Source organism: Syngnathus scovelli, chromosome 17 (genome assembly GCF_024217435.2).
Source record: "Syngnathus scovelli strain Florida chromosome 17, RoL_Ssco_1.2, whole genome shotgun sequence".
Classification (NCBI taxonomy): domain Eukaryota; kingdom Metazoa; phylum Chordata; class Actinopteri; order Syngnathiformes; family Syngnathidae; genus Syngnathus; species Syngnathus scovelli.
In genome coordinates, this window is record NC_090863.1 from 6,355,512 (window position 1) to 6,479,137 (window position 123,626).

The 123,626-nt window shown below is 44.6% G+C and overlaps 16 protein-coding genes and 3 long non-coding RNA genes across 31 annotated transcripts; 10 read left to right on the top strand and 9 right to left on the bottom strand.

Annotated features, from left to right (window-relative positions):
• Positions 1–2,680: 2,680 nt before the first annotated feature.
• prkacbb (protein kinase, cAMP-dependent, catalytic, beta b) lies at positions 2,681–8,158 on the top strand. 2 transcript variants are annotated; one of them, XM_049748008.2, is made up of 10 exons: positions 2,681–3,055; positions 5,322–5,383; positions 5,463–5,591; positions 5,715–5,813; positions 5,883–5,965; positions 6,057–6,183; positions 6,275–6,370; positions 6,478–6,600; positions 6,681–6,845; positions 6,961–8,158. In XM_049748008.2, exons 1-10 carry the CDS (start codon positions 3,010–3,012, stop codon positions 7,084–7,086), a joined length of 1,056 nt encoding a protein of 351 aa, XP_049603965.1. In that variant the 5' UTR covers positions 2,681–3,009; the 3' UTR covers positions 7,087–8,158. The 2 variants fall into 2 exon arrangements, with proteins under 2 accessions (XP_049603965.1, XP_068504828.1); XM_068648727.1 differs by lacking the exon at positions 2,681–3,055 and adding an exon at positions 3,075–4,810.
• A 133-nt stretch (positions 8,159–8,291) lies between these two features.
• Positions 8,292–9,614, top strand: exosc4 (exosome component 4). The gene is made up of 3 exons (XM_049748015.2): positions 8,292–8,515; positions 8,811–9,017; positions 9,124–9,614. The coding sequence occupies exons 1-3, from the start codon at positions 8,345–8,347 to the stop codon at positions 9,481–9,483; spliced, it is 738 nt and encodes a 245-aa protein (XP_049603972.1). The 5' UTR covers positions 8,292–8,344; the 3' UTR covers positions 9,484–9,614.
• Positions 9,615–9,763: 149 nt separating this feature from the next.
• Positions 9,764–17,576, top strand: gpaa1 (glycosylphosphatidylinositol anchor attachment 1). 4 transcript variants are annotated; one of them, XR_007487281.1, is made up of 16 exons: positions 9,764–9,894; positions 10,133–10,224; positions 10,737–10,916; positions 10,982–11,093; positions 11,158–11,305; positions 11,375–11,476; positions 11,543–11,739; positions 11,805–12,001; positions 12,165–12,318; positions 12,390–12,458; positions 12,545–12,738; positions 12,802–12,972; positions 13,042–13,324; positions 14,496–15,746; positions 15,864–16,167; positions 16,553–17,576. XR_007487281.1 is itself a non-coding variant. In XM_049747993.1 (14 exons), the coding sequence occupies exons 2-13, from the start codon at positions 10,151–10,153 to the stop codon at positions 13,283–13,285; spliced, it is 1,842 nt and encodes a 613-aa protein (XP_049603950.1). In that variant the 5' UTR covers positions 9,764–9,894; positions 10,133–10,150; the 3' UTR covers positions 13,286–13,324; positions 13,417–14,025. The 4 variants fall into 4 exon arrangements, 3 of the variants coding, with proteins under 3 accessions (XP_049603950.1, XP_049603949.1, XP_049603951.1); XM_049747993.1 differs by lacking the exons at positions 14,496–15,746; positions 15,864–16,167; positions 16,553–17,576 and adding an exon at positions 13,417–14,025; XM_049747992.1 differs by lacking the exons at positions 14,496–15,746; positions 15,864–16,167; positions 16,553–17,576 and having other exon boundaries at positions 13,042–14,025.
• On the bottom strand, positions 13,848–16,792 carry sharpin (SHANK-associated RH domain interacting protein). The gene is made up of 8 exons (XM_049748003.1): positions 16,523–16,792; positions 15,948–16,119; positions 15,799–15,879; positions 15,586–15,727; positions 15,418–15,508; positions 15,064–15,349; positions 14,770–14,852; positions 13,848–14,675 (listed from the first exon to the last, which is right to left on the bottom strand). Exons 1-8 carry the CDS (start codon positions 16,790–16,792, stop codon positions 14,529–14,531), a joined length of 1,272 nt encoding a protein of 423 aa, XP_049603960.1. The 3' UTR covers positions 13,848–14,528.
• A 3,231-nt stretch (positions 17,577–20,807) lies between the features above and the next one.
• LOC125984675 (alanine aminotransferase 1-like) lies at positions 20,808–25,979 on the top strand. The gene is made up of 12 exons (XM_049746736.1): positions 20,808–20,953; positions 23,147–23,286; positions 23,357–23,446; positions 23,508–23,616; positions 23,728–23,858; positions 23,946–24,189; positions 24,261–24,340; positions 24,476–24,612; positions 24,682–24,856; positions 24,943–25,098; positions 25,231–25,343; positions 25,617–25,979. The coding sequence occupies exons 2-12, from the start codon at positions 23,191–23,193 to the stop codon at positions 25,705–25,707; spliced, it is 1,422 nt and encodes a 473-aa protein (XP_049602693.1). The 5' UTR covers positions 20,808–20,953; positions 23,147–23,190; the 3' UTR covers positions 25,708–25,979.
• A 22-nt stretch (positions 25,980–26,001) lies between these two features.
• On the bottom strand, positions 26,002–79,136 carry dhx30 (DEAH (Asp-Glu-Ala-His) box helicase 30). Of its 2 annotated transcripts, XM_068648641.1 has the most exons (23): positions 78,869–79,136; positions 70,976–71,091; positions 70,006–70,107; positions 32,037–32,155; positions 31,030–31,258; positions 30,750–30,886; positions 30,567–30,677; positions 30,244–30,492; positions 30,027–30,176; positions 29,796–29,948; positions 29,258–29,710; positions 28,778–29,149; positions 28,617–28,695; positions 28,439–28,543; positions 28,199–28,374; positions 27,874–28,080; positions 27,705–27,786; positions 27,425–27,618; positions 27,197–27,356; positions 26,969–27,126; positions 26,797–26,900; positions 26,579–26,718; positions 26,002–26,483 (listed from the first exon to the last, which is right to left on the bottom strand). In XM_068648641.1, exons 5-23 carry the CDS (start codon positions 31,199–31,201, stop codon positions 26,239–26,241), a joined length of 3,447 nt encoding a protein of 1,148 aa, XP_068504742.1. In that variant the 5' UTR covers positions 31,202–31,258; positions 32,037–32,155; positions 70,006–70,107; positions 70,976–71,091; positions 78,869–79,136; the 3' UTR covers positions 26,002–26,238. The 2 variants fall into 2 exon arrangements, with proteins under 2 accessions (XP_068504742.1, XP_049602692.1); XM_049746735.2 differs by lacking the exons at positions 70,006–70,107; positions 70,976–71,091; positions 78,869–79,136 and adding an exon at positions 37,277–37,369.
• wnt9a (wingless-type MMTV integration site family, member 9A) lies at positions 37,448–50,989 on the top strand. Its single transcript, XM_049746737.2, has 4 exons — positions 37,448–37,580; positions 46,266–46,525; positions 46,612–46,874; positions 47,973–50,989. The coding sequence occupies exons 1-4, from the start codon at positions 37,489–37,491 to the stop codon at positions 48,471–48,473; spliced, it is 1,116 nt and encodes a 371-aa protein (XP_049602694.1). The 5' UTR covers positions 37,448–37,488; the 3' UTR covers positions 48,474–50,989.
• A 1,141-nt stretch (positions 79,137–80,277) lies between the features above and the next one.
• On the bottom strand, positions 80,278–81,943 carry LOC125984909 (uncharacterized). Its single transcript, XR_007487161.1, has 3 exons — positions 81,672–81,943; positions 80,800–81,032; positions 80,278–80,700 (listed from the first exon to the last, which is right to left on the bottom strand). It is a non-coding gene; the product is annotated as an uncharacterized lncRNA (long non-coding RNA).
• A 4,384-nt stretch (positions 81,944–86,327) lies between these two features.
• snap47 (synaptosome associated protein 47) lies at positions 86,328–89,381 on the bottom strand. Its single transcript, XM_049746688.2, has 4 exons — positions 88,692–89,381; positions 88,136–88,614; positions 87,384–87,508; positions 86,328–87,219 (listed from the first exon to the last, which is right to left on the bottom strand). The coding sequence occupies exons 1-4, from the start codon at positions 89,195–89,197 to the stop codon at positions 87,073–87,075; spliced, it is 1,257 nt and encodes a 418-aa protein (XP_049602645.1). The 5' UTR covers positions 89,198–89,381; the 3' UTR covers positions 86,328–87,072.
• Positions 89,382–89,564: 183 nt separating this feature from the next.
• On the top strand, positions 89,565–92,154 carry jmjd4 (jumonji domain containing 4). The gene is made up of 6 exons (XM_049746684.2): positions 89,565–90,146; positions 90,211–90,376; positions 90,468–90,593; positions 90,692–90,959; positions 91,054–91,200; positions 91,345–92,154. The coding sequence occupies exons 1-6, from the start codon at positions 89,894–89,896 to the stop codon at positions 91,678–91,680; spliced, it is 1,296 nt and encodes a 431-aa protein (XP_049602641.1). The 5' UTR covers positions 89,565–89,893; the 3' UTR covers positions 91,681–92,154.
• Positions 92,088–94,147, bottom strand: iba57 (iron-sulfur cluster assembly factor IBA57). 3 transcript variants are annotated; one of them, XM_049746694.2, is made up of 5 exons: positions 94,122–94,139; positions 93,884–94,011; positions 93,659–93,814; positions 92,887–93,224; positions 92,088–92,690 (listed from the first exon to the last, which is right to left on the bottom strand). In XM_049746694.2, exons 2-5 carry the CDS (start codon positions 93,997–93,999, stop codon positions 92,284–92,286), a joined length of 1,017 nt encoding a protein of 338 aa, XP_049602651.1. In that variant the 5' UTR covers positions 94,000–94,011; positions 94,122–94,139; the 3' UTR covers positions 92,088–92,283. The 3 variants fall into 3 exon arrangements, with proteins under 3 accessions (XP_049602651.1, XP_049602650.1, XP_049602649.1); XM_049746693.2 differs by having other exon boundaries at positions 93,659–94,011; positions 94,122–94,147; XM_049746692.1 differs by lacking the exon at positions 94,122–94,139 and having other exon boundaries at positions 93,659–94,111.
• Positions 94,148–94,275: 128 nt separating this feature from the next.
• Positions 94,276–102,808, bottom strand: gjc2 (gap junction protein gamma 2). 2 transcript variants are annotated; one of them, XM_049746690.2, is made up of 2 exons: positions 102,401–102,808; positions 94,276–96,252 (listed from the first exon to the last, which is right to left on the bottom strand). In XM_049746690.2, the coding sequence occupies exon 2, from the start codon at positions 96,221–96,223 to the stop codon at positions 94,982–94,984; it is 1,242 nt and encodes a 413-aa protein (XP_049602647.1). In that variant the 5' UTR covers positions 96,224–96,252; positions 102,401–102,808; the 3' UTR covers positions 94,276–94,981. The 2 variants fall into 2 exon arrangements, with proteins under 2 accessions (XP_049602647.1, XP_049602648.1); XM_049746691.2 differs by lacking the exon at positions 102,401–102,808 and adding an exon at positions 97,700–98,100.
• Positions 94,297–102,372, top strand: LOC137841075 (uncharacterized). Of its 2 annotated transcripts, XR_011088442.1 has the most exons (3): positions 94,297–94,436; positions 96,374–96,573; positions 102,101–102,372. It is a non-coding gene; the product is annotated as an uncharacterized lncRNA (long non-coding RNA). The 2 variants fall into 2 exon arrangements; XR_011088441.1 differs by lacking the exon at positions 102,101–102,372 and having other exon boundaries at positions 96,374–97,572.
• Positions 102,809–103,786: 978 nt separating the features above from the next.
• On the bottom strand, positions 103,787–105,765 carry LOC125984634 (5-beta-cholestane-3-alpha,7-alpha-diol 12-alpha-hydroxylase-like). The gene has a single exon (XM_049746680.1). The coding sequence runs from the start codon at positions 105,718–105,720 to the stop codon at positions 104,188–104,190; it is 1,533 nt and encodes a 510-aa protein (XP_049602637.1). The 5' UTR covers positions 105,721–105,765; the 3' UTR covers positions 103,787–104,187.
• Positions 105,766–107,646: 1,881 nt separating this feature from the next.
• On the bottom strand, positions 107,647–110,360 carry LOC125984635 (7-alpha-hydroxycholest-4-en-3-one 12-alpha-hydroxylase). The gene has a single exon (XM_049746681.2). It carries the CDS (start codon positions 110,163–110,165, stop codon positions 108,633–108,635), a length of 1,533 nt encoding a protein of 510 aa, XP_049602638.1. The 5' UTR covers positions 110,166–110,360; the 3' UTR covers positions 107,647–108,632.
• Positions 110,361–111,393: 1,033 nt separating this feature from the next.
• Positions 111,394–113,717, top strand: higd1a (HIG1 hypoxia inducible domain family, member 1A). 3 transcript variants are annotated; one of them, XM_049746705.1, is made up of 4 exons: positions 111,394–111,416; positions 112,013–112,087; positions 112,641–112,775; positions 112,892–113,717. In XM_049746705.1, the coding sequence occupies exons 2-4, from the start codon at positions 112,018–112,020 to the stop codon at positions 112,963–112,965; spliced, it is 279 nt and encodes a 92-aa protein (XP_049602662.1). In that variant the 5' UTR covers positions 111,394–111,416; positions 112,013–112,017; the 3' UTR covers positions 112,966–113,717. The 3 variants fall into 3 exon arrangements, with proteins under 3 accessions (XP_049602662.1, XP_049602661.1, XP_049602660.1); XM_049746704.1 differs by lacking the exon at positions 111,394–111,416 and adding an exon at positions 111,533–111,696; XM_049746703.2 differs by lacking the exon at positions 111,394–111,416 and adding an exon at positions 111,579–111,649.
• Positions 113,718–114,154: 437 nt separating this feature from the next.
• LOC125984639 (coiled-coil domain-containing protein 13) lies at positions 114,155–116,924 on the top strand. Its single transcript, XM_049746687.1, has 9 exons — positions 114,155–114,300; positions 114,374–114,528; positions 114,994–115,127; positions 115,198–115,275; positions 115,466–115,579; positions 115,653–115,757; positions 115,902–116,051; positions 116,122–116,298; positions 116,372–116,924. The coding sequence occupies exons 1-9, from the start codon at positions 114,155–114,157 to the stop codon at positions 116,576–116,578; spliced, it is 1,266 nt and encodes a 421-aa protein (XP_049602644.1). The 3' UTR covers positions 116,579–116,924.
• On the bottom strand, positions 114,316–117,070 carry LOC125984650 (uncharacterized). 2 transcript variants are annotated; one of them, XR_007487018.2, is made up of 5 exons: positions 116,930–117,070; positions 116,340–116,525; positions 115,911–116,022; positions 114,915–115,056; positions 114,316–114,452 (listed from the first exon to the last, which is right to left on the bottom strand). It is a non-coding gene; the product is annotated as an uncharacterized lncRNA (long non-coding RNA). The 2 variants fall into 2 exon arrangements; XR_007487017.2 differs by having other exon boundaries at positions 114,915–116,022.
• Positions 117,071–117,312: 242 nt separating this feature from the next.
• On the top strand, positions 117,313–121,464 carry LOC125984638 (coiled-coil domain-containing protein 13-like). The gene is made up of 11 exons (XM_049746685.1): positions 117,313–117,453; positions 117,582–117,727; positions 117,788–117,930; positions 117,999–118,073; positions 118,335–118,448; positions 118,544–118,648; positions 118,828–118,977; positions 119,089–119,256; positions 119,422–119,634; positions 119,709–119,788; positions 119,873–121,464. The coding sequence occupies exons 1-11, from the start codon at positions 117,419–117,421 to the stop codon at positions 119,907–119,909; spliced, it is 1,266 nt and encodes a 421-aa protein (XP_049602642.1). The 5' UTR covers positions 117,313–117,418; the 3' UTR covers positions 119,910–121,464.
• The last annotated feature ends 2,162 nt before the right edge of the window (positions 121,465–123,626 follow it).

Sequence of the window (123,626 nt, forward strand, 5' to 3'; positions counted from 1 at the left end):
TCTCATGCGTGCACGACTCGACCGAGGCGGTCAAACAATGAAGCAGTGTAGATGGGGAAAGGGGGGGGGGGGGGGGGGTCTTCTTATGCGCTGAAGATGTTGTTTGCTAACTTCAAAGGGTATATTGTGCAGCTAGCCTACATTAGCCGCTTGCACATCCTCGTGAATACATTACAGAGCGCTCGGCAAATCGGAGGGCGATGTACTTGTTAGCGTGCAAACAAAGCATACTCACGGATATGATGTGCTACCACTTAAGACACTTAAATTGGGCCAGACAAAAGGAATGAGCTGGTAACTGGGACTTGTTATGGAAATTGTATTTTTTAAATGGCTTGGCTCTCTGAACTGTCTGCCCACTCAACAAGCGTGAAATGATGCAAGAGTGTTAGAAGTACATTTGTCCAAAAATCTTGTCCAAAGTTACACAGTAGTATTGAAACTCTTCTTTATTTGCATCTAAATGATTGTAGTATACTGCCTCCTGGTGTGACAATGACTTATTGCTTTAATTCTTTATTCTGTATTGCTTTTAGAAACGATAGCGACAAATTAGCAATAAGACAGCGTTCTCATTTACACTCACACATCATCTGTCTGCTTGTCTCCTGACATCAGTCAGCAGCTACTATTAGGATGTTGCATGCGGTTTCAGGACATTACCCATTTCCTTCTCTGTATATCAAAGCCCACTCCTTCCCACCTTCCCTCACCGCTAATTCACTCCAGATGAGCACAATGGGACGTTTGATTCATGGCGAACACAGACACATGTATACAGCTGTGTCAGACAGGCCTCAAAACAGCTGGCTTTAGTGCCCCGTGCAACATTTTTAATCACGCATTTGTTTGCGTAATTGAAAGGTTTGGAAGCGCCAGTTGGCCTTGCAGCAAAAAAGTGCTCATTGTTTAATCCTGTCATGTAAATGATATAAATCATGTGTAAACACAGCAGTCATCCAAGCGAGTGTCGGAATGTATTTGTGGATTTATTGTCGTGGAAGGAAAATTCTGCTCCTTGTGCGATAGAGTTTTACGTTCTGACCGGCTGGAAAGACCTTTACACTGGTTTTGTTGCAGCCATATCCCGATTGAATTTCGCATATAGAGATTTTTGTCATATGTGAAGTGTATCGAGTGTCATTGTAAAAAGGGTAGTCGTGATGTTTGAGGGTGGCAAACTCATTATCATCAATGACGCTGCTCAAAGCAATGTGTCAATTCAGGAAATAATGGGCAGAGTACGTGACAGTATGCCGAGATGGCTTCTCGCTCATTCATTCATTCATCTGAAGGAAAGTAAATCATTCTCTTTGAAGCACAACCCGGCGAGGAAGATAGAAAAGGGGGATAAAAGAAGCAAATATGGAGAGCAGCTGGTCAGCTGGGATGAAAATGACATGTTGTTTGCCGGCAAAGTAAATAGGAAGGGACCTGAAACTGGGAGATAAAAGAGTGAAAACAAATTCTTCTCTTGTAAGTCTATCAGAAAAGTTCCATGAGTGGTGTAACGAAAAAAATATTTCAAATTCAAACTACAAAGTAAAAGTTCTTCCCCTGGAGTATAACGCACTTTACCTGTCTTCTCAGCCATGCCTTCATGCACACCAGGAAAGAGTCTTCCGGGATCCGCTGCAGTTCCGTCGCCCACGACTTCACAACCGGTCGCCTAGATGACCCGCTTGAGGATTTGGAAGACGGAAAAATCAGACGGAGCAGGGTTGAGGGAGAAGGAAAGTTGCTCCGGTATGGTGATGCTCATGTCGGCCAGGAACTGCCAGATGCTCAGGGCATTGTGAGCATCCATGAGTTGTTTTGCCACAAGTGTCAAATCTTCTCGCACACCGAACAAAGCAAACGCCTCAGCATCTTTTTGTAGACGTGCTAAAAAATTTATCACCTGGCCCATGGGGGGTGGCATACGCATGTAGTTTGGGTTTTAAATATATATTTTGTAACACTAGTCCAGGAACATCTCTGACATTGACTTTGTGTAATGTATTCCAATCCACTGTCTAGCATACATATTTCATGGACATGACATGCTGACAGTGAATAAAAATAACTACACATTACTAGTTTATAAGCAGGATGAGAGTAGAACCTGTGCATGCAACTCTGAAAATTTATAAGACACAACAAATAAGCTTACACTTGTTAAAGTATAAAAATAAGAGAAACACGTCACATTTATTGAACCGCAGCTAATGACAGCCAGTGACAATGTCAAGGTGGTTAACAGAAAAATAACTTTGCACCACAAATTTTGCGACGGAGATCTGCCGCCCTCTGGTGCAAAAGAGTAGAATTGCAACTCATAGTCCTTGCTCAAATTTGAGCAAAAGCGCACCGTGGGAACCTCCAGTCCTACCATCCATCCAAAAATATTAGTGATGGTAAAGAAAAGTGTTGATAACCAGAGAGTAGGGCTTAAAATTGCAGGTGTCATTTGCATAGACACAATTATTTTATTAGGCGGATGCTTACATCAATACTCAAATTAATACAATATGAAGGGCATTTTTAAAGCTAAACGCACATTCTGCTTGTGTCAAACGTCGTTAAAAAGTTAGTCTCTTTTTAAAAAAAAAAACGTGTTTATGAAGTAAATCATCAGGAAGCCAGTTTACAGAATCTTGGGGGGGGGGGGAGTGCCCGGCTCGGTGAGTGGCGGGCGGGCGGTGAGCACCAGCAGTGACCGTGAGCTTCATGTCAGCCACACGTTAGCCAACGAGCCGCAGCGGGAACCTTCCACGGGGGTTGGGGGGGAAGAAGGACGCCGGGGCGACGGATGAAGAGTGACGGGCGCTGCTGCTCGGGGACTCTTTTCAATTTCCGCCCGAAGTAGGAGCAAATTCAATGCACATGAAATCTGTTTTTTTCCAAACCTATTTTTAAACGCAATTAGCGACTACTGCAGGGAAGCTAGCTAGCCAGCTAGCTAGCTAACTGACCCGCCGCCATCTCCCCCTCTCTCCGTCGGGAGTGACCGGCTGTGTGTCTTCCGCCATGGGTAACGCTGCCACCGCCAAGAAGGGCAACGAGCTAGAGAGCGGTGAGTCTGCCGTGTGTCCGCCTTCGGGTGTCGTTCGTGCATTGTTTCGTCTGTTAAATCACGAAGCTAAAATGTCGAATCTAGCCTAGCCTGCTAGCGCCACTTTAACTGCCCTGTTATGGGCAAGAAAGGGAAGTCCATATGTCACCCGTCACTTTTGATTAAAAGATATTTTCGGTCGCGTGTTTTTAAAGCCTTTGTTTCTATTTGTGTGCTTATTTTGATTTTGTTGCGCGAACCTAGCAAGTCGCAAGAAAACCAAGTGAACATCAGGGGCTTCATTAATAGCTCCCCGTGTAGCAAGCGAAGAAAAAAACAATGACGCCAGATGTCAATGCATTATTTGTACGTGACATTTTGCGTTGGATGAAACCCGGCCCCTGTCATTTCTACGCTCCTTGATGGCGTGAGCAATTCAGGGCCTGTTTTTTTCAGTATGTGTGTGTTGTCACGTCCTATTGGCATTTCACACATGCGTCACTCCATCGTCTCTGTGTTGTATATAGATTGGAACAGCAGAAGAAATCGGGAAACCCCCAGCTTACAATCGCTCACAAATGCCGCCAAATAGCTATAAACTTGAAGGCCGGGGTTTGGTGGCTCTGCCCCAGGGGGCTCCACTACCACATTTTTATTCCGGGCTACATAAACAAAGCTCCCAGCACAGTACAATGACCAAATATGGCCAAGAAATAACAAATGTGTCCTCTCTTTGCATACATAAAAGTAGTGCTGCAGAAAGTGTGTCACCGCCATTCGATCATCAACATGTGGCTGGCACTGAAGTGGTCGTTGACCGGGGAGCAAGCTCGTCATCAGACCTTCGTTAGAGGATAAGGAGCATTACCAGCTTTGAAAGCTTTGACGTAACTCGGCCTAGGTGGTCGCTGCGAACGTGCTTGTACTCACGTGATCTACATTAACGCGCTTCATCAGCATCTAATCCCAACACACGCTTGTGTAAATTAAATGCTATTGTGTTGGAGCTGAGAGGAATCTTCCGAGCATCGTGATAGCTATTGTAGTAGTTCACGTTCCCAGTATGGAAGCTAGTTCCTGCTCGGCGGTTTAAAGCCTTTATAAGCTGAAACGATTGGCGGCGCGATGAGATCAACCCGGTTACCTACATTGCTGAATACACACAAGATTACCTTGTGTTTATAGTCTGCCTACATAGCTTGAACACATGACACACTCACGGCAGATTACAACCTTGACATCATTCGTCAGCCAGTTACCGGCTGAAGACGGGTTCTGTACAACTTGATCGGATTATGAGTTCATATATTATGCTTTGACGAACTGGTCGTCTTCTCATATTGAAGGCGGAGATCAATTTAAAAGTGTCTTTTGCAACTTGAGTTTAATCGATAATTAAGGATGGCCAAAAAAAAAAAAAGAGAGCGGTCACATTATTACTAATTAGTCTGATTTGTCTAAAATCTCACAAATAATTCCAGAGAAAAAAAATGGTGTTCTCTTAAGCGCAGTACAAAATGTCATTTTAATATTTTGGAGTTTTGAGGGTTTTTTTTCCCCCCTTATCTTTTCCTTTCAGTCTTTAATATGTCTCCTACATTGTGTCAACTTTTATTTCCATTGCTGCTGTCACCACACAGTGTTATGTTTCCTGTCTACATAAACTTGTCTTCTCTCTCTCTGTCTCTTCTGTATCATTCCATCCATGTGGTGGTGGGTGATTGTTCCGGTGGGGTGGAAAAAAAAAACACCCTTGGTGATCAATAGACACGTTTGGTATGCACGAAAAAAAAGATAAGCCTGCAAATTTTTGCCACGGGCTTCATTGTGCAAAACTTGCTTGACGTGCTTGCTGTTATTGTGTGCTTTGATAATCAGTGTGTGATTTTTTTAAATTTTTTTTTGTGGTTGTCGCTCACATTCTCTCCATCTGGATATCGACTGTGTTTGCCATACTTGGGTTTGTCTTTGCTTACAATTCTGTCTTTACTAGCCTTCCCCTTAAAAAAAAGAAAAAAAAGACTGTGGCTCTTCTCCTTTGAATGTTACTCTTCCCTTGACTTGAGGCTACTAAATAACAGAAAATGGCCTTTTTTGTCCAGCATGCATCACCTGTCTGTTTTTGAACCTCCTTGTGTTTGCGTCAAGTCATTCATATCCAGATGAGAGTTGCCCTTGCAACTTGAATTTGCTGTGCCCCTCCGATGCCTCTCCTTTACACATTTCGGTTTTTACGCCTGCAATGGCAGATGAAAAGTTCTAATTGTGTTTTTCCCCCCCTCTATAGTTAAAGAGTTCCTAGCCAAAGCCAAAGAAGATTTCTTGCGGAAATGGGAATGCCCACCACAGGTCCGGAAGCCATTTAGAGCAAAAAAAAATCAATCAATGGGTTCCATCAACATGCTAACACGCTGTCCACTTCCTGCAGAGCACGACGTGCCTAGATGACTTTGAGAGATTAAAGACTCTGGGGACCGGCTCGTTCGGGAGGGTCATGCTGGTGAAGCACAAAGGAACGGAGCAGTACTTTGCCATGAAAATACTGGACAAGCAGAAGGTCGGTTCAAAACCATTGAAACGCAACTTTTTGCTCTTATCTGTGTTCTCATCAATGTGCTGCTTTACCTAATATTTTGGCTGGAGTGCATTGTGTGACTTTTTTTTCTTTTTTTTGCATCAGGTGGTGAAACTTAAACAAATAGAACACACGTTAAACGAGAAGAGGATATTACAAGCCGTTAGCTTTCCCTTTCTGGTCAGACTCGAGTACGCCTTTAAGGTAAGACGATGGCGTGGGTTTCACTCGTTTCGCTTTTAGTATGTGAGATGCCAAAGTGATGTTTTCTAGGACAACTCCAATTTGTACATGGTGATGGAGTATGTTCCTGGAGGCGAGATGTTCTCACACTTGCGACGGATTGGGAGGTTCAGGTGAGGGCCCTCGGGAATGTACACAAGTCAAGTTTGTTTTGTTTTTGACCGGTGGTTGAGCAGGCATTGAACCCACCTCCTTCCTCTCTAGTGAGCCGCACGCGCGCTTCTATGCTGCCCAGATCGTGCTGACCTTTGAGTACCTCCATTCGCTAGATCTCATCTACAGAGATCTGAAACCTGAGAACCTTCTCATCGACCACCATGGCTACATTCAGGTGAGCCCCGTGTCCGCCCATGTCAGCTGTGGCTGCAATGTCCTCAAGTGCCTGCTGCGTTCACTTTTTTTTTTTCTTTTCTTCCCCTAAGGTGACGGACTTCGGCTTTGCCAAGCGAGTTAAAGGCAGAACTTGGACGTTGTGCGGAACACCTGAGTACCTGGCCCCAGAAATCATTCTTAGCAAAGTATGCCGCTTGAGCAAATTCATTGAAATCTCGGGTCTTCATTTTCACTCCTTTGATCAACTTTGAGTCATTTTTTTTACTTTTATCCCTTGCTCTGCCTCTTTCAGGGCTACAACAAAGCTGTGGACTGGTGGGCCCTCGGAGTCCTCATCTATGAAATGGCGGCCGGCTACCCGCCGTTCTTTGCCGACCAACCCATTCAGATCTACGAGAAGATCGTCTCCGGAAAAGTAGGAGCACGCCTCGCCGGAAGGTGTCGCAGCACGTGTGTGGTTTTGACAAGCGTAGCAACTTTGTCCCATCTTTTCAGGTGCGCTTCCCCTCCCACTTCAGCTCGGACTTGAAAGATCTGCTTCGAAACCTGCTGCAAGTGGACCTGACCAAGCGCTTCGGCAACCTGAAAAACGGCGTCAACGACATCAAGGGACACAAGTGGTTCGCTACCACGGACTGGATCGCCATCTACGAGAGGAAGGCGAGACTATTTTCTGACATTATGGCAGATTGTATTGGAATATATTTCAGCCACCACTTGGTTCAGGGTGGAATGAAAGAATGTTGTCAACAATGTTGTCGGTTTGTTGTGTCAGGTGGAGGCTCCGTTCATCCCAAAGTGCAGAGGCCCCGGGGACACCAGCAACTTCGACGACTACGACGAGGAGGAGATCCGCGTTTCCGTCACGGAAAAATGCGTGAAGGAGTTTGCCGATTTTTAGGGACGGGACGGATCGGGGACGTGCAACAACGGAATACGTCAGGGAGATAAAGGGATCTTTGCACTCTTCCGAGGACTTGGAATTGAATCAGAGACCACGTTTCCTCGCCCCGTCCTATTCTTCCCACTTGTACGACACACAGCTCGATGAGGTCGCCATGATCTTTTGGTGCCGATAACCTCTCACTGTCACCTACACCCTGCGTATTAAAGCAGACACGCCACCTTTTCATTCTTTCTTTTTTTAAATACACTTTTTGTTTTGTACTTTGGAAAGGAGGTAGTTGTCTTCACTCCCTTTTTAAATGGACAGAAAATAAGATGACACAAGGGATTGACTCGTGTTGTGTTCATGGCCCGGCATGGAGAAGGTAGCATTTGTCATTTGTCCTGTTTTGTGAGAAGCAATGTTTTTAAGCGGGCGAAGGAACAGAATTTCTTCTCCTTTGCTTTTTGCCTTGAAAAAGTGAGAGGAAAAGCATCATCCGACCCCCAGCGCTGAGAATAAGAAACCTTGTTACATTACTACACGTGTTATTTGTTACTCTGGTTTGTCTACGATTTTAGTCATGTTTTTATTTTTGATTCCCTCCATAGATTTAAGGTCTGCTTACAAAAGACCCGTTGTTACAATACATGACAGATCTATACATTGAAAGAGTGAAAAAGAAATCCTCTTGAGATTTTTCAAACATTTAGTTTAAAAGTTGAGGTCAATATCAATAGTATTGAAGCGTTGCGCCTCATTTTGGTGAAAGAAGTACAGACTATCAATTGATTTTGACTGAAAAGAACATGAAAATGCAGCTGTATTTGTTACCACACGTGAAAGATTGAGTTTTATTTTTGTTCAAGAATGTGGATTGCAAACTTATTTGGTGGGCATATTTGAATGCTTGGATTTAAAGGTACTGTTTTCCTCACCTAATACACTGGCTTAATGAAGAACTGCTCCTTTGTATCACATGTAACCCTGTTCTTGTTCAGCTCATTACATCATACGTATATGCATTGATTCATATATTTTTATTTATACACATTAGAGATGCTATTAAATTTTATTTTTAAAAGTGTTAATGTGCGAAAGTACTCTTACTTCGACTATTAACAGCATAATTAAGTTATGGTTTAAATATTAAAAGTACAATGAAACTGTCTACTCTGACTCTCCGTAGCGGTTTCCGCGAAAGGCATTGTGGGTAACGTAGTACTTCAGCAGGCACATGTCTTCTCCGCTGGCTATCTGATCCAGTGGCATCATGGCGGGTTTGGAGCTGCTTTCTGACCAAGGCTATCGTCTGGATGGACGCAAAGCCACCGAGCTTCGCAAGGTTCAAGCCCGCATGGGAGTGTTCGCTCAGGCTGACGGCTCAGCGTATTTGGAGCAGGGAAACACTAAAGCCTTAGCGGTTGTGTACGGTCCACACGAAGTAAGTAGCATTGCAAGTTAGCCCAATGCTATAAAAATAACTTAAGTTTGCTATGCATTTGTTTGTTGAGAAATGTCAAATGTATTCATAAATAAAACCCATGCAATTAACCACCTAATCATTTGCCGTGAAAATCGAAGTCGTGTTACAGTGTATAAGCTTATATAACATTATTATTAGGGATTGTGATTTGCTTATACTAAATAATACATAAAAAAAAATGTCTGAGTAAAAAAAAAAAGCAATCTTTATTTTGGAAGTATATTAAATATACTGCATCTTTCTCACCTGTCAGATGCGAGGCTCCCGTAGTCGAACCCTTCACGACCGGGCTGTCATCAACTGCCAGTACAGCATGGCCACTTTCAGCATGTCAGAGAGGAAAAGGAGGCCACACGGCGACCGCAAGTCCACTGAGATGAGCCTCCACCTCAAGCAGACCTTTGAGGCCGCAGTGATGACGCAACTCTATCCACGTTCTCAGATTGACATTTACGTGAAGGTAAATATCTTCCTGTGGGATGTTCTGTATTTAAAAGGAGACGTACACTATTTTTCCGTGTTCTATTACCATGCAGGCTCATATAGACCTTGTTGTTTTTCAACAGATCCTCCAATCAGATGGAAGCAACTACAGCGTGTGCGTAAACGCTGCCACCCTAGCCGTGATCGATGCCGGCATACCCATGTTGGACTATGTGTGCGCCTCCACTGTGGGCTTCGTGGACGAAACGCCACTGGCCGACCTATGCTACGCTGAAGAGAGTGGCGGCGTGAGCTCCTTGGCACTAGCGCTGCTGCCTCGCAGCGGACAGATCGCGCTTCTGCAAATGGACGCCAGGCTACACCAGGACCATCTGGAGTCCATGATGGATGCCGCCATGACGGCCTGCAAAGGTGTGAGTAAGGTGCTGGACCAGGTGGTGCGTCAACACCTCCAAGAAGGCTCGCAGGCTACTGGAGACTGATTAGTTATTTTATTTTCATTTCCTGGACTCAAACAAGTCAAGAATCATTTCCACATTTTTGTTTTCCACCAAATACCATTGTACATTATTTTGTATATGTAAGAAACAATAAATATCTGTTCTTTCTATAATGTGTCTTAAGTTTTATTTATTTATCTATCTGTATGTGAAGCACTTTATTACAGCTCCAGTTGTTGTCAAATTAGCTTTATAAAATTATAAGAAGAAGCGGACGACAATAGATAGATGGATGGATGAAGGAACCTTTCATTCGTTTTGGTGGACCTCTATTACCGGAAGTACGTCCTCTATTTCGCTCTTCCGGGTAGAAACAACGCAAATTCCAAACGGCAGTAGAAGCAAACGCTTCTTCCTTCGGCTCTTCTGGCCGGCGGTCACATTTGGAGAAGGGTAATTATTTTACACTTCATAAAACACGATAATATACAATAATCAATTTATGATAGTTTTGTGTTAGTGCTTAAAAAAGTATATCGGCGCTGTGTTAGCTAGTTAGCCAGGTGCATGAAAATTGCCAGTGCGAGCAGGTGTGGCGAGAACGAAAACCGTACCAAATACAGTGTGTATTTAACATTTATTTATCTGTCTGTGTATTTGAATACGCCAGTAATGTATATGTTTGCTGTAGGAATCATTCCAGAGCACCATGGGTCTTCTGTCTGATCCCACCAGAAGAAAGGCAATGGTCAGAGTACTGACTCGCCTCAATGCTCCAATCTGGTATGTTCATTTTGCGCTCACATTCATGTTAATAATTTTTTTTTAAAGAAGCTTTATTTTTCAATATTTCCAATATCCTTAACAGCAAAGTCAATACACAACGGGAGGGGTTATATAACATGTTGCATTTCAAAGCACTACTTCAATGCTCACAGAGAGCTTTGAACAGAGAGGAACTAGTTCACAAAACCAGGGACAGTAGGTCTTAATGTCAAGAAGAAAAAGTATGGCCCCGAAATCTTGGCGAGGAGCATTTTGGTAAGACCAGTCTCAGAGATCATACTTCCTATTGTCCATTTGTAAGAGGAATGGCTGTGTTCTTTTGAATGTCTCCAGCGAAAATTCATCACAGTTAGATCACATTTGATAGCACAAAATGCATTTTGACATATATCACAAGCTACCAGACAAGATGTTAGAACGAGCAAGAATGTAAATTGAGAAACTAGTTTAATTGGCGGAAGATATCATGATCCTGTCTTGAACCTCTCATTCCTCTTCTGCCCCTCCAGTCTTCTGTGCTACATGGTAGGCATGGCCTGCTTCATGGGTTTGGCCTTCGAGCCGTTCAACCTGCGCACGTACATGTCGGAGAACGCCATGGGTTCCACCATGGTGGAAGAGCGCTTCCAAGCCGGAGAGAGGGCCATTGTAACGGCCACGGAGTTTGGGGTGCAGAAAACGGAAGCCGGGTAAGACTGACACCGTTGGATGGATGGCAAACGGTTCTGTTGGAAGAAAATGATTTTGCATGCAGAGGGATGCCGGTGAACTGGCTGGTGAAAGCCATGCGAGATCGAGGCCTGGAGGTGTACACACAGACCTTCTCCCACACACTGCCCTTCCCGGATGAAAACAAAGAGAGATTTGTAAGTCGACTCTTGTCACGCATTTTCGGACTCAAACATCATTTCTCCCTTGTTTTCTGTCAAGATGGTGAAAGGTACAAACGTGTACGGCATCCTCCGCGCCCCTCGAGCTCCAAGGACCGAAGCTCTGATTCTTACTGCTCAGTGCGGTCTAGAAGATGACAACAACCAAGCTGTGGGGCTGCTGCTGGTTTTGGCGCAGTACTTCAGAAGTAAGTTTGACATAAGATGCAACAATAGAAAGTGAAAATACATTTTTCATCTTGTTTTCCCGTTCATAGGTCAGGTGTACTGGGCCAAGGACATCATCTTCCTCGTCAATGAACACGATCTGATCGGCATCCAGGCCTGGCTGGAGGGATACCACCATACCAACATCTCAGGTGACCCGCCCCTCCTCGTGTACGTGCTGTGACAATCAGGCGTCATCGACGTCTTCCTCTGCGTAGGAATGCACTGGTCGCCTATCCAAGGGCGCGCTGGTTCCATCCAGGCGGCGCTGTCCTTGGAACTCAGTAGCAACGTGGTGACCAGCCTGGACATCGTGCTGGAGGGGCTCAACGGGCAGCTGCCCAACCTGGACCTCATGAACCTCTTCTATGCTTTCTGTCACAAGTTTGATGTCCTGTGCACAATCCAGGGCAAGGTAGGAAACGGGCAAAACCAAAACACTGTTTTAATGTGCGTTCATCTTAAAATGTTGCACCACAGCTGCAGCGGAACAACTGGGAAAGCCTGTCCGGCTACACCCATGCCGTGCAGACCATGATGCTGATGATGGTCAAGCAGGCCAGTGGGCATCCTTGGGGCGACCACGGGCTCTTCCTGCGCTACAACGTGGAGGCGGCCACCATCAAAGGCATCAACAGCTACCGCCAGTACAAGACTTCTGTCAACTCCGTCGGCAGGTTGGTGTTAGCATTCCATCTTAACTCTTTGTCAAGCGGCATCGACGAGAGTCCTAACGAGGAGCGCCGGTGACGTCAATTGCCATCACTTCCAATTTTTAAAAACTGTAAATACAGAAACATGAATGTTTTGATTCCTTTGTATGTGTGTGTGTACTTTTAGGCTCCTGGAGGCAATGTATCGCAAGCTGAACAACCTCCTGGAGCGCCTGCACCAGGCCTATTTCTTCTACCTTTTGCCCTCTCTGTCCCACTTTGTTCCCATCAGTTACTACATGACGGCCTTCGGCCTTGTCGCCATCACCCTGCCGCTGCGCGTATCCTTATTTTCAGCCCGGTAAAAACAAAAGAAGCAGAATGTTCAATATTATCCTCAACCAAAACGCAGGCTTTGGATCTGTGGGTTGCACTCTCAGTATCTCCAGCGACAGAAGACGGCGTCGCCAATGTGGAGGAGGTTGCTATCGCTTTGCGCAAGACGACAGTTGCCACTCTACGTACGTCTGTGCTAATCCACGCCCCGCCCCTACTCTCTCAAAACAGTCCAGTCCTCTCGTGCTCTCCGTGCTGACCCCTCTGGTGATCAGCCACTTGACCGGCGTGGCCCTCTACACGCTGCCCGTCCGCTTCCAGGAAATGGCGGTGGAGCACTTCCCGGTGTCCGAGACGGAGGCCGTGGTGCTGACGGTTATCGCGGTGTACACGGCCGGCATGGCTCTGCCTCACAACACGCACAGGTAACATGTGATTTGTGAGTCTTAAAAATGAAATATAAAGTTCAACAATATCGCGTGTGACAGATTTGTGTCTGGCGAGGGGACGGAGCAGGGCTGGAAGGTTCTAAAGCTAGTGACCATGTTGTACTTGGCCGTGCTGCTGGGCTGCACCGCCCTGCTCAACTTCTCACTGGGCTTCATCCTCGCCCTCACGCTGGTGCCCGTGGCCGCCAGCATCACGCCACACATGCCCAAGTATGAAGAGCACACATCAAGCCTCGACCTCCTCCTTCAGACTGACTGACCGCTTGTCGCTTCCGCCAGGTTCCCGACGGCCTTGATCATGGTGATCCTCAGCCCGGCCGGCACGCTGCTTTTCTCCGTCTTTGCCTTCTATGAGCTACAGGAGATGCCAATGGGCTTCCAGGACTGCTGGCTGCAGTTCCTTTCTGTTATCTCGCAGGGCATCCTGGACCACACGCTGTACGGCTCGATGGTCTTCCCGCTACTGACGCTGATGGTGTATCCCTGCTGGCTGGTTTTCTGGAATATCCTTTTCTGGAAGTAGACCACCTATAAGCCTTCGACTCAACAAAAGTGATCTCAGGTATTCCATGAGAAGAATGACTGTACTTTTGTTTGACATGACTTATATCAGGGAAGGGCATCAATTGAGAGGTTTTTTTTTTTGTCTTGAAGAAATAGAGGCAAAATTGAGTGCACTACTTGGCTGCAACCAGATTCAGTCCCAACAACTAGGTTTGCCGTTTGAAGAACTCTTTAAGGGGAAGCTATCCAAGTGGTTGCCAGTTTATTTTCCCATTGTCAATTAAGGCAATGTATTTAAATGCTCACCCCTAATTTGTATTGTCGCGTTAATGAAGTAATGCTCAACACTATTTATGCAAAAGAAAACATTTGAATACTACGTATGTTGTTTTATTAGCATTTGAGAAAGGACAAGAGTACATTGTGGAGCTGTGAGCTTGTTTTTATACTTGTTTTAAAACGTTCTGTGTCTTGCTTTTGAAATGAAACTGCTGGTACCCTGTTGTTTTCAAGGTTCTAAAACGAAGTGATGTTGACCTAATGATTGATTTCGCTCAGTTTTCTCAATAAGACAACCACGGTGATATGGTAATTGTTTATTGATCTGTCATTTGCGTTTTTTTGTTGTTTTTTTTAAACCCAGTCATATGTACTGATAATATCATTCCGTTGCTGTTACACCTTGAGGAGGGAATCTAATGTGAAGTCAAATCAAAGCTCCTAAAATGTACACCGATTAAAAATAGTTGAAAAGAAAAACATGTCCATCAAAGTCGATTTGTAAAGAGTAAAAGCACTTGTAACCACCCTGTAAACAAACTGTAATCTCCAACGCCAACTTCACAGTTTTAGCCTAACAGAGACCCCGATGTTCTCCCGCACCTGCCGGCGCCACCTCCCCTTCAATAAATATAAGGGCACCATTTTTTTCTTAAAACTTTAAAAAAAAAAAAAAAAACGAGGTGCGGCTAAACTCGAAGCGTTTTGTCCGTGAACAATGGCCAAACTCTCCTTTCCGGCGTCATGCTACAGTGCTTCAAACGTCTCCAGCAGCCAATCGGCTGCCAGGAGTTTCAGTGCACTTGACAATCATTGCGGTGTATGTAGACAAAATGTATGGCAACACTGGCATAGCATTGTGTGTGTGTGTGTGTGTGTGTGTGTGTGTGTGTGTGTGTGTGTGTGTGTGTGTGTGTGTGTGCACGCGTGCATGTGTGTGTGTGTGTGAGGTGTACGAAAGAGGAGATGGCGGCAAAGGGTGGTCAGCTGCTGCTCGAGGCCAGCTCGCCGCGCGCTGCCTGCTGGAGGACGTTGGTGGCGTGTGAGTCAGGTTTGGCTGTAGCGCAGATCTCGCAGCCCGGACGAGAAGGCTTGTTGATGAAAGTGCATGAGGGACACGCCCACTCAGTCTACAGGAAGCAGGAGATATTGGCCAAACTTTTAAAGTATTTGTGGCAAAATAGTTTAGGTTGTAAATTGACCCTGTTTAAAATGTTGAGTTACCTGTGGTCTAGTAGGTTTGTTGCTCAAATGCAGATTCTCCATGTCAAGGACAACCTGTAGGTCCGCTGGTTTATCGCCGCCACCTGTGATTTAACAAAACACTCATCAAAGCAATCATATTTGGTAACTTTTCTAATGTATACGCAACGACATAGCTGTAATGAAGTGCTAATATCAAAGCTCACCAAATTAACTGGCTGCTCTGAATTTTACATTTTGAAATGCCAGAAGAACGCCTTTGAAAGGTTGTATTGAGAATCGTCCTACAAGTGGAGGAACCGTGTATAGACGTACCCTGGCCGGTGTGGGGTAACCGCGGTGGCAATGTGCTGTAGCCTCGGCGGTCTTGTGACGCGGGGCCGTTCCCGGGCAGAAGGGCCGGGGCGGACAGGGCGCCCTCCAGATCCTGCTGGAACAGCTGTCGCGTGATGCGAGCCTGGCGCGCCGAGATCAAGTAGAGATACGCCGTGTCGCCGTCGCGCTGCACGCCGTAGGACGCCAGCGAGCGGGGGTCTGTGCATAGACACTGACCCATCACCCAGCGCTGCACGCGTGGGTGGAAGCCGTACTCGGCAAACACCTGAGGGAGGTAACGGATGTTACTCGGTGATGCTAATGGAGGTGTTTTGTTCCAAGTTGAGTTGTAACCTGTTGTTTGAGTGCAGCCACCGTCATGTAGGGGAAGACTTTGACTGTGAAGCAACAGGAAGACGAAACGTCCTCCACCACCACGGACAAGCTGTCATAAATTAGAAAGACAAGGAACTTTCACATAATCAGGTACAAGCACACGACTGAAACTTGCCGTTCTAGTACCTGATCTCCCCACTAGCGTAGTTCTTCTCCGCCGGCTGGATGCTCAGAGCCGCTTTGTGCCGGGCCAGCGCGGACGCGTGGTGGGCAGCAGCCTGTGCGTCGCCGGCCTCCACCGCCTTGACGAGCTCCAAGCAAAGCTCCTCTGAAGCAAATTATAAGAAGTGAGTATATGCATCAAGGAGTTCAAGTTAGCGGATAAGCCGTGACACCCACCGACAAGCGGAAGCGACGGTTCCGTAGCGGCGACGGCCTCTATTTGCTTGCCGCTTGTTTCGTAGGTGGCCATGTTTGCAACTGCAGACAAAAGAAGTCACAAGTGCACGTCGATGTACATGAACATCACAGAGAAAGAGAAAACGGACCCCGTTGGGCCTCTCGCAGCGACGACATGACCACGGTGGCCCACTCCTCTGCCTCGCGATCACAGCGGAAGGAAAAGCGGATAAAGTCGTGAGGCGGCGCCGTCAGACGCATCTCATGGCAGCGTGCCGACTTCACCTCGTAGTGCACCGAGCGCAGGTCGAACTCTACCAACTGGACAGGCAGAAAAAGTGTGTTAGTGTGACCTCCTGCCCTCTACAGGTGAGTAAGTACATCCAGTAATAACTGTAGGAGAAATACTCTGTATACTAGCTATAAACAGCTCTTATATGACGTTCATTAAATGTAAATAGTTAGCCACAGTTGACAGTCACATTACGCGAGAATAATAAGTGTGGTGATTTTGGACCGTCACCAACTTAGAAAAACGGCGCAGCGCAATTATCACCCTTAGTTGTAGCCTGTTTTCAAAATTGGCTAGTTTACGCATTGGTATTATTAATAAATGTTACGCTAATGTTAATATTAATTTAATAGGTTTTCTTAAAAACGTAATCAAAATATAGATCAAAAGTTACGTTCGGCAGGCTGCTGGTGTTTAATGATGAAGTCTCACCACGTTGCGGTTCCCGCTGGTGTCCCGCAGGGCCAATCGAAACTCTCCGGCCCGGCTCGGATCCATGCTGAGCTGGAGTCGCAGAGCCTCGCTGTCTGCTCCGGGCAGGCACAAGGGACGAATACCGGAGTGGGACACCGACACGCGGACCGACATTAAGACTGTGCTACAGCAAGCCGAAGAAGGAGCGAGGCCGACGTCGAAGGCTCCGGACTGGGAAGATCCGAGCAGCGAGACCTGCGGAGCCCAGCCGCCCGAACTGAGCGCCATGTCGCCCCGCGGACGTGTGGGGCTTCGGAAGCCCCACCGAATGAGCGTCAGCAACGACTGTACGGCTTAGAAGGTCCACGGATGGGTGGTAAAATCGCGTGTGCTTGCGGGCCGGTCGAATTTGTCCGCCTGCCAGGCTAAGTGTTCCATTTCGACCCAAAGCAAGACAGCCACCAGATACGGGAAGAAGAGACGAAATAGTGTTGGCTGGTGAGTGACCGATTCGTTCAAAAGGACGGATCTTTTCAGTGAACGGGAGTGAACGAATCACTTCCTAAAGTGATTCGTTCTTTTTTCAGTTCATATGACTTCAACCAGTAGGTGTCAGTATTGCGCATTGAAGCTGGTGCCACCTCGCTGTAAAACAAAACGAAGAAGAAAATGACGTAATTTCCCGTTCAAAAACGAGTCGTGATTTCCATCCAGTTCATCGCGAGAACGGAATGGTGAGAGAACAGTTCAGTCAGTGAACGTGTTGCGTCTCCCTCCTGGCGTGAACTATAAGCCAGAATGTCGATTTACGATTTGCCAAGGAAAGAAAGAAACACCAACTTTTCGCCAACCTAACGGCTACTTTATTGCATGAAGGGATGCGCCGTTATGCAACAACGGGGAGATTATGCTTCTCTTTGGGTAATCTTTATTATTTTGGTGGTTTTTAAATAACGTGTATGCATATATACGCCTAAATATTGTTATCCAATATACCTACTGCAATTTCACATTAGATTGCTGGTTTGAAATTTACTGTTATTATTTTAATAAACATTCAATCCTGTTCAAACTTGTCTGGTGTTTTATTCCTTGTTTTTTTTTTTTTTTTTGGGGCATGAAAACAAAAATCTGACATTTGGTTAACTGCTTTATATGACAACATGTATATCTGTTTTACGTTGTGTAATATGTGTTGGTGTCCCCCAAAATAAAGAGCAAGTAGTCAAGTACACATTCTTGACACGTACAAAAAATGAATAAAGTTATGTACACCTAAAAATGGCGGTGTACCTAATGGAGTGTCCGAGTGATGTCACAGATCAACCAGCCAATCAGAAAGTGGGGGTGAGGGCGGGTGTGGCACTTTTCACTTAAACCAGGGGTGGCGACCTCCAGTTCTCGAGGGGCCGCGTTCCAATATGTTTTCAAAGTTACCCTCGTTAAGTGCAGGTGCGTGAAAAGTTTTAGCTCCTTTTGAACGTGAAAGTGGCTAAAACTTTTCACGCAGGTGCGCTTAACGAGGGTCACTTGGAAAACATGTTGGAACGCGGCCCAGCGGCCTAGAGCTTGATAGCTGACCTTTGACCATGATATTTCCCTAATAAAGTGGCCTGTTATTAGGTACACTTGAAAATGGCGGTGTACCTAATGGAGTGTCCGTGTGATTCCCTCGTTAAGTGCAGGTGCGTGAAAAGTTTTAGCTCCTTTTGAACGTGAAAGTGGCTAAAACTTTTCACGCACCTGCACTTAACGAGGGTCACTTGGAAAACATGTTGGACCGCGGCCCAGCGGCCTAGAGCTTGATAGCTGACCTTTGACCATGATATTTCCCTAATAAAGTGGCCTGTTATTAGGTACACTTGAAAATGGCGGTGTACCTAATGGAGTGTCCGTGTGATTCCCTCGTTAAGTGCAGGTGCGTGAAAAGTTTTAGCTCCTTTTGAACGTGAAAGTGGCTAAAACTTTTCACGCACCTGCACTTAACGAGGGTCACTTGGAAAACATGTTGGAACGCGGCCCAGCGGCCTAGAGCTTGATTGCTGACCTTTGACCATGATATTTCCCTAATAAAGTGGCCTGTTATTAGGTACACTTGAAAATGGCGGTGTACCTAATGGAGTGTCCGTGTGATTTCCTCGTTAAGTGCAGGTGCGTGAAAAGTTTTAGCTCCTTTTGAACGTGAAAGTGGCTAAAACTTTTCACGCACCTGCACTTAACGAGGGTCACTTGGAAAACATGCTGGAACGCGGCCCAGCGGCCTAGAGCTTGATAGCTGACCTTTGACCATGATATTTCCCTAATAAAGTGGCCTGTTATTAGGTACACTTGAAAATGGCGGTGTACCTAATGGAGTGTCCGTGTGATTCCCTCGTTAAGTGCAGGTGCGTGAAAAGGTTTAGCTCCTTTTGAACGTGAAAGTGGCTAAAACTTTTCACGCACCTGCACTTAACGAGGGTCACTTGGAAAACATGTTGGAACGCGGCCCAGAGGCCTAGAGCTTGACAGCTGACCTTTGACCATGATATTTCCCTAATAAAGTGGCCTGTTATTAGGGACACTTGAAAATGGCGGTGTACCTAATGGAGTGTCCGTGTGATTCCCTCGTTAAGTGCAGGTGCGTGAAAAGTTTTAGCTCCTTTTGAACGTGAAAGTGGCTAAAACTTTTCACGCACCTGCACTTAATGAGGGTCACTTTCAAAACATGTTGGAACGCGGCCCAGAGGCCAAGAGCTTGACAGCTGACCTTTGACCATGATATTTCCCTAATAAAGTGGCCTGTTATTAGGTACACTTGAAAATGGCGGTGTACCTAATGGAGCGTCCAAGTGACGTCACAGATCAAACAGCCAATCAGAAAGTGGGGGTGAGGGCGGGTGTGGCACTTTTCATTTTCATTTAAGCTTTGACCATGATTTTTCCCTAATGAATTGGCCTGTGATCAGGTGCATCAGAAAATGGCGGTGTACCTAATGGAGTGTCCGAATGATGTCACAGATCTAACAGCCAATCAGAAAGTGGGGGTGAGGGCGGGTGTGGCACTTTTCACTTTCCGTGAAGCTTTGACCATGATTTTTGATTATTTGATTTATTAAAGAAAAAAAAAAAAAGGATCAGTGTGTGTGTGTATGGAACGAATCTTTTGAGTGAACTAATTCTAAAGATTCAGTTCACTTAAACGAACAGGAATGCACATCACAAAGACGAAACAAAACAGGAAGGAGACGGGCAATACGTCATATGTTCATCAAACATTATGGTCCGTCAGGAAACAACGCGAGAGTCTTAAAAATTGGTTTTGCGTAGTTTTTCGTGTGTGAAATTCAAGATTCAATAGTTTTTATTCGCCATGTTTGAGCGTGCAAAACAAGGAATTTGACACAGGCTCTGTTCAACAGTTAGGTGACTAACGCTCAGGACATGTGAAAAATGGCAAATATTCTCAAACATCCCCTGATCTTAAACTCCCAAGAGGGCAAAGAAAAACTCAAAACTCCAGCTAGGGGAAATGAGAAACCTTGAGAAGAGACCACAGATGGGAGGGTCCCTCTTCCAGGATGACCAGGCTGCAATGGATGCAGAGAGGACACATAGTACAAACAGTGTAGACAATTCAAAATAGGTGTGGAGAGCAGGATGTTATTGCACAGTAATGACTCTGAGACTGTAAGAGTGGTGTGAGTTCATCAGAGCAACAGCCTGGGGGAAGAAGCTGTCTCTGTGTCTGCTGGTTTTGGCGTACAGAGCTCTATAACGCCATCTGGAGGGGAGTAGTTCAAACAGACTGCAACCTGGGTGAGAAGGGTCTGTAGAGATGTTTCTTGCACATTTCCTGGTCCTGGACAGGTACAAGTCTTAGATAGATGAGGGGTTGATTCCAATTATCTTTTCTACAGTCCTGATTGTCCGTTGCAGTCTGTGCTTGTCTTGTTTGGAGGCCGATCCAGTGATGGAGGTGCAGAGGACAGACTGGATGATGGCAGTGTCGAAGGTCTTCAGCAGCTCCTGCAGCAGGTTGAACTTCTTGAGCGGTCTAAGGAAGTACAGCCTCTGCTGGGCCTTCTTCCGGACAGAGTCTATGTGTCCGGTCCATTTCAGGTCCCGAGAGATTGTGGTTCCCAGGAACTTGAAGGTGTTTGTGGAGAGAATATTACTGCGGATAGTGAGGGGTGAAAGTGGTGAAGGGTCTCGGCTGAAGTCCACTGTCATCTCCACGGTCTTGAGCGGGTCCAGCTCCAGGTGGTTTTGGCTGCACCGGTAGACCAGCCGCTCCACCTCCTGTCTATACGCAGTCTCATCACCGTCCTGGATCAGTTCGATGAGAGTGGTGTCATCTGCATACTTCAGGAGCTTCACAGGAGAGTCCCCTGAGGAGAAATCGTTGGTGTAGAGAGAGAAGAGCAGTGGGGAGAGGACGGACCCCTGAGGGGCGCCAGTATTGGTGGTCCGGTGAGAAGTTGTTTCCTTATTTAACACTGATTCCACTTGTTGGATGTCATTACCTGAACAAAAGATATTGGTGTTATTTGTAAAATTGACGAGTTTTAGTTCTCTAGGTTACATGCATAATACTGAAAAGAACATGATTAGTCATCAGATTTTTCCACACAAACAAGTGATTAAGTAAAAGTGAAAAGGGGAGCGTGATGACACATTTGCTTCCTCAAATAACATTTTTACAACACTTTGTTTTTTTATGAATGCACACAAAATATTAGCTCCACAAACGAGAGCGTTCATTTTTTCAAGGTTACATACATAGTGATAATATTTTTCCATACAAAAACAGGGCCTGGAAGCAAACAGCATGTACAACGATCCAAAACATACACGTACGTGCATGTACAAAACAAGAACCATAAAAAGTACAAAACTAGAACCATAAAGAGTACAAAACGAGAACCATAAAAACGAACAGCTGTGTTGAACTAGTTATCGTCGAATTTCTGTCATTTAGTCTGGTTAAACCAATGGACAATACTTCCCTCGTGTGGGCTTTAGTGCCCGTTGCACCACACAAGGAACACACGTAGCAACGCAGGATAGGGCACAAAACGTCACCGTTGAGGTCTTTAAGCCAGTGAGACTTGTAGATAAGTGCACTTTCACCATTGCGTCTACAAAAGCTGCACCTCATGGTTGGAACACTCCGAGATAGAACCTGGGGTCGCTGCTGACGCGGGATGTTTCTCCGCAGCAGCAGTACAGTTGTCGTTGGTCCCCAAAGAGCGCGAGCAAGCCGTTGAGTAAAATCAACGTACAGGGACCACATGATATCCGGTGGCTATTCACACATCCAACATGATCAGCTGGAACACTGGTCTCGCCGTCGCTTGTATCTGCGGGTGGGTAGGCAGGTCGGTTAGCCGGTGGGTTAGCGGGAAGACATCCAAAGCTCCCGCCATCGCCATATTGCGAGTGTGGCGCAGCGGCCTCAGCGCGAGATCCAAAGCTCCCGCCGTCGCCATATTGCGAGTGTGGCGCAGATGCCTCAAAGCGAGATTGCATGGAGGTTTTCGAAGCGACATCTGACAGACCCTTGTAGTCTTTCCAAATTTCAAAACATTATAAGTTATCATCCGTGGAGGAATTCTTCCGTGCCGTGGTGTTCGTTGAGGCGCTTTCACCACGACGACGACTCTTGAGCTTAGCGAGGTTGACCACGCGCCCTTAATTACCCGGATGAGCTGTTGGCGGTAATTGTCGTAAAGAGAGCAGGTGAAGGGGCTTGACGACTGTACGGAAGAGGGTTAGGGACAGTGAAGAAAAAAAAAAACGAGGGGTGACAGGATTCAGACTTTTTTTTCTCAGACTTCTGACTTAAAAAAAAACAGAGGGATGACAGGATTCTGACTTTTTTCTCAGAATTCTGACTTTAAAGTCAGAATTCATCCTACTTTAAAGTCAGAATTCTGAGGGGAAAAAAGGCAGAATCCTGTCACCCCTCGATTTTTTTCTTCACTGGCCCTAATCCTTTTCCGTACGTGTGAGACGTCTTACAGGGTCCGGCAAAATGATCTGACACATTTGTTAGTTTAATAAAAAGCAAATAAATTAAAAAAACAAAAAAAGTGTATTTTTATTTTCGAAAAGTACAAATAATGCCATTTTGTTTGGTTTCGGTTTCGTTTTCAAATAATGTTATTTTGGATTTACCGCTGCCACATTTTCTGGAGTTCTGGCGGTGCGAGGTCGGCCGGTTGATTTTCGTTTCAAGGCTGATCCACTGGCCCTGAAGAAAATGAAATGAAATAAAACATAAAACAAAATGGCATTTTCAACAAAAAAAAAGTTGTTTCTTTAATTTATTTGGATTTTATTAAACCTACAAATGTGTCAGATCATTTTGCCGGAACCTGTATAACAATTCGTGGTACGAGGAGTTATCGAACGCACGAGGAGGACATATTAAAACAGTCTGAATTCACCCTTAACGCAGACATCACCTGAGAAGTTTAGAAAGGTTCTAATGAATACAAGCATCAAAAACTTATAATGTCTAACAACTTGCTCCAACGTTGACTTATTAACCGGCTCTACGTGTGGATCAGCCAATCATCTTGTGGTCTTCAATACAAACCAAAAGGCATGCCTGTTAATGAAGTACTCATTCCTTTTTCACCCATGTTTTTCTTCAACCAGGAATAATTTCGCAGACTGTTAGACGGCAGAAAGGAGTTGCTGACATGCAGGAGATGAGCTCCCGCCTGATGACCGTGAGGCCGGACAAGATGGCGGCCCTGGTGGAACGAGCGGCCCGCATCAAGGAGACGCTGGAGCAGGTAAACACGGTGATTGAAATCAACAAAATGTGTCTTTCTTTGTACTTTTCCAACCAAATGCGGCACCCAGGGAACGAAGAAGCCCTACAGGGATGTGATCGATGTCTCCTGGGGTGACCCTCACAAGGCCGGCATGAAACCTCTTACCTTTGTCAGACAGGTAACAAAGATGGATCGTGATAAAAAAAATCCAGTCGATTAATTTGAATGTGCTGGGGCAGGTAATCGCTGCTTGTCTTTACCCACAACTCCTGGATGGCGACAACCTGCCGGTGGACGTCAAACAGCGGACGGAGAAGATCCTCCGCTACTGTGATGGTGGCAGTGTCGGTAATTAGGGAGGGAGGAACTAATCTATCGAGCCTTTATCGAGTTCTTCAATCTGTATGAATCAATTTGGGTTTAAATTTGACTGGAAAGGAGATCTTTCTTTGTTTTCAGGCTCGTACACACTCACAGCGGGTATCCCCGAAATAGTAGAGAGCGTCGCTCAGTTCATCAGCCAACGCGACGGCGTTCCAGCAGATCCCGAAAACATTTGGATCCATCCCGGCTCCCAGACATCGCTCAGGGTATTCACTCGTTTTGTTTCGATTAGACCACGCTTGTTTCAGTGTAGAACTGCGACCAGTCTTGCATGATGTTGCCCAAACGAGCAGAGCATTCTGGCGCTGATGCTGAGCAGCGAGGTGTCCACCAAGAGGGGCGTGCTCGTGCCGGTGCCGGGCCACAACACCACCCCCTTGTCCGTGATGGCCTTAGGGGGCGTGGCCGTCCCCTACTTCCTGGATGAGGAGCGCGGCTGGGAGCTGCGGGTGGACGAGCTGCAGCGAGCCTTGGTGTCCGCCCGGGGAACGTGCCGGCCTATCGCTTTGTACGTCATCAACCCGGGAAACCCCACAGGTGCGTGCGTCCGAAGCACAAGAGGCATTTGGGTCCTTAACGTTTACTTTGTCACTGCTGGTGCTCCTCAGGGCACATCCAAAGCAGGAAGTCCATGGAGGAGGTCATCAGGTTCGTGGCAGAGAACAAACTCTTCCTTCTTGCAGATGAGGTGAGGAGTTTTAAATCTGTGAAAATAATAATAATCAACACAATAATTTCATCTTCATGTATTTCTTATACGACACAACACAACTTGATTTATATTGGTGATATGCAAATGAGCTGAGTGATGTCATCCCCACAGGTATACCAGGGCAGCGTTTACGACACCAACAGTGCGTTTGTGTCGTACAAGAAGCTCCTGCATGAGCTGGGGCCTCCTCTGTCCCACACGCTGGAGCTGGCCTCCTTCCACTCGGTATCCAAAGGCTTCCTGGGAGAGTAAGCCGTGAATCACATGGCATGAGCAAAGGCTCCCGATTGGCCCGTGTAGTCACCTTTTGCTCCCAGGTGCGGTCTTCGAGGAGGATACGTGGAGCTGCTCAACATAGATCCCACCGTCATGCCGTACGTCCAGCAGGTGTTCCAATTGCTCACCACTCCGCCTGTTGTCGGGCAAATTGCTTTGGAGCTGATGGCCAAGCCCCCTCAGCCGGGAGATCCCTCACACCCGCTCTTCAAGCGTGTGAGTCCAAAATTTCACACAAAATCATCTCGTGATATTCAGTCAGTCGCCGGAGTATGCCAGATGGATCGATCCCATTTCCGTAGGAGACGGACCTCATGAGGAGCACGCTGGTTGACAATGTGAAGAGAGCGCAGCAAGTTCTCAATCAGCTGCCTGCAGTCAGCTGCCAGCCGATACAGGGAGGAGGTTTTGCATTCCCCAGACTGCACCTGACGCCAAAAGCCATCCGAAAAGCCAAGGTCACGTGCAGCTCATTTGTGCTTGACTTGGCTTGACTCACTGGCACAGTTTTTAAGCAAATAAGATTGACTTGTTTTAACGCAGCAGCACTGGCGCATTTGAATGGCCATTTCAACAATGTCATGTTTCAGGAAGCCGACATGGAACCTGACATGTTCTACTGCACCAGACTGCTGGAGGACACCGGTGTGCTTCTTAGTCCGGGCTGCGTGTATGGACAAAAGGAAGGCACCTACCATATCAGGTGAGTATTTTTGCCCAGGCTATGTATACTAAGTTTTTTTTCTTATTTAAAAAGACAAAATTATTATTTTTTTATTTCAAAACAAAATTACCATGTATGGTAAGTTGTTTTTTTTAAGCAAAAAAATCACCTGAAAAAAATGACCTTGATCTTGACCTTTGACCCCATGACCCCTAAAAATGACTACGTATAAGACCTAATGACCTAAGAAACTTAATGCTGACACTGTTCTGTTAACATTGTGATCAATGTCACTTTCATTTTCTTGTACAGGTTTTCCATTTTGACTGCTGCAGACGTGATGGAGGAACTTCTGAGACGCCTCAGTGCCTTTCACTTCCAGTTCATGAAGGACTTCTCATAAATATTTCTTACATTTAGTAACCCGACGACGTCTGACAAAAGTGTAGATGTCCTATTTCTATGGTCAAATAAAGTAAAAACACTTACCTGGATGATTGATAGATTAACCAATTAATAAAACAAAAACATTGTCAGGGGATTTGATTTAGTAATATGTGAAAGTTTAAACAAGTCATAGAATACAGTAAGATTAAAACAAATCAAATGTGTACACTCACCACACTGACTATCTGCAGTGTCTGCAATAAAGCTGAAGAAAAAGCAAAATCTCAATTTCCATCTATCCATCCATCAATTTGATTCCTTTTTTTTGTTTGTTTTATTATTTTGGCTGAGCTTTACATCGTATAACTTTTAGGACACGACTGTATAATTTCATTTATATGAACAAAAACAAATATTTTCATAGGTCTTAGCATGAGTCTGCACAATCCAAATGAATGGATTTCTTCAATAATTATATTGGGTTCTTAAACAAAAAAAAAGCTAATAAATACCTGCAGTTCAGTTAATCTGTGATGTGTATTCATGATCAGTCCACCTCGCTATCATTTGGAGTCCACGCTTTGCCATCTGAGCTATTCAGCAGGTCCGCCAGCAAAGAGATGAGCTCACCGTCCTGGCTTGAGTACGCGGCAGCGGGTTGTCTGAGGTTGCGACGCAGCATGGCCTGGATGGACGTCCGCAATTCCCACAGCAGTTCCCATGTGTTGGCCGACAACCGGCAGCGTGCTAGCGGGCAGCCCGAGAGCACCACCTCCACGTCATCTCCGCTCACTGAACACATGTACAGGAGGAGATGTTTTCGAAAGGGGTGGGGGATTCTTGTTAACTAAAGCGAACAAAAACAAGAAAATGGCATTGAGGCTCACCGGTTTCCGTAACGTCGCAGTCAGTGAGCAAAAGCAGGGCGAGGGGATGGACGGCTGAAGAGTCGCGGATAAAAACGGAGCCATTGGACTTGACAGCGCCAAAGAAGGTGAGCCATCGACAAGTAAGTTCATTATTTTTTCTGCAAATCAGCAAGAAAAAAAAAAAAAAAAAGGACATCAGGAAATGTGCTACACGTCTTCTAAAAAGCGCATCGCACCTGTTGACAGTGGAGCGATGGAGGAGGACGCCACCACCCAGCGTGCGGAATGACAGGTTGTTCGGACGAAAGCGCCCACCTTTGGTCACGATGCCTCTCTTCACCTAAAAAAAAAAAAAAAGTTTTTCAGTTGAGGTATTTCTGTCGTGAAGCCCTTCCAATTCACTCGTACCTGGATGAGGTTGGGATAGAGTCCGGCCAGCAGCACGGCTTTGAGCAATTGCTCTTGCTCGCTGTGCTGATTGACTAGCGACGACTGACGTTGGCACTCGATGGCACGGGACACCAGTTGAGCCTCACACAGATTCTCGCTGAACTGAGAGATGAGACCTGCAGCAAAATAAAGCAAGAGATGGTCTTTGATAAGCTATCAAATAAAATGACTATGATGAGAGCGTACCATTAATGAAGCGCAGGCTGGCCTTGGACAAGCAGAACTCCTCCAAGTAGCGGTCTCGCTCCAAGCGGTCTCCTTCCTTCTGAAGTTTCCTCCAGCCCAGCACAGCGCGGCTGAACGCCAGGTAGTCGCTGCTGCTGGAGCCGCTCAGCTCGGCTTTAGCCTGCCGATGACAGCGGTGACGGATCAGGGCGGGGGGTCCAGCGCGACACCAACCGCGGCCAATCTCACCTTGGCCACCGGTGCTCGGTTCTGTAGGCTGTTGTGGAACGGGTCTCGCGTGAGGCAGGCGGCGATGGACAACATGGGCAAGGCGCAGCGGAACATAGCGCCCAGCACCAGAACTTTGCCCAGACGTGGGTCACATGACATTGAGGCCACGCGGACTCCCAAAGGCGTCAGCGATTCCTGCCGATCCAGGACGCCTGCATGTAGAAAATAATGAGAAACACTTTAAGGGGAATTTTTTTTTTTATTCAATTATGGGATGAGGTTGTAAAAAAAGACTCACCAATGTCTTGCAGATTTCGTACGGCATCCGACACAGCTTCCTGTTCAGGGCTGTCCAACACTTGGGATAAAAAGTCAACAGCCTGCATCGGAAAAACAGAGCGCATGACTCAACATGCTGGAGGCGTGACGGATGAAGGCATTCAGATGACACGGCATCGAGGAAGAACCTTTAATTTGGGACTGTGGATCTTGGCCTGGACCACTAAGCTCTCCAGGGGGGTGCGAAGGATCTCCGGGATGGGGAAAGGCGTCATGGCGTCCAGTTGTTTGCGAGGGAACAGATGGTACGACTGACCCGGCTGACAGCGCCCCGCTCTGCCTTTTCTCTGAGTCACGTTGGATCGCGATATCCACACCGTGTCCAAACACGACACCTGACATCAGCACAAATGACCTTAGGACTGTCCTTGCGCTGCTATAAAATATTTGTTTTCAATTTATATGTAAAAATATCAACATATTTTTTCTTCTAAACATACAAGGGAGTCTTACTTTAGTGCGCGGGTCATAACTATGCTCCTTGTGTGTTCCGGCATCCACCACGTGAACAACGTCGTCGATAGTGATTGAGGTCTCCGCTATGTTGGTGGCGAGGACAATTTTCCTACAGCCCTCTGGGGGGCGCTGGAACACTGCCTGCTGGTCTGCCACTGCCAAACTTGAATGCACTGAATACAAGAAAGGGAGACGTTATTATTATATTTTTTTTTAAAGGTCGATATTTACACTTACATGGCAGGATCTTGTGCAAGCCAGACGAAAAGTGTGGCTTCATCTGGAGCGTCTCTTGAACCGTCTTGATGTCCTGCCATCCGGGCAGGAAACACAATAAGGCACCTGTGGGAGGAAGGACATTTGAAATGTGAAGTCAATGAACAGCTGGAAAGGACAGAAGAGGCGGGGTTGCTACCTGGTTCGCCATGTTTGTCAATGTGCTCGATGACGTTGGCAACAAGATCCAGATCTGGACCCACCTCGTCGCTTTGTCTCTATTCTCAAAATAATGACAAGTTTGTAGAAATGACAACTTGATTCCTCTCATTATAAAAAGTATAAAGAATCCAGTCTCACATTTTTGTCGTGTTCCATCGGCAGGGGCCGCCCCAATTCCCTCAGCACGTCCTCCAGGTAGCTGTCCTGCACGGGGTGCATGAATCCCGGCACCTTGACGACGGGACATCCTCCGAAGTAGCGTGCCAGTCGTTGGTTGTCCCCGGTGGCGCTCATCAGCACCACGCGCAGGTCGGGGTTCTTGCTCATGCAAGAGCGCAGCAGCGCTAGCAGGAGGTCCGTGTTGACGTCGCGTTCGTGAACCTCGTCCACCACCACGTGGCTGATGCCCCTCAGGGTGGGATTGGACTGCAGCTTCCTCAGCAGGACACCCACCGTCAAGAAGAGCAGGGCGCCGCCGCTTTGCTCTGGTGGTCTGCTCTCCAGTCTCACCTGTACAGAGGGAGTCGGTTATCGTTGATTTGATTCTTTTCAATAAAGTATTTAGAAATAAAAATCATGAACATTTCTTGATTGAATTGAGTTTCAAACATCATCTACCTGATAGCCGACCGAGCGTTTGAGAGCAGGGCCCATCTCCTGGGCCACGCGTTGGGCCACCGACACTGCGCTGATCCGGCGAGGTTGCGTCACCAGGACGTTGCACTCGGCGCCGTGTCCCGCCGACACGCAATCCTCCAGTAGGAAGCGAGGGATGCGAGTGGTTTTGCCGCAGCCAGTCTCGCCGGCGACCACGACCGCCCGGGAAGCTCGCACAGCCGAGACCACGCGCTGCCGGTGGGCGTCGACCGGCAACGCCACGCTGGGGCCCGGCCCGACGCTTTCCCACTCCTCCTGAAGAAACTCGTTGAGACGCCGTGTTTCCTGAGGCGACCGCTCCCTGTACACTTTGCCCGTGATAGCGTCCAGCGTCAAGTCCTCCTCTACACTGTCCTGCTTGACGTTGTCATCCTCTTCTTCGTAGAACTTCTGCACTTCAGCTTCCACTGGATACTGTCATCGATGCAAAAATCACACCAATGTGCAGTTTGAGTTAACTTCTTACTTCCCTTGGATACACAACTTTGACAGGACTGACCCGTGTGAGATATTCCCTCATACGCTCTTCCAGATACGTGGGAACTTCCACCCGGAGAGGCCGCCGCTCACGTTCTCCAGCCTCCCTCACCTTGTCCCCGTGGTACATGGCGTGACTCAGTGGGTTGTTGTTCTTATCCAGCAAATTTAGTTCCTGTATCGGGCCACACGTGGGCAGTGTCAGTGCACTTGTGACAAAAATGAGATAATGGAACACGACTGCCGTGCTCACCTTAAATTTCAAACAGGCGAGAGCCGCCGCTCGCTTCTCCGCTGTGAGTTTTTTGCCTGCCGTCGCGATGAAAGTCATTTCCTGCGGCCAGCGCAGGGTCAACTCGCACGTCTTGAGCTTGCCACCTCTCGTTGCGAACCGTATCAGTTCCTAATACGATGATCCAGGTTGGTATGACGTGTTATTTAGGTGTGAACGGCGAGAAAGATACACTTACTTTGGAACTTTCAGATGAGTTGGCCACCTGGACCACCTTAGTCAAGAGCGCTTTGGGATAAGGGAAGAGGGAAAGTGCTTCGGAAATGTCAGATGAGTTTTCAGGTGCAGGCGGCGATTTAATCTGGGCACCGCTGACCCTGTCAGTCCGGGAGTCTTCGTCATCGTAAAGAGCAGAACGCACGTCTCCTCTCTCCCTGCTGGATCTCCTCCTGGGAAGCTGGTTGTCCGGGCCGATCACACCCATTTCCTGCCAGACAAGCAGGTGTAAATTATGCAATGTACTTTAGAAGAGTTGCTCGTAAAACATGTCGTCAAACATACTTTGAGCTTGTGACAAGCGGCTGCTGCTGCGCATCTCTCTGCGTCAACTTTTTTGGAGGCGTAGCCGTCCTCCTCGATCTTGCAGGGCCATAGCACAGTGACAGTGGCTTTCTACACAATAAGGAAAATTATTCAAGACAATGACTTACGGTCTAGAATGTAGAAGATTGACGTCGCCCTAACCTTGATGCCAGCCTCCTCCTCGCACGTGTACTGGATGAGCTCAGAGAGGTCGTTGACTCCCAGTGAGCGAGCGATGGTGTTATTCAAGAGACATTTGGGGTCTGGGAATTCCTCCAACAAGTTGGAACTAATGTTTCCTAAGCAGTAAATGTAGAAAGCATGCTTATCCACAATGGTGCTTTAAGATAAGTAAAATGAGGATGACTGAATGATGTTTCCACGGACGATCGTGCCCTTGACGATTGCAAGGGTTTTAAGCTCGCTCGCCGGAGTCACTCACCTCGTTTAGCTTGAAACCGCGACGTGCTGTACGGTCGAAAGCTGACTACTTTGGTCCCACACCAGCGCATTTCTCCGCCCCAGTGCGATGCTGTCGGGACTCCCATTCGAAGATACTTGCCGAGGCGGCATAGCGCTCTTAGACGCACGAGTGATACACCGGGTAGCGCCATGTTTTCACAATTTCTTCGTCGGTGGCAGTTTGGTCAAGGTTTGAAACAGCGCCTCCTCTGGCGGAAACCATGCAATACATTATAATTCATCACCGCCTCCTGCTAGATAAAAACACTGGGGTCGGTTCCAACACACCCGCGACCTTTGTGATCATAAAGCGAAGCAAATTCATATACAAGGTGATAATAATTCAATTTTGAAACACATTCAAATTTAGTGATTACAATGACACAATCATTCAGCATGAGTGAGTCAAGACTTATAGCTTTTATGCAAGATAATGAATAAAACTACTGAACTGTTGGTAACAGAATGGCCAGAAAGGAATATATCTATATATATTTTTTATTAACTATTATTATTTTATTTGTTATATATTTTGTGTGCAAATATAACAGCACCACAAGATGTCGCCATTGCAGTGAAGGCTAGTGATACTTTACTACACTTGTTGAACGCTGATTAACAAGTAAAGCTCTGTTTGTTTTGGTATTTTATTATTAACAACTATTAGATCATTCTTTTTTGCTTCAAACATCAGTGAAAGTGAGGAAGCCGTATACATTCAAAAGTTATGTTATTGATAGTTTAAATATAACAAAATACAATGAAATCATTCATTCAACATTTAAATAAAAGTTTGCGTTAGTTGAATATTCAATACCAATAATAATTATGTGCTTTAGATGAATGTGGATGATTTGTTTTAATGGTGACTGACTAAACTCCAACATTAGATGCAAAAAAAAAAAAAAAAAAGGCATGCACATATTTTCACCCCTATTGGCATTATACGCTCTATTTCCTGGGAAAATAAGGGAAGGGAGCACACACCTGGAAACATCTCATCACTTTTCCTCCTGCGTCTCCACGCACATGAGAACCAGAGGGTCCGCCTCAGTTTTGCCGTTATCTGCAGGATGGGCACGACCGCAGGCGTTGACACCGTATCTCTTGGCGATGCAGGGTGTAAAAAGGATTGTGATAAGACCCATAATGGAGGAACCAGGTGCAATCTCTATGTCAACTCTGAGGAGGACAGCTAAACAATTAAAATACGAAGGTCTACGCTTAAATTTTTTTTTAGCATATGTACTTTTCTGAATTCAGTTAATTTACAAGGTGTGGCACAAACCCAACATCTTGTCATGCAAATCTTTTCCTAATATCATAACACACACGTCCCTGCAGATGAGAGTAAACTGACCATACCTGGCATGCACTATGAAGGCATGTCATGTTTCTCGTAGCAAGTAGCCCGATGAGTCTACTTGAATGAGCAGACAAGCCGCTGCACGCTCACATGCAATATGTCTCGCACGTGTCATAACACTTCACTAGAAAATGTGCTTAGAGCTTTAGGTTAAATGGCTTCAATGAAGCCGGATTGAATTGCACTGAAATGTCGCCAATGTCCTTTAAAATCTCTACTTGACAGGAATTTGTGTACATTTGTAAGCTTGTTGAGTCATTTTCTTCATTTTGTTGATTGGTAGTTGCTGATTTGCTTGGCAGCATGGGCACTTTGCTCTCAAACAGCGCCCTCTTGAGGTCACAGCAAAAAAAAAAAAAAAAGAAGTGGGACTTTTCCGAGTGCACGCGGCGCGGCCGACGCCTGAAACAGCAGAAGCGGCGCAGACGCAGCGTCAGCCTCCAAAAAAACCTAAGCCGCAAATTATGTCTGGAACATGGAAAAGATCATGTGGCCCCCGCAGCCGGGCTGAGCAGGGGCGGCGAGAGGGAGCCGCTTTAGCGGTAACGGGGTTGGGATTGGACGGATGCGATTTACATTCCTTCTCCAAGGATGTGATATCGAGACAAGGTCAGCGCGAGGCTAATGCACGAGACGCTTGAGCAGAGGGAAGAACGGTAGGCCTGGTGGCGCTAAACTCAAATGGATGAGATGCCTTCTATTTAGACTCATCCCTCATTTTACATACCAGTCCAAAATATGCATTCGAGGTGCAGGTATTACTTCTGTCCACTTGGGGTCGCCATATTCACATTATACATTGTAGTATCCATGACTCTGAATGTGTGTGGCTTTAAAAGGCACAGCCTGGCCTGTTGAGTGACATCAGGTGTGGAGCACGGTAATGATGGTTAACGAAAAAACTAAAATTGAAAAAAATTCATTTTGTTAATATTTGGACTTATTCTAGTAATTGTCTGCGTTTCTATTGAGCAAAGAAGCTGTGATCGTGAATAATTAATTCATTGAAACAAAAAGATAATGATGCTTACTTATGCACATTGCATCAATTATTATTGCACCTATGCACTCCTTTTAGTCGATCTCTCCATTGTCCATGGTGGCGGTTGTCAAGAATAACTGCGGCGAGGAGCCGTCACATCAATCATATGGCCTTCCTCTTATGTATCTTGTTCTTTTTGTTTTTAATATGATCATGTCTATTATTATGGATACAGCTATTGTTAGGCGTACTGTTGTCATATCGGAATCCGTGAACGGTGTTACTAACTTGCTAATCTTTGTCTGTCTCCTGCTCCCAGCTTCTGGAAGTGCATCGGTTCAACATTTATCTGCTTCCTATTGGCGGCGGTTAGACCGAGTATGGTGGTGTTGGGAGTGGACCGGTATTGTCATCATGGGAGCATTTCTGTTGTCGTGCCCATTGTTCTCTTCTTCCTCTGCCAGCCAGCCAGCCAGCCAGCCGGCCAGCCAACCCGTGTCTCTATCTCGCTTCTGTCCAACTGCTGAGCTCATCGACTATTTTTTGACGCTGTGAACTATTTCTAGTCATTTGGCTTATTTGCATGACAAAGGTGCTGTTTGACATGAATGACTTGCAAGAGGAGCCATCTCATTCATCGTTTGGCATACTGCTGCTTCTCTTAACTAATCTGCAATCTGTTTTAGAATAAGAACCCAATGTGAGACTCAAGATAGCTGAGCTTGCTGCTCTCCAAACTTTTCGAGCGGATATAGCAAGTCGTATCCAATCTGGGTGATGATTGAGCTCAATGAGGTCGACGGTCAAATGAGTTTGTGTTACAAGCTTTCTGCCATCGCAATTTGCGGAGTAACGGCTTGTTTGCCGAATGCCAACAATTACACCAGAGCTACAATCATGCATCACTTTTCATTTCTACACGGAGCAAAAGTTGAAATATTAATGGGGGTGTTATTTTTGGGATAGTAGGCCCTCTCGAGGAAATACCTCAAAATCCACCAACATCCGACAAGCTGCGCATTCCATCTCAAAACCTCAAAGCCCGGAGGTGCCTTATTGTAATTGCACAGGAATAAAATCCAAACTGCTGAAAGAGACTCGACTTTTCGGCACCTTTTGCTTCTGCTGAAAGGGAAATCCAATATGGCGGTTCTTGGAAGGCTCTCTGATACTGGCGTCGGAAAATCACTTTGTGATCACCAGGGGACTAACCGGAGACAAATTAAAGTACGGTTATGGAATGATTTGAAATACAGAAAACACCTTCAGATTCATTTAGATGATGCAGTGACTCGTAATGCAGAAAAATGGATCTCCATTGTTGTACGAGTGTTGCTTATATCATTGGTGGTTGTGTTAGCGTCAATGCTAACAATACTGCGAGGGTTCGTTTTTTCCCGTAGTACAAACATTGTTTCAAGAATGAAATTGTTCTTTTAGAATTTAACACTCACTGGCTTGTATAGCTTTATTTGTGTTTAAGTTAGCTAATAGCTCAAATGTAGCTAATGCCAACCAATGCAAGTTTATTGCTGATTTAAAGCAGTGACTTAAAAGTTACTGGTCATTGTCTAGTGTGCCTTTTGTTATGTTTGTGGATGACCAAGCAAAAAGAAGACAACATTTTAGAAGAGTAGCTTTTTGTGAATAAATGACTGGGATTTAAATACATGTGGCTGGTTGAGTCCATCTGCTGCCTGCTGCCTGTTAGCTTCCCGTGCTGCTGGTTGGTTAGCTGCCACTTGTGATCAAAAAGTACAACGTTACACACGCGTGTTTTGTTTTTCTTTCAATCTTCCGAAAGGAAGCGGAGAAAAATCGAAGAGCAACATAAGATATTTGACAATTTGTCAGGAAGGAGCACTGAGCGAAGATGCAAACTGACAGTGCTTAGCTACAATATGTCACTTGTGATCAAAAAGTTGAATGTGTTCATTTTAAACAGAATTTCACTTTCAATTTGTCACCTCCGAGTGTGTAAAAGAAGGGGGTCGAAGATTATAATGTGTCACTACCCTGACACACTGGAGAGATTAGCGTCCATTACCGAAGCCGTAGCCGCTAGCACCTACAACAGTTATGACAGCTCTCAATTCAAAACACAGGAGCCCGTTTGGACCACACGCTTTTAAGCCGCATTGGCTGTGGGGAGCGGGATAGGGGTTGACTTTAAAATGGGTGTGGGAATCAATTATCCCACTCCAGAGACACGCAGGGCCGGTGGGTATTGCAATGGGATTAGTGTCCATTCTTGTCACGTACTGACAAACCCTCCCGCTGATCTCCTTAGAAGAAGCAAGCATTATTAGGCAGCCTCCTCACTGGGGGCCTTGAATCCCTAATATGGGAGTGAGTGACAAGCTAATAATGTTGGAGGGGAAAAGGGGGTGGAAATGCATTCCTTTGTGTTCAAGTGCTCACCTGTGTGAAATATCCAATAAGAGAAATCATGCAAATAGAAAAGAAAGCCCAAACCTGACCATATGTCATTTTTTGTTTGGCGCAAAATAGTGTCGGAGAAAAAGTATACAATGATCAAAATGTGCTTAATCCTAAAAGCGAGCAGGTTGAACACAGCCCAGGTGTTGAGCGCTCCCAAGTCGGTATACGACCCGCCCCATGTTTACGTGCCACCACTCCAAGGTGTGTGGGTAGCTGAGCCGCTGAAAAGTGTTTACACAGATCGTGAGGGAGGCTTGTCGCCTTGCGTAAAGCTGGCAAACTGACACGTTATCTATGAATCAGCGCCCGTGGCAAAAACAAATTGCGCAATTACACATTCTTGAATTGCTGCTACCTCGGCTGACCATGTCAATGTGACGACAGCCGAAAGCCGCATCGTATTCACGATAACTCATCCAGCTTTCATAGTAAAAAAAATTTGCAAACGCACTTGAGTTCCTTCAGGGTCTTGTGTTAAAGAAAGCCAAAACGTCACCACAGAAAATAAAAAGAATACAATTAAATACAACTAAATAATTTACAAATGAATGTTAAAAATAAAATATGAATTATAATACACGTGAATAAATACAAATAAATAAACATTTATAACTGGTGCAAGTTGCACAATTCCCGCCTCGGCGGTTTGACACGTCATTCCGCTAATCCTCAAATTGAAAGCAGTACCGAGAAGACTAAATAGTTTTCATGAGCGGGCCTGCCAGAGTGTTCAGGTTACTTGGCGGGGATGATTGATAGCTCGCCCGTGGATCTCAATGGCTGTCAATGTGACATGTGATTACCGGCTTTCGCTTGGTAGCGCTTGTGAAATGGCCCGCGGTCGCGGAGTTGCCGACAAATTTGTGAACTGCGCGTGAACCCGCCTGGCTCGCACGTGTGCGGGCTTCTAAGCGAAAGACGCGGTCTCGTTGAGGCAAGACCGGACTGATATTTAACCTGGCTGCCAATCTTTAACCCAAATCCGACTACACGGAGCCCTGTCTGTCTTTTTCATTCGTGACATCGACTTGGCCATGTTCGACTAATTTGACTTGAATATAAGCCATGTGCATGTTTAGTGCGCTGGCGCAAGAAAAAATCAAAGGGAACCTCAAATACCAGATGAGCAAGCTCCTCTGTACGTCACTAATTTACATAATAATAAAAATAATTTCTTCACTCATGGCACGGCTGGGTGAAGATCCAGAGCCACTTTCAAGCGACTACACTGGCTGCGACCCTACCCGAGCACGCGTACACCTATCCCCACAGTCGTCATGCTCCTGGCATCATGCCAAAACATTAAGGTAAGCAGAGCTGCAATGAACTAACTTCTGCTACGGTAGCCTTCAAGGGCCAAAAATATATATATATATTTTTTTTACTTTGAATTAGACACAACAATATTAAACATTTTTATATTCACTTAACACGTACCTGCCCCTTCTCTCGTGCTGCTGCCGGCTTTCTTCTGTTCCTCTGCCCCCCCATCTCTCTCTCTCTTGCTCTCTCTCCCTCTCTCTGCCGTGCAGGCTGGATGGGAGGAGCACCTCATGTGCTCTTCGTATAAGAAGTGTGGCGCATCCAGCTGAGGGCTTCACACAGCTACTCAGGAGAAACGAAATGATCTGCCCTGGAGCCGCAGCAAAATGCTGGATGGACACCTACTCCTGGGATGGTTATCGTTCACACTGGTAGTCCTTGTCTTCTACTTGCCACCGCCCAGCGCAGCCTATTTCGGGTGAGTGAAGCTGTCGTCACCTTGATTGTTGATTGGAGTGGCATCAGGCAAGATTTATTCAAAATAAAATATTATATTTGACTGAATTACTGAATTGTAAAGAATGTGTTCGTTTTACCAAAACAAATGAACAATTTACTGATAGAATTTTAACAAGACAAAAAAAAAAGTTAGATAATAAAGTTGTATTTTTAATTTAAAAAAACGCCTCAATATTCTTCCGTCTTGGTATAGCCAGTCTAGCCTTCGATCAATGAAAAACTAAATGACTAATATTTATTTACCAGGTGTTACATACTTAACTTGTATGGACACTGAGTGACATTACAACCAATCAGCGGCGTCGCTGTCATGAACGATTTCAGCCCAGTGATGGAATACGTAGCCAACGATAGACTTAAACTTAAGTGACAGTGAGAGAAGTCAAATATGCTGACATGAGTGAATTGGTTAATTTGACAAAAAGTCAACAGAAAAGACAGCGTCTGGTTATTGAGCGGTTAAAATGCATTAACCGGGAACAGAATATATTTCATATAAAAATTTTGTAACAAAGATAAAATACTGCTTTAAAGCAACAGTTATTGTGATTGTGTTACTTTTGAAACACGGCTGTTGTGAGTGCATGCGACAGCATGGTAGCATTCACTGAATGGATTTAGTGAAAAGTTATCTAAGTATGTTTGAGTGGCGGGAGGGATTATTTTTGCTTGTAAAAAACAAACGTATCCTCAGACGAGTGCAAAAAGGTGAGTGTACATACATGCCCGCCCTAAAAGCAACAGCTGGTAACAATAAAGCCATCTGACTGACTGCACTGGACTGGTGGCCCAACGTCTGCTGTTGGGCTTGCACAAAAAAAAAAAAAAAAAAAAAGAGAGAGAGAGAGAGAGAATTCCCCCCACCACCTACCCAATCCAGCATAAACATCACACACCTCAGGCAGCAGGAACTATTTTCTTTCTCAGCCATCGCTCATATGAATGAAAAATAACACTCACTGAACGTTCACGTCAATGTTTCATGAGAGCGGAGTGCAAAGGTACGTGTCCGAGCACGAGGAAAGTAGGCTGTAAGGAGCGTGACCCACCATGACCTCTGATTTAGCACTTGTGTGAACCCAATGCGGTCAAAAAAAAAAAAAAAGTACTGGACATGGTGATTGTACCGTTTGTAGTCTGTAAATATAACTATGACCTTTATGGCCTTGATGGAGTTACGATGGAGACTGATGTGAAGATTAAGCTACATTGGGGTGGGCAACCTATGGCCCGTGGGCCATGTACAGCCTGCAAGAGCATTTTATCGGGTCCGTTATGAGGTTGTGACAAAAAACAAATGAGATCTGCTATAAAAAAAAAGACCCGAAGCATTTAACCCACAAAATATTAATTCATCGTATTGTTTCATGTAGTTTGAAATTGTGTGTTTTATTCTCTTAATAACATGTTTGTCAAAATATCCCAAAGATCAAATATTTAAGCACACACCCCATTTGTTCTGCTGAAATTAGCCAGGCCTTCAATGTTGCAAATGTATACTCCATCACACGCTCCTGCTGGGTGAGTCTCATTTTTGTAACTATGGTGAACGTGGGTGGAGCTTGAGATTTGCAGCTGGAGAGCCTTGGTGGGCTTCCCCTCATCTCGCTGGCAAGTGTTTGGCAAACAGCAGGCTGAATCCGAATAGCTGTTCTCGGCCGGTGTGGTGTCTCCTACTCTGAGTCCCTCCGCTAGGTTTTATGCCCGGTGCGTCACTGTCTGTAATCCCGCAGCCACACGAAGGACACGTGGTAGCCCGGATTCCCGTCCGTCTTCCTCACTTGCTGGAAAGTAAAGCTTGGCAGGCCGGCGTGCACTGGCACTCGCATGGCCTCTAATGGCCCTAATGCCCATGGATATTTACTCGCACTGTTAGCATTTGTTTTCAATTGCCTCTTTGCGGGAGGGGGAAGCACGTGGTGTTACAGCGCCGGCTGGGTGGAATACGAATGAGTTCGGGTGAATGATTGAGCCTCGAAGCTCAGGAACATGACGCTGAAGAAAGAGCTCACGCAGGTGACTCAGACCCCAAAAACAGAAATTCAACACCGGTGGTGTCACAGTCCGGGACAAACAACACCAACCTGCTGGAATAAATATTCCTCCGCACGGGGGCCTCCCGGGTACTGATTGACTCAAAATAGAGGGTCAACGCTGCATACCCAATTTCCAGAGTGCGGTGGAGCGTAAGTGAAACATAAACACAATCGTCTCCTGGCCACGGTCTGCGCGGCGGAGGGCGGGGAGGGATTCCTGGCGTAGTCGGGCGCCCGCTTAAATTGTCATCCTTTGCCGCAAGAATGCGAGCGCTCGTTTTCCTTCCCCCCGCGCCTGTTGTGGCAGGTGCTACCTCTCCCCCTAAATCCGTTATCATTTGCAATCAGAAAAAGTCTGCGGGGGCTTCATTCAGGACGTGATGGAGCCTTAAAGACGTCTGGTATTGGTTTAAAAGTCCACAAAGGCTTTTTTTTTTTTACATTCCGTGGTCTTGTAAACTGCGCTGGATTGCAAGGAGGCATTGGTTTGTTTTTATTTAGTTCATGTGAGACATGTAGAAAAAAAAGAATCCACCCACAGCTGGAATCACCAATCAGAGCCACAGTATCCGGCATAAGCAAAAACACAGGTCTCTATTACTATTGAATTACCTTTGGAGTAAATTGCCACTGCTTATTTCTTTGTAAAAATGGTGCAAATCAAATTTATGATCAGTATGCAGACCGAATCTATTTTTAAAATAACAAGTCAAGTAGAGCCAACTAGAGTATACTCGAAAAACGTCTGGGTAGTAATTATTTCTTACGAGTATGAAAAACATTCTGTCATGGCTTGTTTCTGCTTCAGTTTTCCTCGACCCGGTTCGGTCCAAAAATAATAGGCTAACAAATGGTATCAGGAGGCGATTTTCATCACTGCGCCGAATCATTTCCAGCAGTGTTTAAAAGTCACTGCCATGTTTCACGTTGTCATTTAATAGGCTACATATAAACATTTCCCGTGCTCCCTGTCCGTCCCCTCCTACTTTTGCCTTGCAGTGGTTTCGCGGGGAGCTCCTGGATGATTACGGCTCATTAGGAGCAGCGCTGTTGCCGGGCAGACAGTGGTTGGCGGGTGGCGTCTCATTACCGGGGCCCTGAAGGAATGATTAGGCCTGACGTGTGGCGAAGGCGGGGAGTGCGGTCGATAGGCAGGGATTTCCCGACTTCATAGGATATCCTGTGGTGGGAGCCCCACCTCAAGGGGTATCGCTTTACCCAACAGATAGGATTCTCTCAGCACTTGTGTGCTGACATCACGCAGACGTGAGAGTTTTGATAGCGGGCGGCTTTTTACAGCTTCGTTGATACAACTGGATTCACGTTACTGTTTGGATATTAGCCAAATGTCATAGCCTACTATGCTAGCCGATGCTAGCGACTATGTGGAGCAGCCACTCCTCAAGTGGAGAAGTCAAAATCGGATCACTAAGTGATTCAAATTTTGAATTGCAGAAAAATACAAGATTATAAATCTTGTCACTTTGGATTCACATTACCGTTTGGACATCCAAATGTCATAGCTTAGCGGATGCTAGTTACTATAAGGAGCAGCCACTACTCCAAGTCAAGAAGTCAAAACTTAAAGACTTTAAAGATTAAGTTAGGAAAAAACATCATCATTTTTTTAATGTGGGTTATAAAAAGGCAATTATTAGCTGTGCTAAATATTTTTAAATGTGACTTTGCTCAGGAGGGCTTGTAAATGCATTTGGCCGTCTCACATTAGAGAAAGTCGAGCGTTGTTGGAGAGACTGCGGCAAGGACTTAAAAAAAAAAAAGAAAGGCAGCTCCAGCTGTTGGCAGTGTGTTGCGCCCGTGCAGCGTCACACGACACGGCGAGGAAATTCCCGTTGATGTCAAACTTTCGCTGGGATGACGTTTGATGCTATTTGCAGGCCAACTAGTCGAAACGGTCAGAAAAGTAATAAAGGCTAACGATACAACGTCTAGGGTCCTATTGCTTGTTCTTACTAGGGTCGAAGGTGAGCTGAGGCCTGTCAAGAGTCTGAAGTTGTTGAGTCAACAAAAAAGCAATCCAGAGCATTAAGAGTAAATGTTCCGAACTCATTTTTCCAAGACGGTGTTGTACTGACAACTCATGCCATCATTTGACCTCTTGTGCCTTCTTTCGACAGCAAAATAGTTGCTGAAAGTTGCTTTTTTTTTTTCTCTCTCTCTCTGGGAGCTGGCAGGCACAAAACTCTCCTCTTTCAGCCACTGAGGAGTGACTGATTCAAACAGCTGCTGTTTTGTTTGCAATTCTTGTCGTCTTGCCTTTGAAAGCTGGAACACGACGTTCCGAATCGCGTCGCGTTCGCAAATTCGGCCTTGTCCGGGCGTCTTGCTTCTGGGCCCAGCTGGCGTTGGCGTATACTGCGCCTGAGGTGTGTCTGAGGTGCGTTGGTGCGCTGGTACAGGCCTGCCCTGTGCCATGGCGTGGGATGGAACACACGGAGGGGATGAAGTGTGTGTGTGTGTGTGCGTGGGGGGGGGGTCATGAGTCACGCGGGACGCCGCCGCTCGCCCAATCTGTGCCAGTCACACAGTGACCATAACAGAGCCGCTGACCCTAGAAGCACACAGAACTTAAACCTCTTACTATGCCACACACTCCCATTCCCAAACTACCACCATGGTTCTGGATTAAACAACCAGTCTCTGCTCTGACTTTAACAACAACAACAAAAAATCTAAACTAGCTAGTTTCGGTTTGGGCGTGAGAATTGTTCTAGCTTGGAGGTGGTGGTCTGAAGAGTTTAGGGCAGCAGATGACATAACGCTGGGTCACATCCTGTTTAGTCATACGAGATAGCCGATTTGCACTTTGTCTCACACATTGTCCTGATCATGACTCAAGTCATCGTGACACATAATCAAGCGGCTATGCTACTGCACTCTCGGGGGGGGATTCAGCCAGGGGCTCGTCTGGGGGGGGCTTTAGGGGTGCTCAGTCCCCTCACACTTATAATGTTGGGGTCTCTGCTTTTGGGCAAAGGAGTTAAAAAGCAATGTCGGACACCACCGCATTTCATGCAAGGCTCGTGCTGCCACACACCAGATGGCACATGAGTGGGCAGGGTGGGTTGAAGTTCATCCAAAAATTTCCATGATTTGTGTGCCACCCAGCAGCAGCAGTAGTAGCAGCGTAGGAGGACTTTCTCAAGGTCCGCACGTTTTAAACAGGCACAAGCAGAAGTGCTTCGGGACACATGTGGACGTCTGTCGTTGTTTTGGCAGTGATGGTTTTGTCTGGAGGAGGCTTCGTGTGGAGCCGACAGCTGGGCGGAATGATTGACATTCGTTTGGCGTAATTGACCGGTGGGAATAAAGGGAGAACTGGGGGGGGGGGGGGGTTGTGGAAGGAAGGAGGAGGAAGAGGGCGGTTGCTTGTGACGGGACCAACCTGAGTTGATGGAAAAGTTGTAGCTTCGGTGTTTTTATTTTAGTTATCTTTGGCAAGGTGCAATCAGCCAGTGACTGATTAGCTGTTGATTGAAGGTAGTAAGTGCTAGCATGTGCAAACATAAACAAATTGAGATCAACATTTTGTTTAAACTTCCCCCAGGATAACTAAATCCCCCACCCCAAATAAACGGTTTAGTTAATGTATATTTAGGTCATTTCAATGTATATTGAATGGAATATTTTTAGTTAAACAATTCACTTTTTTACTGTCTTGGTCATTCTGTGCCCCACCAAAATAAGAGATACATATTGAATTTTTTTTTAAGCCTAACAAATATTCAATAATTTTAACGTTGGATTATTCACTGTTTATTTATACAGTATAAATTATTATTTTTATTTAAAAATGCATTAATTCTGTTTTTTTTGTTTTGTATTTGAGTTTATTTTTTTATTTATTTTGGCTATTGGGTGGATGGATGATGAATGGAAGGATAGATGCATAGATTTGAATCCTAGATGGCTTTATATGTACCTAAATATATTTTTGATGCTACCTACCTAGCTACCTCCAAGACATTGCATAGTGAGCTTCACTGATGTCTCCTAATAAATAAAGCAAAAGAAATTGTGTGGAACACACTATAAAACCGGAGGTGCTACCAGAAGTACCAGCCGAGGGTGACTTCCAGAAAAGGAGTGATGATGGTGAAGGTCAATGAGGGATGGAAATGGAAAATGAACGTAGAGTAAACGTCATGGCCGATGGGAGGTGCTGACATGCGGAGAGAAAGAACTAAACAAACTAGCGAGTGATAGACTGGGGAGGAGGTGCACCAGGAGTCTGTCCAGGCAAGTGTGTGAATGGAAAAACAAAGCTTCACCAACTTCTTTTTTTTTTTTTTTTTTTTTTTTTATACGTCGGTGTTATATTCCATGTGTAACTTCTGTTGCTGGGCCAACTCCTCAAACAAAAACACCTGAGGGAAAACGCTCCAGGATGTGAAAACACGGCGAGATGTTCGGAGGATCTTAGCAAGGGAGCACACGCCACTCTGCTCTAATCACATGAACATGTCTTGATAAGAAGCCGTGTGTGTGTGTTTGGAGTTGAATTTAGCTGTCAGCCGTGACACGTGGCGGCGTGTTTCGATTCTATTCTGTTTTTCTTCATGACGGGAATGCTAATTGCGGTGAAGATTGTGTAGATTAGAAGGAAAAGTTGGGCAGATTGCATGTGATAGATGATTGCTAGGATCTAAAAACGCTTTTGATATACGTATATACTTTTGGAAAGCCAGTTTCTCTTTGTGGAATGCCATCCCACCAAAGTGTGTAATCACTGGCGGAGCTAGGATTTCCATGGGTAGCAGGTGGCCCGCAAAAAAAAACAAAAAACTGAAACAACCTAAAATTCTTCAAATAATGCTGATAGAAATTCATGGAAAAAAAATACCAGAAGAATCACAAAATACCAAATAAAAATCAATTGTGCGGCAGGGCAGGCATCTAGAGTGTGCAAGTATATTTCAATGGGAGCCAGTGCCCTCGCAGCCCCCCATCTAGCTCCGCTAGTGCACCTGCATGAGCAGGTGGCATCAAGTTGGCTCCTGACCCTAAAATTATCTAGATTCCCAGAAATTTCCAGAAATTCCTCAGGGAACGATAAAGCATCCAAACGGCAATTCCAAAGTTTGTATACACGCGCAGGAAGCGTCGTGCGAAGCGTAACCGTTACCATCATACATGTTTTTCCTGTGTAAGTACGCCGAGCGATCAGCCGATGTCAAGACGTAGCTTGCCAGGTTTCCATTTCAAAATCCATAGCTGTCAGACACGTTACAGCAAGGCAAACAGGCGTTGCAGAAAGGAAAGCGTTTGACCCAATCCGAAAGCCGATCCCCGATGCCTCGTCCGCTTTGGATTGGAGCGCTGGCCTTCCCAGGCATGCGGCGCACACGCAACCCTTCAGACAATATCGCATAGCATATGGAAGCCATTAAGTCGCTTGGAATGAAAGTGAGGACTCTGGGGGAAACACTTCAGTCGGTTATTTGACTTAATAAAACAAATCTCTTGTTAAAGAACCCTGGTGACTTTCGCCCCGGCGAGCACTGAAGGGCGGTAATGACATTGCGAGCGGATCGACCGGCCGGCCGCTTTCGTGACCTGACTTCCTGTTTGCCGGTGTTACGCTTCACTTGACAGTATCATGGTTTTATCAGAATAAAAGCTTTTCTGTCATTGATGTGCAAGGTTAAAGAACACGTGTGCCTTCGTGACGCTCCGCATATTGGTTGGTTTCACTCTTGGGGTGTGAAGCTTGCCAGAGATTAGACATAATGAGCAGCCCGGACTGCCAATCCTGTCAGTCGCCGTGACCAAAACGGTCGCAGGGCCGACTGTCGCGTCCCTTTTGGCGTGTGTGTTTACGCCGCGATCCCGCCGTGGCGACCTCAGAGCGTCGGTCTTCGGGGGCCTGCCAGCTCTGCGGCGGGGCTTCGCTTGTTTGTTTTTGTATACGCTTCCCTTAAATAAACGGAGGAGAGAGGAGTGCGAGCGAGCCACATGTTCTGCGTGCAGCTGCAGTGTGAAAGATTTCGAGTAGGGTGATTTCTCTGTATTTGTGTGGGGATTCTATAATGAGAGTGTAAATCCCGCGGTCTGGTCCTGTTTAAATCGATGCAACACAGCTGTGAATGCCCCCCCCCCCTCCGGACCGTTGTTTTGAACGCTTGTTCATCACTTTTCAATTCTGTTTCATCTCGGAATGGTCCGCAAGTATTTGGATGACAAAGAGCCGTTGATTATATTTAATGCAGAGTAGCATTTTGTCAAATAATAGCCCTGACTCTGTTATATTTGAGATATCATATGTATAAATACTCACACACACACACACACACATACACACACACACACACACACACAAGAATCCGAGCAATTCTGCCATTAGACGTTGCAGCGTCTGTTAGATAGTTACCCTTTTTTATTTCAGTTGTAAACTTTTATATTAAGCCTCCAGTGATTTGCGTTGCCTGAGTGATTTATAACCGCTGGAAGGCAAATTGGAATTTTAAAAGGCATGACAGCTTACTGGCGTGTTCTTGGTATGTAAGCGATTGGTACCTCACCATTCTGGTAAAAACAGCACTGATGGGAAGTACTCCTATTCACTCCTCCATTTTTTTTTTTTTTAGGCTGACAGGTAATGAGCCACTGTCAATCCTGCCACTGAACTCTCTACCGGAGGAGAACGTAGGCCGGGCCCACTACAAACTGTGCGACCGGCTCAAACTGGAAAAGAAGCAACGCAGGATGTGCAGACGTGACCCAGGCGTGGCCGAGACCTTGCGAGAGGCCATCACCATGAGCGCCCAAGAATGCCAGTATCAGTTCCGCTTCGAGAGGTGGAACTGCACCTTAGAGGGGCGCCACCGAGCCAACATGCTCAAGAGAGGTACGTGGGAACGCCAATTTCCTATGGTGGAGGGAAGAAAAAAAAAACACGCAATTCCAAAAGAATAATCCATTTGCTTTCTCAAGGGTTCAAGGAGACCGCCTTCCTGTACGCCATTTCTTCGGCGGGACTGACGCACGCCATGGCCAAAGCGTGCAGCGCTGGCCGCATGGATCGCTGCACGTGCGACGAGGCACCCGACCTGGAGAACCGCAAGGCGTGGCAGTGGGGCGGCTGCGGCGACAACCTGAAGTACGCCAATAAGTTTGTCAAGGACTTCCTAGGAAAGCGCTCCAACAAAGACCTGCGCGCACACGTGGACATGCACAACACCAACGTGGGCCTGAAGGTGAGGATTGATTGTTAAATTGGGTTGTGGAGTTCAAACTGATCAGGACGGAAAATATCCCAAAGTAGTTGTAATCGTTTGGATGCATCTCGATCTAATCTGTCTTGTTTGAGCTTCCTCAAAGCATGCACACCCCTGAGAATCCACTTTTTCTCCCCGGCAACTGTGATTTATTAGCTGATGAGATTGAAGAAAAAAGATAAATCAATATTATAATGACTTGGCTGGAGCATTTTAAATCGTCATCATAAAATAGTCTTGCCATCATTTTGCTGTAAAAGTCGCAACTTGTTTTATTAGAGCAGCTCTAACTCGAATTGGGCTCAGATAAAAAAAGATAGGAAAAAAAAGATATACATTTAATTTAAAAAAATGATATATATATATTATATATATATGGTTTTGTCTTTAGTCCTTCCTTTGCGGCTCGTCTCTTCACATGTCCCCTCGGGAGATTCTATCTGCGTTTTAAGATTTACAACATTGCTTTTTACTTTTTTTTTTCTCGACTAAGTTTTGGGGTCAATTCACAAGAGGACAGTCGTGGAATGTGCTGCCCCCAGCCCCCCTCCTCTAAAAAGCTGACCTATCGCATTTTCTCGACCCGTTGCCGTGATAAATGTTCACTTCCTGATCTCTTTCGCAGTCACGGCGGAGAAACCGAGGTGCTATCCAAAACCCCCTTGTCTGAGACAATGTGTTATTGTCATTCATTCGTAGACATTCATTGCTTTTGACGACTTGCGGTCTGACTTTCTTGGCCGGGGTGCGAGGATGCGAAGGCTGCAATTTTTTTTTTCTTTTACCTTCTGACCATTTTGCTTCTATAGCTTTTTTTAGGATCGACTTGTACCTTGGCTTTAAAAAAGTAAACTGTCAAAACCACGGCAGACTCTGGGGAGCCCGCCCCTCTTGCAACCTCCCCTTGTTTCTTCATCAAAAAAATCGGCATTGATTAAAATACAATAAATAATTGTAACAATAAAAAGGCAAACCAGGATGGGGCCAAAGTTACGTGAGGTTACAGGACGTGTTGTGTTCACAAAAAAAGGGTCTTTCATAAGTCAAGGTACCACTGTCCTATGTCTGGTGTGCAAGGTCATCAAGGCCGGTGTGGACACCACCTGCAAGTGCCACGGCGTCTCCGGTTCCTGCACCATCCGGACATGCTGGAGGCAGCTGAAGCCCTTCCACGAAGTCGGCAAGCAACTCAAGCAGCGCTACGAGACCTCGGTCAAGGTGGGCAGCTCCACCAACGAGGCCACGGGGGAGGGTGACATCTCCCCGTCGGGCCGGAGCCAACAACCGCCGCTGCCGCCGCCCGCGCTCCCGCAGCTCAACGAGCAGATCCCCCGCACTGTCAACCTACTGCACATCGAGGACTCGCCCAGCTTCTGCAGGCCCAGCAAGTACTCGTCGGGCACGACCGCCCGCAAGTGCTACAAGGACAAGAACTGCGACGCTATCTGCTGCGGGCGGGGTCACAACACCCAGAGCCGGGAGGTGACGCGGCCCTGCCAGTGCCAAGTGCGCTGGTGCTGCTACGTGGAATGCAAGCAGTGCACGCAGAGGGAGGAGGTGTACACCTGTAAGGGCTGAAGGCCGCCGCCGCCGCCATTACAGGAGTGGGGACACTGATAAGCACTTTGAGGGATTCCAAGACAAACTTCTTCTCAGACAACTGGGTGAACATCTCACGCCTTAAGCAGACTCTACTTATTCGACTTTTCACGTGCAAGCATAGCCACGAGAGTGAAGGAAGAAGACGGACGATCCGTGACGGGGATCCATCGACGACTTCCAACAAAAACCAGACAGGGTGTAAGAATTTTACTCTACACGCACATATCTACGCGCGCACACATTGTGTGTTTGCATATGCATGTAAATAAGTTTATAAAGAACGTTTTATATATTGTATACAAGCCACTTATGTAATTTTATGGTAAAAAGAAAAAAAACCACTAACTGCACAAACGCTTTGCTGTTTTGTGCGACTGTTGCCGCCTTTTGGAAGTTTTAAACCGAGACTCCTTCGTGTGGTGGGGAAAACAAATTGAAACTTTTTTTTTTTTTTAATAGATCATTTGCAGCTGTAAGTTGCATTTTGAAAATAACTGGACACTTTTTTAGAGACGCCTGCGCCACACAAAAGATTCGGGTTTTTTTTTTGTGCCTATCCAAAGATAATGACGCTCCAATGTTTATTATCGTGTTGGTCGTCTCATGTCTCATTTAGCAAAAACGATCGGGACCAAATTTCAGAAACGGGGCCGTTCTGCACAACCAACCGCAATAATAAACAATGTCAAATCATTTTGGACAATTCTATGCGGGAACATTCTCTTTTCTGTTCCCTGCTTTTTGGAGCGGCGCAGGTGTACCTATATTATAATATTGTGACTGACGGGTGGATGCAAATGAGGAATACAAATACAATACGTCCCTCTGCCTTCTTCCGAACGTTCAGGGAATAGATTCAGACCACTACGACTGTTTGGGGGGGAAACCATCAATCATGAAGACGACAGCGGCCTTGCTAGAAAAAAAAATGCGGCCGGACGTAGCAACCATATTATTACCGTTGAGCCATATTCCTCATTAGCATAAGCACTCGATCATCTGATGCCCTTATTGTAGACCGTGAAGATAAAAGCTTCTGAATTGTCTGCACTTAGCTTCTGGTAATCATCTATAAGATATGCAGATCTTGTTTGTGACTACTGAGTGAGAGAGGGGGGGACCCAGCTTTGTATGATAGCATTCATTCCCACACTGAAAGCCAAAAAGCCCTTTATAGTATTTTTTTTTGTTTAAATCTATATTTATGGATGCAGCACAGATTTTTTTTTTTATTGTAAATAGGTTTCTTCTCCTGTGGTAATAAGACACGTGATCAACTATCGCAAGAAATGAGCTTCAGTGACACCCCGCAGTTTTGTCTAAAAAAAAATGTACAGGCAATGTTCAAAGTCATGTTAACATTATTAACTGTCATACAGTTAACCAGTCAAATATAAAAAAATGTGACAAAATGTGTAGAAATCGACAAGAGTCCGAGCTCACAACAAAAATAGGGAAACTTAAAAGCATAAATCTTTTGATGATATATGAAATTACTTCGAGTGAGGTGCATTGCGTTGTTTGGACTCCATGTTTCATCCAAATGTCACGGTGGGGCGTTGGAGCTTCAGATTCTAATCATAGATCCTGCACCCGGCCACCGTGGTCCAGAATTTCGATAAGCAAATAAAAGCCGCGCAGAAGTTTGCACGCTACATGCAAACCATAATAACTATGCAGCGCAAATGCCTGCCTGCCACAGCACACTTTTGGTATGTGCTCACCCCCCACCCCACCCCACCCTTCCACCAAGAAAACACCAACTTCTCTTGGCTGATGAGCCCGTTGAAGACAAACAGGAATACCAAATGCCCACTGAGTGCATTTTTCTGGCTCCGCTTATAGATTGTATTTAAGGAGAATGATGCTGCAAGATGATGATGTCACGCAACATTCTCAAAATCCAAAACTCCGCACTGTTTAGTTAGCAGAAGACCATGTACAAAAAAAAATCTATTTTGTAGAAAAAAAAAGCAAATAAATTATTTTTAAATATATTATGAGCATGTGTTTAGTGTAAATACGACTAAATTGATTTTATATCCAGTATTTTGTATTTTTTTGGGGTTTGTTTTCAAGAAGCATGTATTCATATGCAAACTTGCTGTTTTTCAAAGCACTAACAAAATCCTAACAAATGTGTATTCATGCGCACCATCTCCACAATATCTCCATCGGATTTGATCTGTTTGTATAATCCACTACTTTCGTGAAAACCCTTTATACCATGTTGTCACTTTTACAAGTACTCTTTGTTTTTTATTAGGGTTTGTGCAGTGCGTGTACAAACACACAGCCCGATACCAACACACCAACAAGGTTTTTGTCATGTCTTATGGGAACCCTAAATTATTGTCCTCTACCTCATGTGTATAGCTCGTACATAAGCAGATCACAAATGACTGGTAAGAATGTATTTAAGTTATTTAACATCTTTGTATAACAAAGGAGAGACAAGAAATCTGAAATAATAAAAATGAATTTTTAAATTATATTCGCATATTCCTGGTGAGTCATTTTGGTGACATATTTGGATGGATCGATCGATAAGCATATTTAAAAAGTGTATACCGTATTATCCGCACTATAAGCCGCACCGGATTATAAGGCGCACCTTCATTTTTTTTAATGTATTTATTTTTCTACCTTAATGTCAAACAAAGTCATCGTGAAATCAAATGCATGATTCATTTTTGGCCTTTTTCACAGTACTCAGACATACGTTATATCACTATGCCTGTTGGGGGAATTACCCCCGTGGTGGGTCGCTATTATTAATTCAACATTCCCCTCCTCAGCAAGCGTGGGGAGATTTCAGGGAGTTTTCTCTCTCAACAAAACGTGGCTTATAGGAATTGAAACAGTGAGCTTTACCAAAGCAAAACATAATTATTGGATATCTGCGCTAATACGGGAATAGCAAATCCCCATGACACGTGTATCTAAATTAGCAGCTTCGGGAGCATCTTTGCTACCCCCCTCGCTCGCTTCCTGGCCCCCCCCCTGCCTCCTCTGGTACCAGGCTGCTAATACGAGCTGCAACTTTGCGGTGCGCTGTAATCCAACAACGTTTTGACAGCTGTTACCATGAAGGAAGTGGGCGCAACTCAAACACACATATACGCACATACATACTTACACACAGGGGAAAAAAATGAAGGAATCTTCAAGCTCTTTCTAACTTGTGAGATAGTTTTATGAAGAAAAAAAAGTGGCGGAATGTTGTTATTCCAGCACAAGATATATGTGGCCCGTTTTGCTCCACTGCACTTTTATTGCAGCAACGCTCAATCATAAATAAGTGTATAGCTTTAAATACCAAAGATACAGCTGACTAGTTCTGTATTTTGAATTTTATTGAATTGTGTTCAATAGAGTTACTATATAAGCAGAAAAATAGTTTTTTTTTGTGTGTTGTTGTTAATTAAGCTCAAATTTGCTAGCATTAGCAACAGCTCAAATTTGCTAGCATTAGCATTAGTCAGCCCAAGGCCCAAAACCTGAGGCACCCAAAACATGTCTACTTTCTGGTTAGAAATGTTATCAAGTAACTTGCGATTTTTCTTTTCCAGGCTTTATAATTGAAGTTTATATTATCATGAGTTTGACTGTTAAAAACAATTGCTATCATGTGAACGTTTCCATCCAAACAGTTATGACTTTGAGCTTCAATAAGGCAATCCAAGCATGATCTAAACTCTCAAGGAGTGTCAAGCATATGTGCTGACCGCTATGAAAACACCTTAGCTCATGCTGTAGGTCTTTTGGAACTCATTTGTCTTTTCTTTTCTGAAGGCAGGGAAACAAAGTCAAAAAAGTTCCCTCTCAGGAAAGAGTGCATCGAGTCCATCGGGGGATGTCACTTCCTTACTTCTTTCCTGTTCTTGACTTTCAAGCTTTTCAGTGTTTACATCTATTTTTAATTGTAACCAAGCACCTGTCAGTTCACCCCCCTAAAAAAAACATACACAAATATACATAAACTGAAATGTGTTGCTGTGTAAAAGTATCTTAATAACGAGAGTAACTAGCATGTAGCTTAATGGCTAACTCCTAGCATGCCACTAAATTTCGTGTTACCTCCTTTGTTAAAACTACGTTTGGGGATTTGATTTACTTTTTAAGCAACAATCTTTGTATGCATTTTAGATGATTCTGAAATAGCAGAGAGGCTGCACTAAATCTTAAATGGCTTTCTGAGATAGATGTTAGGCCATTAAAAACTATTTCTCACTGGCAGAAGTGAACAGCTCAATTTTGGACGCCGCCCACGAGGGACCGAGTCTTTAAGGGCCTCCCCGCAAGCCGGAGCCGGATAATGGAGGTTTTCAACACTCGCTCTGAGTCATAAAAATGTCCGCTTCGCATGACAAAGCTCGTTTTTCACAATGCTGCGTTCCAACTGGAGACTTCCATAAACGTAAATCGTGCAGTTCGTTGAAACATGACAAACAAACAAAATCAATAAATAATAATGGACCATGCGAGTTCCTCGCTTTGGCCCGACAGGCCGGAAGAGGCTCCAGAGACCCCATTGTGGTCTTTCGAAAAATTGGGGTGACGCCTGTGATTTTGGCAGCGGAGGCTCTGAGAGGCTGCCAGCAGAGGTGCAGGGTTAGAAACATTTGTATTCACTTCCTCCTATTACTCCATTATTCATCCGAATCTCCATGGACGTGAATGCTTTAATTTGTCTAACAGAGCGAGAAGTCTTATGACAGATACGTCGGATGTTTGAAATGGACATATTTGTGTCTCTTTTGAATCTCTTGTATACAAATAACCCATCAAGTATAAAATTGGACAACCATGAATAGCGACGCTAAGTGCTACGGAGCTGCCGTCAACAATTGTCAAAGTGACATTTCCATCAACACCGCCCGTTTTACGCGTCGGTGATGTACGACTTTTTAATTACCCGGATAAATCTTGATGCTAAAACAACATGAGGGATATCATGATGCAGGATGACCTGGAAGTTTCTATCGGCAGCTGCGCTAACCCTCAGGCCACCACACACGCTGTCTGGCAGGGAAATAAGTTGCATGTCGTTGGGGAGGGAGGAATGGGATGGGGGGTGGGGGGGGGTCGTGCTCAAAGCCCCTCGGGGGGTAACAGAGACAGCTCGTGAAGTGGATGTCCAGCTCATGCCTCAATTGTGCAGTAAAGATTCCCCAGCTGTCCTCAGGATTAGCCTGTGTGCTTATGTGATTAGGATACATGGCACCGGGTCTAGACCCGGCGCCTCTGACCTGGCGACCATGTAGAGCGTGCTAGGACGGTGGCGGGTGATGCTGCTAGAGGTCGAACACCTATGATAAGAATGTTGAGCTCATTTTGAAAAAAATAATCGGCATGGTAAGAAGATGAAACTTTGTCACGAACGCACGGGCCTGCTGACTGCAGGCACCAAAATGACTCAATTCGAACGGGTACACACATCGCGACCCATTTGAACATTTTCCCTTCCTTTCCATCATCTTGGCAAGGATTAAGAAAAACAAAATAGAAACTTGTGAACTTGTGTGGGAATGCAAGCTGAGGAGATAGTTTAATCCTCGTCGTGAATGCAAGACGGTTTGCTTCGGGTCGATTCCCACCCTTGCGGCCTTTGTGACGAGCTGAATTAAATTCCCTAAAGCATGGCAGAGTTTCGTCGAGGGTCCGTGGCAGCATTCAACGTGCGCCTCTCGGTGGGGCTGGCGACAAGGACAGAGCGCTCACCGTTTTTGTGAGAATCTGGCCATTTCTTGGACCGAGCTTCCAGATTAGCATCGGTCGTGGCGGCGGCGGCGGCCGTGTTGTATTGGAGCGAGTGCGTGAGCGTGTTTGTGTAGTGGGGTTGGGCTAAATAGCTAATCCATTGATTTAGTTGGAGTTAACACGCTGGCCAGAAGCCAGCAGAGACTTAAGTTTCAATTGGAGTCGGTCGGATACATGGAGGGGAGATTGTGGGAAAGTTGGAATGTCGCTTTTATTGGACAAAAGGGGGAATTTGAAGAGGAAACTGAAATAAGAGTCCTTAAGTTCTTTAGACTAACTTTTATGTATGCCTTTGAGACAATCAGTAAAACATTCAATCTTTGTTTGGGCTTTCAAATAATTTTTCCCGTAGGAAATCGGCATCATCCGATTTGTCCCAAAAAAAAAATAATGTTATATTTTGATATTACATTTATACACCATGAAAAAAATCATGCATAAATTACCATAAATTAATTTATGTGTTCATTTTTTTATCAAGTGTAAAAAAAAAAAAAAAAAAAAAATGAAGTTAACTGTATGAAGTCTGTTTTTTTATCATCATACAAGTTTAAATAGCTATAGAACAACTCGAGAGGTTTCATTGAAGTTACTAAATGTACAACCAGACTTCACGTCATTTTTTCTTCAGCTCTCGTATTTTTCTCCTCATCAGCTCCTTCTGGAAAAGTCACAAAAAGGCCAAAGCGAAACACATGCCAATGTTCCTTTGATATTTTTCTGCGACTTTCCTCAAAAATTCCTGACGTATTGCTAAAGTTAACAACTCATTTAACTTGAACTTCTTCTCCTTCTTTTGGAATGTCGCATAAAAGCCACAAAACGGCCCCCACACCCAAAACAGCAAATGATGCATTTAATTAACCGTTAAACTTTTGAGGCTTGTTTTTTTTTTTTTTGTCCAATTCCAAATTGTACACCCCCAGGGCCTGTGAACTCCAAAAATTCCGCTGTATACAAATTTGGTCAGTAAACGCAAATTAAATTAGAGCACTGTTGCCACGGCGATGTCAACACCAAGAACCACAGCAATGATCTCATTTTCAAGATAGTGATAGAACGAGAGGGCGCACTGTCAAACTGCTTGACCCGCGGACAAGATGCACAAATTCTTGGAACGTGTTAAAACACGACGGCGTGAGCGTAGTCGACTCGTCTAGGGGGACAAAGGAACATTCCTTATGTCAGTGAAACTACTGTTTCTTCAAGCTTGTGTTTTCAATTACGTTCGCGGGGCTCGTTGAGAGACTGGTAAAATTACCACAAGAGAAAGCAGGGCATGAGAATAATTCCTAAGTACCGCAACATGTGTTGATGGATGACTAGGTGAGTAGCATCGAATCCGACTCGGACCTTAAAAAGTTCCAAACTTGCTGGGCTCATTTGATTTCTGTTGCTAACCAAAACAGCAGCACCTAGCCAGGCATTTTTCAAAGTTGAGCTGAACACTTTAAACTGGACCCACTATCGTACATTAAATCCATAATTTCTCACTTTTCACAAGGGAAGTGACACTTTGGCTCTTAACTGGCTGCAAATGAATAAAACAAACAGACTCGTGCACACACCTGATCTGCCCGCATGTAAGCTGTAATTACTCCACTTGTCGCTTTGGCCAAGCAACATAATTCATTCTAAAGCAGGTGTGTTTTTCTGGAAAATGACCTGTGGCACTTGAGTTCAACATACACACACACACACGTGTACGTATTGCCTCCTGGAATCATGCACAGCTGTCCGCTGACATGCTCGCTTTGCTTTCTTGGTGGGTTTGTTGTTACAGGTTTGTTGATTGAAAAAGCAGGACGCTCCGTTCAGGCAGAAAGCAGGTTAAGACTTTATTAAGTGTTTTGTTTTATTCATTCATTGACAGAAAATACGTAGTGGAACCTCTAAGGTTGATTCAGGCCATTCTGGGACTTTCATTTTTAAAAACGCAGAAATTTTAAAATGACCCCGAAAAAAAAAAAGATTGAAAATCTCCTGTGGTGTATTCAAGATGGCCAACGCATTAAACAAACTTATTCATCATTTGGATTGGTTGTTTTATCTGCGACCTTGCAATGGCATTCACCAGAGATTAAACTTTTGAAATGCAGCAAAACCTGTGGGAAATACTTGGAAACTATTCGGCCTGATTGACAGTTAGTGGGTACCCCGAGCACTGTGCACTGACTTTTGGGACTAATGACATCACTAGTAATGATGTCACAGTGAGGGGTCACATTTAAAGTCACAGAGGTCTTTCTAGGACTTGGCGAGCAATGCAATGTGCTGGCAACGGGAAGGAGTTTAGGTAACTAATTGAAAGTTCAGGTACATGTTTTGCTAGTGCCTGTGCTCCCAGCCACATGATTTATAAAAATAAAAAAAAGGTCCAGAGCAGCTGCGAAGAAAAAAGGGTACCTGCGGAATGCTACGTTCGCTGCGTTTTTTTTATTTAGCGCTAATGTAATTCCATACGTTGTGTTTTGGCTTGTTGAAATGATATAGGATTTCTTGGCATCAACGATGGAATTAAAAAAAAAAAAGAAACTCCTGACTTTGTTGTACTTAATCATAAAAAGCTGTAGAGGGTTTGGCTTCCTTTGTTGATACAGGGCCGGCCGGTGTGAGCCAAGAAATACAAAGAAATATTCTTGAAAAGTCCGCTCTTGGTGGGCAACGCGGACGGGACGTCACCTGATATTCTGTGATGTCGGGATAATGGCTGCTGACCCTGGATCTTATCAGCTTTGAGCTGATAAAAACTTAATGAATCTAAAATTGGACACAAGGTTGACTGATGAAATGTGCTGATGGATCGGCCTTTCCCAAAATTGATATAAATAATAAACCTTTTTTTTTGGGGGGGGGGGGATACAATGCAAAATTACCTTTAAACATTGAATCTAATGCAGGACGGTTTGGGAACGGCGCAGTGCAATTTGGAAGAGATGCCTGAAAGCACATTTTTAACACTCGGGGCTGATCAACGCGCGAAGTCTTATCTGACTAAACGCCGATGTCTGTTTTACTCCGTAGCCTTGGCTCGAGGCCCTCGCTGGCTATCAGTGTTCAGGCCTAAGAGGATCATGTGTTAGCTGATATCTTAGCTCGGTGGGGTGCTGAAACGGGAAAAGGGGGGGTGGGGGGAGTGCGGAGGAGGGGGTAATGATGGACCACTTTCTCCTGAGAGGACAGGAATTCCGATGCGAAGCACTCATGACGCCATCGCTTGGTAGTTTGCATGTAGAGGCAAGATGAATTTTTGGAGGTTCTATCTGAAGATGTTTTGCACATGACATGTCGGGGGCTCTCTAGAGTCATGGATGACAGCGCTGGAGAAGCGGCTAATAGCTCCCTCTCTTGCACCGCGCTAAACACACCCTCCGCTAAAATGATTCCTCTGGGGAATCAATGGCTCCATTCTCCGGCGGGCCGCAGTTTTCTCGATGCCGCTCGACCTCAATGTGAAACACTAGACAGTGATGAGGGAAAACACAACATAATACTTGTGTGACCACTTTGCTCAGTGGTTCTTCAGTGTAATGCAGCGTGCTGAGAGGCGAGTCGAATATTTTGGTTACTTTAGCCACTACGGCCACAATGCTAAACGTTTTGCTAGATAAATGCCTCCATAAGGTGCCAATCAATATGGAATATTTTTATTTCGATTGCAGGTGCGTGGTGGGTATGATGGATTCACTGCCTAGCTTGCTACAAATAAATCGCTAGCTAGCTAGAGAGAAGGTAGTATTTGCCTGCTAGCAGATTGACGGGCGAGTTGGTAGAACGGTGGCGTCGACAACGATTTGAGCAAGACCGATAGTACTTGAGACTGCCATATTTGGGTTTTGATCCGTGGCCCACATTTTGTTCGTGGCGACTAACGAATGTCTGCTGGCAACGCATTTTACTTAGCAAACATATCAGCATGATCATTTGTGGTCCAAACTGTGAGCTTCCTTGATCTGCAAGCAAAGACGTCAACTCTTTATTGAAATAGATCAAATCTCTTGGTTGCCTACAAATTATCCGAGCCCTGGTATGAAACACACCCATTTGGGTTAATTCTGTGATAGAATCCAAGTGCGAGCCAGCGCCTTGGGCTCAGCATCAAAGACGAACCACAGTCACTTTGTCTGCATCCTCGTTTCGATGGAGCCCCACAAAAATGTCCAAAATCTCACAGTGAGCCAAGCGTTTAGTGGAAAAACAAACGTCTCTGTTTCAACTCTTTACAGCGCTCATCGTGCTTTCTACTTTTTAATCTTCCAGTAATTGTTCTCTCAGGGAACCACAGGGATGACTCCACTTCACCCTGAGAACGCAGCCTCGTCCTTGGCCACAACATCTCCGCCGTCTGGCCACAATCGCTTGGCATCACACCACCTTCTCGTCCATTACTCACGAGTTCCAGAGGTGCTCCGGTCTCGGGCTTCCCGCATCAATTATTAAACGTCGATTACTAAACAGATGACGGAAGCGGAGTCGGCACGAACGGCCGTGTGAAATTGAAAGAAAATGGCGCCGCGGTGACGTAAGTGTACAATCAGGCACCTATATTATCGCAAGGGAATGTGAAAGGCGCGCGGGGTGGCACCGTACGAATTAAGCAGATTGCGACTCAAGTGCTCATGGCACAGCAGCAGAGTAAAGTACCCAAATCAGCTCAATGCAGCTAAGCCTAAATATTTATAAAATCAGTTGTAATGGGCTTCTACCCTGGCAGTACCATTCTGTCCACTCGCTGCGGGTTAGAAAGTGGTGACTTTTCAAATCGAGCTGTTGTTGCTAGATTGTCGTCTGCTAGGTTGGTTGATTATCGGTAAGTTGGTCATTGGGTTGTCGACCAGGAAGTTGATTGATAATTGTGAGTTTTCCCTTACCAAACCTAACCTGCGTTCAGTTACTCTTACTCGGCTTTTGTTTGTACTCCAGTGGAAGTCGATATGAGTCGTAAGGGGAGCCTGTTGCTACAAGAGTCTGAGCAAAGGTCAAACATGATGACTTGTTTTCTTTAGGATTCCTCTGGGATGTCGAGCAAATCAGGCTGTGAGGCTTTTTTACCTGCAGGCAGTGATGGGACCCTTGAAGTACATTTACCAGACACATTATTGACAACTTGCAAAAGGTTTTAAAAAATTCCAATACTCCTGGTATTGCGGAGGCACGAATGAACAATCTTGAGGTTTGCCAGTCACTGAATTTAGCTGCCAATGAGTAAAAGTACAAAATGACTTGCGCTTCCCAGGTCAACAGTTCAGCTCATACTTGGACTTTACCACAGTGGAACTCTCCTCCTCTTGACTTCCTCGCCAATAAGGCAATCCAATGCACACAGCATTGGATGTGACTTATTTGTCGCTCACATCATGCGTGAGAATGACCAAAAGTACATGTGGAATGTTAAGTGCAGAAACCATCAAAGAATGCACAAGGCCTCGAGGGACTAGCCTATGAAATTAATGATCCAGAGTGACTCCTGTGCTACGCAAAGAGAGAGTAGAGAACAGGCCACTGTATGAGAATGACATGCCTCAAGTTTCAGTGTGCTTTTCTATGCTCCACTAAATCGTAATATTTAAAAAAAAAATAACCTTCCTGGATGTGGCATCATCTTGGCATGAATCTGGCTCGCTGAGTTAATAATTTCAGGATACGTTGCGAATCTTTCACAGTGACGCTGCAATTGTGTGACATTTTCTGGTGGAAATTCCTTTAATAGTGGTAAAACATTGCCAATTTTTGCTGAGTTGATTGTTGAGTCCTATGGTTAGGTTATTGGTTTGTTCTTTGGTCAGTTTGTTGGTTAGCCACCCGCAGGACTGGAACGCTGTCGAGGCTAAGTAGCAGTCAAACGAGTCAGAAAAACTCATTTAGGATTGTTGGAGGTGTGCGCCTTGTTTTGCCGTTTTGGTTGTTGGCTGTAGATAGCATACAAAATCCAATCAGCTAGCGAGATGCTTCTGTGGTGCCCACTGCGACAATCTCTGGTCACCAATTGAGAGGGAGAAGCAATTCCCTTAGGGGGTGGGTTGCAGGGGGAGGCAGGGGTGCCACTGGCGCCTGCATTAGTGCGATATAAATCCTGCTTGCTTTGAAAACAATTAGTGTGGGGATCAAGACTAGCTGGGCAGTCTCCCCGGCCTGGCGCTGAAGAGGAGACAGGTGCCACCAGCGGCCTAAGCCACCGGCGCTGCACCCTTATAGAGTGGAACGGGCAAAGGCTTGCAAAGCAAAATTCCTAAACTCAATCGAACAAAAGAGAGAGCCCCACAAGGTCCGAATGATGTTTGTGACCTCCCACGGGCATTTAAGACTTTGTGTGGGACCCGTGTAGATCTTGGCAGAAAAGATAGGATTGAAGGCCCGTTTTGACCCTTATATGACCTGACCCCCTGCTTCAATGAAAGTTATTTTTACCTCCACTGTGGTGGTGGTGGTTTTTCATTTGTTTGTTGGCAGCATTGGCCGAACAAGTGCGAAGGTATTTCATTTCAAATGTTGTTTTACCCATTTTCCTAAATATCTAACACCAATCAGGATTATCTGGCCTTGGATGACATCCTCGTCTAATTTGTGTCGGCACACCGATGAGTCAAACGCAGAAGGATTAAGAGACTAAAGACATCAAGAGTTAAGGGCTGGAATATGGAGACATATCCAACCTGGTCTTTGAAGATTCCCAGGGACTCAAGCTCTTTGGAACCCCTAATTCAAAACCAAAATCCCCTCTCACTTTTGAATCCGGGTTTATCCTATGGTTCAAGCCCTTAAGACCCGTTTCGACAGCATGACGTAATTCGCCCGGACGTAAGCAAGTCACTATTCAGATGCGCGACCAAGAATAGGACACCAAACAAATTGCCACCTAAAGATGTCAAAGACTTAGCACAAAGATAACAGCAGATTAAACGGTGGCCCAATTCAATCTAGTACCGCATCTGGTAGAACCAATCCCACCACTATTAACTGATTGATTATGATGTAGCGTTTATGAGGATATAAATCTGATATAAGTCAGGGCCTAATGCTTTTAAGTGATACCATATTCTATGTAATGAGGAAGGCGAAATTCCCTAGTCTGCTTACTCTCATGGAAAATTCCTTTCCCTTTTGGAGTATGTACAGAAACTGACATTGCACGGAAATATGATACGGTACCATCATTTTTCCACTTTGGTGAAGCTTGGGGGGGGGGGGGGGACAGGGGTCTAAAGGGGCACAGGAAGGATATACAGGATGAGGGGCAGTTCCCTCTTGTGGCAGGTTGTAAACGGGGATTCCCTCCTTGAACACCAGCGATGGAGAAGCAGATAGTTGAGACGTTCCCATGCCATGTTTTACTCGTACTGTCTTTTCCACTCCGGTCAGGGATCCTCATGTCTGGCGGCTGAAATCGGTGGGCAAGTTTCCAGGGCGCTGTGGAATCCTTGAGGATGACATTCAACCTTGTGCTGCTGACTCTGCACTTTGATGCCAAGACAGGAAACCCAGAGGGCAGACTTTTGAAAATGGGAGTTTTGTTAATAAACGTAAAAGAGCTTGCTATTGTTTTCCTCGATATTAGCTAGCACTTTGTTTTCCACATGTACATTTGACATTAGTTTTAATTGAAAACAGGGTATTTTCTGGACTGTGGAAAATTCTGGAAGGATGGGACATGCTGGAAAAAAATCATAATACAATGACTGGAGCAACTGGACCAACCGCGAAGCTTAACCTCTTTCACATCACGCTCCTTTAATCCGTGACTCCAGCTAGAAAAATCACGCCTGCCGAGTTCAGGCTCAATTTGGAACCGCCTCGCGTCACGCCAAGACACACTCCTTGTCTCAACAACAGACTACCGGCATCTGGCGAATCCACGTTACACGCCATATGCCAAACACACTTTTCTCTCATTAGTCGTTGAGAGGATTGTAGTACACGTTTGTTTATTGAAATAGTGAGGCCGGATTTATTATTTCCTCTCACGGAGGAAATGTGAACACTTATTAAACACCTTATACTCGGGACACTTGAAGACGGAAAATTGCAATAGGAACTAGGAGAAGAATAGGAGAATGGGAATGTGTGGGATTTTATCTGGAGGCAACACCCTGCATGTAGCCAAGGACTTCAATAAAGGTCATGACTTCCAGTCCTGCCATTTATAATGGTAGAGAAAGCACATCATTCATCAACAGTCCGTCAATAGCTGACAAAAAAACTAGGTAGACTCCAATCACTATCTTATTTGTAGCTCCCAAGCTTTCCTGCCAACACATTTTTTTTTTTTTCAGAGGCAAATATTTCACATTTTTGACTCTGTAAGCAGCAGAGCACCTGCTGAAATTTTTCTGTTGACCCGTTCTGGTACTTTCGGGCTCCAGCGAGGCTATTTGGCTCGGTTTCCGCATAGTACGAAGGACTCGGTGTCTGCACGTATGCCAGAGGGGTTATTTATGCACCTCGCCGTTGACGGATGGACAAAGAACCTGCTGCTTTCTGGCAGCTCGGCAGGACATCTTCAGTTTTCAAGGTCTTCAAACCGCCGTGCTGGGTTGTCCATCAGTCGGGTCGTCTGGTTCTTTGTACGTTCTTTTAGTTGAATGATGAGTCCGGTGCCCGGGTGTCCTGTTTTTTATCAGACTCTCTTGGATCTGCTCATCGGGTTTCGAAACGACAATAAAGTTCAAACGGTAAGGATTAGGGCGGCATAGTGTCTTAGCGGTTTGAGACTTCTGCCTTTCAGTTTTGGAGTTCTTGGTTAGATTCTTGGCTCTTGAAGTGAATTTTGCATGTTTTCTTCATGCTTCTGTGGGATTTTTCCATGTACTCTGGCTTCCTTCCACATTCCAAAAACTGCATATTAGGTTCACTGCAGATCATCAGCGTGACTCAAATTGTGAATGGTTGACTGACAGGGGACCAGTTCAGAAAATTAATGGATAGACTATAAATCACAGATTCAGGTTCTAATTTTCCGTTTGAGGAAATCCCGTTGCGTTAATGTTCTGCTTCGCTGGAGAATACAATTTCTCTTTGCCCGCATTTCGTCCAGGCAAATGGGCAGTATGGTTTCCAAATCATTTTACGATCCACATGATAGAAAATCTTCATCAACTTTGGGCTTTGGTGTCACTTTTTATTACTCAAAATGAATTTCTCACTTGGCTTTGTGTAATGATTAAACACAGTATGGCCTGGAGGCAGGCCACATTTTTATATTGTGGGATTTGCGCAGTAGCAGACCTCTCGCTGGTTTCCCGCCTTCTTTGAGTGAAGTCGACTCCAAGTATGTTCTGACATCAGCCGCTGACCAAGGCTGTCAAACAGACTTCAAAACATGCACTTAGGCAAAAGTGCACACTCCCTTTTCCCACATCCCATCCCAGAGACCTTTATGTTGTCCACACAATGGAAATCCAAACACACAAGAAAGCGTTTTTTTTTCTCCCATGCAAATATGAAATTCATACAGGAAGGAGCAAAAATATGCCGTTCGAGATTCGCCGCGCGCCCAAAGAAAACAACATTCTGCAAAGTGCGAGCTCGAGGCTCGACATCCTGCGGCCTTTTTCCCTCGCGCTGCCAGCACTACATCAACTTGACAAATACTGAAGGATGTGACCTCCTGATCTGAACCCAAACTTACCTTAAGATCAGCTCAAGTCTCATCACGCCTACCTTGACTTATGGTTCCAGTCTAATGAGTAAATATCAAAAGGTTTACGAGCTCCGACAAAATTTGCCGCAAACTTGGGATTTGAGCAACGGACTGGTCGGAAGACCGTGTGTAATTACGTCCTATCACAGGGGTGGGTCACTGTTTGGATTAGCTAAATCAGTTTGTAGATAATATTGACTTGTGTGGGATTTCACAGTCATCTCAAATGAACAAGAAGAAGAAAGAAAAAAAAATCACCGCGATAGGTAATGGATGACGAGTCACCGGGGCGCTCGCCCACGTCTCCATCTGCGTGCGCTCGACCATCATTTCAGTTTTTTTTGCTTGAAGTTTATCTTGTGACGCTTGAGGTAAACACTTGTCAGCAGATAGCATCGCCTTTCCCAGCGGGCAGGGGACAGGCTGTGGGAAAGTATATACAGTCGGCCTGGTATTGCAATGATGATCACCCCCCCACACCCACCTCGGATGGACGGGACCGTAATTGTTGCTTGTCTGAACATCGCCCAGTCTGACAGTGACTGTCGCCTGAAACCAATCACCCGGAATAAGGTTGCACAATGGCAAGGGAAGAGCAGAACTAATGCTGTCCCAGTTGTCAAATACTTTTGTCCAAATATCCTGAGGTTTATTTATGATTAGTTCTTTGGTCCAGAAAAAAAAAAAATAAATACTGCAACAAGGGAGCACGTTGAAGTAAATCGTATATTACTTGTGGTCGGAAAAATATAGTTATCGTGAAATTTTAGGAAACAGCATCTTCCCGGTCTGGTTCTTTTAAAGGTCGGGTTCAGGTGATCTGGGAATTTCTCTTGTAAATTTGATTGGCGGTGGTCGTAAAAGTAAAAAGGTTTGTATTGGCAGGGGAAGCGTTCCCAAATTCATTCATTGAAAAGTCGAATTTTCCTTTTTAAAGCCGACATGTTACACTTGTGAATGAGTCACAGAGCTGCAGCGTGGATCTGCTAAACGCATTGACATGCTCAGCGCTCGGCGTTCCTCACAGAATACCGGCGCGCAGATCTGTCTTGCTCATCCGCTCCGAGATGATAAAACGCACACGCCAAATAAATAAATAAATAAATAAAGATCATTAAATTCTGCATGACAAATTACATCCGTTAAGCGAAGGTGCCAGCCATTCAGGGGCAACTTTGGGTTCTTTCCAGGACGCTCCCTCAACATAACTAGCCCTCGTAATGTCTCAAAATAACATCGAGTTCCTGCCACGGTTGCTAAGTGGTACCTTTGATTTCCATATAAAAATATAAATATAAAATTACAGCCATGCAGTTGACGTGATGCGTTGTCCATAACGAGCCATCATTGATTGGCAGTGAGTAGTTTAACGGGTTTCAATAATAGACGTGAATGAGGGTGGTCTTTTTTTTTATCATAAGAAGATCCATGAAAAAGTCTCAAGAACCAATGCCTGAAATTGAACAGGAAGTCGGCCATTTTGGTTTGAACTACCACTCTTGATCAGGGGTGGTTGCATGAGATAAAAACGGGCGCATGGCTTAAAAATAAATATGGGCTGTATTAGATGTTCTGAACATAAAGCGGATATGGGAAACGCACCGCAAAAAAAACCAGCCACTTACTCGTGACGGCAAACGAAAGAGATTTTAAGAGCGTGGCCTCAAACTTGGCACCGGAGATGGCAGACAGTCACGAAGCCTATCGCGGGCAATAAACAACGAGTCACGCAAACTTCACATGCAACGCAGTCGGTGATTCACTTAACTGAAATCGTACTCCCCTTGGCCCGAGCCTTCCATATGGCATCATTTCTTGTTGCCGTTAAACCCGACGCGGCGGCCGAATGCATGTTATCAATATAAGCCTCACAAATGACACCATGCAGGGCGGCTCCGAGTAAACTACTCTCATCGCCGACTACGTTTGAGACAATGGAAAACGTTTGAGGAGCCGCTCCCTGTTGCGGCGTCAGACAAACTGCTCCCTCTTGACGTCAGCACCGCACCACAATTAAAACAATCTAGGAAAGACAAAGGTCATCGCCTCGAGCGGAGGAACGGCGTTGATCGTCATGACCACCGGCGTGAAGATCCAAGCCTACTACGTATGCCTTTCATCAAACAAATGACTGCGGCTAATGCGGAACGAAAAATGGGCTTAATAACATGCTGGCACGCGTTGAGCTCGAAAAAAACCCGAGTAAAATCGAAAATGGCCCTTTACCTCAATCCTTGATGAGTTAATGATGAAATCAAGGCGGGAAACTAAATAATGCTGATTTGTATAGACAACGAACTTGCATTCTAAATAATTAAAGTTGGGGGTGTAATGGATGATTTATGCTATCGCTACCTGTTCAGGACATACTCAAACATACAATATGTTCGATGTGCTTTGTGATTAATACACCACATCAATCACGATCAAATCAAACGACTCCCTTCGGCGTAAGCGCCTGTTTTGCCAACTCGCTTACTTCTAAAATGACAAAAATGTACATATTATTAGATTTTGCCGCCTGCATACCCGTATCCCGAGAAAGATTGATGTGGTGTTTACGAGGGCGTTAGCGTAGCGTTGGCCCGCCGGTTCAAAGCGCCATCCCGAAACAAACGGCGATGGAATGGAATGGAAGACGACCTCCTCGACTGTGCGGTGTGAAATCGCGCTGGGGTCACATGTGTTTCTGTTCACCCGTCTCACCTTGAGGCTTTAGAAGACGGGCTGGATAACATGTGATGGTGCCGCCGACCTGCTTTCGGGGCCATCTTGCTAACCGAGAAGCAAGCTTTCATCTTTTTTTAGAAGCCCGGTCCAAGTGGTAATAATTTCTGCCTCTCCAAGCCAGATATTTTCACACTTGAATCCGTGCATGGATGTATTGCAAAATACACATTTGGTCCTGTTGCCCGAATGGTGGAATACTTGAGAGAAGACAGGTCATTCAAGTGCAGTATATTTCTTCTTTTTACTTTTTCCCGTGATAAGATGTTCAGAGTGAGGCTCTCCAGACCGAAGCTGCTGTCCCTGTCGAGATAAAGGCTTCCTCTTTTGAAAGGTCCCACTCGTCATCTGGATGAAGTGCTTCATCAGGAAAACGCTTTAGAGAACAGTATAGCCTGCAATAGCAGCCTCCACTGGAAACGGAGATTACGGACGACCGGGAGTAGCAAATTTCCGCGCATATTTAATGTTTGCTAATAGCTTGTATACACTGGTGGAGCTAAAGGAGGGGCTATGAGGGCACTGCCCCCCCATAAAATATGCTTGGAACCTCCAGGTTCTAGGACGGATAGAGTTTTGGGTATTTTCCAATTTTTCTGGGAATTTCCACCTGTTCCTCACGAGGACCATAATATTATTTAGCATTTTCTGAAGATTTCGGAGATATCCTTGGCTACCCCATGGCCCCCCCACCAAGGAAAAAAATCCTAGCTCCGCCCATGCCTCTATTAATACTTAAAATAATACATAATGTATACCACAAACTATATTCTCAGCAACTATTGTCCGAAAGAATTGGAATTATTTTCCACAAAATTGTATGTCAGGATTATCAAGGAACATCACGGTGGCGGATTCCCTGGCTCTTATTTAACTTTTTTTTGTTTTGTTTTAACTGAAATCAAATCATCATTTGAATGATCATTTACATAACTTTCAAGTCCCACAATAAACAGACCAACACAGCTAGACGTCATTTTGAGTGAAAACAGAACATAATGACTATGGAAAGCAGATGGTCCAGGAATGTCCAAATGGTGAACAAGTCCAAATATAGAGAATGCCGAGACCTCGGACCATCAAGATGAAGTCAGAATATTTAAAATTTTTGTGATTGGGAATAATTGTGGGGCATTTCTTCCAATGCCTAACCAATTTTGTCAATGTTGGCAATTGGAGAGTCTGAATGGAGTTACCCTTATAAGGACAAACGTTTTGAAAACAGCTCATTTGCATTAAGGCGCGGCGAATCGCTTATCGGAATTCTTATCAGTTAATCGATGATTGTGTTATTGTATGATTGTTACCAGGGCAGTTCAGATTTGAGGACCACAACCAACCTTTTCTTTTTCTACTCCCTCATGTTACATTTAATATGTATTGACACTGCAGTTCAGTGCCATATTGGAAACAGACATCAGAGCATAAATATTTTGAGTAAGGTCAAAAATTGCTAGCTTGTGCATCTATGTACAAATATACTGTACGGTACATACAAAAAATGAAGTTGTCAAATAATATCTGGCAATACTATTCGATCTTACCTTGTGGTGGGCAGGAAGATAAATACAACAATTTCATTATGATTAACATAAAAAATGTGACTTGAGTGCCGCTGCGGTGGGCTCAATGGTAATTAGCTCACTCAATGCAATCCAGATGTGTGTTTGATTAAAGTTTTGAACAAGACAGGCCACCGTGGAAAGAAGAAGGCGGCAGGTTAACACCCAAAGCCTCAAATAAACCCAAAAACTCCTCATTATTTAGACGGCAAATTCATTCATGTGGTACAAAATCTTTGTGAAAAATATGCAAAAAATGTCGGAATTCAAACGTTACAATTACTTACTGTGGAACGTCTGCCAAACAATAGTTGTGCCGTAACATTAAAAGGTTCCTCTGTTCAAATAGCCAAACACCAAAAGTTTCTTTTATGTGTTGACTGAGAAGTTACTTCTAAATATCACACTTGAACATAAAGTTAACAAAAACTGAGCAAAAACTCGACTTGTGGACAAAAATAGGAGCTGGCCTGAAGTGAATTGGTTGGCTTTCCAGCAATCTACCGACCGTTTCAGCACCGCATTGCCAAAACTTGCAGGAAAGTGTTGCTTTGGAAGTTTGGAAGATGTGTTACCAAGGAAAAAGGGCCTCTAAAAAGGTGCTTTTGGTGAGTGGAGTATCAGTCACAGGAATGAACCTCGAAAGCCGCATACCTGATGATATAATTAGGAATGTGTCTAAAATCTTCTGGAAAAATAGTTGGACAGAACTTTGAAATTGGAACCACACCTTAGCTCAATAGGCTGCTGACAGAAATTTCAACAGGAGAAGCCACGTCAACAAGGGGTGTTAAAAGAAGAAGAAAACCAAACCCTATTCTTTTGGTGTTCCACAAGGTTCTACCTCGGGCCCCCTTCTTTTCTTTCAAGTACAGCTATTAAATGCTGCAATACGATAATGGTTGAAAGCCATCATAATAATCTGTTCAAATGGCCTTTCAAAATAGCATGTAAAGTAACGTTAGGCCAAAGTAGAGCTGCCACATTCTAAAATATAACCGCATGAGCTAGCCACTTTGGAAACTGATTAAAATGCCCTTTAAAGATGGTGTGTAAAGGAAGGTTAATCTAAATTCCAGCTGTAACATGACAAAAATATGACAATACTATTCACCTTGAAAATTGATTTAAGCAATCCTTTAAGACATCTATGAAATGTGGTTAAAGTACAATAGTTTTCCATGTCATGACTTCATTATTTATTCCTCTGGCCTAATGAATACAATATGGTGGACAGATGCAGTGAAAGCATGTGTACTTGAGCCCAAGAAAAAGGAAAGAGTTTTGTCTGTATTTGGAAAGCACAAGTCACTCCAGATAAGATACATTTAAAGATGAAAAAACATAGATAATGCCGTATTTGTTGTGTTTTGCCCACTGACTGTGCGATTGTTTTTCAAAGTCGCTCTAGCACTTCAAATATTTACCGTGCTAAATTGACATACAGTTCCAATGTCATAATTTGTGTTTTTTTTTGTAGGTGGCTGAAACAAAATCCTATTTTCTATCTACAGTACTAGTTCTGTAATTTATACGTATATAATATATATATAGCAACACCAAACACATACAGTAGTTCCAGAGGTATGCCACTTCGCCCCTGGTGGAGGTAATGTCGAGGTTAACTGACTTTAAAGCTCAGAGCAATTCATCACTGTCATTCTAACGGGCAATGACCGTTAGTGGATAGTAGAGAGTTTGTTTCCTTTCCACATTAAATTCACGAGCCAGAGGAATAAACAAATGTTTAATAAGTAAAACACATAAGCGAGAGATGACTGACATCTTCTCTTGTTTTTCACTTGAGGTCATCGCCTACCTGGTGTGGCATCCTTGAACAGTCAACATGGCTGCCTCGCTCCCTGAGCGACACTTGGCCCACACACGGAATCCGAGCGTTGGATAAATTTCCCTCACTGACCTACCAAAACGCAACACAAACACACACACACTGTAAGCCCCACGGGATACCTTCCATGTAACCACAGCAACCTGATAAATAACATACCTGCTACTCAACAGCATAAAAAGCAAATAAAGTGAGACATGGAAAATCTTAATTTTGCAAACTAACATTTGCTAGCCAGCTGATGATAGCAATCTAACATTAGGAAGTCAGCTAATGACAGCAAATGAACACTAGCTAGCGAGCTAATGAACGTGAGCTAACACTAGCTAGCCAGCAAATGATGTAGCATGTTACGTACCGTATTTTCCGCACTATAAGGTGCACTTACAAACCTCCAATTTTCTCAAAAGCCGACAGTGCGCCTTATAATCAGGTGCGCCTTATATGTGGAGCAATATTGAGCCACTACAACAGACGTGTCTAAAGTCCAGCCCGCGGGCCAAATGTATATATGTTATATATGGACAAAGATTTGAAATGGGCCATTCATTGAAGGTGCGCCTTATAATCCGGTGCGCCTTATATATGGACAAAGTTTTAAAATGGGCCATTCATTGAAGGTGCGCCTTATAATCCGGTGCGCCTTATAGTGCGGAAAATACGGTAGTTTCATTTACAAAGGGTTTCATAAAAGATGGTGATTCGAGACAGCTAACACATTTGATAGCCTGCACTTGCTAGCTTACGTAAGGTTTATTTACAAAGACAGGTTTCTTAAGACAGCATGTAAATTTGCTAATAACATTCTGTACCTGCCACTCAATGGGATAAAGCCAACAAAACGAGTCACAGAAATGTCCATTGCCCTATACATCCTACATTCAATGTGCTATAAAAAGTATCTATGGTATTTTTGTTTTGTTTTGTTTTTTTTACTTACTGAAAAGGCACTGTGGGGAAAATGTGAGCACAGCGTCAGGTGAGTCATTTTATGTTCAGCGTGCAGTCTAGTCCAAACCGCCCGCGTCGTCTTCGTTAGCAATTGGAGGTCAAACGCTGGTGGGAAAAAAAAACAAACAAGGAGTTCATTCTGATGCATGACAGGTGTGTTTTATATTTAGCTTTACCTAAAAGTCTGCTGGCAGGATCGCGGCCAGATGACCACACCTGTCAGACTGAGCCGTTCAAGAGGTCTTCACTGTTTAGACAACCTACCCAAATGTTATTCCCAAAGAAAATTTGCTAGATTGAAGTCTTCTTGCTCAGGAATCACAATCTCTGTTCCATATTTGTGAATTTGTGATGCTTATTAACTTCCAATTCATTGACTTTCGAAATGCGTCAATGCAGCTTTGTTTAGCTTTTAATGACGTTTTTGCATGACAGTTCCTCTCTCGGGACAAATTTACTGTTCCGTTGTTTCTGAATAATAATTTTCAAATCTTATTGTCCAAATAATGCAAAAGATAAATAAAAACATCAATTTGACCACACAGTGAATATTATTTAACCCAAAAAAAAGGGTTGCTATAACATTCGCCCTGTTTTGTACAGATAGCAAATTGCGCAATAACACCATTCCAGTATAATACACTGCAGGTGTATACCAGCTGTACCTAATAAATTGGCCGATGAGTGTCTTTTTGAAGTCTCTTTTTTGGCCCCATAGAGGTACCAAGAGCACATTTTCACCTGAAAAATGTCCAATTATTCCTTCAACACTTTGAAATACAATACCATACCTCCAAACGGCAGCCGAGCATTTACAGGTCGGTGGTCTTCAGGAATGTGGAATGACAGAAATTATCAGAAGTAGAACTACAAAGAATGCGCCCTGCCCTCACATGACATTAATGACGGACAAGGAGCAGGTTTACGATCAAGAGAGGCGATAAATGTCTTCTTTTAGTTTTTATATACTTTTTAAAAAAAAATATATATATATATATATATATATATATATATATATATATATATATATATATATGTGTGTGTCTTTTAATTTTCATATACTTTTTATTTCCTTTTTTGTACCGCATTTTCCGCACTATAAGGCGCACCTAAAATCCTCCAATTTTCTCAAAAACCGACAGTGCGCCTTATAATCAGGTGCGCCTTATATATGGACCAATATTGAGCCACTACAGCAGGCGTGTCCAAAGTCCGGCCCGCGGGCCAAATGTATATATCTTATATATGGACAAAGTTTTAAAATGGGCCATTCATTGAAGGTGCGCCTTATAATCCGGTGCGCCTTATATATGGACAAAGTTTTAAAATGGGCCATTCATTGAAGGTGCGCCTTATAATCCGGTGCGCCTTAAAGTGCGGAAAATACGGTATATACTTTTTTTAATATACTTATATATACTTCCACTCTCCTGGGAATACTTTCTCCACTGGATGTTGAAGTGTGAGTGTGTGTGTGTGAGTTTATATGCATGTGTGGCAGTGGAATTTTTGTCCACTCATCCAGAAGAACATCAGTGAGGTCACTGACGTTGGGCCCAAGAGAGGCCCCAATGGCTCCCAGTCAGAGGAGTCGCGTTGATTGACGTACTCTGACAGTGTCCATCAAAACCGAGCGCTATTATCTTTGTGTAGGCTGATTTTGCAACTACAGTTCCTGCACGGGATATTGTTACATTTTGCAGGAGAAATATTGCACAATAGCCAACGAGGAGGTGCCTGGTGGATGTCAACATTCCTGTGAAGTCCGTGTCGCTCTGTTTCCAAGTTGTAATCAGATTAAGCACGTACAAATACGGGCTTACCCCTTGTGTGGTCTCTCGCCCGTGAAAACCTGCCACCCAAATCCCATTAATAGCCCCTTTTAATGAAAGGATAATACCTGTGGGATATTGTATCATTATTGTTGCCAATATTATTAAACTGTCATTGACTGACACTCGTGTCACATGCTCGAGACACCGTGTCAGACGGCATTATTGAATTCTACGCATTCCGCACAAGATTTTGCCAGTCCAATGTTATCAGAGAACAATTGGGAAGATGCTGAGTTCATGTGAATTTGATAAATCCCGCTTTTTATCTGCTTGCCTGAAATCTGTGTTTCCAATGAAAGGAAAGTAAGAGCAGGGAGGTCTGACAAAAAAAAAGGTGTGAAAGATGAGGAAAGATGTTAAATTTTCTTTGATGGCTTCGTCTTCACAAGTGCCGGTCGGCAGTCAACACGCTATAAATACACGCCATAAATACACGCCTGGCGGTGGGCGGGAGGCAGACATGACCGGGGTAGCACCGTGTGACCTCACAATCTGGCAGGCTGCAGGACAACAAACTTTTTTTCCCCTCTGGGTTTGGAATTTTTTTTTTCTTCTTGCAACACTACGTAGTGTCAACCATGCTTGTAACTCAAAAAAACTCGTAAGTCAAGGTACCAGTCATGGAGGTCTTGGAAAGAGACAGTGCCTCCGACTGGTTAGAATGCTTTACTACACCACACCTCTATCATCAAGTAGTCTGCTTAACTTGAGCAGCATCAACGACAGAGTTCCATTACAGGTTTGGCAATTCCAGTCGCAGAGCCACATGGAGGATTTATTAGAAGCAGATGGCCTCGTGCTGCCTTACAAGATGGGCCGAGGCAAAAAAAAAAAAAAAAACACCGGGCTGATTGGCTTCTCCCGAGCCTCGCTCTGCTCTGGGGGAACCAAGAGCGACCGGTCCACCCATTTCCTTTCCTTGCCCTTCCCAGGCATGTCAGTGAGGAGCCAAGCCAAAATGGAGAAAAAAAAATAAAAATCAGACTTGCAGTGGCTTTTGGACGAACGTTGCAGTCATTACGATTGGTGACAGAGAAGGTGTGCGGTGGAGAGACGAGGGGTGGTCCAGAGCCAAGAAAAAGAGCCAGAAAATAAACAGAATTATAAAAAAAAAAAAAAAAAATAGGACATTCCGCTCCCCCGCCTCCACCTCCATAGGACATTCCATTGACTGCTACAGTCCAATGAGCATCACTAAAATTTTAAGTGCTGCTATGTCACCGCAGCCATTTTGGTGATCTTAAAAGGCCTTTAATTATCTCCACCAATCACGAAAGGCGACAAAGTTTTGTTTTGATTTTGGTTTCGTGGTTGGTTGGTTGGTCGGTCGGTTGGTAGCTCTCACAATAATTCAGCCAAATAACCATGAGAGTTTGTGGCTAAACCGAATGAATGAAAGTTGCAGTGTAGCCACTCCCATTACGGACCTATTGAAACGCCTTACCTAATTCTCCATGAACCAGGAAGTAGCCTGCTACCGAGAAACGTTTAAAACTTTTACGATTCAAGAGTAAACTGATCTTTTTTTTTTTTCTTCTTCAATGAGTCATTCCGTGTTCAACTGAATGTTTGGTAAAGTGTTACAGAAGCTACACGTGATTCATTTGCTCCTTTGGACATTGCGTTACTTTTTGCTCATTAAGCGCCTCGCTTGAGATCCTTTGCAGGCGCCGCGAAAAGCACGAAGAGATCTTTTTCCAAGCAGGTGGAGAAACTTATGAGCATGGGTGGATTTCCTGAGGAGCATAAAAATGCGGCGCAGAAAACCTGGGAAAAGCAACGCAAGTCCCCATTAGGAGCATCTGGCATTGCTTCCTATGTGTAGTAAAGTCGTGGAATAATAATATAGCATTACATAATTTTGTTTTGGGTGGCCTTGGATCCCGCCACCCACCAACCCACCCCCCAAGAAAGAAAATAGAAAAACAGTGGCTGCTCAGGGAATACCCTGACATCATTTTTTTGTTTGGATGATCTTTTTTGTTTATTTGTTGCTGTTGTAAGATGATGTTAAGAAGCATGAGAATGAACGCTTTTGTTTCCGATTGAGGAAACAGGTGAGAGTAACAGCTAAAGCATCAGGAAGTGCTCATGATGGATCGTCAGAGAATACAGCGACTCTGAGGAAGCTAATCTAACTGTTTACAGGCCAGAACTTTGGCCTGTTGAGTCAATTGACATTTCAAAATGCGCACGTAACAAAGTTTGCTTGCCTCGCAATTAAAGCCAGCAACGGCCCAATTTCTCTCAAATATTTAAAAAGATTCTTTACAAAAATAAAAATGATCACGTTAACAGTTTAGGACTTTTTTGGCAGTTTCTGATACCCAGTGCTGCTATGCTTCCGCTATAGGTCAGTCTCGGTACTACGTCAGACAGCTGGTTTGGTGGAGGAAACTTGCGATTGGATACTAGCCATTGGTCGTGGGGTATCGCAACTTTGAGAAATTAAAAACACACCAAAAACACAAACTAACCAACAGAACAAACTCCAGTCCAAACACGCATGTGATGCTAATTTTGTTGAAGACTCGAAGCTAGCTGCTTTGATGAGTCAGCACAAACTAATAAAAGCATTATTAGCACAATCACAGCCACATTGTGGTTGCAAGCATCAGGAGATGACTGACGGCCTCGGGTGTGAATATGCTGAATTGGACCAAAAGAGTGTAAAAACCATCGACTCTGCATAGCCGCCCCCCAAAATGGAGGCAGCAGGAGGCTCGTTGGCTGGCATGAGTTCTCCTGTCAAAGCAGGGCGAGCCTCTTGATGTGGCTCTGCCGTTTCCTCCGGGGCCGGCCTGCCTATACAGTATAGCACGGGGGTCCGAGGAGTGTGGGAAAAAAAACAGCGTGAAAGGGAAGAGAGGAAGTGTGTATTTATCTCTCTTGGCGGGGGCGCGAGTCCCACTTTTGATCCGAGTGTGTGCTCGTGTGTGTGCGCGAGCCAACGTCTACTCTGGCATGGCGAGTTAAGGGTTAGTGGGTCATCAGCCACAAAAAAAAAAAGCCAAATTTGGAAGTTCCACTTTAGTCCTGTAGATGGAGGTAATACGAATTGGTGTGAACCACCTCAAACATTTATATTTTGTTTCACTACAGCTCCATCTACTGGAGATGCGGGGTCACTCTTGCAGTTGGCCCCAATGCAAGTGAAAGAAAATATCTACGACAACTTTTTTGGCCATTAGCATTTTGGCGCTGGTCGCTCGAATGGCACTTGATAAAAATCCATTTCCTCAACGTTTACAAAAGTTCAAATCATTCTGAAATAAGTAATTGATGAACAAGCAACGATTAATACACGATTCCAAACTGAGCCAATTGTTTTGTCGTCCGAAGCTCTGATGTAAAGACAGGCAGCGTTCACAGCGAATGAATCATGACCAGGTTCACGCGGAAGCTTTACAGTGAAGAAATGATATCATGGGGCTTGGTCCATCCATCTCACATCCCTTTTCAAATCTTACTCACTGAGCAAACAAATCCTTTATTTGCTCTTCTTGTTCAACCGGGCGTGGTTCGTTAAAGCAGACGTTTTTCCATTGTCTGGACGAGAGCGTTCTTAATTAGAACGTCGTTTCCCAAAGCCTGGCCCAGGAAACATCTTTCGAAGACTGCACGTAAATAAAAAGGATATCTACACTTCCAGCTGAGGGTATCCACCTCAGTGTGCATTTGGAGGAAGTGGGTCAGCGAGGGTCCGAATGGCACATGGTCTATCTGGTGCTGACAGTTCACACAGGGCTTTGGTCCCCACCGCCTCTGCCCATATCAACACAGCGCTTCCCTTCTCAGAGGGTTCTATCTCCTGCTACGGTGGCCTCATGGCTAAAAATGTTCAGGAAGAATATTTCGACCACTCCTTTAACTCAATCACTGCCTGCTCACTTAAAATGGATAGCTGTCAATGGCGGCGAAGTAGTTAAATTTATGCTGAGCTAAAAAAATGTACGGACTAGAAACTGAAAGTCAGAAGGACGTTTTGGGGTTTTGCAAAGGTCACAGCAGGTCTCCTGTCAGCGTCCATTTTTTTATGCACTTTATGATAAGCTAAACCTCACTGGCAACCCAATATCAAAATATATATCATAGAAAATAGACGTAAGAAATATTGGTTCCAACCATGAAAATCACTTTGATTCCTTCTCTGATAGCAAAAGACGATCCTTGAAATGTGAAGAGCAGTCGGTCGGGGGGGAAAACCCAGTGAGCCAGGTCAAATATGATTCATAACCAACCAGTCAGTAATTGGCAGTAATGAGTACTTGAAGCCTCTTTTCGTGTTGTGACATGTTGGAAAAAAAAAGTGGAACATATTGATTTGAAAGCCGCCCTTATCTCATTTCACGCTGACGTGTGCGCAGATGACAAAATCAAGTGCGCGCTGTTATTTCCGCCGCCTGTCATATTAATGACACAAAACAGTTACGTGTTCCTTCAAACAAATCAGTGAGTCATTTGGCTGCCGCCGTGTGTTTATTGTGGGCCTCGAAGGTCAAAACAGTAAGTAAGCATCCGCTGGATACGCCACCCTGTGTCGTCACCTCCGCTGACCCGCTCGCCTTCCGAGTGTCGTTAGTCTAATGAATGAGGCTCTCCTTCTTCTCGTCGCTTCGGCGGCGATAGCGCCGCGCTCATTAGGACAGCGGCGTGTGTGGGATTTGCCATCTGGACTGTCTCACGCTAAATCTCAGTGTCAGGGCCACGGGGTCCCCGGGACAGAATGTCTGCGGGTTATAATTCTCCATAGGTCTCCTCAGTGGAAGGATGTAGTCAAGTGCAAATATTTTGATAATGTACTTATTCAGGTGCTCTACAAATGATTGCAAAATCAGAGATGTAAGTAAAATTCGATTTTTTTTTGCCCTTGTTTTTTCAGGTTTTCATACTAAAGATGTTCGATACCACTTTTTTTCCAGAGGGGTACCGATACCAACCACCGGATACCACAAGTACATATTTCCTTAAAATTGTAATGGCAACTTTCTATTCTAATTTCTAGTTCCTGATGGTAAACAGTTTTAAAAAGCCTTGGAAATGAAAAGACGAGAATTCATTACAATGGAATGAGCGCTTCGTCTCGGGAGGGGAAGGAATTCCCAGCGTATGATGAAATTATACATGTCTGTCCAGCTTTCAATCATTTCGATATCAAATTCCACCTTCGATTTTTTTGGTGTCAGGAGAGACTCCACTTATGACTGATTAACATAAATAAATGGAAGGTAAATGTTGACATTAGGAGCCTCGTCAGCAGTGATGGTGAGCTGCTGAGTTTCCAGCCGCAGTCACGCACGCACGTGTCGCGTCTTTACTCGAAGGGGATTTCACCCCCTTGTATGGCGAGCGGCCTGAGGTCACCACGTATGCCAGATGAGGATGATGGGCGGGGGTCTTTTCATGCTTAGTGGAAAGGGTGTGGTGCACATAAAACTGTCACCGTTTTGACTACAGAGGGGCTTTACTGGGCTTTTCCACTACATGACAAAATCGGAAGGTGAGATTAAGTCTGCAGCTACTGTTAATATCGGTCGGTAATAATAATATCAAGCTCATGCACACTCAAATAAGAACAATGAAGCAAAAAACAAGTACAGTGATGCCTCGCTACTTTGCGTTTATCGCGGCTTCACTACATCGCGGATTTTTCATCCAAATTAAAAAACAATTTAAAAGTCAAAATAAAACTTCTTAATTGAGGAAACATGTGTCTAACCTTTAGGACAATGTAGTATTGCTCCAAATGTTCGTTTACATTCCTTTAGAAGTCCGTTTTCGCGTGTTAGCACGATCGCGAATTAGCATCTTTCAGCTAACTCGTTAGCCTGCCCAATACTTCTTGTTAGTGACCGCACTTCGCGGATTTCACTTATCGCGGGTGGTTTTTGGAACCAATTATCCGCGATAAACAAGGGATTACTGTACTACAAGAAGCGATACACCTGCATCCATTGAATTAAAATAAAGTTGCTTCTAACCAAAATGGTTCTTACGGTCGATTTTGGGTCAGTTGTATGCAAAGAGAGTAGAAGAATTTTACTTACTGTAGCTTTTCTGCTGAATGTCTTCGACTCGGGCAGCTAACACTTGACAAGCGGCTCCAAGGAGAAGCAAAGATCCACATTTTTCCAACTTAAAGAAGTATCTGGCATCCATATTCTTCTTTTACCAACGTTTCTGACATTTGTAACACAGTTCATTTCCATAAACTACTCTGTGTGACGTTTTAAATATCTTTTTTTTGTGTTTAATGGCGGTTGGCAATGAACTTTTACCGCCTCGGCCTTTCTACTTCCTGTTTAGTGGGTGCACTTCCGGGTTCTTCTTCTTCTACTGTTTAATGTGGTTGCAGTACATCTGAGCTATTTCCCATATATTTGATTCGTGGCCCAGATATTTATATTCAATTCTAAGGTCGATTTTTATGTATATTCTATAAGGTGTATGCATATTAAAATTCATTGCAGCTTTTCACATTGACTTCCTGTAAAGTTTACTGAAACGTTCAACATGATGACAGTCAGTGCAGCCTGCGTTTAAAATGGGATTATTGGTTTTTACAGAGTATAAAGTAAAAAATTAAAATAATTCCAAGGTTCAACCCGAACCTTTCGGCGCCGCGCTGATTTTTTATTTTATTTTTTATTTATTTTTTCAACTTTGGCTTTACAGCTTCCTCAAAAATCCGCGGTTCGGCTCCAAAAGTGCAATTTACTCCTGTTGCCGTCTCCATCGCGAGACTCTTTAATTTTGTCACCAGGGAGGAAATATCAGTCCAATAGTGAAAATGGGGAAGCTTTTTCCTTGTCTTTACGAGGGAAGTCTTCAAGGTGGGTGCGGATGATAGATGAGTGCGATCTGGAACTTTATAGCTCATATGCGGTTCCGCGGGTAGTCGTTTAAAGTGAACGATGGGATACTTAATTATTCTCCTCTAACTGGAAATCGTCGCGGTTGCTGAGCTCATAAAACATTCCTGAACCTTCAGCCCTGGCCTTTTTTCTTTGGAGCCTGTTTGGACAGACATCAAGACGATCCGGTAGCTCCACACCATAAAAATTAATGTGATTATTATTAACAAACCATGTATTTAATCAATTCAATGCAAGACTGCTGTATACTACTGAACAAATGTTCTGGTCCACTGAATAATATAATAAGGATAATAAACATAAATGGATAAAATGCACACAAAAATATTCGGTGGGCTGGAAAGTTGAGGGCCAAGTGTGGCCAGTGTGCCATACCTTTCTCACCCCCTGGTTGAAAAAGGGGAATGTTGATTCCTGGCTGGCCTGAACGACGGCAAGCAGGCAGAGAACGGCTTGTGTTGGCCCATCCCCTCGCCAAAAGGCAGTCAGACGTTGTCGAATTGTTCTGGCGTAATTAGAACCCGCTGCAGATGTCTGGAACGTGACCTCACCGTGCGCAACACGGCTTCCCCCTCGGCTAGCTGGATCTGGATTCTCCTCCGCCGCTGGTCGACTGGGAGCTCCCCACGTTTCCGCCACCTCCACCCATGGTTGGACGTTGCCCAAATTAGATGGGAAAGATTTGCATGAGGAACCGATTGGGGAAGATTCTGGTTGTCTTGAGCAGATCTGGGCCAGACTGAGTTAAGGTGTTCAGCTTGAAAACAGGTGTCTTGCGCTGTTGTGGGTGTGAACAGCACTGACTGCTAAGTAGTTCCTCTCATGACCAACAGTTACCTTTTATTGAACCTGTATGGATTCATTATTGATCACAGTAATATTGCACATGGTAAAAACGTCATTCAGTCAACCGCAGAAGTTGTCCCCAAAGACAATAACAAACCATCGTTGAGGGTTTGACTCCAATCATACAAAGGCCTCCATCTCCAAGGTCTTCTCAGCGCCTGCAAGTAAACTTAAGGTCATTCATCTGTTGCGTGACCAATTAACCACGCATGTGGCTCTGCAGAGTGTCAGCCGCAGACACTGGAAACATGACTTACCGTCTTTTTACGGGATTGATTTGCTCGTCACGCTGAATGAGAAGCACCGATTCAAGGCCGCATCGCACATTTGAATCATTTACGCAAATTACCCGCCACTTATTTTCTCCTGGATTTGCTTTACAGGGCTTGGGAGTCATGGTGTCATTGACATCCGGCGTATATTTGTCCAAGTCATGTCATGACTGCTTTTGTCTGCGTGTTCCATAAGCCGCCAAGTCCCTGCGGAGAATCTAATTACAAGAAGAAGAAAAAGAAGGGGGGGTTGAACGGCTGCTGATTGTTTTGCTGTGATGGAAGGACGAAGCTAAATGTCTGCAGTGTGTAAAGTAATATTAATGAGCGGACACGCCACGTTAGCCCTGACGTCAATCGAAAGTAGCCCGTTTGTACTTCCCCGAGCATGATGAAGCCTCCTTATGAGCTAAATATCAACTGGAGTGCACCAGGGGTCAACATGTCGAATCGGTTGATTACAAAAGACAGAAACATCTGCACTCTATAAAGTGAGGAGAGTCGCCACCAGAGACGCACGTTCTCATTTTCGCGGGATAACAAATTAGCTTCGTAACCTGTAGCCAAGAGGCGCTTCATCAAAATTTAAAGCTGAAAACTACAATGTGTACACAATCCTGTATGACGAATGCAAAATGTTTCCCATGACGAAAACTGTAAAGTGAATTAGTTCAATTCGGGGTTAAATCACCAAACTGTTAATTCTAATATTTTTTTATAATGAATTTAATGGTATTGCTCAGTTAAATATTTTGACGCCCTCCTTTCCTTTTCAGTCATTGACCCTTTTTTTGTGGTGTCACCACACACAAAAAGCTAAAGAAAAAGTTTTTTTTTTTAATATGTTTTACACTCACCTTTCTTTCCATTTTCTTTGTGGTATTGACACAATTAGCAAAACAAGTGCCAGATGCTGATTTTGTTTCCTAAAATGAACGCACAGTCCTCACATTCTCCATGCCGACGAACAATCACGAAGGAACCGAAGCTGATGTTGGCCGACGTCGAAGCGCACTTATTGCATATCCACTTGTGTGGCCCACATCCATCAAATGAACGCGGGAGGACATCATTAAAATAACAAGTTACCACGCTCCGCTTCCCTACTGTGTCTGACGGTAGCATGCTGAGAGAGAACATTTCCTCATTTGCGTTCACCCGTGACGGTCACATTCGACTGGATCCTGTTCAAAACTAATAGCGTCCTTGCTAGTTTTCAGGACATTAGAGAATTATCACCCGGAGACAAAAAAAAACAAAAACAAATGTGTACTGACAAAGAGAGATGGAATGCAGGAAAATGAATAAAACGTTTCAGGCGACAGATATTTGACAAAAACAATGCAGTATTGGTTTTTAGTGCTAATTGCTAAGTTGAAAGAATGCTAAATTGGAGGGCCATACATTGAAAATGCGACCTCCTCCTCGCTTGCAGATGTGAGTAATGACCGAGGCCTGTAATTCGATCATCAACGATTTTGAGAAAAACTTATCGTTAGCTATGTCGCTACGGATCTGCCCCACGCAAGAAAACTCCGCAACATTGTACGATATTCATCATGTTACATTTCAAAGCGTAACGTGACACAACCCGAGGCGCTTCCAGTCTAAACATAGCTCAAAGATTTGAGATAAAGACAAACGGAGCTGATAGCCTACACGTATGTCAAATAAAAGCGATTCATTAAGTACTCGTTTAAGTTTGTTATTGGGCAGGGAGTAGCGCAGCTGCGTGAGCGGGAGTGAAAACGACCGTGGCCACGCGGTGGGAACAATGAGGAAGCTACGAGATGAAAGACTCCTCAAGGCCTCGCTGAGATAAGAAATATATTACGTCCACCCATGTGTCCTTCAGTTGAAGGAAGCCATCTTGTACAAGATCGCTGAATGCATCATGAAGAACAAAAAAAAAAAAATCTCTGAATCAAACAGCTCAAGTTAATGACCTCAGAATTTGGCTCATTAAGCTGTCCAGAATTTGATATTAGTTAATGTAAGAAAAACAGTCTGGGTTATGTGCAGCTGCGTAATAATCTTAATTATTCATACAAAAAAAAAACAGTTACAGTTGCTAAGTCGGTTAAGTTTACAACATGACGCTTCCACTTGCCACTACAAACACTGCAACCAGGATCGCTAGCCTTGTTAGCTTAGCACTGACAAAAGAATCATGCTTGAATAGTGCAGCTGTCATTATTAACAGTTTGAATAAATCGACAGAAGTGTTTTGGAGGTCTGAGAAAGCGTGATGACATCATCCATTATGGAGCAGACATGACTGCATTGCAGCAACTGGTGGCACCACCATGAAGTCTTTAAGGCCGCTCGTGTGAGAGCGAGTACGCGGTTCAAAGGCTTCTCGATGAATGACAAATTATATGGGCCTCGCTTTGAAATCAAATCTCGGAAAACTCCTAACCGCTGCGTCGCTGTATTGTTCCAGAAAATCTTCCACATCACATGCCATCTGGAATTGTTTTTCCACACAAAAAGCCGGGCCGCCGCCGCTTCCAAATATTTCGACGCTCCGGACTCTCAAAACATCGGTCGACCACAGGTGCAAGTTTCCCATACCAATTAGTCGAGGGCTCCACCCACAAATTTGCCGTCCAAATAAACCGGGGGGAACACGTAAAGAATGCACATTAAAAATGGAAGGCATTGTCTTTGATATTCGATGCTTTAATTGGAAGCAGGCACGCTTTCCGACACTAAAAAGAGGATTCCTGATTGAGGGACGCTACGTTTCCTGTTTGCGGGAAGGCGTCGTTGTTTGACGGCCTTCGTGGTTGCATGGTCAAAGGTTCAGCGCAGACCTCGAGCGAGCGGGCCGCATATGGTCGGGCTGGGTAAACATCTGGTCAATTTTTTTTTTCATACCTCACCAGGCATTTCTCTGTGTACGTACGTGTACTCCATTCCATCTTCTCCAATTGCGCAGTTGCTGGCGGCTTCCCCACGTAGTTGCAGAGCGAGAAGGAGTTTCCGCTAAATAGGTGTTGCCTCCCCCCCAAAAAACCTTGAAATTATGGAAATAAATTCTCAGGCATGCAATCCTGAAAAGTGCTCTGCAGAAATTGAGCATGTGCTACCATTTTCAGTTTTGTGCCATTTTTTTTTTTTTCATCAATGGGTGGCAAGCAGAGTTCACATAATTTGGGATTTTTCCATTTTGTTTTTGAAATGAATTAAAAATTCATTTATTCGTTCATTTTCAGAACTGCTTATGCGATTAGTTTCAGTTTATAAAACAGGTTGATGACTCCATTTTAGTTCAGCTTGCAAATGTCACATGACCAACCCTCGTAAATAGATGAGCCAAGTGCCAAAATGGCCACCTCCTGAGATGGATAAAAACGGTTGGATTTTGCCCTATAACTCATATTACACATATGCAATACTAATCATAATTCCATGTTTAGACTTGGGAGGGTGCATAAAAGATATTTTGAAGATTTTTTTTTTATCTGACTTCCCCTTTAAAAGCTTAAAAACAGCATCATAAAATGCTAACTGCTAATAAGGAGTGGTAAAAAACTTTAAAAATACACCTTGTAAAACTTTAAAAATACACCTTTTAATACACAGATCACAATTTGATATAAATGATTCATTTGAGGATATTCTTGGCCCAATTTAAAAGTGAGCCAGGACATATGCATGGAAAAAGTTAATTATGTGTAACCCCACTGGCGTGTTTCATGTTGCCCACGCCGGAACTACTTTTCCCATTATCTGTTTTTAATGACCCCTAAAGAATCGGCATCCTCGGGATCAGTGGCCTGCTTATTTACTTTGCACACTAACCCAAGAAAGACTATTTTTATCCGGCGAGGTGGGAGGGTCGAGAAGGCACATCTTTAATTGTAATCACGCCGGATGCCGGAGCAATAACCCTGGTGTGACTGTTGTTGTCCTCTTGTGCGGGTTCATGCAGTCCAAAGTCATTATTGTAGCAAATTCCAAGAGGATTTTCAAATACAAAATGCAGAATTTGTCCCTTTGGAGGGGCGAGCTGGGGGTTCCTATGTAGCTAAATGGATGTCAAAGTCAAAGTCAAAGTCATGGTATACTGGCCTGATTTTGGCGTTGGGCTTTAGCCATCGGTGCGGCTACTCACATTTTTTAAAAATGTGACATGTATTATTATTTTTATTTATTTATTTATTCATTCATTTATTTCAGTCACACTGGACCAAACCAAACAACAGGACAGGTGTGCCGCAAACATTATAGCGCATCATCCGGTAGGTCCACCACTTGGACTCCAGCATCTTTGTTCCGGAAAGGTTTTTCTCCCAGTTCTGACATTAAACCATCCGGCCGTCATCATCCGATTTCCTGAAACCAGAAACTCCCTCAGCAAACGGAAAGCCCGGCAACACCTGCGCTTGCAAGAAGAGGCCAAAAAATGCGGCCGGACATGGTCAAATCATTAACAGATTAGAAGTTAGCTTTTTTACATATCATTTAATTTTGGAAAATTGCATACGGTTTGAGGATGGATTGGTTATGTATAAAAAAGGACATTTTGCTCGTCTCGATCTATCTATTTTGGGGGGGGGATTATATATTTCACACATTCATGTGTTGGAATGCCAGATATTTCCGAATTTTGCTTGTATTCTGGATTATGACGACCTTTCGAGATCATCTCTCAGCAAAGCGAGCAAAGCAAACAGGCGGAGAGTGAAAAACATTCCCAGGGATGATTCCCTCCGCACTGTTTGTCTTCAAAGTCACATGGCTCCACGTTGCGGAAGGCCAGGCCGCCCGCATGTGCGCCGTCGTAGCCCACAATCGCCTTCTTCTTTGTTGACCGAGCGGCCATCAGCGTAGTCACACGGGCCCGCAAACAAGGCGTCAAGGCTGACCCAATCCTCCTGAGTATCCATACCATCCGCTAAGGGAAAGCCCGCTCTCGTGTGTCTGCGGTGAGGACGAGGCCTCCACCGCCGCCGCTGCTTCCTCGTGCTGCAAGGCTGCACGGAAACCACACCAGCGTGTGTGTGTGTGTGTGTGTGTGTGTGGACTGTGGAGTTCACATGAGAATGCGGTGTGCGCCTTTGCCCCGCGCCACTTCACCGTGTCAAAACTGAGCATCCACGCTGATTGAGTGACTGGGAGCAGACCGGCAAGCTTTTGAGGATCTTAAACTGGGGCGTTTCATATTTGTCACATGGGAATCGGCGATGAAGGTTGTTGACTTTCGGTAATGGAACAAAAGAACGCTCCTTCGCTGCCGAGCTATTGTTCCAATGACTGACCGACAAGGTTATTGTCTTGAACAAAAACGAATGAAATAATTGAAGCTAAAATTGAAAAATATATTTTTGGTATTAAAATAAATATGAGTGTTTAAGAGAAAAAGAGCAATAACTGAAACTAAAAAGCACATTTTGCAAATGTTTTGAAATACCAGGTTGGGCAGACTGTTGGCACATATGGCCAGCATTCACCAGAAATTCCTGGATCACCTTTAATGTTAGGAAAAGTTGAAACTACACTGAAACTTTTGAAGTTTTGAAATGAATTTATCAAGGTTTTATTTGCGGATTGTATACAGCACATGGAACAGATAAATCACATTCACAGTGGCTACGTTTACATTTTTAGTGTCCATGAAAACAGTGCATCATCATTTTAATCCGAACTCTGATCGGATTATAAAAATTTTGTTTATGTAAACGTAGCAGACAGACAACAATTACAATATGATTATGCATATGTGAGTCCTTTACACATTGGTCAGCTTGTGAAAACTTCATTGTCTTCTACACATGCAACACTTGGTGCACATCTCACATTATTTTACTCGAACATGTTGTAGTTCTTGACAATGACGCTAAAGGAGCAGGGAGTTGTGTATCCAATGGCGCATATGCTATAGTCTCCTCGGGAGAGTGTGCTTTGTGCAACATGGATATATTTGATGAGTCATATGTTCCCCAACCCTATTTTACGCAATTAATAACTGTATATTGCTTACCTAGTGTATAGAACTGTTCTCGTTCGAACGGACCAATTACAGATGTTGATGAAAGCCAATACTTTGAAAATCAACTCTTGACCAAACAAGATGGAAGTAGCAAGAAATTAGGAGCAATTGTGGACACATCGCCCAACATAAAATGTTTCTAAAAGGTAACAAATGTCTTTCAAAGTGCCAACAGTTTCTCATCAATCTTTCAAGTTTTTGGAAGTTCCCTACCGCACCACGTTGACGCTTGGTCCGTCTGTCCGTCTCTGACTCAGCGTCTACAGCAGTCTCCTCATGCGGCAGGTGTGCTCCCCGATGGCCATGGAGGCTTTATCGGCAGAGTTGCTCAGGGTGTTGAGCGCTTCGTCCTGACGTTCCAGCTCCGTCTCTGCCTCCAGGGCCAAGCTCTTCAGCTGGAGCAGCATCTGCACACACATACGCACTTTTCTCCAAATCTGTCTTTTCAACAAATCCCTTCTGAAAAGCAAATGAACATTGAATGAAAACTCAAACTGAAATAAAATCTGATGATAATAGAATTTATAACCCTGGTTATGGTGATTTTTTTCCCCCCACACGTGTTAGTCACCTGCTTGAGCTCCTGGGCTTCGGCCTGGCTCACGGCAGGCTGGAGGACGTGCACCTGCAGCTGGGACAGATCCCCCGCCGGGATCTCCATGGGGACCTCGATCTCCTGGCACCCGTGCAGAAAACCTGAGGTGGGGCAGGTGGAGAGGTACTAAAAGAGTGCCTGCATTTTTTGTGCCAAGCAGGAGGGCTTTCCAGATGTGTGCTGGTGTTTAATGATAGAGCTACACTGCCACTAAGTGGTGAAACAGTGGAATCAACCAGGGTTGGCCAAAGTTTGTGCTCTTCCTTTCTAAAATAGAGAAGCGGTCCAAGTTTAGAAGCCCATTCAAAAAAAATAAGGGTATTGGATCAGATTATTCAAATCACCTATGGAATAAACAATGTAATGTAATTCTAAACATACCCAATAGTGACAGCCCTATTCCAGTGTTTTACTGTAATGATGGGCAAATGAAGCTTCAAGATGATCCATGAACCCGTTGTTGTGTTTACTTAGACCTCTAGATGGCACTTTCTGTTCACCGAAGAGCTGAAAGCCCACCGACCCTCACTAAACCAACATTGCCATCTAGAGGAGCCAAAGAATACAACAACTGGTTCATGAAGCTTCATTTTCCCATCACTATTTTATTGTACTCGCTAGAGTTGTCAATTGCTCTGTATTTTGACCATTTTTTTGATTGACCAGGCAAAGCAATTTGGAGAAATTGTAATTGTTCCATTTCACTTTGACTCGAGTTTGTTCCTCACCGGCTGTGTCCGTGTCACACGGTGACGAAGCAGGTGTGGCCCGAAAGGCAGTGTACTCTGCAGAAAACTCCACCTTCTTCTTGTACTGCATCTCCAGCACAGCCAGCGCCTCTGGCATCTTAGCCGACAGCAGCCGGCAGCGGACATCGGGCCTGCCGATGAAGCGCTGCCGCACCGTGATCTCGTAAGGGCTATGCACGCGGATCTCATCCACCTCGCTGCGGTCGAAGCGGTGCAGCAAGCAGCAGGCGTCGTGGACCTCCAGGGAGGACGGCAGAATCACCAAGAAGCCGGGCTTCAAGTCGCAGTCGCCGTCTTTGGATACCACGGCTGGGATGGTGGCGATCACTTTGCTACGCGCAGACGCTTTGGATGTGGCAGCGGCCTGGGCCGCGACCTCCGCCTTTGCTTCCTGCTGGATCTTCCATGGGAGTTTACTGAAAGGCCACCAGGAAGGAGATTCCAGTTCTGACAAAAGTCTGCAGAAAAAATAGGAGATATTGTACAATGTTAAGATGGTTATATTTTTGCACTGGTAAAAGAAAAAAAGCCCTACTTATCAGCCACTCCCAGGTCCGAGTCCATCTTCTCCAGGCCTTGCATCATGCTATCAAACTGCTCCCCCTGGTAGCTGAGAACCCTCCCGGTGTCCTCCAATCGTCTCTGGGCCCCGGCCACGAGGTTGATAAGCTCCTGGCCCTTGGAGGGCTCATTCCCGGTGACCCCACCTCTGGTCTCCATGCCGGAGGGGGACAGCAGACGCTCTCTCCAAAAGTGCTCCATCACGTTGTACACCACCACCCGGTTGGGTTTGAGGGAGCCGAACCAGTGCTTGACATTACCCTCCTCCAGCACCGTCAGAGTGCTGAAGATGAAACTAGATGATTCCATTTTTATCTCCATGATGCGGGAGAGGCGGAAACTGGCGAGGGTTTCCTTGGTTTGGTTCGAGACGAAACGCACCGCGCTTCGGCTCAGGGACAGCGTGCCGTTCTCCCATCTCTTGACCGAGGTGAGGTAGTAGGAGCCGGGCCAGTTGTGGATGGGAGCTTCTTGGCTCATTATGGAAGTTGATGAGCGAGCTTTCGGTCCTGCAGCTCACATGGACACAACGCTCTTTCCTTAAATGAGCTCAAGCGTTCTCAAACCTTAACACATTAAAAATAACAGCACTCATGGAAATTCCGAAACGTTCTACCTTGTTTTGCTGCGTATGTTTATCAAGGAAGTGACGTAATTATTTGTGTAGCTGATTATTGTGTTCGACATTATATTTGACAAATTTGCCTTCCTGTAAAGTAAATCTTAATATGTTTAAAAAAAGTATTTTTACGTCAATTTGATAATATTTCTGTTATAGTAAATATTTAATGTTTAGCGCGTTTACCAAAACGGAAGTGACGTCATTATAAATCGTGTTGCACTGTTTACTGTCCGACTTGAAAATCCACTGAGATAATGGTCCACTGCGGCAATGCTTTGGGAGAAACATTTCGGCTAGCAAAGACAGTGTTTTCATCATTATTATTTCTGAAATGAAATTTTAGAACGAGTACTACAGTCGCTGCAAGAATATTAGTTACAGCGTAGTAAATTAAGTGCAACGATATGGATGTGTTTTTTCTTTGCCGGGGAGTGTATGACGTCACCTTCACGGAACAATTCTTGGACTATTTCACTTATATGTTTAAACTAAATGTTTTTTCTTAATTTGTTGGGGGGAAAAAAATCTCGATCTCGCCCAATGTTCTCATCACCATGGACAGGGATGCTTACCGCAACTGCTGCAGTCTGGTCAAAATCCCTCGACAGTCCTACGACCAGTTCTGCTCGTCGCATTTCGTCGACTACATCGATAATGATTTGTCCTACTCCAAATTCTTCAAAAGATACCTGCTCCCCAATCACCCGTGCGTCTTCTCCAAGCGATTTACCGAGGAGTGGAAGTGTAGGAAAGAATGGGTGACCGAGGAGGGCAAGCCTCATTTCCAGAAGCTGCTGCAGGAATTTGGTAAATAATAATGAATAATAATAATATATTGTCGTTAGTTTTAAACCTTTGTTTTTCCTCTCAGGGGAGACTCCTGTTCCTGTGGCCAACTGCAACGCAAAAGAATACAATGCAAACCCCAAACAAGTGATGCCTTTTAAAGAATTCATCCAGTACTGGAAGGAGCACATCCAGAATGGACATTCGTCCCCTAAAGGATGTCTCTATCTTAAAGACTGGCACATGTCCAGGTACAATGCAATGCATATGTAATATACAAGCATATAGCAACCCATATTCTAAAGTAGTCTTTTTTTGAATGAATGCATAATATTGTCATAGGGACTTTCCGGATCATCACGTTTACACCACCCCTATCTTCTTTACATCTGATTGGCTGAATGAATACTGGGACACACTTGAAGTGGATGACTACCGATTTGTCTACATGGGGCCCAAGGGATCCTGGTAAGGATTTTGGAGACGTATGAATTTGCCATTCATATTAAGTGAGAGTTGTCGCGACATTTTTTGTGGCTAAACATTCTCGCGGCCGTTGCTCACAGGACGCCGTTCCATGCCGACGTGTTCCGCTCGTACAGTTGGTCGGCCAACATCTGCGGCAGGAAGAAATGGCTGCTGTATCCTCCCGGACAGGAGGAGTTCCTGAGAGACACGCACGGCAACCTCCCCTATGACGTTACATTGGGAGAGCTTCGCGACAGGAGCCTTTTCCCTCACTCCCTGGAGGCCTGCCAACCGCTCGAGATCATCCAGGAGGCTGGTGAAATTATTTTTGTGCCCAGCGGATGGCACCATCAGGTTTATAATCTGGTATGCACAAATGATAATAATAGATGATGTATTATGTCACGTGTACTTTTTGATTGTTTTTATACAAATTGTGTCTCATGACATGTTCTTGTAGGAGGACACCATTTCCATCAATCACAACTGGCTGAACGGCTGCAACGTGGACATCATGTGGCAGTTCTTGCAGAACGAGCTGTCTTCGGTGCAGAAAGAGATCAGCGAGTGGAGGAACACAATGGATTCATGGCATCAGCACTGTCAGGTACAAAGCGCCATTTCCAAAACAGTACGACTCCGAAATTGGTCCATTTTCAAAAGAAGTTACATATGTAGGAAATTATGTGAGGTGGTGAGAAGGTCCAGAGACTCAAGACCCCAAATTGAGTTGTTTTATGTTTCACTTCAGGTCATTATGAAGGCCTGCTCCGGCATCGACTATGGGGAGTTTGCGTCGTTCCTCAAAATCGTGGCAGACAACCGCATGACTTTCCTGAACGCCCGCCCCTCCGGAGACGGCGCCGACTACCCGCGCCACCTCTCGGAGGTGCTTGTCACCCTCGGGCCTTACCACGCGGCCTTCGACTTGCAACGCGTGGCCCACATCCTGGAGCTCCTGCTGTGTAATGAGGATTTCAAGCTTCTCAACCACTCGGCATCCGCCGTGCAGCCGGAAACGCTTTTGCAGCAAATTCGGGACACTATACAGTCCACCAGGGGGCAGCATCTTCTTTATCAAGACTGAGAGGTTAAGTGGAATGCAGACATTTTAGGTGCAAGAAGGCGATTACTTATTAAGCCCCGGAGTCTAAACCAAGCTCATATCCATGAAAAAAGTAAAAGCATAGATTTTATTTTCAACTGTTAAGGTAGCGCTTCACTTCTACTTACTTTTAGATGGTAGTTCTTCAGGGTGACCCAGCTGTTGTTTGAAAATAGTGGATCTTGGTTCAGTGTGAGTGGTAACAGGCAAAATTCAGATGTAGGTGGTAGCTAGCAGAAGTTGGTTGTTTAAATATCAGCAAAACATAGAATCATATTTCATTACTTCTGAAACCTCAATGGCCTTGCATTGTTTTGCCACTTTATTTATGCAGTTAGGCATCTTGGATATAGCTTGAATGCAAACGAAAACATAACATTTGAAGGCACTTTGATACTTATGAAATATTTATTTCATACACCATTTAATTAAAACTCTAGACGTTTCATGACATGATTGACTTGTCGCTGTGAATTGCACGTGTCAATCTCATCATTTGCCCTTTAAAAATAAATAGTCCAAGTTGTGACCTTAAAACAGCACTTGAGGCTTCCATTTGAAATGTGTCAGCAGCATTCATGCAAGTCACATGGAAGCTTGCGAGTCGCTTTTCTCGTCTTCAGGCCACCAGTCGGGCACAGAGGCCTCGAGCATCACTTGGGTGCTGTCGGCGCATTTGACCGTCAACACCTCCTTAGCGTGAGCCAGGCGGATCAGGCTTAGTCCCTGATGTCCCAGTCCCGCACGGTGCTTCCCGGCCGGCTTGCCCGACTGCGTTTGTAGAGCGGCGTCCTCCTCCAGGCCTTGGATGGGCGCCGACGAGCGCACTGGCATGAGACGCTTGCGGATCACGCCGGTGTGATGAGTCCTGGCTGTCAGCTCCTGGCCGATGTAGCAGCCCTTGCTGAAACTGATGCCTTGCATGTAGACTAAGTTGGATTCCAGTGGTAGCGCCACCCCTGGCGGAAGGTCTTTCACTCCCTCTGGAAGTCCTAGACAACAATGACAACAAACAACAAAGAAGACATGCTTTAATAGTTCACATTCCTCACGAGAAGAAAAGGGCTACTCATAATTATTCATAAAAAAAAATTTATATTTATTCAAACGAACCTCAACGAAATCTGCATATATTGCTACCAATAATAATATATTTTTAAACACTATTAAAAAATATTTAGCACTTACCTATGGAATAACGATGCTTGTTGTACTCCTCCGTGTCTCCTTTCTGACATGACGGGATCACATCTAAAGGGTCCACTTGACTTTCCAGAACCAATCTCCAGCCCATGTCCTGTGTCCGAGGGTCCGTTTCCCATGCAATGGCCTTTTCCGGCGAGGAGAGCTCGGGCTTTCCCAAACGTTGGCTGCAATTTTGTTGCAAGGGCAGCACAGCCCACACGAAAAGGTCTGGACACGAATTAATGTCGACCTTCCTGCGGATCTTGTAGATTTTGAGGTGTCTCAGAAGTGAATCCGTCATGGTGCTGTCACACTCCAGGAGGACCCCACTTCCCGGTGCCCTATGCATGGAAGAAAATACAAGAGAAAAATCATTCTCAATGTCCATTTTATCTTACTATCGACAGAACATGAAGACTCCACATGGGAACTGTGAGACAAAGTGCAGGACTACCCACACTATTAAATGCTGTGTCCATTGCTATAAATAGGAACGATCCAACTCGGGTCTTAGGACTTTTGTCCGAAATGTCTGACGATCCCAATAAGTTGCATTCCAAGTAAACCTAAGTAGACTATGATGTAACATTATTTACTATACAGATACATACTATACATGTGTACTACTAGCCAGGTTTACGTTATTTATTTCAAACATATCGTTCACTCGCCACCCCCGTGGGGACAAGTGGTACATCTCATGGATGGATGGAGGGACATAACGTTAAAAAATTACCGAGTTTTCACCAAACGCACCATAATTCCCGCCACTCACCTATACATCACGATGTCGTAGAGCGTTCTCCCTTGTACGTTGAGCATATGAGTGTACATGGCCCCGACAGCGGCCTCCTCCAACTTGTACACGTCGTTGGTAACCAGCCCCTGAAGGAAGGCGCTAACTTCGGCTCCCTGGATCCGGACTAGCGCCCTGTGGTCCAAGCAGTAGCACGCGAGCTTTACCGGCGCGGCCGGCTCGTCAATCGCCGCCTGGCTGTACCTCATCACCCGGAGACCCGCTCGAGGCGAAACACCGAAGCCGGTGTTTTTGCTCGCGACGATGCTGAAGCGATGGCTGAAGGTGAGCGCCCGCCTCACGATACAAGATAGCTTCATGGTGACAGTGTACTGCGTGAGGAAAAAAAAAAAAAAAAAACGAGAGTCGGCTTAGTTAAATAAGAGTTGTGGGCAGCTACACATTATAGGACATTACAGAGGTCGCCATTTTGTATACCCACAATCCTTTGCTCCGTGATGATAGTGGAGCACGTGGTAGAGTGAGATGTCAATAAGTGCTTCGTCAGGATGACTCAAGTCAAGTCACACTTGTTTTTATTAGCTCCTTAAACTAAATGTCCAACTCTTCTGGCTCATAAATAACTGCGGGAAACACAGAGTTAACCAATAACTTTATTTTCTTTTCCAGAGGAAAATACAAGAACAGTCTTGAAAAGTTTGAGGCACTTTGATGAATGATAAACGTGAAGGCAGGATTAAACGTTAAAATCCATTTTTAAAGCACAACATAAGGATCTGTAGTTTCTTTGCTAAAGGTGGGTTCTCTATTGTAACCTATGTAAAGCATGCATCTCCTTTAGATAGCAAAAAGATGGTATAAATTAACAATTTATCTTGCTTTTTAAAATGTGATTTTTTGTGTGTGTGGGGGGGTCATGCAGTGACTGAAAACGAATGGTTCTGTTAGCAGGAGAGCATTCAGGAACATGATGATTCTTTCTCAAAATATGTCACATGTAATCTGGTTCCAGCAACACGATCAAAGTCAAACCCATTCATATTATACCCTTCTTTCCAAAAACAATCAGCAGTCATCCCTCCCAAGAATTCGGCTAATAAATCCAGCTTGGCAGCAGTCAATGAATTGCTCGTAACACTCTTGGTTTCTATTTAGTCAAGTTAGAGACAACCAACTAGTTGCATGTTAAAGCACAAAATGACACTGGAAGATAATAATGACAATTCTAGACAGTTTTCTCCTCTATGTTCTGTAATCCTTAAAATGATCTGATTGTTGTCCAAAGTAGCGCAGGTCTTCAAGTGCAGTCCTTAATACAGAACTGTTAAAATAGAAAATATTTTAGATCCAGACAGAAGTTTTTCCATTTTTTACAATGGTGGCTGCTTTCTCCGTGGCTGCCTTGGGCCTGGCACCTTGCTTCTCCTGAACCGTATTGACACGATTTTGCTCCGCCATGGTCACCCCGGACACGGGGCTGCTGGTTCTGGAGGTCTGCTGGTGATTTTTCGTTTGATATGTCTGAAAGGCCATGTCCAGCTGTTCCTGGGCCACCCGCAAGTGGCGGTGAAGGCTCGCCAGGTCGGAGGGGATGTTCTCGTCTGGACTGGTGCACTGCTGCTCCTGGGCCACGTTGGCCATGTTCTGCTCGTGGGTGGTGATGAGACTGTTGGGCATCCTGCTGGACTTGTCTGTCTTCATCACAAGGTTGTATCCGGGAGGGGAGGCAGGGATGTTGCGGGAGAAGGGGTAGCCGAAACTCCGCCGACCCCGGTTCCTCTTGAGGCGCAGGGTGTCTCGAAAAGTGCCGATTCCCAGGTGAAGCATCTCGCAAACGTTCAAGATGAGGCAGAGGCAGCTTACGACATACATGATGAGAAGGAAGATTGTTTTCTCAGTGGGCCTGGAGATAAAGCAGTCCACTCGGTGCGGACAGGGGATCCGGTTGCACACAAAGGAAGGTCTAACTTGAAAGCCATACAGGAGGTACTGTCCCGCAAGGAAAGCAATCTCAAAGACGGCTCGTGACAAGAGCTGAAGGACATAGATCCGCATCAGCCCCTCTTGAAGGATTCTTCGGCGACCGTCGTGCTTTGGCTGCTCTTTCGCCAGCTCGGTTTTGGACTCGGGACCCTCCAGCGTGTCTTCGTAGATCATCGGCTCCGCGTCATCATCTTCCCCCTCCAAGACGTCCTCCAGATGGTGACTTCCCCGCCATCTCGAGTGAGCCGGCGGCTTTTTGCGGATCCTGTGACCCCTTCGCCGCTCCAGCTCGGAGGAGCGAGCAATCTTGTGGATCGCGTAGCCCATGTACATGATGGAGGGTGTGGAGATCATGATGATCTGAAAGACCCAGAAGCGCACATGGGAGAGCGGCGCAAAGGCATCGTAGCACACGTTGTCACAACCCGGCTGCTTGGTGTTGCAAGTGAACTTGGTCTGCTCGTCTGAGTAGATGGACTCCCCCCCGACGGCCGTGAGCACGATGCGGAAGATGATGAGCACGGTCAGCCATACTTTGCCCACAAACGTGGAGTGGTTGTGGATCTCTTCGAGCAGACGCGTGAGAAAGCTCCAACTCATGTTGCCCTTGCTACCTTTTCAACCAGAGTCTGTGGCGAGAAGAAAAAACAGTCATTAAATGTAGGAACTTGAAATCTTTTGCTTTTCATTGGTAGCATGCTACTTTTTGAGCAGTGGAGAAAAAATATTTGGCCTTCTTTCTCTTCACAGTCTCTTTGACGCGACGATGAGTTCTCTGAGTTCACGGCTCCCCGGCGTGGGATGTGCCATCTCCCCTGCCATCTGAGGGAACAGGAGAGGCTCTGGCGTGACCCAACAGTCCCCCTCACCCCCGCACATCCCCTATGATCCAGCACTGCCGACACTGGGGAAGCCTTTGGCCTCGTGGAGACAGATGGCATCAATGGTGGGTAAGTGTGCCTCAGGATGGCATGACATGCGGGGCCGCCTCGCCATGAATACTTCCATACAAATTTCAACTTTAAAGTGACTACGACGCGCTTGAGGTCAGCTGATGTCATCCAAAACCGCGCAAGGAGAGCTTTGAGTCATTTAAACAGACTTTTAGTCTACATTATTCTAAAATGAGCACAATGTGTTATTATTAAAAAAAATACTGTGACAAATATTCAAAATATTTAAGTATTTTACGGAAATTGTTATACTTAAAATGTTGGGGTCCTCAACAATTTTTTCAAGGTCAACGTGAACAGTAGTAGACCTCTGTAATATTGTTTGCAGATGATAAAGTACATAAAGAAATAACTAATAATTAAAAAAGGTTTTAATGATAATCTACTAAAATACAAATTAGATTTGAAAATTATATGATTTAAAAATAAAATTAAACAATATTCACTGTTCATATGGATTTTCTAAATCTTTAGAACCTACTGAGTGATTTGTGTCAAAAATTAAGGCATTTAAATTTGGCCTCCCCCATGTTCGAAATGACGAAACCGAATTTTAGGTCACAGTGTGATGCAGTGCGGTTCAGCGCCATTGCAAATAACAGCCAAGCTAAAAAATTGTCATATGAACCCCGTTTGTTTTATTGGACCTCCATAGATGCCTATTGAACTCTAACTGCTATACTATGTATTCTTTTGCTATTTTATGATCAGGTAGTTGATATCAATACTATATGTTGAAGAGGGAGCCATAGCAATGTGTAAATACTCTTATTAATTTATGCAAACATAGTTGCTCCATCAGAGCACAGATACAAAACATTCAGTAGATAACAGGACAGTCAGAAGATAACAACAAATGTCTGCCTTATATATGTTTTTCCTTCTTTTCCCCTCCCTATACCTTATTCCTGCTTGTGGACACTATAAAGCCTTCTGATTGGAACTATGACGTTGTTTCATCAACCCAAGGTCTTGCAAATAAAGAACCAACTATTACTCCACATCTTTGTTTTCCGATGGACATCTTGAACAAAATGCAACAATGTATATGCATGTCAATTTATGTGACTACAGTAATTTATGCGATTTTTACAAAGAGATCTTCTGAAAACAAAAAACCCACCTGGAGAAGTGGCAAATGCATTTCCCGTCCTAAAGATCCCCCTTTAGGTCTCCTGCCCAATCCAGGGCGTAGAACACCACCTCCATCCTAAAGTCCCAGACCCCTTCAAAACCCTCCAAAAACACGTTAGACTTTCTTTTTGGATCGTTTTTTCTTCCTCACATTCTTGCCTGTGTCTGGATTCTGTTACACCGGCTTTCTGAGCATGTCGGAAGTCTTACTAATAAAAAGGAAGAACAATGGGAAAAAAATCCTCCTCTGGCAGAAGACCCTCATTCAAGAGTTGAGATGCAAGAATATGGTAGTGCTGAATGATATGAACAGCGACGTGAGGGAGCGTGTTCATTCCCACACACTTGGCGTTCATGTGCAACATTTGTAACACAGACCATGAGGGTTCCTCACGTTTTCTCTCCTCTCTCTCACTCGCTCTCTCTCTCTGTATATATACACCTCACTCCTTCGCTCTTTCACTCTCTCGCCATCTCTCTCCTTATAGCTTAAGCTACACACACACCTGTGCAATCTGACCAGGCTCAATAAGAGTCATGTTGCCTTTACCTTAAAATGCTGCCTGGTTTTAATTGAAATTAAAATGAAGCTTTTACAAAATGAGATTGTTAAAATATTACAAGAGTAAATATATATTTGCTTGGGGGGGGGGGGGGGGGAATCGCAATATTGCAAGAATGAATTTGTGTTTATTTAACGGAAAATTGAAAATTAGGATTTGGACAACTGAGGTCACTAATGGCTGAGTTTTCAGGCCGAAGCGTAGCGCCGTGCCCGAAACAGAAAAAATAGACACGTCTCAGATTTTAGAGACATGAGAGGCTTGAGTGCAGATCCGCTCAGTCACGTCATAATGATAATATTTACATCTTCCATCTTGGAGCATGGACAAGCTTGCTGTCATATTCGGGAAGGGATCCGTCAAAAGTCAAATTGACAGATGGCGGTTTTGTATCCAGCTTGTATCTGGTCATCGTCACAGTGGCCATATAATGCTTAAAACTAAATTGATTGGGAGGCAGAAAAATGCTTCACTAGATGCCATCAAAACAGGATAATACTTTTATTGCTTTAGCCAGACGACAAAAACAGCGGACTAATGAATTTTCCGCAAATAACCTCTGAAAAAAAAAGTGACTTTAGGAATCTGCACCACCCGCAGATTGTAACATCACATCAGCGTGATTGTCTCAGATTTGTCAGTGGAGAAGCAACAAGACGAGAGGATCTTAGCGCTGTCTGAGTAGTTTCCAGTCCAAAGAAAAGCCACGCGGGCCTGCGGGACTCGTGGCCTCGCAGGCTGCCCTCTCCGTGTGACGAAGGAGATGTGGCGTAGCTAGCACCCCCGGTAAGAAGACGGGCCACGCTGCTGGAGTGAGCAGTGGGGATTTTGACATGTGCAATCCCGCGGGGACAAATAAGCACGTGGTTGGCTAATCTTTCTCCCTCCCTTCAACTTTCAACACTTTTCTCCCTGCTGCTTCTTCCCAAAATCTTCGCCTCGTCCAAACGACGCAGATGGCTGATAAGTGAACATTGCGAGGCAGTCAAAGTCAACGTCGCTTTGAGTGAGTGTTCCTCGACAGTAAGTGGAAGTGGCTGCCCGTGACGGACGATTAACACTCGCAGGTCGCAGTGATTTAATGAAACACGATACTGACACCAACATCCTCGCTTGAAATAGAGCACATACGGGAGGGGAGGCGTTAACCTTTTGTTTCACCCTGCACTGATCAGAAAAATGAACATTTTTTGCCATTGGCATTTTGGAATTTGGAAAGCCAATTTGATGTCATGAATAAAATAAGAGAAGAGGAAATAAAACGATTTGAATGAAAATGCACACCTGGCACTTTGCGAGAATCAAACATAGCTGAGTCAGAACGACCAGATGTGTTTGATGTTTGATGATCATCGGTCATTAAATGAAAACCACTCTGACAGGATCAACCAAAACTCACCTGTTGTGTTTTTTTTAAACCAGAAAATTCCAAATTATCTATCTCATATTGAATCTCTTCAGACAGTGCAAATGTACCTAATCGAACGGCCAGTCATCGAACCAGTTTCTCTGTCTCCAAACCCTCCGAAAAGTCAAAGTGGCTCCAAGCCCAACTAGCAGCAGATTCGGAGCAATGACAACAGAGACACTCACTCTGTTGTCCTTTGATAATTCGGGCTGGTCTAGCTTTGGGACAGCGTGCTTCATGTTGATAACTATTGATTGAAGCGCCCGCAGCTTTTCTCCTATAAGACATGCGTTGACATTGCTCGCCATCCAAGGTCTGGCTGGCAACGTGCTGCACCCAAACGGCACTCTTGAATATTCATAAGGTTATATTTGGGGGGGGTGGAAAGCAAATGTCGCTATTATGTGTTGTCACCCAAACATATTGCGTAAAAATGTTCAAATAATGAGCAATTACAATTTTCTTCCAAAAAAAAGTAGAATGCTATGAGTGAGGAGTCATAAAATTAAATGAATAAAGTCAAATATATTGTAAAAAAGTTGTAAAATGATTTGGATAACTTTGGAATAAGAATAATTTTTTAATAGGACCCCCCTAGGAGACAGGCCTCGGCATTGTTGTTTTTCAAGCGTGCTTCACCTTTAAGAGGTCAGTGTGAGCTGTGAGCGTTGGCAGCGTAGCCCAACGAAGATGTCGACAACTCTCCTTGGCCGCCGCCAATGTCATCACGTCTTTTTTTTTTTAAGCCACACGGCTGCGCTGAGCAGAGTTGATGCGAGCAGACTGCGGGGCTGTGGAGGTCTGCGTTTATGTAACGGATCGAGCTGCCCCCATGTGACTCGGAAATGCCCCCCCCACCCTCGGAGAAGAGTGACACAAGACACCAGAACATGCAACTGCTCCCGCGCCGCCTGTGCTGTGTGGCACTATCATTAAAATGTTTGGGTGGGAGGGGCGCCGAGAGATGGGAGAAGGGGTGTCAAGGGGGGGGGGGGGGGGGTGTATCCCATAGGCTGCCTGAGAGTGGTGGCAGTCCTATCTCATTTGTTCATCTGGCTCCTCGTTTTCTCAGCCGAGCCTATCCTACCCGCGGGCCCAGCGCGTCCCGTGCCAGTTTGACTAAGGCCCGGCTCCACTGAAGCGACGGAGATGAAAAGAGCCTTGAGGTGGGCGCCAGCAAACTTGCGCTGCGTCTCGCGCACATGAGCCCGGGCTGTTGGCTTCATGCGTGAGCGTGTCGCTGTTCTAACATCTCCCACCCAAATAGACAACGGGAGTCACCGTGCCCAGTCAGCGTACAACCTGCTGGCATATCTGGCAATTTAGTAGACACTTGTACAAGGCAGCACAGTGCTTTTTATTCCACGTCGCTTTAAATTCATATTTTGCAGTTTTTAATCCACGTCAGATTTTCATCTTTCTGTGGCTAATAATGTTTTCCCATCAGGGCACTAAAATCCAACTTCCCATCCAAAGGAAGGCAAGAACAAAGCTTTGCCTGCAGAACATCGTAAAGGGGGAGGCGGCCTTCATCTTTGACATTATCTTGTCTTAACCAGCCGTGTCATAGGGTGCAAGCAAGGGCACGCCCGGGGGAACGGCAGACCTCGTCAGGGTCATTTGCAGTAGCAGAGAAACGTTAACTGCATCTTGCTCCTCTTCCTCCTGCTTCTTCTTTCGGTGCCTCAGTCCAACTCAGTGAAGTACCAACAGTGCAGGGGGCGCCACGGGGAATCTCCCACATTCGCTCGCTGGCACTTTATTCACGCAACGACAGCTCCTACTATGTGCACATTATATCGGTTTCTTGTTAGCAGATGATGCATGACTCAGCTTTTGAAGGCCATGATAAGCGTGTCTGAGGTTAATCATTGACATGAGGTCAAGGTCAGACGGTGAGTGCACAAAGGGTAAATAACGGTTAAGGACTGGTTTTGAAAAAAAGTTCAATTTTATGAAGAACTCGAAGGGAGTTGCTTCTTTTTTGTTCTTGTCATTGCAACTTGTGGCCACGAGATGGGAAGCTCCTCCTCCATAGTTTACAGAAGTTTGTTTTTCCTGACGTGAGAAGACCGTCTAAAGAATATATTTGTACTGTATTATGAGAGTTTTTAAAAATAGGACTCTTCAAATTTATTGAAAAATATTTGAATGAAAAATATTAGTCAAACCAATATTTTAAATTAACAAATAGATCAACCTGATGCCTAAAAATCATATTTATTGAGAGACTTGAGGGACAAGATGAAAAAAGGACACCCTTTAAAATATTATTATTATTTTTAATGGTTAAACATGCAGCAGGTCTGGTTGACCTGTAAAAGTTTTTGGTGTACCAAAACAAAACAACCTGAGAACATTTTTGGGTGTACAAAAGTACAAACAAACAGGAGGGTTAACCATTTTTTGTCCTTTCAAGGGATCTTTAACTGGATAAATGGGACCATGACCTATCATGTGGCCTGCTGCGCCGTGGTCGGATGACAAACAGTCCAGGTGCAACGACCCCAGCGAGTATGTAAACAAACGGACATCACACTGTGAGAATCCAAATAAGTACCACGGCAGATTCTTTGTCGTGTCAAAAGTCTGATCAAGGGCTCTTGCAGTTCTACGTGAAAGTTAAATATGACGCGACAATTGGGTCACAGATTTTACGTAGTAATCACTGATCTTTCCAAATATCATCACACACACACTCCAAAAGTGCCTTTCTTACCTGTCCACTTGGATAGAGCGGTGATCTTTTGTACGTTTTATGGATGAGCATGCTGAGCGAGTGTCCAGAAGCATTGTCGCGCTGCGCTCGCACACGACAACAGCAAGTGAGACAATGGCTTATTTCTCATCAAAAGCGATCCCCACCAAGTACAGGCAGCGCTCTCAGGAGACCAGAGCAGGCCTCCGTCAAGGCCTCCATTGTTTGCCCGCCACTCTGACACTTTCTTTAGTAATCATTTTCACTACAGCTCCATTCATGTTTTTTTTGGAAGTCTGTCAGCAGGATGGAGGCGAAAAGGCAGCCACCAGATTGGACGGCCTTCAAAAATCCATTCATTCAATTTACACAATAGCACAAAATGTTTTTGCAGCTAATGTTAAAGCAACGCTGCCTTTTTGCTATTTGTTGCGAATGCTTCTTTGGCAGTTTTCCAAAGGTTATTCCCAAAGGCATTTTTTCCTCAGCTGGGTGCAGAGGACATTTTTTTATCTTTTGTTGACACAAATCTAGCCGGACTCCTCTTTTTGTCAAACACTGTGTCAAAACAAAAGCCGTGCTTCTTCTTTGACTTTATGTGTCACTTCTTTCTGATGCTGAGGCGTCACGTTCCAGCTATGAAATGTAGCCATCAAACTTCAATGACAAAAAGTTTGTACGGTGCATGTCGACGAAAATTTTTTTGTGCCGGGTTTTTTGAAAACAAACATGGAATGACGATGGAGACTAAGTAGGTGCATGTTGTATTTGAGTGCTTTAGATTACATCAAGAGTAAGATTTATTTCATGACTTAAGAATGTCGTGCCCAGCCTGATGACGCCAGAACTGTTGGGTTCATTCACTGGATATCACGAACGATTAGCCAGTTTCCTGGAACAAATGTATTGTACAATGTATGAAAGTGTCCATGCCAAAGTCCAGTTGCGTACACCGATTACAGTCGATGAAAAGTCAAATACGACAGGAAACAACTTTTTGAACCCTCACCGCCTCTCAAATTGGATAACTGATGATCGCCAGTTTGAAGTCAATGAATAAGTCAATAAAACCACTTCCTTAAATGACGCAGCAACTGATTGACGAGTCGCTAATCACGGCGTCAAAGGGCTGTAGCTAGTGAATTAGCGGCTGGTTTATTTCTATACTTGTGTGCCAGTTGCAAATGCTAACGTGATATTGAAAACATGGACTGTACAGTAAAAAAATATTTTATAATGGCGACACAGACGGGTACTATTTGTGCGTTGCGTTCGATTTCTGCCCTTGCAATTATCACACAATCATTAACCATTCTGATGAAACACGAGCACACAGTATTTTTTTTTTCATACTTTATTTTATGAGGAAGGTTTAGGCTGAACACAAAGTATGAGACTACATACCAGTTCTGTGTCAAATTGACAGCAGTTACATCTATACATAATTACAACTGCTTTATTGATTATTTTAATAAATACATTCTTCCATAATCATCTTCAACTTAATCCTGAGGCAAACCCGCCAAGTATGTCAAGCGGTCCGACTAAAGGTTTGTGCAAACCAGATTGAGCACGCAAAAAGATGATCTATTAATTTGGCACGCCCACGATTGCATCTGACAAATGGAGAAAACGGTTTAGACTATGCAATCGACTGAAAGCAAAGTGATTAGCTTTGTGACGCAATATGCTAATTCATCAGACTGAGACAAATTGTGGTGGCTGATTTTTCTTCTTACATGCTATGTCTGAAAGCCTGGTGACCACTTTTTGGGATGGTGGTAGATCAGGCCGACTTGATTGCATCTTTAAAATCTGAGTCTGTATCGGAAGGGAACTTCTCTGTCGGGGTGCATGGTTCCAAATCCCCAACGCCGGACGTCTATTTCGGGGACCTCCGTTTTGGGATCCAGAAGCTCAAACTCAAAGTAGACCAGCATGAGGAAGATGAACTGCTTGAGCTCGTTATTGGCAAAAAAGCGGCCAGGGCAGATTGACACGCCGGCGCCCCAGGGCATGGTGTAGTATTTCACCTTCTTGCCGTCTTTGTAAAACTCCGTCTTCTTGTTCCCGTCGGGAGTGAGGAAGCGGTCGTACTTGAAGGACAGCGGGTCAGGGTGGACGCCCGGGTCCATGTGCACGCAAGTGTATGGGAATGTCGCCACCCTGTCCCCCTTGCGGATGAGGAACTCCCGGCCGTCTGCCATCTTCAGCGACATGTCCTGGAGCACGCCCCTGACGAGAAGGGGCGCGGCGCGGAGTCTTAGGCTCTCCTCTACGACGCTGTCCATGATGGTGGTCTTCAACAGCATCTCGTACGTCACGTTCAGTAACGGCCCGCCGCGCTTCACTTCCTGGCCCGACTCACGAACGATCCGGTCCACCTCGGCTGTGACGGCTGCCATGGCGTCCGGGTTCTTCATGATGTACATCAGCAGCCAGAAAGCAGATGGGCCCGTGTTGCTCTGCGAGGCCCACAGGAGGAGTAACATGTACCTGTCGATCATGGCCTTGTCCATGCCCATCTCCTCCCGCACCTGCTGCATTTCCCACACCCAACCACTGGTGTTGTCTTTAGTCTTCACCTTGTGCACCGCCAAAGTATCCCAGAAGTATTCCAGGAGCCCTCGCGCTTCCAGTTTCTTCTTGGGAGGCAGGATGCCGTACGTCAGGTTGGGGAAGAGCTGATCGTACGCACGGAACTTGTAGAACAAGGCCTCCGATTCCACCCTGTCCTTCTCTTTGGCCTTTTCCAAGCCGTCCTCGGACTTGGGGGACACGTTGCCGTACAGGGCCAGGTAGCCCGCCCTGAACACAATATTGTAGCAGTACATGAAAAGGCCATCCTCTGTCCAGGTACGCTGCTCTTTGCCAAGGTTGTGCAGCATCAGGTCCTGAAGGTTGTTTGTCATGGCCTGTGTGAGGACCTCCAACCCGTCCCCCTTCAGATACTTGTTGCTGGATTGCTGCAGGTGATGATGCTCACTGTGAGGTGACCAGTAGCCGAAGACCCTGTGCACCAGTTGCTTGGCGTACTTGTTGAAGTCCAGCTTCTCCCGGCTCTCCTTGACGAACGGTCCAAAGGACAAGGGGTCCTGCAGGAAGGTGACATAGAAGCCGCTCAGCTGGATGGTGAAGACCTCTCCATGCTTTTCCTGCATCCTCTGCAGGAACTTAAACATGTTCCTGCGAAACTCCAAGACGTGGCCCAGCCAAGGGAGCAGACCCTTGTCCAGAGGGGGCTCTCCTGGCCTCTGCCGTCTGAACATCCCAAGAAGATACAATCCTCCCATCAGTGCCGTGAAGAGCGCAACAAGTATTGGCAGCACCAGCCCACCCATGACTGATCCCTCTGATAGAACAATTATGCTTTGGAAAGAAGATGCACGGCCAGAATATAAATGCTGTTTTGGCCCCTCCCATAGTTTTCAGTTTTAATATAATATTAACATATTGACCTGGCTGTGACTTGAGGGACCAGAAGAGTGGTTGTGGTAGGGATAAAATGTTTTTTTAATGTGTTCTGTTTTTGTAATGGTTAAACGTGCAGCGGGTCATGTTGACCTGTAAAAGTATTTGGTGTACCAAAAAATGACCCTAGAACATTTATGGTGTACAAAAGTACAAACATAAACAGGAGGATTAAGTATTTTTCGTCTCTTCAAGGGATCTTTAACCAGATAAATGGGACCCTGTTCTATCATGTGGCCTGCTGCACCGTGGTGGGATGACAAACAGTCCAGGTGCAACGACCCCAGCAAGTATGCAAACAAACGGACATCACACTACGAGAATGCAAACAAGTACCACAGCAGATTCTCAAAAGCCTGATCAAGGGCCCTTGCAGTGCTACGCTAAAGCTAAATGTGACGCAACAATTGGGTCGCAGATATTACGTAGCAATCACTGATCTTTCCAAAATATTAGCACACACACACCGTCCGAATACCTGTCACGAGTAAACGACTCCAAAACAGAGGCATTGTCGTGCTGTGCTCGCACACGACAACAGCAAGTGAGACAATGACTCATTTCTCATCAAAAGCGATCCCCACCAAGTACAGGCAGCGCTCTCAGGAGACCAGAGCAGGCCTCCGTCAAGGCCTCCATTGTTTGCCCGCCACTCTGACACTTTCTTTAGTAATCATTTTCACTACAGCTCCATTCATGTTTTTTTTTGTAAGTCTGTCAGCAGGATGGAGGCGAAAAGGCAGCCACCAGATTGGACGGGCTCTCGCCTTCCAAAATCCATTCATTCAGTTTACACAATAACACAAAACATTTTTGCAACTAATATTAAAGTAATGCTGCCTTGTTGCGAATGCTTCTTTGGCAGTTTTCCAAAGGTTATTCCCAAAGGCATTTTTTCCTCAGCTGGGCGCAGAGGGCTTTTTTTTTTCTTTTGTTGGCACAAATCTAGCCGGACTCCTCTTTTTGTCAAACACTGTGTCAAAACAAAAGCCACGCTTCTCGACTTTATGTGTCACTTCTTTCTGATGCTGACGCGTCACGTCCAGCTATGAAATGTAGCCATCAAACCTCAATGACAAAAAGTTGCGAATTGTGTCGGGCTTTTTCTAAACTAACTCTAAGTGTCAATTGAGACTAAGTAGGTTTTATTCTTTAGATTACATCAAGGGTAAGATGTAGTTTATGACTTAAGAACGTCGTGCCCAGTTTGATGACGCTGGAACTGTTGGGTTCATTTAGTGGATATCACAAAAGATTGGCCAGCTTCTTAGAACAAATGTACTGTACAGTATATGAAAGTGTCGATGCCAAAGTCCAGTTACGTGCTCCGATTACAGTCGATGATAAGTTCAAATACGACAGGAAGCAACTAAATTTCACTGCCTCACAAATAGGCTAACCGATGATGTCATGTCGATCGGTAGTTTGAAGTCGATGAATTAGTCAATAAACTGCTTCCTTAAATGACGCAGCAACTTTTCTGATCAACATTTCAAAAATAACCAAAGCAGCCAGTAACTTGACTTGTATGCATTTCTTTGTGTTTACATCCCGCATTAGCGACTGACAACAAACAACGTTGTGCGTTTACGTCAGTGGAACGATCAACAGAGAAGGTTACCCCAGAGCAACTAGGCATGACTGGGTGAAACGTTGAGGTACCACTGCATTGAAAAAAAAACACACTTGTAGGCTTATTTTTTATTCAAATTTAGGCACACCAAGAAAGAATTTCTTTTCATCCATGATGGAACCTTGAACACAGTTGGGCGGAGAAACAAAACACTTTTGGAATGTTCCCGATGTGTAGAGCAGGCAGACTTTAATGTGAATTGCATGTGAACGTTTCTCTCCAAGGCCGTAACTTTGGAACTTTTATAAGATTGGACATGGTTTACTCCTTTTTTGGATCCCTATTGGGACATTTTGTACACCAAAATTCCACTTACTATTGCTTATATAAATGTGAAATGACTCAGCAAAGTCAGTGACCGTTTTATTTGGGAGAGACAAAGTAGAACGTACAGAAGCTAACTATTACTTTGCATCTGGGAATATTTTTGGGAATCGGCCAGATGGAAACAATTTTATGCATTGCTTCGATATCCGCCCTTGGAATTATCATACAATCATTAACTATTGTGATGAAACACAAGCACGCAGTATTTTTTTTCCACACTTTATTTTATGAGGTAAGTTGATGCAACACATCCTGTTGATTCGAGACTAAAACACAAACCAAGTGAAAAAAAAGTATGCTGGACTACATACTAAAGTGTCAACATTCCATTTACACATAATTACAACTGCTTCTATTGATTTCTTTTTTTAATGAATATATTCTTCTAAAATCATTTAAACTTAATCCCGCGGCAAATCCGCCAAGCATGTGAAGCGGTCCCACATCTTGCAAGTTTGTGCACAGCTGTTCTTCATCACAAAGTGCGTTACCTTCTGAGAGAGCTCTACTCCTTTCCAGACTTTAATTTTCATACTACATGACCTTCATTTGCAACAAAGTATTTCAAATATATCCATCACTTCAAACCGTTGAAATATTTACAAGCAGATGTATATTAGTTTCCCAACAAATGTAGAACATCACTCAAAGCAATCCCGATACTTTTGTTGAGCACTACATAAAAATGATGAAAATAATGATTTAGTATACAACATTGCCTACGTAGAGTGTTCATCGGAAAACACTTTCCGAGCATGTGCCCGCTTTTTGGGATTGTTCCCTTTTAAATAGTCTATATTTTGCTCCATGGTTTGTCCATCTTTAATATCTGAGTCTGTATCGAAAGGGAACTTCTTTGTCGGGCTGCATGGTTCCAAAGCCCCATCGTCGGACATCTATTTTGGGGATCTCTGTGTTGGGATCCAGAAGCTCAAACTCAAAGTAGACCAGCATGAGGAAGATGAACTGCTTGAGCTCATTAGTGGCGAAGAAGCGGCCGGGGCAGATTGACACCCCGGCGCCCCAGGGCATGGTGTAGTATTTCACCTTCTTGCCGTCTTTGTAAAACTCCGTCTTCTTGCTCCCGTCAGGGTTGAGGAAGCGGTCGTACTTGAAGGACATTGGGTCGGGGTGGATGCCCGGGTCCATTTGCACGCCAGTGTAAGGGAAGACTGCCATCCTGTCCCCCTTGCGGATGAGGAACTCCCGGCCGTCTGCCATCTTCAGCGACATGTTCTGGAGCACGGCCCTGGTGAGAAGGGGTGCAGCGCACAGTCTTAGGGTCTCTTCCACAGCGCTGTCCATGACGGTGGTCTTCATCAGCATCTCTCGCGTCACGTTCAGTAATGGCTCGCCGCGCTTCACTTCCTGGCCCGACTCACGGACAATCTGGTCCACCTCGGCCTTGATGGCCGCCATGGCGTCTGGGTTCTTCATGATGTAGAGCAATAGCCAGAAAGCAGATGGGCCCGTGTTGCCCTGCGAGGCCCACAGGAGGAGAAACATGTACCTGTCGATCATGGCCTCGTCCATGCCCATCTCCTCGCGCACCTGCTGCATTTCCCACACCCAACCGCTAATGTTGTCTTTGGTCTTGACCTTGCGTACCGCCAGAGCATCCCAAAAGTAGTCCATGAGCTTTCGCAGTTCCAGCCGCCTCTTGGGAGCCAGGACACCATACGCCAAGTTCGGGAAGAGCTGATCGTACGCACGGAACTTGTAGAACAAGGCCTCCGATTCCACCCTGTCCTTCTCTTTGGCCTTCTCCAAGCCGTCCTCAGACTTGGGGGACACGTTGCCATACAGGGCCAGGTAGCCCGCCCTGAACACAATATTGTAGCAGTACATGAAAAGACCATCCTCTGTCCAGGCACGCTGCTCCTTGCCGAGGTCGTGCAGCATCAAGTTCTGAAGGTTGCTCGTCATGGACTGTGTAAGGACCTCCAACCCGTCCCCCTTCAGGTACTTGTTACTGGATTGCTGCAGGTGATGATGCTCGCTGTGTGGTGACCAGTAGCCAAAGACCCTGTTCACCAGGTGCTTGGCGAATATGTTGAAGTCCAGCTTCTCCCGGCTCTCCTTGACGAACGGACCGAAGGACAAGGGGTCCTGCAGGAAGGTGATGTAGAAGCCCCCCAGCTGGATGGTGAACACGTCGCCATGCTTCTCCTGCATCCTCTGCAGGAACTTTGCCGTGTCCCTGCGGAACTCCAAGACGTGGCCCAGCCAAGGAAGGAGACCCTTGTCCAGAGGGGGCTCTCCGGGCCTCCGCCGTCTGAACACCCCAAGAAGATACAATCCTCCCATCAGTGCTGTGAAGAGCGCAACAAGTATCGGCAGCACCGGCCAACCCATGACTGATCCCTCTAACAGAACAAGTATACTTTGGAAAGAAGGTCCACGGTCAGAGTATAAATGCTGTTTTGGCCCCTCCCATAGTTTTCAGTTTTCCTGGAACTCAGCTGGCTTCTATTTTTTAAACTTACAAGCACCACATATGCTCTTAATTTGACTCCATGAGGCAGTCTTCATTCAGTCTTCATTTTTAGCTGTTGCTGTCACATTTACAGGCTGATGGAAAAATCCAGCTTTACAGGTTCAAGCAGAAACAGATGTTTCCATTGTTACTCATTGTTGATCACGAAAGGCGGGGAAAAAAACATTTTTCCCCCAATGTGACACACTGATTGTATCTTACACACTGGGAACTTTTTTAAAGCTCCATAAAGTTGACCTTTTCCTCGCAACAATTTTATGTACACTACTTAAAAAGTGATCCTGCATGCAATCTGTTGCTCTCTCTGGGTTCCACTTCAATTTACCACGCTGAGCGTGATATTATCCATACAGAATCTTTAAAAAAAAAAAAAAAATGGTGACGTCACTTTACAGACGGCTAACTAGACTAAGCATGTAGCGTCACCTTATGGACGCCAGTCGCAATGTAGGTATTCACCAAGCCGAGCATGACATTTTTTCGTTTTACATCGACTGTTTGTGTGGTAAATACGAGATTTCAATGAAGTATCTCTAAAATGTAACATTACAAAAGCATAGACAAATCGGTTGAAATTATTGCAAAATTAGTAGGCATGAAAGTGATATTTTTGGCAAAATTGTTGGCTACGGCATGATACGAAAACGTGCGGTTGCCATACCAACAAGGCGCCTTAAACTTACGTCATTACAAAGAGTATCCGTAAATTTTCTGTTCCTTTCGCGTCCGTTGTCGTTTCATCATTGAAACTGTTATTTTCTGGGTAGGCGAGATCAGAGACCGATAGGATATAAGACATATCTGGGCGCAAGTAAAGGAGAAGTAGAGAACATGACTCAATATATTTTAGACTCTAAAATTTAGATTATAGGCTCCGTAATTTATGCGACAATGAGTGAACGATATGTTACGCCCGAGGTACTTATGGGACTTCTCTTGGTTCGAATTCACGTTCTTTGATTGCTTCCGGCATTGTACAGCCGATGTTACGTTCAATTGTAGGATGTAATATTTTTGTGGCAGAAGTAAGGGACACGTTCTTATTCCATGACTGACCCCCAACGCGGGTCCTAAAGTCCGCCGCAGTTTCATCTAATGCCAATCTATTGGTAATGTGTTCTTTGACCATCAATCAATCTACTATTTGGATTAAAAAAATAATAATGCGTAACGTGCTTCCCACCATAGCGTTTATCATTTTCACTTGTGTCTTCGAACGCCCCACTAATCACGTATCCTGTGACGTCACACATGCGTGCAATGGTAGTTACATCACGAATCTTGCCGGTTCATTTCCTCCTTCGTACGTGCGAGTTGAAGCCCAGGGGATTCCGCAAGCTGGGTATTTTACTCACGATTTAGTCAAATAACGTTAATATTTATACACAGGTAAGACTGATTTAAAAGGAAAAAAGGGTTACCGTAAACGCTACGAAAAAGTGACGCTTCTGTTTTGTAACGCTTAAGTTTTATATTGCCACTGTACGATAATCAATTCGTGATCACGTATGTTGTATGTTTCAATTAACCCTGGTCACATTTCTAAGCATTTTCTTAAAATTTTGATCATGTTTAACGTGACTCCCAGTTGTCCTTCATGTGTAACCTCTGTACTCGTTGTTAGCATGATGAACCCCGAATAGTAGCATGTTTAGGATAAGATGCTAAACACAACTGTAATGGATTTTATATGTTCTATGTTCAGGTACAATGGCTGACTACGAGGACAACGAGTCCAAATTTATGAGAAAAGCCAAGGAGAATCCGTTTGTCCCTGTGGGTGAGTACATCTGGTTATCTTGATATTACATCACTTTAAGTTGTTTTAGTTGTTGATGTGGCTCTTGTTGAAATTGATTTCATTACTAGACTACGCAATATAGTGGCTGGTGTTTTTTCATTTGATTAATAGATTTTGTGCTCATCACGAATATGGTATTAAACCTCACACTCCATCTGATGCTGTGGCACACAACTCAGAACCTCAAATACGTAATTCTCCCTTTGATCGCTTCAATTAGTTGTATGATGACTGATGACACAGCCTGCAAAACAGATGGCTGATCAAATAATGGCCCCTGTGTTGTCAATTTGCTACTCCCCTGTTAATCACTGGGTCTGTCTTGTTAATCACCGGGTCTGGTGTCCACTTTCCTAAATAAACACCTCAAATCCCGTTCACAATATTTTGTTTGTTGTATTATCGCACCAGAACACACCGTACATCTGGCATCTGTGAATATTGAATGCTTTATTCCAAATCATTGACTGGTCATCTGTGGAGTTGAATGCATAAACTATTTAAGAAAAGTTAACATTGTCTTATGTTGCAGGCATGGCCGGCTTCTTTGCCATTGTAGGCTACAGACTATGGAAGATGAAAAGTCGCGGGGACACTAAAATGTCTGTGCACCTGATCCACATGCGCGTGGCCGCCCAAGGCTTTGTGGTGGGCGCCATGACCATCGGTATGTACACGGCTAATAATAAAACTTGAAATACTGTCAAATGGCCTATAAAGGTTCATTTACACGACTGGTGGTCATCATCTAACGTGTTTTTTTTTTGGGTCTTTTTTGTTTAGGTGTCATTTACTCAATGTACAGGGACTTTTTTGCCAAACCAAGAGAAGAACAGAACCAAGCGCAATCTAAGTGAACATTGACTCGACTCGTTTTATTTAACTTCCCTTAATATTACCTCATATTAAGGTTTACTTTTCTACTGATAGATTGCACCTATACACAAGTAAATAAGATTTCAATATCTAAAGACAATAGTACTGTATGTCAAAACTATCACCATCTTCTACACAGCTTGGAGTTATAATTCTTGATTATTTTAGGTTATTTATTTACTTTTGCTTTATTTTCAATAGTATGGGGTATTGAATTACTTAAAATATATTTATAGGATGTAGATAAACTAAGACTGTTTTGGAAAACAAATACTTTCCTTCTGTTGGGCTAGGCTCCGACACACCCTTGATCCTGGATGGATGATTTGTCTTCTGTGGTATATCATCGTTAACATGGATTTGTGTTTTATTTTTATGCCAAATCATATCTGTAAAACTCAAATGCAACAGGTACATTAGCAAATAGATGTAACGTGGTTTATCCATTAAAGTTAGGATACAGTAATACAACTTCACTCAAATAGAGCTTTACAAATGGGTCTTCAAATGAGTTTTAAAAATGGACCGAGATATTCATTGAATGGATTCAATATTTGATCCTCGTGTCACCTTTTACATCAGCACAGGTCCAATTCAATTTAAAGCGATGCTGCAATCACTTAAATGCCTTATGTGACAGAGATATTTTGAAATGTGTACACATGCTGTTCCAATATTTGTAATATCGTTTCCATGTCACTGAAAAGTAAATGATTCGTTATGTGAACTCTCACTTTTAGCTTTTGCCTCTTGCTTTGTTGAATTTCGGCTGCTCAAACACTCTGTAGCATTGTATGTCACTGTGTAGCTTTTGATTGACTAGGAATAAAAGCTTGATTTAGTTTTTTTAAAATGCTACTGCTGTCCAGGCACAGCCGACATGACGTGTTCCTCTTGTTCTCGCGATATCTGAAGTCGGCGTCGTTGCCATGGACACAACTGTCGCGGTACAAGAAACCATTTGGGGACTTTTCGTCAAGATTCAAAACAGCTTCTGTTCGAAACGAAGGCGGTATTTAATCTTTTATCTATTTAATAGGTAGGTGGGTGAAGTATATATTAGACTTGTTTAAACTTTGCTTTTTGGATCGAAACCTATCCTACAGTATTAATAGTGGGAACATTGATTTACAACCACCTATGTTTGTCCTTACAACAGACGCATCATAGATGGACGATGCACTTGGAGTTAGCGATCTTCAGGTTCAGGAAAATGGAAAACAGCAAATGGACAAAATGAAAGCAAAACCTGACTTTCTCAATGAGCATTTGGACTTGTTGAGCCAATGCGCTGCAGCGGTCAACATATCAGACAGGTGAGAAAGTCTGAAAGACGAACTGTCGCAACTTTGCATTAATTAACAAAAGATTTTTGTCCATCACTTCCAGGAGACTCGAACAGGATGAGCGTCCGCGCTTGTTGGACCAGTTGAGGGAGCTGACGGATGTCAATGCTCGCCTCTTCAAACTGTTGAGCGAAAAAGAATTTGAGATCAAGCACATGAAGAAAAAATGGGAAAATGAGCGGGCGTTTCTCAAGGCTGGTATGTGTATCATATTAAATATTAAGGTTGCAGCGATGTAATCACTTTTTCCCCCTGATGGAATACTTATTGAGTACTCGTTGATAATTCCACTTTCAAATGTTCAAAAACAAACTTTTTAGAGTACCACTTTGTCATTATTCATATTCTAAAACCAGACTATTTTATATAGTAACACATTTTAACCACACATTTAATTTCAAGGACAAGGTCGCCCGTGACAGAAGTCTCAATTATGTGCTGTCCCAGTCTGACCACTAGGGGGTACTATTTTGTAAAATTGGTACGTTACTTGTTTATTAACTACGAAATAAAGTGAGTAAAACGAACTTTCTTGAGAACACCAGAAGTTATTAAAAAAAACTGTCAGGACAAATGACACTCACACGCCTTCTCTTTTCTTTACATCTCTATTTTAATCTCAAGAATCTTGAGTCAAGATGTTGATCACTTTTGGCATTTTAGGTGTGTCAAGCGATGCAGCCGCCGTCAAGATCGTGGAATTGTCCAGAAAGAATCGAGAACTGACTGTTGAAGTGGAACGAGAAAGAACAAAATGCAAACAAAACAGTAATAGAATCAAAGCACTCGAGAATGACGTGAGTCTTCTGTTTGGTTCAATTTCATCCTGACATTGACTGGTCATTCATTTCATTTTTCTTGGTACAGCTAGAGGTTGCTGTGCGCTCAGGACCAGGTCAAAAGATTGACGCTAAATCGCAGGAAAGCTCGTCTAAAGACTGTGAGGTCAAGTTCACTCCATGTTAGTGGGACATTTGGCATGACAGAATGAAACAAAATGTTACTGAATACATTTCATGTACATCATTAGTAACTGATAGCCAACTTAGAGGCTCCACTGTAAATTCTTATGATTTTCTGAAGTTCACTCACGTCATCCTAATCACAATAACAAATTGATTATCCATAAAAACAGGACAACCCAGAGGTGAAGTCCCTGAAGGACAAATTATCCGCTGCCCAGCTGAAAGTGACAGAGTATCGCAACCAAGTTCAATTTCTCAAGCAGGAGTTAAAAGTGGCTCAGAAGGTGCACGACATCTCATCTAATGCAATCACATTTGGCATGCAACTTCATTTGTTGGTGATGTCATCTGCTGCAGGTTCTCGTAAGCGAGGTTGGGGAAGACGTCAACGTTCAGCAGTTACTGAGCTGTGCGGGAAGCTTTAGGGGACGAGCGCAGCACATACTGGCTCTTCAATCAAGGGTGAGGAGCGAATAAGAGCTCACATTATGTGGCAGTTGACTAAAAAGCGAGCGGATACATTGAAACAAGTCTTTGTTTTGTTGATGTATCAGCTAGTGCACAAAATAAAATAAGGTACTCTAAACTGAGTTGTGTTTGTGATAGGTGCGTGACCTGGAGAAGCAGCTGAGGTCACCTCCATCATACATGCTGAACATGGACGAAGAAGAACCATCATGCCGTTCTACTAAAAGTCCAGGCCGACACGTTGGTTATAGCCGTAGCGCTGAGAAGGAAAAGAGGGAGGCTTTTCAGGTGGGTTGTGATTATTTATTTTTTTCTCACCTTCAACAGAAAAGTAATGATATTGTGCATCCTTCTTCAGAGGCTCTCAGATAGCTATGAAGCCTTGCTGCGAGACTGTGACCAGGTGAGGAAAGAGCTGGAAAGCTCCAAAGCGAGGAACAAATGTCTGTCTGCTGACATAAAGACCTTGAAAGCACAGAATTCCTCTCTGCTGCTAAAGAGCAAACACGACGACGAGCTTGTGGATGCTATATTGGTAAGAATGAGCACGTCGACCGTGAGCAAAAAAACTAACACCCATGTCGTTCCTCTCGGTTTTTCCATGGCAGAAGGAGAAGAGTCGCATGCTGGAGGTGCTGAGTCAGCTCACCAGGCAGAATGCACCAAGCCAGCCCAGCTCGGGACCGTCACTCAGCAGTGAGCTCTTCGCACAGAAGACGCTCATCCAGAACTTGTACCAAGTGGTCGCTGACAAAGAGGGAACTATTAAAGAATTAGAGGAAAAAATCAAGCAGCTCTCTAGTGACAACTTCTAAAAAAAAAAAAAAACATTTAATCACAGCCTAAGTCTAACAAGATGGTTTTAGAAAAACATTGTGATTTCAATTTCAAAGCTTGTCTTAAAAAATACCCTAAACTACCACTCTATTACTATAAACATGTCAATGTAAATAACCTCTTTTTTCTTAACTTTTTTTTTTTAATCATGTGTGACAGGCAGAACAATTCCGTGCCCTTCCACTTGCCATGACAACATACAATTACTACTATGCACGTCACTTTTGTTCGATAGTGAGATTTTTCGAACGTAAAATAAATGCTTTGCTAAATACACATCCATAGCATTTTCAAATAAAATCGAAAATGCACATGTATCCCCTCCTTACCTTGACCCTGGATGGTTCTTAACGCGAAACATTCATTTCTATGGCCGTTTGTACCGCTCCAATATGGCTGACCCACACACGCACACGTGACGGCCGGAAGGTAAATGCTGTTGAAAAACACTCAGGAGAGTCTTTCGCAACGCCGTCAAATGCTTAAGTGACTTTTTTAGTCCAAATGTGACGTAACCACACGGTGTCGCTAATGCTATTACGTAAGAAAGGGCTTCCGGCCTACGTAAATGCGCAACAAAGTAGCATTCCTGACTGGGCAATTGTAATCCTTTTGCGTAATAAAGTCTGACATTCCTGCAAGGAAACGGTAATGCTTTCTTGCGTAACCGAAGTGAACACACTTGGAGTGATCGTGAACACTTGTTTTAAATAATTGGGCGGATTTTGAGTAGTTTTAATTTTGGGCAAAAAAAGATAGCCAGCTAGGTAGCTAGCTAACTACGGAAAGCGGTTAGGGTTAATCTTATAAACGGAACAATGCAAAATCAAGCTTCCAACTGGCAGATCGAAACGTGAGTTTGAAATGTTTTTTTTAAGAAAAATACTTTTTACAAATGTCCAAATTATGAAGTAATGATGTTTGCCCAGAAAAAAAAAAGACATTAGCTTACTTTTCATTGTCACAATTTGTTTCTATTAGACCACAGCAGCAGGAGGGCTGGCTGAACCAACTGAGGGAGATGAGAGATGAAAACGACTGTTTGTTAAAACTCCTTGCAGAAAAAGACATTGAACTCAAACGCATGAAGAATAAATTGGATGATGAGCGTGTCCTGGCCTTGGCGGGTATGTTTCTTATAATGTCATTATTTGTATCTGAATCTAAAGCAAAATTCATTGTTTTAGGTGCAGCGGGCATCGCAGGTGACATGGCCGCTGTCAAGATCGTGGAGTTGTCCAAGAAGAACCGAGAGTTGACGTCTGAAGTTGAGCGAGAGAGGTCTAAATCCAAACAAAGCAGCAATAGAATCAAGGACCTTGATAGTCAGGTTGGTCTTGATTGGATTGATTTTTTTTTATCATTTATCTTGATTAATTTTTGCCCTTCTTCATCCAGCTACAGGCTGCTCTGCTCTCACTATCAGGGCAAAAGATTGATGTCAATATGCTGAAGCAAAATAAAGACTGTGGAGTAAGTTTATTTCAGTGCTTTTATTATATATATTTTTTATAGCGTACATTTTTTTATATTTCTTTTGATATATTTTGCAATTATTATTTCATGTTATCACTCAGCATTTAAATTCTTTTTTCTGCAGATTTTAATTATATTTTATCCTTTTGGAAAGTGTGTTGTTGTGTTTGATGTTAGCTTTTCTACTGTATCTGCGTTTTTTTTATGTAATCATGCCCCCCTTATTAGTACGACTGATTGCTTTGTCCGTGAAACAAGGAAAATCCGGCGATGAAGTCTCTGAAGGACAAATTATCTGCCGCCCAGCTCAAAGTCACCGAGCATCGCAATCAGATTCAGTTTCTGAAGCAAGAATTGAAACTGGCTCAGAAGGTGAAGAAAAAACAAAAACATCTCACCAACTGTGATGCCCGAAGATATTTTGCACACATCCTAATATGGCATTTATTGCTTTCTGTATGTTGCAGGTTTTGGTGAATGAGGTTGGAGAAGATGCCAATATTCAGCAGCTACTGAGCTGTGCGGGGAGCTTTCGAGGACGTGCACAGCAGATCCTGGCTCTCCAATCAAGGGTGAGGCTTGTTTCATACTGTGCTTGGTGATTTTGACCACACGCTTCATAAATGTTGAGCAAGTTTAACATTTACGATTGTTCAGACGTATGTCCCAACAGAAGGAAGTTGCTCAGTTGTGGCTAGCACCTTGCTTAAAAAGTTCAAAGGTGACCTGAACTGTGCAATGTGTGTGACAGGTGCGTGATCTTGAGCAGCAGCTGAAAAAAGCGATGACTCGAGGGTCAAACGTGCAAAACATGGAAGAGGAAACTTCTAAAATGCCAACTCAGGATAGAAACATCAACCTCATCCGCACAATGGAGAAAGAGAAGAAGGAAGCATTTGAGGTACGTGTGCACGACAGAAACATCAGTCTCATTCGAACAATGGAGAAAGAGAAGAAGGAAGCATTTGCATGACAGTTTTGTTCTTACTGTATAACAACCTGCCCCCCCTAGAGGATCTTGACCGGCTATGAAGCCCTTCAGAAGCAACAAGAAGATATGAAAAAGAAGCTGGAAGCCTCCAAGGCCAGAATCAAATGTCTGACTGAGGAAAAGGCAGCACAGATATCCGCCGCCCTAATTAAAAGCAAACACGACGACGAGCTGGTGGAAGCTCTGCTGGTGAGGTATTAGCACAAGGATGGCTTGTGGGATGTTTGGGCCCAGAAAGAGTGTTTGATCTGGTTTCTCGTGAAATTCGATAAAAAAAAAAAAAAAATAGGTACCTTGATTGCTGCGATAACACAGCTTCAGTGGTGCTGTGTCTTTTTTTTTTTCCTGCTACAGAAGGAGAAGGCCCAGATGCAAGAGATGCTGAATCAGCTCACCAAACAACTTGAGGAACAGAAAGCACAGGCCCAGTCGAACTCGGCGCCCGCTGTTGTGAGCAGCGAGCGCTCCATCCAAAATATGCTCATCCAAAATTTGTACCAAGTTGTTGCCGACAAAGAGGACACCATCAAGGAGTTAGAGGAAAAAATACAGCAGCTCTCAGTCAAGGTGACAACAGAATAATAATGTGTGGTTACAAAAAAATACACACCCTTAGGTATTAACTGTGTGCAACTTTACAGAATGTGGAAATTCAAGACGATGTCAGCGCCTCTCCACCTTCGCCTGAAGAGGGCGCCATTGACGAGAAAACATCACCACGGTATAGTCATTAGAAGAAACTCATTAATTTACTTGAGTTTCTCGTTTTGTGTCATGTTCAAACTCTTTTCCTCTTCCTCCTCAGTTCTACCTTTGCTGTCAACGGGCCGTGGTATTTGTAGACGTTCTCATCATCCGTGAGATCAACAGCGGACCAGCCACCAGAACTGAAATGAAGTATCCCACCGGTTATAATGACATCGTATGGACTCGTCCGAGGGTGAAATATTGCGGAGCCTGGAGGGGTATTCATAGGTAGAACATGAGCTGGTGCAGCTGCAATTGGATCACTGAAGCGTGGTAACATGGCGATGTGACGTTTTACTCCTCCTTTCCACTTCCACCTTGACATCTGGCTTCTCCACAGAGGCCTTTAAACTTTCGGGTCCAAGCAAGTGGGAGGGGGGCCGTGCTTATTCCGCTAGTTATAGTCCGCAGGAAGAGGGAGCCACCGAGGGCATCGCTCGGCACGGTGACCCCGCAGCTTTAAAGCTGACGTGATGCGACAAGTCGAGCGCAGCTTCCTGTAGGCACCATGACATCGTGCGGGTTAAGTCTTGCTGCGCCAGCTCATGTCCTTACCTTCTTCCTATGTTGCATGTGACAAACTGCAGCCGGCGGTAATTCCCTCCCTCCCACCTTCACGTTTGCTCCTTGTCCTCGTTGTCCTCCTTGTACTCCTTGCCAATGTTCCACCACCACTCGAGCGTAACCTTCTTATGGCGCTTCAAAGCCCTTCAAAGGTCAACTGTGATTGTTCTTTCCTTGGTTGACCTCTGTGCAAACACTTGAGTAGCAAAGTGGAGTCATCAGTCACGAAATGTGATGTCTTTTTTTTTTTTAATCAAAATTGCGCGGTTTTGTTTGCACCACTCCAGAGCCAAAAAAGGTGACCAGAATTAGTGCTGTAATTGAAAGTGATTTCTCAAAAGATTTAACAAGTCTGTATTTGAAAATGTACAAAATGCAAGACATCATTTAAGACAAAATTTTCCACTCGATTGTACGTGACCCTTGGAAATTTTTCCTCAAAAAACTCATGCACATGCAATTATAAAAAAAAAAAAGATGTTCTCCGAAACACCTTGAAAGTCGCAAGGCAAACCTTTACAAAAGAAAAAAAACAACAAAACACAGATTAAAGCTTCAAGGCCTCTTTGAGCTAATCACGTGGGAAGCAGTGCTTGCTGTCCTCCAATTTAAAAGCACGGCCGATTTTGAGCGCGGCTTCAAAATACCGCATCGGTTTTTCCGGAGCTTGGCAGAGAACACGGCGAGAAAGAAAAAAAGCCCCGTCCATCCGTTGGTTTTCCTTCACCGCTTATCCTCACTATGCCACAAGACAAAAATATCAAGACGCCCAATGAAGTCGGCCCTTGTGCATGACAAACGAGGCCTGTGTCAAGACCCCCCCCCCCCCCCCCCACAGCATGCCCAGTTTTGCTCGGCTGCAGGTTATCACTCACTGTTGCTGCTGCAGATAGCGCCTGCTTTTTTACCAACGAGCGTCCTGCTACCGTACTTTGCCAAATATGTATCAAAAGTAGCAATGTGCGTCAGAAAGGATGTTGATGGAGCAAATAGTTGACATGGTCCAGGGAAAATGTTAAAACTAAATACTTGTTTTTGTTGGGAGCCTGGCGTGTGCTGTCAAATAAATGAACATGCCACAAATCAGTCACTGAGCAGTCATTAGAGAGTATTGTCAAACTTTATTCTCTGTTCTGATGGTGGCATTGTGGATTGAAAAAACATTTTCCTTGTAAGATTGACTGGAAAGCCACATGATGGAAAAGTGCTTGGCACGTTTGCCTCACAGGTGCTGGATTCAAAACTTCCACGTATTTTTCCAGGAAACCTCGGTTAGAATTAGGAGTGTAACGAAGCACGTGGTTACGATACGTCCAACTTTTCCAACCCGCTTTCCTCAAATCAAAAAACAAGTTTGTTTGAGCATCTCGTTTCGCACCCGTGACCTCAGCCGCTAACGAGTCTCATCACATTCCGGTAAACGACGTTCCCCTCCCTTTCCAACCACCAAAAAACAGTTTTGATATTGTTTTATGGAGCCCGATTACGCAGGAGCGCTGCAGATTTATTCCAAGATGCCCAACGAGCCACCAAGCCAAACAGCCCAGTTAAATCAACACGGCGTACGTAAACAGCCTCACCTATTTGTCATTCCGGCTTTGAATGACTCCTTTCTGCGGCCGTCTCCTCTCTGAGGTATTCCCTCGTTCTGCGCCCGCGCTTCCTGCAGACCATTGACTGACTGACTGCGTCCAGAAAAGCTAAAGCAAACAGTGCGGCCGTGCGAGGTTTAAAGTTAGCCGTTCGGTGGATATGGAAAGGCGGCTCTGAACTTTACCCACTGTTCATCTATCATTTAAATTTGACGCCAAGTCAATAAACGCTTCATTCGAATGATTAACGTACAATAATTGGCAAAGCATTTGCCAATAACTGGTTTTATGTTAAGACATTTTGGCAAACCCATATAGAACATAAAAAAATGACTTGGTGGCTGAGTGATAAGCACATGTTCCTCACAGTTCTAAAGTTGCTTTCAAATCTTGGTTTCAGTCTCCCAGCATGTTCTCCTTTTAGTCACAGGTGGCAGATGATCGAAGTGGATAGAGTTCAGCCCCCCCCCCCCTGACAGACTGATGGATGAAGCTCTCCACTGACTTGAGGACCAGGCCCGAAGGCTGTTGTGCTTCATTGTCAAAGGCACGTGGCTGAAGATGGAACGTGAGGGGTGGGCCGTGTCACTAGCAGCAGGTCAGAAAAAAGATCTTTTATTGAGGGTAGTGGGGCACCATTGATCCTGCTGGCTGGTTTCACAAGGGGGTGGGGGGGGGGGGGTTTGGCTCATTGGAAAATTGGTGCTGAAATGCTTGGCCGTGTAAAAAGCAGCAGGCTGAGAACGCACCCTTGTGGTGTCCCCAATAGTTTTGGAAGGATCTGCCTGGTTGGAGTGACCAACCACGGGTGTGGAAAGCATCTCGATTTTAATCTACTACTACTTTGTAGTCTGTAAATGATGGCAATGTACTATTTTCCCCATAGCTTGCTGGAGGACCTGCAAAAGTTCACCAGGTAGCATTATGGTGCTTTCAGTCAACCTCTTATTTTTTTATTGTGGGACTGGAAGTTTGACTCATTGAATGTGATATCAGCAATGCAGACATCCGTAGCGTATTGTCATTGCGCCTAACGTGATGATGATGCCATGGCAGCTGCACATCACATGTTGCAGCTGGTGATTCTCATGTGTGTATGTGAGTGTGTGTGTCATATCTCACACACGTACACACATAGTCCAAAATTGGCTGGGGTCATGCCAGCTGAGCCGCCAACACATCAGGTGCTTTGTGTGTGCAGCCATGTTCCACACTGCAGGATGCACGCCGAGTGAATGCTAATGTTTTGACAAGACCATCGCAGATGATTTGATGACTCCTAAATGGATTTCCGTCATCAGCACATGCTCACCCTTCAGCTCGATGCAGCAGATGACCAATAATAAAACAGTTAAACCATAGGTCAGGGGTCACCAACCTTGATGAAAGCGAGAGGTACTTTTTGGCTACTTAATGAATGCAAAGGGTTACCAGTTTGATCCACCATGACCTTTATGTTAGAAATAACCCGATTCACTTGATCTGGATCGTTATCTGACTTAAGACAGATGTAAGCCTCTTGTGAGTTGCGAATACATTTTAAATACGATTCATGTGGACAATGTTAGCTTACTCGTCTGCAGGTCTGCTAGATAATAAAGACCAGGATGCTCAGGCTTCCATCTCAGTTACCGTATTGCCCATCCCCCCCGTCCG

What these genes read in the sequence shown, in the direction of transcription:
- prkacbb (XM_049748008.2), top strand. Translation starts at nt 3,010, where the DNA reads ATGGGTAACGCTGCCACCGCCAAGAAGGGCAACGAGCTAGAGAGCG. An exon ending in CGACGGATTGGGAGGTTCAG is followed by an intron (nt 5,966 to 6,056) that starts GTGAGGGCCCTC and finishes CTTCCTCTCTAG; the next exon opens with TGAGCCGCACGCGCGCTTCT. An exon ending in AGAAGATCGTCTCCGGAAAA is followed by an intron (nt 6,601 to 6,680) that starts GTAGGAGCACGC and finishes CCATCTTTTCAG; the next exon opens with GTGCGCTTCCCCTCCCACTT.
- exosc4 (XM_049748015.2), top strand. Translation starts at nt 8,345, where the DNA reads ATGGCGGGTTTGGAGCTGCTTTCTGACCAAGGCTATCGTCTGGATGGA. An exon ending in TTGTGTACGGTCCACACGAA is followed by an intron (nt 8,516 to 8,810) that starts GTAAGTAGCATT and finishes CTCACCTGTCAG; the next exon opens with ATGCGAGGCTCCCGTAGTCG. An exon ending in AGATTGACATTTACGTGAAG is followed by an intron (nt 9,018 to 9,123) that starts GTAAATATCTTC and finishes GTTTTTCAACAG; the next exon opens with ATCCTCCAATCAGATGGAAG.
- gpaa1 (XM_049747992.1), top strand. Translation starts at nt 10,151, where the DNA reads ATGGGTCTTCTGTCTGATCCCACCAGAAGAAAGGCAATGGTCAGAGTA. An exon ending in CGCCTCAATGCTCCAATCTG is followed by an intron (nt 10,225 to 10,736) that starts GTATGTTCATTT and finishes CTGCCCCTCCAG; the next exon opens with TCTTCTGTGCTACATGGTAG. An exon ending in ATCACGCCACACATGCCCAA is followed by an intron (nt 12,973 to 13,041) that starts GTATGAAGAGCA and finishes CGCTTCCGCCAG; the next exon opens with GTTCCCGACGGCCTTGATCA.
- sharpin (XM_049748003.1), bottom strand. Translation starts at nt 16,792, where the DNA reads ATGGCGCTCAGTTCGGGCGGCTGGGCTCCGCAGGTCTCGCTGCTCGGA. An exon ending in ACCGTCGCTTCCGCTTGTCG is followed by an intron (nt 15,728 to 15,798) that starts GTGGGTGTCACG and finishes AATTTGCTTCAG; the next exon opens with AGGAGCTTTGCTTGGAGCTC. An exon ending in TGGCTGCACTCAAACAACAG is followed by an intron (nt 15,350 to 15,417) that starts GTTACAACTCAA and finishes TACCTCCCTCAG; the next exon opens with GTGTTTGCCGAGTACGGCTT.
- LOC125984675 (XM_049746736.1), top strand. Translation starts at nt 23,191, where the DNA reads ATGCAGGAGATGAGCTCCCGCCTGATGACCGTGAGGCCGGACAAGATG. An exon ending in CTGTGATGGTGGCAGTGTCG is followed by an intron (nt 23,617 to 23,727) that starts GTAATTAGGGAG and finishes CTTTGTTTTCAG; the next exon opens with GCTCGTACACACTCACAGCG. An exon ending in GAAGGCACCTACCATATCAG is followed by an intron (nt 25,344 to 25,616) that starts GTGAGTATTTTT and finishes TTTCTTGTACAG; the next exon opens with GTTTTCCATTTTGACTGCTG.
- dhx30 (XM_068648641.1), bottom strand. Translation starts at nt 31,201, where the DNA reads ATGGCGCTACCCGGTGTATCACTCGTGCGTCTAAGAGCGCTATGCCGC. An exon ending in TGACAAACATGGCGAACCAG is followed by an intron (nt 28,544 to 28,616) that starts GTAGCAACCCCG and finishes TTCCTCCCACAG; the next exon opens with GTGCCTTATTGTGTTTCCTG. An exon ending in TCTATCCCAACCTCATCCAG is followed by an intron (nt 26,901 to 26,968) that starts GTACGAGTGAAT and finishes TTTTTTTTTTAG; the next exon opens with GTGAAGAGAGGCATCGTGAC.
- wnt9a (XM_049746737.2), top strand. Translation starts at nt 37,489, where the DNA reads ATGCTGGATGGACACCTACTCCTGGGATGGTTATCGTTCACACTGGTA. An exon ending in AGCCAACATGCTCAAGAGAG is followed by an intron (nt 46,526 to 46,611) that starts GTACGTGGGAAC and finishes TGCTTTCTCAAG; the next exon opens with GGTTCAAGGAGACCGCCTTC. An exon ending in ACACCAACGTGGGCCTGAAG is followed by an intron (nt 46,875 to 47,972) that starts GTGAGGATTGAT and finishes CTGGTGTGCAAG; the next exon opens with GTCATCAAGGCCGGTGTGGA.
- snap47 (XM_049746688.2), bottom strand. Translation starts at nt 89,197, where the DNA reads ATGAGCCAAGAAGCTCCCATCCACAACTGGCCCGGCTCCTACTACCTC. An exon ending in GACCTGGGAGTGGCTGATAA is followed by an intron (nt 88,615 to 88,691) that starts GTAGGGCTTTTT and finishes TTTTTTCTGCAG; the next exon opens with ACTTTTGTCAGAACTGGAAT. An exon ending in AAGCCCAGGAGCTCAAGCAG is followed by an intron (nt 87,220 to 87,383) that starts GTGACTAACACG and finishes ATGTGTGTGCAG; the next exon opens with ATGCTGCTCCAGCTGAAGAG.
- jmjd4 (XM_049746684.2), top strand. Translation starts at nt 89,894, where the DNA reads ATGGACAGGGATGCTTACCGCAACTGCTGCAGTCTGGTCAAAATCCCT. An exon ending in GAAGCTGCTGCAGGAATTTG is followed by an intron (nt 90,147 to 90,210) that starts GTAAATAATAAT and finishes TTTTCCTCTCAG; the next exon opens with GGGAGACTCCTGTTCCTGTG. An exon ending in AAAGACTGGCACATGTCCAG is followed by an intron (nt 90,377 to 90,467) that starts GTACAATGCAAT and finishes ATATTGTCATAG; the next exon opens with GGACTTTCCGGATCATCACG.
- iba57 (XM_049746693.2), bottom strand. Translation starts at nt 93,999, where the DNA reads ATGAAGCTATCTTGTATCGTGAGGCGGGCGCTCACCTTCAGCCATCGC. An exon ending in TACGACATCGTGATGTATAG is followed by an intron (nt 93,225 to 93,658) that starts GTGAGTGGCGGG and finishes TTCCATGCATAG; the next exon opens with GGCACCGGGAAGTGGGGTCC. An exon ending in CAAGCATCGTTATTCCATAG is followed by an intron (nt 92,691 to 92,886) that starts GTAAGTGCTAAA and finishes ATTGTTGTCTAG; the next exon opens with GACTTCCAGAGGGAGTGAAA.
- gjc2 (XM_049746690.2), bottom strand. Translation starts at nt 96,223, where the DNA reads ATGAGTTGGAGCTTTCTCACGCGTCTGCTCGAAGAGATCCACAACCAC.
- LOC125984634 (XM_049746680.1), bottom strand. Translation starts at nt 105,720, where the DNA reads ATGGGTGGGCTGGTGCTGCCAATACTTGTTGCGCTCTTCACGGCACTG.
- LOC125984635 (XM_049746681.2), bottom strand. Translation starts at nt 110,165, where the DNA reads ATGGGTTGGCCGGTGCTGCCGATACTTGTTGCGCTCTTCACAGCACTG.
- higd1a (XM_049746705.1), top strand. Translation starts at nt 112,018, where the DNA reads ATGGCTGACTACGAGGACAACGAGTCCAAATTTATGAGAAAAGCCAAG. An exon ending in GAATCCGTTTGTCCCTGTGG is followed by an intron (nt 112,088 to 112,640) that starts GTGAGTACATCT and finishes CTTATGTTGCAG; the next exon opens with GCATGGCCGGCTTCTTTGCC. An exon ending in GGTGGGCGCCATGACCATCG is followed by an intron (nt 112,776 to 112,891) that starts GTATGTACACGG and finishes TTTTTTGTTTAG; the next exon opens with GTGTCATTTACTCAATGTAC.
- LOC125984639 (XM_049746687.1), top strand. Translation starts at nt 114,155, where the DNA reads ATGGACGATGCACTTGGAGTTAGCGATCTTCAGGTTCAGGAAAATGGA. An exon ending in GCGGGCGTTTCTCAAGGCTG is followed by an intron (nt 114,529 to 114,993) that starts GTATGTGTATCA and finishes TTGGCATTTTAG; the next exon opens with GTGTGTCAAGCGATGCAGCC. An exon ending in AGTTAAAAGTGGCTCAGAAG is followed by an intron (nt 115,580 to 115,652) that starts GTGCACGACATC and finishes CATCTGCTGCAG; the next exon opens with GTTCTCGTAAGCGAGGTTGG.
- LOC125984638 (XM_049746685.1), top strand. Translation starts at nt 117,419, where the DNA reads ATGCAAAATCAAGCTTCCAACTGGCAGATCGAAAC. An exon ending in TCAAGGACCTTGATAGTCAG is followed by an intron (nt 117,931 to 117,998) that starts GTTGGTCTTGAT and finishes TTCTTCATCCAG; the next exon opens with CTACAGGCTGCTCTGCTCTC. An exon ending in TCCTGGCTCTCCAATCAAGG is followed by an intron (nt 118,649 to 118,827) that starts GTGAGGCTTGTT and finishes TGTGTGTGACAG; the next exon opens with GTGCGTGATCTTGAGCAGCA.